This window comes from Neltuma alba, unplaced genomic scaffold, assembly GCF_004799145.2.
Source record: "Neltuma alba isolate B1F8T4 unplaced genomic scaffold, ASM479914v2 tig00011113_pilon, whole genome shotgun sequence".
NCBI classification, from domain to species: domain Eukaryota; kingdom Viridiplantae; phylum Streptophyta; class Magnoliopsida; order Fabales; family Fabaceae; genus Neltuma; species Neltuma alba.
Genome location: NW_021635851.1, coordinates 208,226 through 351,889, shown reverse-complemented (window position 1 = coordinate 351,889; position 143,664 = coordinate 208,226). Strand labels below are relative to the sequence as shown.

The 143,664-nt window shown below is 36.4% G+C and overlaps 13 protein-coding genes, 1 non-coding gene and 1 pseudogene across 23 annotated transcripts in view; 8 read left to right on the top strand and 7 right to left on the bottom strand.

The window, feature by feature from the left end:
* The window catches only part of LOC114761262 (zinc-finger homeodomain protein 9-like), a 1,393-nt gene extending 1,062 nt beyond the window's left edge, over positions 1 to 331 (top strand). The window contains exon 1 of the mRNA XM_028950590.1: positions 1 to 331. This exon is cut by the window's left edge and continues 1,062 nt beyond it. Within this exon, the coding sequence (XP_028806423.1) occupies positions 1 to 122 (122 nt within the window). The 3' untranslated portion in view covers positions 123 to 331.
* A 2,305-nt stretch (positions 332 to 2,636) lies between these two features.
* On the bottom strand, positions 2,637 to 3,324 carry LOC114761253 (gibberellin-regulated protein 4-like; annotated as a pseudogene).
* A 12,247-nt stretch (positions 3,325 to 15,571) lies between these two features.
* On the top strand, positions 15,572 to 16,941 carry LOC114761257 (zinc-finger homeodomain protein 9-like). The gene has a single exon (XM_028950585.1). It carries the CDS (start codon positions 15,790 to 15,792, stop codon positions 16,732 to 16,734), a length of 945 nt encoding a protein of 314 aa, XP_028806418.1. The 5' UTR covers positions 15,572 to 15,789; the 3' UTR covers positions 16,735 to 16,941.
* A 10,987-nt stretch (positions 16,942 to 27,928) lies between these two features.
* On the bottom strand, positions 27,929 to 28,183 carry LOC114761251 (mini zinc finger protein 3-like). Its single transcript, XM_028950578.1, has one exon. It carries the CDS (start codon positions 28,181 to 28,183, stop codon positions 27,929 to 27,931), a length of 255 nt encoding a protein of 84 aa, XP_028806411.1.
* An 8,585-nt stretch (positions 28,184 to 36,768) lies between these two features.
* Positions 36,769 to 38,248, bottom strand: LOC114761254 (myb-related protein 306-like). The gene is made up of 3 exons (XM_028950581.1): positions 38,054 to 38,248; positions 37,816 to 37,945; positions 36,769 to 37,725 (listed from the first exon to the last, which is right to left on the bottom strand). The coding sequence occupies exons 1-3, from the start codon at positions 38,184 to 38,186 to the stop codon at positions 37,035 to 37,037; spliced, it is 954 nt and encodes a 317-aa protein (XP_028806414.1). The 5' UTR covers positions 38,187 to 38,248; the 3' UTR covers positions 36,769 to 37,034.
* Positions 38,249 to 43,052: 4,804 nt separating this feature from the next.
* Positions 43,053 to 44,988, top strand: LOC114761255 (60S ribosomal protein L34). Its single transcript, XM_028950583.1, has 4 exons — positions 43,053 to 43,206; positions 43,434 to 43,513; positions 44,510 to 44,619; positions 44,708 to 44,988. Exons 1-4 carry the CDS (start codon positions 43,128 to 43,130, stop codon positions 44,799 to 44,801), a joined length of 363 nt encoding a protein of 120 aa, XP_028806416.1. The 5' UTR covers positions 43,053 to 43,127; the 3' UTR covers positions 44,802 to 44,988.
* A 1,341-nt stretch (positions 44,989 to 46,329) lies between these two features.
* On the bottom strand, positions 46,330 to 46,410 carry TRNAL-CAG (transfer RNA leucine (anticodon CAG)). The gene has a single exon. It is a non-coding gene; the product is annotated as a tRNA-Leu (tRNA).
* A 1,717-nt stretch (positions 46,411 to 48,127) lies between these two features.
* Positions 48,128 to 49,395, bottom strand: LOC114761250 (protein FEZ-like). The gene is made up of 3 exons (XM_028950577.1): positions 49,212 to 49,395; positions 48,804 to 49,108; positions 48,128 to 48,718 (listed from the first exon to the last, which is right to left on the bottom strand). The coding sequence occupies exons 1-3, from the start codon at positions 49,393 to 49,395 to the stop codon at positions 48,128 to 48,130; spliced, it is 1,080 nt and encodes a 359-aa protein (XP_028806410.1).
* Positions 49,396 to 62,616: 13,221 nt separating this feature from the next.
* On the top strand, positions 62,617 to 67,652 carry LOC114761271 (DExH-box ATP-dependent RNA helicase DExH18, mitochondrial). Of its 7 annotated transcripts, none has more exons than XM_028950606.1 (5): positions 62,617 to 62,708; positions 63,534 to 66,123; positions 66,857 to 66,927; positions 67,045 to 67,106; positions 67,195 to 67,652. In XM_028950606.1, the coding sequence occupies exons 2-3, from the start codon at positions 63,677 to 63,679 to the stop codon at positions 66,888 to 66,890; spliced, it is 2,481 nt and encodes an 826-aa protein (XP_028806439.1). In that variant the 5' UTR covers positions 62,617 to 62,708; positions 63,534 to 63,676; the 3' UTR covers positions 66,891 to 66,927; positions 67,045 to 67,106; positions 67,195 to 67,652. The 7 variants fall into 7 exon arrangements, with proteins under 7 accessions (XP_028806439.1, XP_028806438.1, XP_028806437.1 ...); XM_028950605.1 differs by having other exon boundaries at positions 67,192 to 67,652; XM_028950604.1 differs by having other exon boundaries at positions 67,033 to 67,106.
* Positions 67,653 to 69,450: 1,798 nt separating this feature from the next.
* On the top strand, positions 69,451 to 74,323 carry LOC114761259 (NAP1-related protein 1). 2 transcript variants are annotated; one of them, XM_028950588.1, is made up of 10 exons: positions 69,451 to 69,656; positions 70,789 to 70,911; positions 71,068 to 71,118; positions 71,331 to 71,402; positions 71,612 to 71,725; positions 71,810 to 71,871; positions 72,268 to 72,325; positions 72,543 to 72,599; positions 72,766 to 72,820; positions 73,839 to 74,323. In XM_028950588.1, coding segments are annotated over exons 1-10 (723 nt in total). In that variant the 5' UTR covers positions 69,451 to 69,527; the 3' UTR covers positions 73,841 to 74,323. The 2 variants fall into 2 exon arrangements, with proteins under 2 accessions (XP_028806421.1, XP_028806420.1); XM_028950587.1 differs by having other exon boundaries at positions 69,452 to 69,656; positions 72,766 to 72,810.
* A 3,171-nt stretch (positions 74,324 to 77,494) lies between these two features.
* Positions 77,495 to 82,840, bottom strand: LOC114761273 (cullin-3A). Its single transcript, XM_028950607.1, has 2 exons — positions 82,358 to 82,840; positions 77,495 to 79,863 (listed from the first exon to the last, which is right to left on the bottom strand). Exons 1-2 carry the CDS (start codon positions 82,516 to 82,518, stop codon positions 77,826 to 77,828), a joined length of 2,199 nt encoding a protein of 732 aa, XP_028806440.1. The 5' UTR covers positions 82,519 to 82,840; the 3' UTR covers positions 77,495 to 77,825.
* Positions 82,841 to 106,733: 23,893 nt separating this feature from the next.
* LOC114761242 (ABC transporter B family member 19) lies at positions 106,734 to 113,315 on the top strand. The gene is made up of 10 exons (XM_028950571.1): positions 106,734 to 107,150; positions 107,272 to 107,326; positions 107,751 to 107,926; positions 108,011 to 108,211; positions 108,713 to 108,972; positions 109,055 to 109,371; positions 109,465 to 109,688; positions 109,781 to 110,600; positions 110,681 to 110,922; positions 111,899 to 113,315. Exons 1-10 carry the CDS (start codon positions 106,905 to 106,907, stop codon positions 113,105 to 113,107), a joined length of 3,750 nt encoding a protein of 1,249 aa, XP_028806404.1. The 5' UTR covers positions 106,734 to 106,904; the 3' UTR covers positions 113,108 to 113,315.
* A 9,529-nt stretch (positions 113,316 to 122,844) lies between these two features.
* LOC114761286 (transcription factor PRE1-like) lies at positions 122,845 to 124,820 on the top strand. The gene is made up of 2 exons (XM_028950622.1): positions 122,845 to 123,287; positions 124,290 to 124,820. Exons 1-2 carry the CDS (start codon positions 123,156 to 123,158, stop codon positions 124,443 to 124,445), a joined length of 288 nt encoding a protein of 95 aa, XP_028806455.1. The 5' UTR covers positions 122,845 to 123,155; the 3' UTR covers positions 124,446 to 124,820.
* Positions 124,821 to 130,787: 5,967 nt separating this feature from the next.
* On the bottom strand, positions 130,788 to 132,752 carry LOC114761282 (uncharacterized protein At3g28850-like). The gene has a single exon (XM_028950617.1). The coding sequence runs from the start codon at positions 132,174 to 132,176 to the stop codon at positions 130,968 to 130,970; it is 1,209 nt and encodes a 402-aa protein (XP_028806450.1). The 5' UTR covers positions 132,177 to 132,752; the 3' UTR covers positions 130,788 to 130,967.
* A 4,956-nt stretch (positions 132,753 to 137,708) lies between these two features.
* Positions 137,709 to 139,687, top strand: LOC114761283 (homeobox-leucine zipper protein ATHB-20-like). Of its 3 annotated transcripts, none has more exons than XM_028950620.1 (3): positions 137,709 to 138,079; positions 138,211 to 138,539; positions 139,255 to 139,687. In XM_028950620.1, exons 1-3 carry the CDS (start codon positions 137,944 to 137,946, stop codon positions 139,588 to 139,590), a joined length of 801 nt encoding a protein of 266 aa, XP_028806453.1. In that variant the 5' UTR covers positions 137,709 to 137,943; the 3' UTR covers positions 139,591 to 139,687. The 3 variants fall into 3 exon arrangements, with proteins under 3 accessions (XP_028806453.1, XP_028806452.1, XP_028806451.1); XM_028950619.1 differs by having other exon boundaries at positions 138,175 to 138,539; XM_028950618.1 differs by having other exon boundaries at positions 138,166 to 138,539.
* Positions 139,688 to 143,664: the final 3,977 nt, after the last annotated feature.

Genomic DNA, 143,664 nt, shown 5'->3' with positions numbered 1-143,664 from the left:
ATCACGAGAATGGAATCACCCGTAACAACAACAACAACGGCAGCACCCAGGATCCGAATCATCACTGCCAGAACGATAGCGGGGCAAACGCCGGTACTAACGGGTCGTCTTCATCTTCTTAATCTTCGGTGGAGATTAAGGAGGAAAATAATATATTAGATAGAGCAAGCTGGTATCAGTTAATTAGTCGTTTCTTTCTCTTTCTCTTTCATTTTTCCCCCCCTCCTTTTTGTTTAGCTTTTATTAATGAGATTATGAATTACCAAGTTAAGGATATTTAACGTGAGTGACATCTATATCCAGAAGGAATTTATTTTCAGGGTTTCTGCTATTCTTTTGCCGCTCGAATGGTTCATATGGAAATTGGTAGATTTGAGTTCTAACCCCTTTGCTCCTTCTCGCCCAGTTTTGGGTCGGCTTTGCCAGAAAGTGTTGTTACGGGGATTTTATAAGGGGGAGTCGGTTTTGAACTGGGCTACGCCATTCTTTAGTGAATGAACAATGAAGCAAAATAGATGAGGGAAGGTGTATTTAAATTAACCTAATCTATTAGGAACTAGGAAGTGTCTTAAAATGCAAGGTTTTTGGCATTCCCGATGACATCCGATAAAGTGATGGACGAATTAATTAATAGGGAAAGTTTTGATTAGGGATGGGAACGAGAACCAATGATTCCAAAAGACACCATATTATTTTAACTGGTGCCTTGTGTTATTCTTTCCATCTGCATGCTTTTGTACTCGGGGGTTGTAAGGCTTGTTGGGTTTATGTTATTTTATTAGTAGTTTGGGCGAATCTAATCCTTACGATTTACTGGAAGGTGGTCTCTGAAAGCATGGTAATCTAATCTTAATATTTATATATCAAGCAACGGGAGGGTGGGGGAATTTGGGCACTTTTCCTTATAAGGGAAGTAGATGATCGCTTTGCTATATTTAATTATTTGATTCTGGAAAGCGAGCAGATGGTTCATGTAATTGAGAATGTGGGAATTAAAATATTGTTTCGTTGACACTGGGGGTGTTATCGGCTTGCGGTCCTTTCAGTTATATGTCGTCCGGAGGCGAGATTAATTAGTTATAAATATATATTGTCAAATTTTTTTTTAAAAAATGATTTGTTAATAACGAGTGGGTTAAATTTGTTTTATTTAGACATAATGTAAAAAATTTAAGGAATTACATTAATTTTAAGTAATGAGTAATGTGTTTTATTCATCTCTAATCGTAAGTTTATGATAGGCCTATACCAGATGTATAGAGGAAGAGGGGGTCCAGTCCAGGTTGTTTGAGTAAATCAGTAATTTCGTTACTGTTGTGGTACTGTGCAGGGCAGAGGGCAGGTTTGATGTCCCTAGCCACTGGGCTCAGGCTCGGATAGGCCTTTCGTCCTTAATTGCCTCTAATTCAGAAATATCAGTACGGTTTGATATTAAGATTTCTCTCAATTTCCACTCGAGTCCCGATTGTACGGTACCTTTCACTGTTGTTTTGAACTTTGATCGACGGCTTTGCGGTAATTTTCCCTTCAAAAATGTTCAGATAGAATACTGAAATTACAGAACAATAAGAGTTGGACGGTATATTGGGTTTTTTTTTTTTTTTTAATCAAGGGTAACTCAAGTCAGTGGTTGAATTTGGTGATTTTTCCCAGTGCGCTGCATAAAATTAGGGTTCAAGAAAGTGATACGGAGTGGATCTGCGTCATGCTTCGGAGGGTCGAATATAATCCAAAAATAACGCTAGATTTGTATAACAGTGCCCTTATCTTTGTGTTGATTCCCAAATTCCCAAACCCATCTTTATCCTATGATTAAGAAGGCTAGATTCTGATTAGCCAGTGTGGTACGCAGCACTTTTCCTAATAATACAAACCTAGCTTAACACGGGAGTTATCTCCCATCATCCAAAGTCAATAAAGTTGATTAAACCTTGCATTCAAAAAAAAAAAAGTTGATTAAACCCCATATTAAGGCACATTTCTGCCCCTGCCACCACAAATCACACGCTATTCCCAGACGTGACCCCCCGAATTACCCGATTAGACACATCAACTTTCCAATTTCTTAATCCCACCCATAATCCTATTCCTCTGTCTAAATCAAGAGCTTCAATCATTCTCAGCAGAACCCAACAGGCTTATTTAGTCTTAGACTTTAGTACTCTGTTTCTGCTGTTACAACGTGCGTGCACGTTATCCTCAACAGTGCACCTGCCTACGCAGGGACCCCCCCCTTTTTTTTTGTTAAACATAAAATCCGAGCCAACTTCCACGGGATGAAAGTCTTATTATTATTACTATTATCAAACATTAGGCGCGAGCACTGGCTATTATGCGTGCTGACATGTATCATCAACACCGAAATCAAAATGATTGTGTCAAATGACGCTTTGGTCCCCTCATTAATGATAGAGACGGAGTGCCCTGTTTTGGCGTTTATCTATCTTGGGGACTAGTAATTGAACTGCGGAGTATGGGAAACTAGCTTCTCTCTCTTTTTTGCTTATCATCGGCGGCGGTCGTTTACCACTTTACCCCCCAAGCTGCATCGTATTTTTCAGTGTAATTGTTAGTGTATTAAACATTTTAAAATGACTGAAGAGGTACAAATAATTTTGTAAGAGAGAGGGTAAGGTTTAAGGGCATTTGGGTCCTCCCTCCTTGGTCTTCCCAGTTGTTGTAGCAAGGGCGCACAGCTTTGTTGCCATAATGGTCAGGACTCAGGAGGCACACACAGGCATTTCCGGCAGCACTTCTGACGGAAGAACATGCACGCTTTGTGGTACTGTGTTTTCTTGCACCTCCTTGAGCATTCTGATGGGCATTCTGCTCTCCAGTTTCATTGTTATGCTCACGCTCTCAATCATATATTTATATATATGTGCACACACAAACACATATAGGCGTAAAAAACAAAGCACATTACTGAAGCAAAAAACTTAGCTAACTTACCGGAGCTCTTGAGACTGCCGGGTCCAAATTTTTTCTGCAAGCAGAACACTAGGTCCAAACTTAACCCCATCGTCAAGAAAACGAAGAATGGAAGTGGAGTGGATAATTCGTTAGGGAACGTTAATTACCTTGTCATCGTAGTGGTGGCCTCCGTGCCCATGAGAAGCCATGCCCTGTATGAGTGGTAATATATGAGGGATGATCGCACCATTGAATCTCCAGCAGTAATTAATATCCAGATCCGAACAAAAGAATAAAAGGTGGTGCTTTTTATGTATGAGAGTAGCTAGAGATAGAGAGAGACGAAATCATTGTTTGAAGCATGGAAATAAGCACGAGGACCAAGATCAGTGCTGCGAGAAACCTAGCCATTGTCACCCTCCAGGAAGAGGATAGCTGAAACTTGACGTAATCAGAGGGAAGGCGAAATGGAGGGAAAGCATCAATCTGATCAGAAGTGTATGATATATATACATTTAGGTTGGGAGAAGAGAGAGGGTCAGAAGTTATTGGGCATCCTCAAGGATGCGGAAGGTGTTAAAGGTGTAAGTAGAGTGCGAAAGTGGTGTGGGGTCGTAACTGAAGAAGGATGGGTTCTTCTTTGATCATTCTATCAAACTTTACACTGGCCAGCCATCGAAGACATCTGTTTGGCAGTTGCATTGAAGCCTTGAAGGCATATTGAGGCGGGTTAGTTAAGCCGTTGGGGATAAAGCAGGCAGCTGAATATTGAAAAGAGATGCATTGAATGAGACGAGAGAAGTTAAAAGGAAAGAGATGATGTGATTGTATTGCAACATCAGAGACATAGAGAGAGAGAGAGAGAGAGAGCGAGGGGAAAGGGGAGGGGGCGTGACATGTGAAGAATGAGAGGCAGGGAAACTCTTGGGTAACAATTGGATGGGGTGGGGTTTTGCTCACTTCGTTTTTGAATGTGTTGTTTAAAGGTTTCATTTTACATCAAAAAGAGGGAGCAGGAATGGAGTTTGAAAAAGGCACAGGGAGACGTCTTGGGTAACAACTTAAATAAGTTAGATGAGCCTTAAGGAGAGAGTGATGAATATTAATGGGGTTGGGCTCTCATTAAATGCAAACCCATTCAATTCCCAAATTTGCTTGCCAAACCCCATCCAAGAGTAGTAAATACCTTACCTACGCCAAACACAACTTAAATGTGTTCACAAACTTATGCCTCTTATGCATTTAATTCCCATCCTTTTTGTACCCAAGGAAAAAAAAATCCCCATTCTTCCCTTTCTTACACATCACAGAATTCCTCCTCCTCTTCCGCTTTTTTTTTTTAAATTTTTTTTGTGTGCTAACACGGGAGGAAGGTGCCCATCCAATCCTCAAATACGTCCAGCCTTTTATAGTTCACACACACACACACACACAAAAAATATATGCATATATATATATATATTCATCTATTTCAACAGATGATTATTGCCCCCGGCCCACATCTATCTATTATCCCGTATAGTAACTAAAGCCCATCTTACTGTTCAGGCCCCGTTCATCCCGCATAACATCACAGCCGAGCTTCCCAAGAATGGCAAATAAAAATTCGTCCATGCTGTAATGCGGGCGCATCCAAGACGGGGAAATTAAGAAGGTGGTGAAAATACCTATGTGAAATGTGTGTAATATTGAAACTGAATTACACACTGCTATGAAATTGCATGCATGTCATTTGTCTAAAAGAACAGAGTTTTGTGCTGTCTTAATCGGAGATTACGAGGGCGGTGCCATGGAGAAGACAGTAATTCAGGTGGTTTGGCCGCATCCATCATACTGCTCACAACTTCTAAGCAATCTCCTGCATCGCCCCCTCGGAAGCATGCCTATACACGCATCTTATACAACCTTCGGTTTTAATTATAAAACTTTATTTATAAACTATAAATAATGTCTTATAATCAGGACCGAAGATAGTGTTACATAAGGAAACTGCCTGTGAGTGTAGTGACATTATTGCCCTCCTCATTACTTGTTTCCCTCTAGACTCTGATTTTCTTTTCATTTTTCTTTTTGGGGCCAGCCTCTAGATCTATGAGCGTGCCAGCGTGGGGTTGAGACTTGAGAGTGAGGATTAGGTATATTTGTCAGACGCCATTTATTGTGCACAATGAAGGGTGAGGAGATATTTGGAGGCCTGTTTCACCCTTCGTGGGCCTCTCATTCTCCCCCCTTTCACTGCGCCCGCAGAAATTACCTCACCCAAATGCTGACAAATATTACCCAACCTGCTGGGCTTCTATCATTAAAGCCCAATAAATTGTCCTGTCTTGAGAGGGACAGACAGCTCACAGGAATCCAGCCTTATAATTAATGCCCCCTTTTTCCATGGTCGAATATGCTTTTACCATTACTGTACTGCTCCTGTTGTTAATATATGACATTTCTAATTAAGAAAAGTATTTGAAAATAATGCTATCTCCAATTCTTAATATAATATCCAGTTAATTGATTTAAAAAGATTAAGAAATTTACCAAATTGCTTACCTACTATCTCTCGTTCTTAATATAAGAGCTAGTTGATTAATTTAAGTAAATTAAGTAAACTAGTTAAGATAGTTATTTGTAATAAATATGTATTATTTTTTTAAAAATATCTTTGTTAATCAAGTCTATTAGCTAAAACTACTATTATCACAAAGACTTTTTAAAAAAAGTTTATAAATATAAAAGACAAAGTAGATTAAAATATTATATTTATGACCAAAATAAAAATCAATCGAACTCTTATATTAAAGACAGGAGGTAGGATAACAAATGTTACCCTGTCTCCCTAAAATACATATGTATATAATTAGATTGTATATCAATTTATAAGTGAGTCGGATCAATTTGAAAAAAATTAATAAATATAGATACTTTAAAATAGTTTAGTAACTTCTTTAATCTTTCCAATTTAGTCAATGAGGTCTTATATAGGATGGGGTAACACCAATCTAGTCCTTATTAGTTGTCATTTATAAGAATTTTTCACATATCAATAAGAGCATCAAACAGATGAAATCTTTCACTTTTGTCTTTATCAAGGGAAGCATTAAATACTAGTATATTTTCTTTCACTCATTTCTCCTCTCTTCACTTTTACTATAATTAATAAGGGCAGAATTGAAAATGAAGTATTAAAAAGGATATAAGTGACAAATAAAAAAGACTAAAATCTCATAATAAGTAACAAATAATAAGTCCGCCGAAACTTATAAATCGTTTCAATTACTAGTATTCATTTTTGGGAAAGAGGGAGAGCTTCTGGCAATTCCGGGGGAGAGAAGAAAAACTGAGAATTGGACAGTGGAGCTGTAAACAACATAATGACCACAAAGCATGGAAGGCGATGAACCAATATAAAATGGAGCGCATAACTAGGATATGGGGCGTGTCCATAAATGAGTCATGGGTCATGTGCAGACTATGATGACCAAAATTCGTAAGCCATACGCTTCAACTGGAAATTCCAAAACGACCAGACGCCCAATTAAGGACGTCTCCAATGACGCACCTCGTACAGTAAATTGCCGTGCCAATTTTTATTAGAGTAGCAGCACACACCACTATGTTCCTCTGAATATTATTAATATAAATATATATTATTTTCTGTCTTTAATATAAGAATTAGTTAATTAATTTGAGTAAATAAAAAAAATTAGTTAAACTAATGATTTGTAATAAATAATATTATCTTTTCTAGAATATCCTTATTAACTAAGTATAATTAATAAGACATTTGATATGTACAACTATTACAAAGACCACATTGAGAAAAATAGATAAATATAATAGTCAAAATAGATTGAGCTGTTATATTTAAAATTAAATTAAAAGTCAAACTAACTTTTATATTAAGGATCGAAATAATATATTTCTAGTCCCCTATCACTGTTTCTTTCTTTCTTTTTTTTAAGGAAAGGCAAAATGATATTAACATAAGAAAACATACAAGGTCAAAAAGTTACAGTAGTAAAAAAAACAGAAACACGAATTAAATACAGAGGAGAAGAAAGAAAAACTAACAAAAATAATATAAACACTAAAAAAAAGGATAATAAAAAAGAAATATCATGTAATAAAGTGTTAGAGCGAGCACCAAAATGTTAATATATGCTATGAAGCTTTTTCTCGACATAGGTCGTCTTCTCCCAAGAAGAGAGTAGCGCATTACTGGTTTACTACTCCCTCGCCCCACTGGGATGCAGACGTTATCTATAATGGTTTATTGTTTTAAAGAAATGTATTATTATTAGTTTGGTGCGGGGGCTAGAAGATATTATGGCGAAAAATGGGGACAGAAATAAGGAAAAATAATTAAATATTAATTTTTCTTCTTTTGTAGAATTTTCTTTTGTAGAAAGCCAATTATACTATATTGAACAAGATTGAGTATATAAAGATATAAGCACATACTCTTCTGTTCCTATTTATAAGACACTTTCAACATGTTTTACACAGATTAAAAAAAATCTTAAATTTTATTAACTCTCATTTAAAATATAATAACTTTCTAATTTTATCGTTATTTAATATATACTACCTCCGATCCTTAATATAAGACCCAGTTTGACTTTTAGTTTGGTCCTAATTATAAGACCCCAACCCACTTTGTCTCTCATATTTACTCAATTTTTCCAAGATAGTCCTTCTAATAATTATAGTTCTAGTTAATACACTTGATTAGCAAGGATATCTTGGGAAAGATAACACCTATTTAGGACAAATAATTAACTCAACTTACTTCCTTAATCTCCTCAAATTAGTCAACTGGCTCTTATAATTAGGACCGGAGGTAGTATTATAATTCATGCAAATAAGGTCAACATAATAATAAATTAGGAGTAAAATTATACATCTATATAAAAATTTTCTCTCAATATCTTATAAATAGGATCAAAAAGTGTTTTTTTCTCTCTGTCTCATAATTATAAATAAGAGCAGAGGAATATAAGATAGGAGTATGCACCAGACACCAAGTTATCTAAAAGTTCAAAAGATAGAACGTATAAACCTTATATCTAATTATTAGAACTATACTAGAAATTAGAAGATGAAAAGAAATTACTTCAATAAACTCTTAGCAAGCAAAGGTAAGAAGTGAGTATACTGCAGGGATCAGTTCTAAAAAGAGGCAGAGACCAACATAATGGCTGCACAGAGTCTGAAATCCGGTCTGAGAAAGGGTTAAAATTTTTGGTCTGAGGACCGGTCCAGCCTGGGTTGAACTTAGTCTACCGAGTTATTGGACCAGTCCAGCCTCCACCCTCCTCCATTTTTCACCTCCTTCCTCCTCCACGAGAACCCATCTCTGTCATATCTATCACCATTAATTAATATAATCAGTAAAGGATGAATTTTTAACAAAAGGCAGCACAGTACCCAAGTGTTGAAATGGAATCAATGAACCCAATAACAATGCGAGCACCTCGTTCCTCTGTAACGAAATATTCTCTCTCCTCTGCTTGTCTTTGCTCCCTCGCGCTTGCAGCTAGTGGTTTCACTCTTCCCTCAACAGTATTCCTCCATACTCGAAACTAAAGAGGGAATGGGGGAACTGCGGATGGTGAGCACCTACGACTCTATGAATGGAGTTGCGACAGATCAGAGAAGCTAAGTGGAAGAAGGGAGGCGGAGATGCGATCATATGAGAGGCAACTTGCTAATCTCAGATCGGTAGTTAAGGAAATTATAATTTTTTTAATTAAAAAATTAAATATAAACACAGGGTCAGACCGGACCATTCGGTCTGAGTGGGTAGCCCAAGACCCTGTCTGATTCGATGACCGACCTGATCTGGCCCAGTTTGTTTGTAAGTTTGGGGTTTTTTTTTTGGTTGGACTAGAACGGGTTTACTTGGACTGTGATTTTTTAAACACTCCTAACAGCTACCGAACTCCGGTGACAGAAAAAGGGAAAAATTATAATCGAAAAAAAAAGAAAGGAGCTCTAAAGAGACGGTGATGATGTTAATTGGGCAATGTTTTATACACGAGAACGCAGGGAAAGACGAGAAAGTACGTGGAGGGGGGTCCATCCAGAGTAGTGGTGGTAGCTATGGAGAGGCCTAAATGATGAGGGGAAATTAAAAGGAAAATAGGAATGTGTGTGTGTGTGTGTGTGTGTGTGGGACTTAATAAAAATATTAAGTCGAATGAGAGGGTGTTTTCGGAGTGATATTGGGGCCATGCTTTGATTAATGGCGCATCGGCTTGAAAGCTACACCCCCATTCAAGTCTCAAATTAGGGTGATGGTCGACCATACTCACCAACGCATGCATGTTTCACAATATCTTATTAATTTTCATATGCTTTTGCTTCTTCCCTTCACAATTACTCCCTTATTTCTCCTCATCTGATTATGACCCACACTTTTATTCGTTCAATGCACCCATCTCTGTTGTAATCTCCCCAAATCTGCATTCATTTTCATCATTTTTTTTGCGTTTTTGTTTGTTTTTCTTAGATTATATTTGGTATAAAGTATTGAAAATAAAAAGTAAAAAATAGGATTCGAATTGAAAAACAATCATTAAAGAATATTTAATATGATTAATTTCTTATTACATGGAATTAAGCAATCAAATATAAGCGGGTTGAAGAATATCACACTTCCCCGTAGTATTTCCCAATCTCACATATATAAATTTGTCTAGTCCCAAATAATAAGTAATCATTCATGATAAACATTATTTTAATTTTTTTTTTCAATCTCAATTCTAATTTTTATCCTTATTTTCAATACTTCATTGAACTTACATCCCACACTCCATAAACCATCCAAGCGTACGTGTAATATATAGTTGATGTAGAGACACGCAGGGTTAGGAGGGGGTCAAAATCAAATAATGAGAAGGAAAGAGGAAAAATTCAGGATTTGGAGAATGGAATTTGCCGACAGAGGAGAGCGATCTTGGGCGACAAGACAAGGATGGAAAGTAAGAGAGACTGAAAAGAGAGTGAATGAATGAAATAATAATAAGGGTATTATTATTTTGTGTGTTGAAAGGGCAATGAATATGAGCAAAGTGGTCAATTTCCCTCATCTCAAAATTGACTGATGCTTTTCTTGAACCTACTCTCCACTTTGCTACAGTTTGTTAGCCAAGAAAGTGATCCCGCAGTCTCACTCTAGCTTGCTTTCTTTTCTTTAGCAAGAATATATTTTTTGCAGCAGCAGAAGGGCAAAGGGCTTAATTTTGGTTTTGTGACAATGTGACCACAGTCTAATGTAATTATGCCAGTTTATTTTAGAAGGAACTCGAAGTAACTCGTACTACCTCCGATCCTAAATATAAAGGCTAGTTGACTAATTTGTGTAAATTAAAAAAATAAGTTAAGTTAGTTATTTGTAATAAATATGTGTTGTCTTTCTTAAAATATCCTTACTAATCAAATTTATTGGCCATAATTACGTTATTAGAAGGACTGTCTTGAGAAAAAATAAATAAATATGAGAGATAAGGTAGATTTTGATTTTATATTTAGGGTCAAAATAAAAATCAAATAAAATCTTATATTAAAGACTGGAGGTAGTATTATTTGCAACTTATAAGTATAATCTGTTCCTCCTGTTGGCTTGAAGAGTGAGTAGAAATTAAGCGAAGAAGCAAGCTCGTGATTGAGGTATGAATAGAAGTGGCGCACATTAACAATAATGACCTCAAAATTAGGGCAAAATAAACTGATTCATTAGGTTACTAACTCCGTTAATAAAGCAGGCCAGGTTTCCCCACTTCTAATAAAACATAGAGACTTGGGACCACAAGCAAAGAAGCTATACCTATGGTTAGAGTAATCATGCTCCAAACAAACACACAAGTTACCGCATAATTAATTAAAATAAGAAGCCTCCAAACCTTACTAGGTTGGTTGGCTCCTTAATCTAGCCTTTTGATTCAAACTTAGAATTTAAGATTAACAAGTATTATGAAACACGAAAATCAGTGAAACGATGGGAGTAATAAAAATTCCGGCATTGATTAGAATTAGGCATGGAGTGAAATAAAGCAAGAGCCCAGCAGCTACATTTTTTATGACGTTTTTCATTATCTGAAGCAACATAGTCGAGCTGCATATACGCTTACTTGTCTGGTTATATTTATATGAGGCAAGTATAGAAGATTTTTTTTAGATCATGTGATTAGATTTTTCTTATGAATATATTACTCAGATTCTTATTATCTATCACTTGTAAGGAAAATATTTGTGTAAGGGGCCTCTAATGATCCTTAAAATGTCCCAAATTTTCATATAATCTTTTTTCTTTTGGTCATCAGATTCTATATAAAATGAGTAATGTTAACTGAAATATCTTATGAGAAAAAATGGTGCAGTTTTGAATTTTTTTACAATTTTTCAAAAAAAAAAATAATGCACACTTTTATAGGAGCCCTCTATTCTAGTGTTCTTGATCTTTTTTTTTTATAACAATCTTTAATGGCTTCAATGAGTATTAAATACTTTTTTATATATATGCCCATAGTTAACAAGGGAAGTAAGAGAATTAAAATCAATATGATGTTGGAATTTAGTATTATTAATGAGGTTAATATTAAAAATTAGTTGAATTTTATGACAAATTTATTGCCCTTAACTAGCTTTATTAGTACGTGTAGATTAGTTAGTGGCTTCTTATAATTTTAATTAGAGGAAGTATATTCTGGACCAAACTATTTTTCTAGAAGTAACTTATATTGTGGACCAAAGGGAGTAAGTCACCTGTAGTATACTATTTAATACTCCCTTTGATCTTTTTTATAAGAACCCAATAACTCCCCCCCCCCCCCAAAAAGTGTGTCTTATTTATAAGAGGCGGGGTAAAAAAAGAAATAGAACAGTTTCAAAAAAAAGTATGAAAGAGAATGTAGTATGCCAAATCACTAACCTTTTAATTAATGCGATATATAAAATTAATTAGAGACAAAAATGATAAAAACACATTAAAATATTTAAACAACCTGATTAGGATTTTATACAAAGAATAAAGGTAATTAAAGTTTTAGACTCTGATAAAAAGCACGGGAGGAAGTACTCGTTTTCTAATTTACCCTTGTTTAATTCTAATTGGAAGGAGAGAAAGAGGGAAGGGATATGAGATTAAGAGTTTGTGAATATAGAGAGAAAAAATTTTGTACAAAGTAAAATTAAAATTTTTTATCAAATGAATACATTTCTTGATATACGAGAATGTATTATAAATGACTTATGTTAAGAACAAGAGTGATAATTTATTTGTTATTCTATAGATTTTATTCCAATTACGTATATTAGCGTATATTAAACAGGAGTGAAGTCAACAAGTTGTCAAATTTTAAAATCAATTTAATAAATTTTAAGATTTTTCATAGTTTTAGTAAAACATCTTGAGGTGGCTTATAAATAAAATAAAATAAATTATGCAAATAAAGGAACATTTGGCAGAAAATAATATATCAGGGGAATAAGAAATGGCAAGCTGAGTATCAATAAATTATTAGTTAAAATGACAAGTGATCTAATTCTAAAAGAGAAAAATATAAATTCAAATACCAAAAAATGTATTCATCAGAGGAAAGCTCGCGATAGAGAAATGAGAAGCCAGGCATAATACAGGAGCGTTCAAAGTCAACAGTCTTATTATGCCTACAATGAAGAACCGATTTGTGAGTTTCAATGCATCCTTCATTATATGTCTCCTCACGTTACCCCTCTCGAAATAGAATACCAGAGTTACAAAAATCCGGCGTGACGATTTATCATGAGTGTGTAAATTTTTCTCTTGACAACTTTCTAACAGAGCCCAATGGCAAAGGCAAATGCATGAGAGGCTGGGATTGTGGGCTCAGTTTTCACTGTGTAAATGTGTACTGTTAGTGAAGTTCGCATCACCCGCGAGAAAATAGATTTAGTTTAGATGATAAGAAGTTAGTTCAAATTTCACTATTGATATAAATATTTTATTAGTGTGCAATCTATCAATTTTTTTATAAATACTCCCTGAGTTTGAAAAGAATGATAAGCATGCAGAATCCAACCCAACTAAATATTCATGTCCCATAAAATAGTGTGCATCTAGCCTTTTATTCCCAAGTATAAGTCTGGGTAGGGATGAGTATTCGGTTTTTTAGTTCGGTTATCGATGATAACCGAATAGAAAAAATTTTAAACACTGAATCGAAACTGATTAACCGAACTAATCGAAACCGAATTAATCAAAATATTTCGGTCCGGTTAACCGATTAATCAAATTATATAAATATGAAAAGTGATTTTAAATTATTAAAATAATAATAAAATATAATTACAATCATTAATTGATAAATATTTTATCATTCAATATGATTTATTATAATAATATTTATTATGACCATATTTCTTGAACATAAATATATTTAAAGAGTTTATATAAACCCACATATATATATTTATTAGAATAATATTTATTAAATATAAATATATAATATATTTATTTTGGTTTTTTCTATTATAACCATTTTTTTACTAACAGAACCGAACACCGAAACCGAATTATTTTTTAAAAAATCAAATATGTAACCAGAAACCAAAATAACTGAACTAAAAACTGAAATTAAATTCGGTTTAGTTTAATTTTCGGTTACAGTTCCATTTTGCTCACTCGTAAATCTAAGTTGTATCAAAATTTTGACTTTGGTAGCTGGTGGATGCCGCGTGGCATTTTCTCCCAGGGGCTTCCCTTTCCTTTTTGGGTTTTAATTGTCGATGATTATGATATGGTTGAGGACTTGAGGTGGTTAAGATATCCCAAGCTGCCAACGCTGGCCAATACGCCGTGATGTGGCTAAGCCGATAAGTCCGTTTCCATTTGCTTTCAAGTCCCAGTAAATAGCCAAACACGCTGCCTTTGTAATAACTGGACAGCAATCAATATACATATATACATACATATATATATATATATATTATGTGTGTGTGTGGGCGCGCGCGCTCCTCCAGTCGTCTTCATCCTATTTATAGTCATTTTTGCTAAATTTTTAACATGAGTATGTTATTTTGTTTTTTATTTATTATAATGTTAATAGTTATTTTTTTAAAGATTTATATATTAAATAAGGATAAATTAGAAAATTATTATATCTCAATGAAAAATTAATACAATTTAAAGTTTTTCTCAATATATATGAAATATATTAGAAGCACATTATAAACAGGATTAGAGAAGTATATATTAACTCAAAATTTTGAATTTAAGTTTGTGAATCTTTCATTTTTATAATATATTATTTATTGAGCTCGACTTTACCTAATGTAAGATGCTTTTAACATTTAATTCAATTTCATTTACATTTATACATCCTGATAATAAAAATACTAAATCTTTTAATAAGGCCTATGAAAAATCCACCACGTGCCATCCCAAGAAAAGTCGGATAATGTGTGTCATTTTTTTGGGGATAAAGAGACAAGGTGGATTTTCTCCTCACCGGAGATGTGTGTTTGAAAGGGCACGAGCAGAAAAAATTTGAAATTTCACGGTCATAAAAAAATTATTGCACATCTATATTAAAAAATAATAGGTATAGAAAGAAAAATGTAGTTCGTACTCCCCCACCGGCTCCCAACATTTTTAAAAAAAAGATTTAGGTAATTTGAGCCTTGAGTTTATTAGGATTAGCATATACTTATACATTTAGAGAACGTTACAGAGTTACTTAAAAATTATTATCAATCATTAATCATTATATCAGTTATAAACTGACTCCTTATTAATCGGATTTTTTTTTTTGGGGGTGTGGCACCAATATTTTGAACTCAAGCTATCGCACCCAAGTCTTCGTGGATTGAGCTTCGTAGTTATGCCTATTAACGCTGCGTGTATTTCTTGCATGAATAAATAACTGTGCAGTTTGCATGTGTGTATTAACACATTGAAAGACGGTTATTGTCATCCGCGTCATCATCATTTCAACATTCTTATTTAATTGAGAAGCTAACTCCAATCTTGTCACTTCTGAGAAATACTTAGAAACTTTTTTAATACGAAAGGACCATAATTACTCGGGTCCGTGATTTTTCTTACTGTTTGTCACTTGGTCCTGTTTTATTGGAATGTTTTTCCACGATTCTTGTGTATATTGAGAAAACATCAGGCAGCTCGGTGTTTCGCCGGATACCAAGTTGGAAGGGGTGAAGGTAAAGCTCAATGATTTTCACTGTGACAGCTGTGGGGCAGGGGACTGGCAACTCTTTTTTTTTTTGGTATGTTTTTTTGGGGCACAGAGGGAACTGCCAACTTGACAAAATTAAGATAGGAAACAGTAAATGGTTCAGGACTGCGGGCTCCTCCAACCCCATGCAAGGAACTACCCCACAGTCAACTCCGCACTGACCCCCTCATTATTGCTTCCCATATACTCCCACCTTATATTTTCCTTTCCCCTTTCTCATTCACCTCCTCATTCTCATTTCCCAATTCCAATCCCTCCCTTCAATTCCCGTTTCTATTTCCCATTCCCTTCCCACTGCTTCCGTTCCTCTGCCACTTCCATTTCCCCCTTCCTCTCCCTCTAACCCCCTGTGGGGTCCCCCTCCTCACCACATATTAGAACCAGGGTTAAAAAACCCCCGGTGGTTAAGAAGCACAACCACATACCCTGATTTCTATTATCAACAGTCATCTCCCTCCTCCTTCTCCTCCTCCTCCCTCGTCCTCTTCCGAGCTTCACTGCTCCAATTACTTTACTTTCCCACATAATCAAAACACTCGCTCCTCCAGCCACTGTGCTATAGATTCCTATCCTGGACAAAAGCCTAACCCTAATGACCCCTTAAACCCGCGCATAGATTTTGCTTTTGAGGACCCTGGATGTTCGGGCCATGGACTTAACCTCCACCGCTCTCAACCACATCGCCGCCTCCAATTCTACCGGTGCCAAATCCCCAGAACATGACGGTGAAATTCCGACCCGGATCCAGCCCGCACCGGTAAAGTCCTTGTCATTCTCCAACGGCGTCCTGAAGCGCCACCAGCCCCACCACAAACATCCCGTGCCGGTCACCTATAAAGAATGCTTGAAAAACCATGCAGCCAGCTTGGGAGGCCACGCGCTCGACGGTTGTGGCGAGTTCATGCCTTCTCCCAGTGCCAATTCTGCCGATCCCAGCTCCATCACATGCGCCGCCTGCGGCTGCCACCGCAATTTTCATCGCCGTGAGTCCGAGGAGCCCGTTTCCACCGCAACCCACGTCATCGAGTATCAGCCCCACCATCGGCACCACCCTCCCCCACCCCCGCCGTTCCAAGGCCCGAATCGAAGCCCCAATTCAGCTTCCCCGCCCCCGATCTCATCTTCCTACTACCCCTCCGCACCCCACATGCTCCTGGCCCTCTCTGCCGGTTTACCGGCCCATCCGGAGAGCACGGCTGCTCCGGCCAGTGCTTTGGGCACGCCGACTTTGAATTCGAGGAAGCGGTTCAGGACCAAGTTCACCCAGGAGCAGAAGGATAAAATGTACCAGTTCGCTGAGAGGGTGGGGTGGAAGATGCAGAAGAGAGACGATGAGTTGGTGCAGGAGTTCTGCCACGAGGTCGGGGTTGATAGAGGTGTTTTGAAGGTTTGGATGCACAATAATAAGAACACTCTGGGGAAGAAAGAAGCGATGAATGGGAATAGAAACGTTCTCGAGCTAGAGCAAAACAACAATCACGACAATGAAATCACGGTCAACAACAACAACGGCAGCACCCAGGATCCGAATCATCACTGCCAGAACGATAGTGGGGCAAACGCCGGTACTAACGGGTCGTCTTCATCTTCTTAATCTTCGGTGGAGAATAAGGAGGAAAATAATATATTAGATAGAGTAAGCTGGGATCCGTTAATTAGTCGTTTCTTTCTCTCTCTCTCTCATTTTTTTTCCTCCTTTTTGTTTAGCTTTTATTAATGAGATTATGAATTACCATCTTAAGGATATTTAACATGAGTGAGATCTATATCCAGAAGGAATTTATTTTCTGGGGTTCTACTATTCTTTTGCTGCTCGAATGGTTCTTATGGAAATCGGTAGACTTGAGTTCTAAACCCTTCGCTCCTTCTCGCCCAGTTTTAGTTTGGGTTTGCCTGGGGGGCTTTTGGTGATGACGGACACTGGACACTAAACTCAGAAGTGACCCTGCTTGTGTTTTCGCTCTCATTTCTTCATGCCTTACTGTTAAGTTGAAAAGAGTAAGAGAATCAGCTAATTTAATAAATATTCTGACTTGTGTCCGAGAGAGAGAGGCGGAAAGTGTGGTTACATGGATTTTATGAGAGTAAGTCGGTTTCGAACTTTTTATGCCATTCTTTAATCTTTTGAAGGAAGCAAAGTTGATTGTGGAGGTGTATTTAAATCAAGCTAATCTATTAGGAACTAGGAAGTGTCCTAAAATGCATAGTTTTGGCATTTCCAATGATATCCGATAAAGTGATGAACGAATTAATTAATAGGGAAAGTTTTGATCAGGGATGGGGACGAGGGCCAATGATTCCAAAAGACACCGTATTATTTTAATGGATGCCTTGTGTTATTCTTTCCATATCCATACTTGTGTACTTGAGGATTATAGGGCCTGTTGGGTTTATGTTATTTTATTAGTAGTTTGGGGGAATCTAATCCTTACGACTAACTAGAAGTTGGTCCCTGAAAACATGGTAATCTAATCTTAATATTTACATATCAAGCAACGGGAGGGTGGGGCAAGTGGGGCACTTTCCTTTTAAAGGAAGTAGATGATCACTTTGCTACATTTAATTATTTGATTCTGGAAAGCAAGTAGATGGATCAAGTAGCGCTTAAGAGTACAAGCATTAAAATATTGTTTCCGTAAAAATGACGAGGACGCTGGGGGTGTTGTCCGCTGTTGGTTTTTCCAGCTATATTTCATCCGGAGGGAACATTAAATAAATTATTTATATGTGTGTATTGCCAAATTTGAAAGTAAATTATGATTTGTGAATAACGTAGTTCGTTAATGTAATAGTTTAAGGAATTATATTAATTTTAAGCGATGAGTAATGTGTTCTATTTATCTATAATCGGAAGTTTATGATAGGCCTATGTCAGATGTATAAATGAAGAGGGGGTCCAGTCCAGGGGTTGTTTGATGAAATCAGTAATTTGTTTACTGTTGTGGTACTGTGCAGGGCAGAGGGTAGGTTGGATGGTCCTAACCACTGAGCTCAGGCTCGGATGGCTCTCTCGTCCTTAATTGCCTCTAATTCAGAAATATCAGTACGGTTTAATATTAAGATTTCGCTCAATTTCCCGCTCAAGTCCCGATTGTACGGCACCGTTCCCTGTTATTTTGAACTTTGAACGACGGCCTTACGGTGTTCTTTCTTTTATTTTCTTTTCTTTTCTTTAACGAACAAAAAAAGGTTAGGCGATATATTGGGCTTTTATCAAGACTATCTCAATTCGCAAGTCACCGGTTGATTTTTCGTAATGGATGAGTCCCGGCGCGTTGCATAGAATAATAAGGTGTTCGAGAGAGTGATACGGAGGGGATCTGTGTCATGCTTTGGAGGGACGAATCAGACTGTTTGTGCCAAAGAATAAACTGGATATAATAATATAACTTAACTTTTTGTTATTTATTTTTCCATTTTGTTTTTGGCGTTTATTATTCACGTATATTATGGAACATGGAATATGGAAAGCTGCGAATTGACGGAAGCATCAAATTCTCCTGTATCCGATCTGCCTCACAATAGAATACTTGGATTTAAAGTTATTTTCTTCAATTGATCACACCGTTACATGTAGGTTTGATTAACCGGGAATAGTGTCAGGATAAGAAACAATACAAAACGTTAAAAAATAGTTATAATATAATAAATCTTGTGTAAATTTGACATCCCAGCCTCTTCAAGCCAGAAAAAAAAGGCAACTATTGGATGAGTCGTAAGAAAAATAAATTTAATGACCTTTTTAGGTATATGTGGAAGTGTGAAACAGGACAACTGAGAGCAATGAAAAGATAGATGATGGTTCGAGGAATTCTTCTAAGCCGTGGCCCACACGCTGGTTTTTGTCGTCGACACTATTTTGAGAAGCGTGGGCGATTATTTTGTGCAGAGGGCAGGTACCGGAACTAGCATTCTTTTGGACTCAGACGACACCCAGCGTCATTTCATTTCAGGGTTCACAAGCGCCTGTGTCGTTTTAAGATTTGCATAACAGTGCCCTCTTCTTTGTCTTAATTCCCAGATTCCCAAATCCATCTTTATCCTATGATTAACAACGCTGGATTCTGATTGGCCAGCGTGGTACAAAGCACTTTTCCTAATAATACAAACCTCGCTTAACATGGGAGTTATCTCCCGTCATCCGAGTCAATAAAGTTGATTAGACCCAATATTAAGATTTTATAAAGAGCTGGGAGGCAACTTTCTGCCTCTGCCTCCACAAATCACACCCTATTCCCAGACGTGACCCCCCGAATTACCTGATTAGACACATCAACTTTTCAATTTCTTAATCCCAACCATAATCCTATTCCTTTGTCCTCCGGCTAACTCAGAATTTCAACCATTCTCATCGGAACCCAACAAGCTTATTTAGTTCTAGTACTCTGTTTCTGCCATTACAACGTGCGTGCACGTTATCCTCAACAGTGCATGTGCCTATACAGTGACCCTGTTTTTGGGGGGTCATGAAGTTGCTTGGTTAGGCACCCCTTTCCGTTGAACATAAAATCCGAGGCAATTCCCGCGGGGTAAAAGTCTTATTATTATTACTATTATTAAACGTTAGGCACGAGCACTGTTATTATGCGTACTGACATGGATAATCGACACCGAAAACAAAATGATTGTGTCAAATGACGTTTTGGTCCCTTCATTAATAATAGAGACAGAGTGCTCTGTTTCGGAGTTTATCTATCTTGGGGGCCATTGTTGGATCGATCAGATGGGCGTGTGACGTGACATGAGGAAGTAATTGAACTGCGGAATTTGAGGGTTTTTGGGGCATTGCTTCAAAAAGGGAGTGTGTATTGTGTGAGCAGAGCATTATTGGGTCAAAAGGGTTGGCCCTTTGGCCTAGTTACAACGAGTCAACTCTTTTGTGGATAGGATTAGTCACACAGCACAAGGAATCTGCCCTCATTTATAGTATCTGTAATTTAAAATTATGCGTACATATCCGTGGATATGTTCCTGCCAATATCTAAAAACAATCATATTGGTAAAAAAAAATGACAGATGTTGGAACAGCGGACGTAATTTTTTTCATGAATGTGCACATGAATTTATGAATATATACATATGAATTTGTTTTTAAAAATTTAATATTTATAAATTCTTCTAATATTTTTATAATAAAAGGTGGATAAAAAAAGGACAGAGGTCCTGATGAGGGGGGAAAAAAACTCAGACTGCATAAGCATTCTAATCTTCTTTTTTGCCCCCAAAAACATACATTAATACGGACTCTGTAAACGTAGAAGTGCAAGACAGCTTGAGCCTAAAGATCTCTGTTTTGGACAAATATCCCGCCTAGGATCGTATGCATAGCTAGACGCCACATGGGATGCTTTTTGTTAGTCTAAAGACTCTTAATTCATTCATGTCTAGTTAATCATGGAACAGTTTGGGGCGTTGGATTGGAATGAAGAAAAAAGAAGAGGAGTATTAGGTGGACATGTGTGTGGGTGGGGGGTGTTGGATAACGACAGCGTACTTAGGGTCGTTTCATTGTGATGAGCAACCCATTACTGCATCAGAAGAAGAAGACGGTCCACGCGAGTATTTATCAATACTACTACGTACAAGGAGAAGGAGGGGCCACCTCCCCTCAAAAACAGAGCATAACGCAGCACCCCCACTATGATAATTGGATTCTCCACACCAAACTCCTCATTTCTTACGCCAAACCCCCATCCTTAGTTTGCAATTTGCATTGGATTCTCTCTCTCTCTCTCTCTCTCTCTCTCTCTCTCTCTCTCTGTGCGTCCCCAAATCAGAATACCACTTTTGTGTCATTATGTGTACTTTTTTAACACTCACTTTGCCCATCCATTGCCCCTTTTGTGTTCTCTTTATTGACCTCTTCTCTCCCACTCGGGTAATTAAACCTCATTTCCCATCGGACATTAACTAATCAATTGCCACGCAACCGTAGGTAACGATCACTATTTAAATGCCGTGGCCGATATCAAATATTATGTCGTCATTATTTAAAACATGCGTATATATGCCGTGGCTGAATGGTCTATTCTTCTTTAATTAAAGGGAACTAACACGTCAGAGTATGTGTATATTTTGTGATAAAGGATTGATTATTTTGAGAAGGTAGATATTTACCTACTTGGATGTCATTGTGAGGATGAAGAAATACGAAGGCGGTGGTTGGTGTTGGGGTGGATTTAGAATGGACGTTGAACTCTGCCCGCGAGCTAATATATATGTTTAATTAATTTCACCTAACGTTCGTTCATTCCGTTTGTTGGGCGAGAAGATTATGAAGGCGGCAATCAAACGTCTAATCATTGCTAAATTGTAATTATCCTCAAACATCCATCCATCAAGCCCACCGATTAATCTCCATGTTGCTCCAACACAAAGGAAGGGTTCCTAATTAATGATTATATTCCCCTCCGGCTCCCACTCCATTATCTTGTCAAGATGTGATTAAGGCTTTGATTTTCTTGAAAGAAAAAAAGAACAGGAAGAAAGGAATAAGGAAGAGAACAAAAATTGTGAAAGGAGGGCGTGGGAGATATGGGGGAGATTGCAAATGGACCACACAATTATTTACAGAGAGGGGCATAAAAGATTAAGGGCACTTTGCGAACGTGGTGGTCCTGTGCATAACCATCTCTTATCTGTTAACAACATCTTTATCTTTAGCATTATTCTTTAGCATCCATTTGATTATAAGATCTTTCACCCCCACGATTCATTTCTGACCCTTTCATGGAGTTTGGCATATTTATCATATTATTTTCACACCAATGAAAAATGCGGACACTGGCAACTTGGCTGTCCTACCTCCGTTCACATTATCATCGGTTTACAAGTTAATAACTTGGCAATTCCGAAACCACTCATATTACTAACTAATTTTGAATAATGGCTATTTTTTTCAGATGAAATTAGGATATTTTCAAGTAGCGGTAATGAATAGCTCACTCAATAAATATATTTTTCAGAATTTAAATTTGTATTTTCTTCTTTACGAGATGAAGTTGCTAACATCTCAACCATTACCATTAGCTAGTCATTGGTAACAAGGGCCATTTTGTTAAGTGACAGAGAGACAGGGGAATTATTTCTCCCAACTTAATCCCCCTCTTTGCCTTGTTTTTTTTGGCCTGAATCCCCCTCTGGTTAAGTCATAAAACAAAATAGTAATACAGGTCAAATATATCTTTCTCTAAATCTCTTGTGATCTTTTTTGTCTCTTGCCATCTTTCCCGGTATGCCAAGACATACGAAGCTACTGTCACACTCATATTTGTCGATCTCGAATTATTGGACGAGGCAAGTGGAGCCGTACCATCCTCAAATTTATGAATGATTTTTATTTACCCTTGGATTTTGGCAAAATAATGACAACAATATCCATCTAATCTGATCGAATTAAACACTAAAAGCTAAGCACCCGCTTGTGTTTTTAATATATGATCTAATTATAAAGAGTTGAATTTAATTATAAATGCGTGGCGTTAATGTACTTCGTCTCTTAATTTTATCATTTTTTTTCCGAACCAGTTTACCTAACGAAGAATTTCATACGGTAATTGTGCATAAATATGCGTGTGTGTATATATATATGTATTGAAGGAAGAAGGAGATAAATCATGGAAATAGGAAGCAAGTAATTAGGAGCGGAAAAGAAAAAGGCAGTGTGGGCATTTGGAATTGGAGGGGGGAAAAGGGGAAGGGTGAGGTGGGAGGTGAAACGGAGAAGAAAGAGGCAAAACCATGATGCTTTTCTCTGTCATTCACATGGCACCCACTTTCATCAAATTCACTATGCACCATGTGACACTGTACACCACTTCCATGAAAAACCACCATTTATTGCCGTCCCTCTAATAATTCTCTCTCTCTCTCTCTTCCCTCATTTTCCCAATATTTCCTTAACCCTCCTCCTATTTTCCCTCACACCATAATTATAATTCCATAAATGGTCCCCAATACACGTAATATGGAATAGGGAAAACTGGCCGTTTCTATAATTATACACCCAGAAAAAACAAGGGTCATTCATGCACATGACATGGAAAATGAGAAACTATCAAACCCTTCGCATCACTTCAGCATCAGATCCAACAAACTTATAACGTTCCATCCGCTCCAACATATAAATCACTCTAACTAATTTGTTGTAATCCTCCTATCCTTAATATAAGATCTAATTATTAAGTCATTTTTTGTCTTAAATATAAGACTTATTTCTCATATTTATCAATTTTTCCTAAATTATCCCTATAGATACTCTCTTAATCATAATCAAGTAGGTGACAGAAGAAGAATATTAAGAAAGATGATTATAGTGTTTTAGAAAAAACATGTCATATTTTTTTTTATAATTAACTAACTCACCTAACTTCTTTGATCTAATCAAATTAGTTAAATAGATTTTATATTAAAGACCAGAAGAGTAATTAAAAATGGTGGTTGCCTCTTTAAGTCGTTAAATATATCTCAAATTTTAATTTCCCCCCACTTTACCCATATCAAATGGGATTGTGGAGGAGAGAAAGGTATAAATAATCCCATCTCCGAATGACTGCTATTTTGGATCAAGTATATTGTATACTGCAGAGAATAATTTTTTTTTTAAGGCACAAGTATCCTCTCGTTTGGTATAATCTTGTTAGACGTATGATTTATTACTAAATATGAACATCTCTTCTAGTATAAATTTAAATCTTAATTCATTACGTCATGAGAAATTAGCTCTTTTTAGCTTTTATCATTATGAGAAATTAGTTCTTTTTAGTTTTTATTAGACTCAACCTTGTTGTTCTGTAGCGAGTAAATTTTTTTTTTTGGGATACTGAAGCAGGCTAGAAGCCCAAATTACATAATGCTGTAGGGAGTAGTTTGTAAATAAACATGATTTAAATTCACATTGGGTCCAGTAATATACATCAGATCCGTGGAGGATATTGGGCCCATTTTTTCTGCCAACAAAGGTCAAGCCCATAGAGTTGGAGTAACTAAGTAGACGACGAGCTTGCAGTATTTCCTGGACGACTAAAAAATAAACAAAAGCACTGGAATGAGGCCCAGTAATGAAGAGGAAAAGCCCCTCAACTTACACAGTCATCAAACTCAACGGGCGTTATTTAATTAAAAAGACTAATTTCTCGTAACGTAATGATTTAACATCTAAATTTATATTAAAAGAGGTGTTTACATTTAATGTCCAAAATATGCTGATAATTAAAAGTTCCTGCTTGAAAACTACTCCTCCAGTCTTTAATATAGGACTCAATTGTTGAGTTAGTTTTAGTCCTAAATATAAGACTCATTTTTCATATTTATTAATTTTCTCTAAATTACCCCAATAGATACTCCCTCAACCATAATCAAGTAGAAGAGGAAGATGGGGTATTAAGAAAGATGATTATGGTATTTTAGGAAAAAACGTGTTACATTTCTTATAATTAACTAACTTACCTAATTTTTTTAATCTAATCAAATTAGTTAAACGAGTCTTATATTAAGGATTGGAGGAGTATATAGCACAGTTGGGAAAAAAAAACTGTATTGAACGGATGAAACCTAGATTTAGGTATTGTTTATTGGTAAGATGGGTGAGGAATATGGAATTGAAAGTTTGGGTGGTGAGGAAGGCAGTGTGAATGTGTCTGTGATAAATATGTTTCTTTTTCATAGTGGGAAGCTCCACACACTTTGCATCTTCCACAATCATGCCACTTATGAGTAGACAAGCACATTACCATTTTAAAATTCTCGTAGATCACATCAGAATCAGGTTAAACATCTACCTTCAGATAACGATGTAACCATTATGGATTTTCATAAACTCGCCAAAAGAAAAAGAAAAAAAGAGGGTACTTATTATTTTCATAAACCTTAAGATCTTTACTTCCTATCAAAACCAATCAACAATCTGCAGATGGGAATTCTTTTTGTGCGTATCATCCAATTTTGATAGTCCAACATTGGCAAACAAAATTGATCGTCCAACTAAAATATATATTAATTTCTTCTCTGTAGCTTCTTTAACGACAAGCTTAAATTATCTCGAAATGGATTTAGTCCTGAGTTCAGCGGCAATTTATAAACCCCCCCCCCCCAAAAAAAACCGTAAACCATAAATCCATTTAAATGACAAGCACAACTATCAAATTATAGTCTGAAATATGCACGTGCACTGTTCTATCACAGGAGTCGTAAGACACACAACGCAACCATCAAAAGCATTAATATATAAGGCCACTAAAATTGTCGAACCATATGAATCACCAAAGTCCACACTGAATGGACTACCACTACAATGTTAATTAACCCCTCAATTAGCTCTAGATTAATCATGTATCGCAGAATTCACTTGGTGAAGGCAAAAAGAAAGAAAGAAAGACACAGGTAGCTAATATTTACAACAGGAATAAACGCAATGAAATGTATGTTTAAATCGAAAGCGAATTGATGTTTTAAACATCATAATAATGCACATATTATTCTGTAATTTAAAATTTTTATAAACATGCAAATTTGTTTATAAGTCCTTGTATAAATAACAACGAGACAGATGAGATGAGCTAAGACAAGAAAATATCTTGCCTGATATTATTTTGTTTCATTATAGAGTACATAAATTGTCCATTCCTATTGTGTGAGGATAAGAAAGACAGATCTCACACACACCCGCCCCCCTGGTAAACTATAAAATGTTTTCATTGCAGAGTATTAGCATAAAGTATTAAAAATAGGCCACTTCTTATGATAGTTTAACAATTTATAGACTCTATTTTAGATTTTTGAATGAAATGAATTAAAATCTTACTAGGTGTCTACATCTACATACACCCTGGATGATTTCATCATCACATAGGGATCATTTCAATTTCATAATCTAACATATAGGAATTTTAGATGGGAAAATTTAATATTGACCCCCTGGAGCATATGATAATGAACTGCATGATATATCATAGAAATTGGTCCACAAGACTCAGGTCAGTTAATATATTTATACAAACCCCAATTTTTTCGTAGAATTTCTATCAATGTAAACAAAAAAGAGACAATATATAAACTGCTCTTGTTAATGAATTTAAATATTTGTTCCTTGATATTTTCAGGGGGACAAAAAACTGACCTCATTAAACCTAAAAGTTAGTGAAATGAGGCATGTACTGGCATTCAATGATCAATAATACAAGTTGGGACATTTGTTTTGCTTATGTGTTGTATTTTGGAATTGACATTTACCAGATTCACTTATAATAACATATACCTGAAAATTCGTTCATCCTTAGCTCCATCTGAAGCCTAACATCCCTTTTGCTTTTGCTTACAGCAACTTACATGGAAAATACCTTCGGACCTGTTCAAAATATCTTTGAACCCCAACCATGTTCCTTTCCTATCTATCTTTTCTTTGAAATACTATCTATAACCCTCAAGTGTCATTCATAAATATCTGCCTTAGCATATTCTATTTGTCGTGCGATAAATAAATCCATGCTTGTGGCTTCAGTAGTTTGCATCGCTATATGGGAATTCCAAGGTATGTGTGTATATGTTGGCTTCTAATTAATTTATCTTAATGTGATCTTTACATTTCTTCTTCTGAAATCACAAGCTGATGCAAATTAAGAGCTTTAATCAGTGTTCACGACCCCCTCTCCTTCATGTTATAGGAAAGCCCAAGTTATAGGTAGCTTAGAATAACCTTAATGTTTCTAAATTTGATTGGTTCTGGTAATCAAGTGCTTTGACCGATCATTAGAGATGATCCAATATTTTCCCCTTGATCGAGTTTGAGTTATTATGGCTCGAATCAACTTTAATTTATTAGTAAGCAAGAGATGCAGGGTGTCTTTATTCCAACAACCAACACGATTAGACATTTGCACTGTTGAATTGATCTCAAACATCAACAACTACATTGTGTTATTAGGGAAGATACTAAAACCAGTTATTGCCTTAATAAGCAGGCACAGAGAGAGAGAGAGAGAGAGGGTGCGTGTTAAAGAGATATTTGAAAATCGCTGTTGACATATTAAGTTTGCTTATCCAGATAAAATGCACTATATTTATTTATTTGCATATACAAGGCCTTCAATAATTCTAGCTAGGCTAAAGCTCTTAATAACTTTTTTATTAATTTATGCAGGTTACAGTACTGTCTCATAATACTTGTTAATATGCATGACATAGTAAAAGTGATTGAATTAACGAGATCCGTGCAAAGAGGTATTGGCTAATTAATTAACAATTCAGAAAGGTTTGGCCTAAACCCAAAATAAAAATAATATTGGAGAGCACGGGCAAGTGAATAAGTAGTGGAGGTTGTTATAGTGGAAATTGCGGCCTCAAATTAACAAGAATCTGCTAGAATTAAATCAAGATCAGCATCCCATGAAAATGATACAGAATATAAAGTAAAATATATTGCATTCAATCATGAATCAACTTGATCGATCCTCGTTCTTGCCCAGAACTGCTTGATCCCCCCCAAACTAATTAACAAACCCAGAACTTGATTAACTAACTCTTAAACTTACACAACTAAGGTCGAAAACAAGATTCACAATTAACACAACGAGACGAGCTGTTTCCAATCATCCCGCCAGCATATCAGTAGTAATTTCTTGCACGCCTCATAGCGAAACGAATGTCTCCGACCTGGGATTTTCTTCTTCTATCACAGATATATAGCCCGAAACCAGATATGTAATCAAGCATATATGGAAATCAAATAAAATATTATATATAAGATGGAAGGAAGCTCCAAAGTTTTAGGGTACTCAAATCCCATCAGTTAATTAATTTGAAGGAAGTGAAGAGGACTCATCAGTAGCGTCCACCAATCTCTTGTGGAAGTTTCTGTGGCATCCACAGGCAGCACACGTAAGAGCAGCATTTGTGTCCTCGCCGCTGGCTATGAATTCTCGGCAACCGTCAACGGCGTATCCGCCGGAATTAGCCGCATGATTCTTCTGACACTCCCCATATCTCACACTTCCGCTTGAACCTCTTCCACCTTCAGTTTTTCTCACTACTAATACTTGACGCTTCATTCTAAACCTGACCTAACCCTCAATTTCTTCTCTACTAATCCCCTCTCTTTCAATCACTCCAAATGCTACTTATATACATGTCAAAATCCTTTTACTGGCTTGGTTAAAAATCGGCATAGAAATATAAAGGGAGAAAGATAGAGAGAGAAAAGGGTGGAAGTGGGGTGCACAGCTTTCCAGTTTTCACTCTGTGATGGTAATCCAAGCCCTAACCCTAGTATATGTATTTATAAAAGCCAAACCCTATAGTTCTTCTCAATATTCATTTGAATTTGGATCTTCTCAATATTCAAATTATTAGATATGAACAGTTCATTAAAGGCTTTTTTAAATCCTGGTAATTACCAATAAGATTTTCGTGCGCTTAATTGCTGTGGGTGATCACAACTAAACTAATTGTATCTAGGACAAAATAATACCGGAAAAAAAAAGATTTAGGTATGTATTCCTTCGGCCCTGAATATAAGACCTTTATACACACTATATAAGGGTCTTATACTGGAGGAGTATTAATTAAGAAAAACCTTCATTAATATCATGATGGGTTTAATTTGGAAAGCTTTTATCTTTTCACCTAAATAGTGATGGGTTCATCGGGCCAAATTGACTAGACAACTAAAACTAATAAATTAGGTTAATTCTATTTAGAAAGAATTGAATGATTCAACCAATTAATAAGCTGGGTTTAATGGTTCGCGTACAGTGGCCCCCTAACATGATAGTACGTAAAGGCAATTTTGTGGGGGTCACTGGTGCAAAATCAACAACACTTTGTCTATAACGCTTGGCCTGAAAACTGGTATATATAGTTAACTTTGCAATATACGACAAAATGACTCCGTTCTTTTTGCATCTGAATTAGGATTTGTGAATACATGTAGATATGTACAGCTCTCTGTATTCGCAAAAGTTTTATTCTTTGCCATATAAAAGGACCTTATTTGTTCTGCTTAACTAGAAATTTTGCACAATGATTAATAAATGGACGCAAGTAATTAAACGTTGATTCGATGGATCACTTTGATTAGAAACGCATATTGTGATGCCTAAAATGGCATAAGGAAGTGATGCATGTATGTATATGCTCATTTCCCACACGCACACGCACACGCACACGCACAGTTAAGTTCTCTGTGGTCTCTTAAGATTTAACGCAAAAAATCCCAACTGCTCTTCTAAGTTTGATCATGTATAGGTAAAGCTGGTAAATATGTGAGACAAAATTAAGGTGTCCGAGTTTGAAATATAAAACTCTATTGCTATTTATAAATCACCTGAACGGAAAAATTTTGTTCCTCAATATAAGTTATTTGTGGAGTAATAAGCTTGTTCTCATTTTACCCATGTTGACTAATAAATACACAGAGAGATAAAGTAAATAGGTGGGTAGAAAATAGAAAACATATTTTTAATATTCTTTCTTTACTAAGGGCAAAAGGTGGAAAAATTATAAATTTAATGCATTTCTTAGTTTATGGGCTTAGAGTACAAGTGAGTTATAAATAAGTATAGAGTAGCATGAGATTAATTATTATGCATGCTTCATTTTCAATGTGTCATTGGAGCTTCATTAATTCTTTTCTTTTCTTTTTCTGGGTGTTGCATGTTCATCAACAAGGCGCCATTAATTCAGTTGTTATAATTTGTTTTTTCACTGTTACGGCCTAGTATCTTCAATTTCAGTCAGGAGAAAAGGTAATCTTTAATTGTTAGCTTGAAAATTAATCAAATATAAGATTATGATTGATAAATGTGAAAACTTTAAGGAAATAGATTTATAAAAATAAGAATAAATATATGTTAACGACGCAATAAAATTAGAGCTTAAATTTTCAAGTTACTTTTTTTTTTGTTATTAAGTTCTTTAAACAAACTTGTTCTAGGAACTTGGGAAGCTAGACTTGCTTTCTTTTATTTCTTTTCTTTTTTTCCTAGAAGCTTTCAGAGGAGATTATAAATCCAGTCTTCTAACACAAAATATTGGTTAATTATCTCATGGAAAGTATATAATATGTGCATATCTCCTTCTCTTTCTATATTCGATATAACTTTTTTAACTATTTTTTTTCGCTTATTTGAATGGAATGATCAGACATCATGAAAACACGACGCAGAATCATTAAACATCCTTCTTCTGGCAAATCTACCAGATGCACCTCTGATTTTTTTAAGGCTAAATTACATACTTTGTTCTTTAAGTTTCTACAAAATTTGAGTTTGCTAGTCATTTAACCTTAAAATTATTAATCTTAATATTTTTTTAATAATCATTATTATTTTAAAAATTAAAATTAATATGTTAGCATTTGAGAATGTTTTACTAACATTCAATATATTAGTATTATCATTTTTTTTATTAAGAGACCAAACTAAAATTTTGTATAAAGTTAAAAGACTAAAAATATATTTTAGCATGCTTTTTTAATTTCCATTTTCCACCCTTTTCCACTCGGCCACCCTTCATTTATACTCCACCAAGCACACTCAAATTTGACGTATTCAGCACAGACACACGCTTACGCCTATATGCAAAACTGGATATGCATGTAAAGAAGATTTTGTAAAATATTGAGTGATGTGGTAAAGTTAATTTAATATAGGCTTTTATTACTTAAATGCACAGCCTAATTAGACTAGTATAGGCGATAGATGTGTGCGAATTAATAAGATAAACTAATTAAGCTCGCAATGTTAATCTGTTTTAATTTTACGTATGAAAGGGCTTGATACATACATATGGCAATTGCGCACACGCACGGACTTATTAAGGTTCTTTGTTCTCGGTTTAAATAGATATTGAAGTAAATTAAGGCCTCTTTTTTTTATCATAAAATTGAGGCCTCTGATTCCATAGATTAAATTCTGATGAAGTGGACTTCTGGCAAAAAATTTATCAATACCATTATCAATAAATTTAATATACAAATATATGCCAAAAAATTATTATAAGCCACACAATTACAATTATAAACAGTGAAATTCTTTCTAGTGAAATTAAAATTCTTTTTTTTTCCACTGCATCGATATTCATAAAAAACATGCGCAGGTTGATTTGTACTTTGTAATGTAGAATGCGGAGACCATTTAATTTATTAGTTGGTGGGGTTTGCTCAGTACGCAGTGTACTGTTTTACAGTGATAGAAACTTGGCGGTAATACGAGGGGCCTACGAATATAGAGAGATGATTCAAAAGGGAGGTTGATTAAGATGGATTATTGAGGTAATTAGGACTAATGATGGCATTTCAGAAAGATAAAGAGAGATGAAATCTCCTGCTTCTCAACTACCCAACCCATATTGTGGAAGTCACAGTAAAAGGGCTTAATGGGTTATGATTTTTGGGGTCACATTAAAGCATCTTTTAATTAAAGTCTCTGCTTAATTAATCACAATTTTTGCTTTACTAATCAGATCCTGGTAGCCACCCACAAAAGATGCGCAATTATTAATTGAATTAAGAGTCATATAGTACTGGGAGAAATTATATATACGAGTTCTCTTGGATTCTCATCCCTGACGTAGGCATGATCGGAAGCTTAAATGGGTCAGAAAAAAATACCAACTATGAAGCAGACGTAAGGGTCCTGTGGGTATAGAGGCATTGTGCCCTAAATGATGCAACATGCCTTTCTTGCTTGGGACCACAGCATGGGCAGTGTGTGTGTGTGTATATCCCACTCTATTCCAAACTTCTTATTAATTTCGCAACTTTGTAGGAAATTATTTTCTTGCCAGAATTAAATGCAAAAAGTTATTGTTATATTGCAAGCCCCCCCCCCCCAAAAAAAACATAGGAGAGTTTCAAATATTTAGATTTGTTTCCATCAGAATTTGTAATTATTGGAAGGTGTGTGTGAGGAATATGATGATAAAAAGTTGCATTGCCCTGCTTCTCCTTTTTCCGTTGTCTACCAAGAACAATGCTATATCCCGTTTGATTTCCGTATATATGAGAAATATATTCCCTTTTTATTATATAAAAAAATAGAAAAGCAGTATTTATCATATTTTATTATTTATATTGGACATCAATATATCATGTTTATATACTATTTCACTTTGTTTTTCGTCTCAGCTTACAAAGGCTTTGATGTCTTTACTACTTTTGTTTGACTGTCGCAATTAAATATTTTTGCTTATATATTGTGTAAATACGTCATAAATCATATTGTTTCCTACAAAGAAGAATATATATGAAAATCAACCCAAAAACAATATAATTATCGATGAAAAAGAACGAACAATTATCAATTTATTCAGGAAATTATCAATGATAAAGTTTTCTTATTTTCTTTAAATAAAGAGAGTATATTAATTGTTCAATGTTGCTATGGTTGGATCACCAATCTTATAATGGTTATTAGATCACTACTACAAAATATTTGTTTTGTAGGGCACATTTTATAGCGCTTATTTAACAAAATGTAGCACATTGTTTAATTAACTTTTAAAACAAAAATACCTTCCGTAACACTTTCTTAGGGAAGTGCTACAGAAATATACATTTTCTGTAACACTTTCTTAAGAAAATGCTACAAGATGTTATGTTTCCGGTAACTTTGTTGAGAAAGTGCTACAAGAAGTATGCCTCACATAACGCTTTCTCAAGAAAGCACTATAACATATTAACTTATTTAAAAAATTTTTAAAAATATTTTGTAGCACTTTAAAAAGTGTTACAACTTATTCACGATGCCTTCCATAGTAGAATTCTCAAATCTAACTTTTTATGTAGTAGTGGAGTATCTTTGAAGGAAAATAAAAATATTATGCAAAGTGATTACTTAATTTGTTGGGATTAGGTTTTACTGTTCTGGTTCTAAATATAAGATCCACTACAAAATATGCATTATATTTAGGATTAGAGGAGTATTACATAGAATAAGCAATTCATTTGATCCAAATTGTTTCCATAATGTGTGTCTAATGGACTTAAACTTTTGGGTTTGAATTTATAGTATTTGTGTTAAAATATCATATATCTAAAATATTTTAGTCCAGTCTAGGGTGCTCAAATTCTAAAAACAGGGGGTGCAATAATTAATAATCTACAGACTATATATGCAACTTTCCTCTCGGGAGCGTTTGCATTGGTCTAAAGTGTTCAAAATCTCAGTGCATGCCTGGCCATTGACTAGCTATTGTAAATTAATATTGGGCAATATGTGGGCAATGAATCTCGTAGATTACTGTTGTTTTATACCACATCATGTTCTTAATATAAGATATTATTTGATTTTTATTTTGGTTCTAAATATAAAATTACAATCTATCTTTCGTATTTATATATATTTTAAGATAGTTCTTATAATAATAATAGTTCTATCAAATATACATAATCAGTGAAATATTTCAAGAAAAATAATATTTATTTATTACAAATAACTAAGTTAATTTATTTTTTTAATTTTTTTAAATCAATTAACTAGTTCAAATATTTAGTACGGAGGCAGTATTATTAAAAGGGCACCTTCGGATGATGGGGATAATTAACATGGGCTGTCCATGATTGGCCCCACATGTTGATGTTATTGGGAGGCGGGCGTATGGAATAATCCAGTGTTTAGGGCGATAACACGGGACAATCCAGAGATCCCATTTACCCTTTATTTTCCGCGTTATTCTTCCTCTGTGTCAAAAAGAAAAAAGGGAAGCAAATAGTCATCGATTAATTAATTCTACGACCAGACCTGTTACATTTTCCTTCTCTCTTTCACTGAGATTAATTAATTCTCGTCACCTAACTTCGACCGTGTCAAAGTTACTGTGAGCCTCCTCTTCTACTGTTTGTTTTCTGCCGTTTTACATGATATTGGTACCAACTCATCATCATGTCATTCTGAGCAGCATTTTCACATGTTCTGGTTTCTGAGATTTCTAGAAGCACGTCTTTTTGATTGACTCATTTAAAGTTTTTAATTCACACCCAGTACTGTAGAAGCAACTAAATAGTTAACTTTTCCAGAAGCAAAACCAATTAAACGAGCTAATTTACTTATTATTCATTGCTGGCGTGCGTGGCCTATAACACACACATATGTAGACCAAATGATAAGCCCTCAATCCTCATAATCATGCCTATGTATTTGGGTCAAATAAGTGAATGAAAAACGAGGCAATATTATTCAATGTGCCCTATCAGGTAATAATTAAATCCAATATATCTCATCATACATCAAGGACATGATCTGTCTTTCTTCCAAGCATAAATTTTGAATGAGCCCTATGATTTCACGCCTGCTGGTTTTCAATAACCCACTTGCACACACTTGCAGAATTTCTGTTAACACCTGCGATATGTATAATACTATTTAAAAGATTGCTACTGGTGTGTGTGTGTGTGTATATGTGTATAAATAGATATGAGATTGCGTGCGGTGAAATGTGTGTTTATTTGTATGCATGTGTCTATATGCAGTCCACATGGAGCACTTAATGCGGAATGAAATGGGCTCAGAAGGTCATGTTTGGGAGGCACATGTTCTGCCTTCAACAACTCAATTATCTCTGTGGTTGGTAGCTAACAAGTGCCTTTCTATGTCTATACTATATATATAGTTTCCCTTTCCATATGGGTATGCTGGATTGGGCATGCGAAATAACATCCAATGCTGGCATTGTCAAAATCAACAACATAACTTTGCTACTTCTGCACGTCAGTGACATATGTATATTAATTATATATAGAGCCAGTAGCTCCACTGAGACGACGGAGGACCTTCAAATTAAAATCAATGATGCTTAAAAGACTTTTAATTTAAAATTTCATGATATTATTCTTATATGTCCTTGAGATCAGATGCTTGTGTGTGTGTGTATATATATATATATATATATATATGTAGGTTTAGTTAATCTTCTGCATCACGTACGCCAAAATGCAATTTTAAAAGGACCTCAGAAAATGGGTGACTCAGAAATTAAAATGCATCACATGTACATTTATGACTGATAATTAGTGTATATCTCATACAGCTGTCATAAAAATGAGAGGGAGAGGGATCTTGTGATGTTATATATTGTTCTTTATACTTTTTTTTAATATGTATCATTTATGAGAGATGGACTATACATCCTGTAAAGTTCAATTTTTTCAAGTTGATTTCTTATTTTGGTTGATATGCTTAGCTGTAAGAGTGAATAATTTCCAGGTCGTGATGTAACCAACATTAATACATCGTCCACACAAATTTAATTTTTGTCTTCTTTTTCCCCCTCTTTCCCTTACGGGAAAGCCCACCCAAAATGCAACATGCATTAATTCCCATCTCCAATTAATTTCTACACGTTTCTTATCGAATCAAATTTTATTTGCATTCAACGTACCGGCCGTTCAGCCAGTTCTAAATTTTTTTAGCATCGATGCTACAAAAACAGTTAATTTTAAATAAGCTAGCCGCTAATAATGAATTACTTGGGCTGTGCTTTTAACCCTTTTTATGAGTCTTTGATTTTGTTTTGACGCGCTTTAATCTCTGCGTATGTGTCGTTGATTTTGCTTTCAGTTTTTTCTCCCCAGAGTTTAAGAAGAATTAGATCCTTTAAAAATTGTTTCATATGAAATGTTTATCATTCCTTGTAATAAAAAGCTTCGTTAAATTTTGACACTAGCTGCAAACGAAACTAGGCGTACGTGCGACGTGCAAGTATTTATTTACTAAGGGCTTGTTTAGGACACATTTACTCAGTCAAGCAAGTTAGGTTAATGCATTGTCAGGATCAGTAAGGACTCGACGAGTTGCTATTTCATTTTCATTTATCAAATGATTTTTTCCTCCTACGCGTTTACGCTCCTTTTATTGTATCAAAACCTTTCGTCGACGGGAAAGTGGAATTTTTTTTTTTAATTTTTACGTTTTTAATTGAATATTAAGTAGTAAACTGTTTTCCATTATTTACTCTCGCTTAATTCTCTCTCTCTCAGAATAAATACATTTGGGCGATCAAGGTTGCTCAAAACCTCTTTTATATATGCCATTCCAACATACATGTTCTGAGCTGATATCTTGTGCAATAGCTCATTCTCATTTCCATTTTCTTTGATTTCCTGCACACTCTTGTCAACCAAGTCCCATTCAAAACTAATTCTTAAAAGGTTCATCAGCCTCCAATTCTCCAATTCATCTTTGGTTCAAAATAATTAAAGAAATGGGATCTCCAGAAAACAGAAGGGAGTAAACTTTTTTGCTTGCCTGATGAATGAGTAACTGTCACCTTTTGGTTATTCTCTTTGTGGTTTAAACTGTACTGGCATTTGTTGATGAAAAGGTTTTAGCTAGTGAGACTAAATTCCCAAATCTACCCACTATCAGTTAGTTAATCTGAGAGACTGTGATATGCTTTTGACAAAATAGTTATCTGTTCACTAATCATTAATCAATCATCACTGGTTTAAGTTCGTAGCAGGTTGGTTTTTTTTGCAATTTTGATTCCAATTTTTCTGCCCAAAAGAACTTTTAGAAAACCCTTTTTTCCCTAACTATTGTTTGGGTAGTTTTCAGGCCCAGTTTGCAAAATGAAAAGTACATAGAAAATGCCCATTTTGTAAACAACCAGAGTTCCTTTTAGCAAATTTCAGTTGAGCTTGGCAAATTTAGTTTTACATACGTCAAACCATTTCATGAAACTTCAGTCGCCACTTAGAATGTACAGTGGCGGAAATAAGTGTTCAAAAGCATATAATCTCATTACTTGAATATGAGTCAAGAAAAACACAAACAGAATGATATAATAATACTGGCAAAATTTACGTCAGGGGCACCAAAAGGCTGAGATGGGATGGAATCAGGCTGAAGTCATCGCTAGAAGTGAGGGAAAAAACGAACTTGCAGAGTCTGAAATGGAACCAAGCTAGAAAAAATGGACGCCTGCATCTTCAACTGATGTGATTGTAGCAGCGTCATCGAGAAGCCACTTCTCAAGCAAATATAACGGCATATCGGCCCCTGTACAATCCTGCCTGCTTTCGAGAGTAGCCTCGGGAGAAAAATCAGAATTCGAAGAGCAATCCAAAGACTCAAACCCGAGCAAGGAGTCAAAACTAGTGTCGAATAATTGAACAGTACTGTTTCCCTTCGATGCACTTGTTGTGGTGATTCCTTCGCTAGAAGCAGTATCGTGACCTGAACCAGAAGCTGAAGCAGCTAGGTTAGAACTTTGTGTGATTGCAGAGCTTGTTTTGGAAGCCTTTGGCGGATTTTTCATCCATCCTTTCAACAAACGAGCTATGTTTTCTGCACTTGAGGCATAGCTTAAGCGCTGGGTTGCTGGCTTAGAGGGATTTGATTCGGATAAGCAAGAAGGTGTCTGATCTGGAGATAGAGCCTCGCTGAGTGCTCTCTTGGCCATGTGGATGTCCGTTTGAAGTCTTCTTTCCCACTGGCCTCGGGGCATTGATTGTGAGGCTGATGACCCATCTCCGTAGTTGCCCTGGCCAACTGATGGTTGCAATTTCTTGAGCTTCTTCTTCAAATGGGTATTCCAATAGTTTTTTATGTCATTGTCGGTTCTCTGGGGAAGGTACGAGGCTATGGCTGCCCATCTGCACAACATAAAAATGAACTCCACGCTCTTAATATCCAAAGGGAATCTCCCAAAGTTAAAGATGACGACGGATTAATTAGTTAGTTACCTGTTGCCCAAAAGGGCTTGAAGATGGATTATCATCTTCTCCTCTTGGTCTGTAAAGTTACCACGTTTAATTCCTGGCTTAAGGTAATTAGTCCATCTAAGTCTGCAACTCTTACTGCATCGTGCAAGCCCTGAAAAATCCCCCAGCTAATTAAGTCAGATATCAACAGTACAGAAGAAGGGCCCTGAAAAGCCAGTCTAGAACAAGGAGAAAAAACAAAACCGAATGATATATGAACCTGTATTAGTGGGCACACCCCTCCAGTTGCCAGGACCATGTTCCTGGATATAAGAGACCAAAACGATATCTTCTTCGGGAGTCCAAGGTCCTTTCTTGACCCCTTCTTTATCACAACAAGGCGGTCTCCCCATCTCGGCTTGTTCCTTCGCACTGCAGCTTTTGTAAATATCTTCTGTGTGTTTCTTGTGCGCTGATGATGTTTAGTTTAACTTATTTTTGCCTCAGTACTTTGGTGTAGAGCAAGCTTAACTTCGGAGGGCAAGAGAAATGTGCATATATAGAAGAAGAGGGGGAGGTGAGAACGCTGACTTGAATGAGTAAAAATGGGAGATGAAGGGGCCAAAGAGTCAAAAGTTGACAGCAAGAGCATTAAAGTGAAGCAGCAAGCCGGGGAAGGCGAAGTCAACAGTGTAAAGACACTCTTGTGCATCTCAAAACCGCGTCTCGCATTCAATGTGGCTGCACTGCGAAACGTAACGTACCCCATTATATCTGCTTTTTTTTTTTTTGACCAGAAATTATATCTGCTTTTAAACTCCCTAAAACTCCACCACCCCATTAATGTTCAAGACATAAAAGCCGACATCACCTCAGCTCTCTCTCTCTCTCTCTCCCCCCTTTGCCTCAATCAATCAATTACCGGCCGGCCGGCTCGCTCGCTCTTCCTTATCTCTTGATCATATTAATAGTACCCTGGATGCACAGCATTGCATTATTGATAGTGACTGTAGCAGCCTTTATAAATTGGTTATGATATGATCATTCATTAAACCTTTCTTTCTAGGTAGAAAGTCTTAACTTGTTCTTCCATTTGGTGCTTCGCCGATCTCACTATTGTGGACAATTATTGAAGGAAGACAAGCAGGAAGCAGCGTCACCTCACACGTCTCTACCATCCAAAACAATTCGTAATAAATTCCATGAATGACATTCCGAGCTTGGAAGACAGCAAGACCCATGAACCCAGGCCGATCTTTGAACGGGTCTTTGAGCAGCATATTTATGGCCGAATCATCTTCAAAAGTGAAACTACGCTCACCACTGTGCAATATTTGACAATTCAAATATCTGATGCATATTGTAAAAGTAAACTTTCCCCCGTTACTATATAGTACTACCTCTGTTATTAATTGTAAGAGTCAGTTGATTAATTTGAGGAGATTAAAGAGGTAAGTTGAGTAAGTTATTTGTCTTAAATAGATGTTGTTTTTCCTAAAATATCCTTACTAATCAAGTGTATTGACTAGAACTATCATTGTTATAAAAGCTACTTTGAAAAAAAAAATATAAATATAAGAGACAAAGTGAATTGGGGGCTTATATTTAGGACAAAAATAAAATTCAAACAGGGTTTTATATTAAGTACCGAGATAGTAGAATTTAAATGAGACTTCATAATCTATAGATAGTAGATAGCGTGCTCTATTATAGATATTTTTTTTTAATATTAACCGAATTATCTTTTTTACGGATAAGTCGAAACTATATACAATTTATGTAAATAAGAACCAATTAACTAATTTGACGAGATTAAAGAGGTAAGTTGAGTTAGTTATTTGTCTTAAATAGGTGTTGTCTTTCCTAAAATATCCTTGCTAATCAAGTGTATTGACTAGAACTATCATTGTTAGAAGGACTACTTTGGAAAAAAAAATATAAATATGAGAGACAAAGTGGATTGGGGGTTTATATTTAGGATCAAAATAAAAGTCAAATAGGGTCTTATATTAAGGACAGGAGGTAGTAGAATTTAAATGAGACTTCATAATCTATAGATAGTAGATAGCGTGCTCTATTATAGATTTTTTTTTAATATTAACTGAATTATCTTTTTTACGGATAAATCGAAACTATATACAATTTATGCAATTTATATAACTCAAGAAAAGCTTCTTTCCAACATATGTTTCTCCAGAAAATGACCAAATTTAATCATATTTGCCGTTGTCCAAACGCCTGAACGAGCAAGTTATTCTAGAAGTTCCGAATATACAGATTTGACGTCGTTTAAAAGTCTTGAAGTCGGTTCTAATATTCTTTCACTATATGTTTCTAAATTCTAATAAACCAGAATATCAGTACCCCGGCCGGTCCATATGACCTATTCTAAGTCGGTACAAACGCAAATTTGAAGATACGGGCAATTTTGATGTTGAAGAGGAGTCGCCGTTTGTTTTCAAGTTCCAAACTTTGAATATCAAACTTTGGAACCATGCAAAAAAGAAATCAACGAAAGCGCATAAGGTATGATTTTGGTCGAGACAAATGCTAACATAAAGCAAGCACCGACGAATATCAGTTCAATTTCAGCCACTTGTATATCAAACGAGGAATTAGAGGTTTCAACTGGGACAGATAAAGGAACCATACATGTGTTTTATTCTCGTTGGGCGGCAAACAATCAGCTGAGATGGGGTTCGATTCGCCTTCTGCACTCCCTTCCTTCCCATCGTGGCGAGTAGCCATGGAACGAGGAAGGAGAGAGAGAAAAAATATTTTTTTAATTGTATTTATAGGATAGAAGAAAATTTTTATATTGACGCATAATTTTACCTTTTATTTGTTATTATATTATTATTTTTTAATAAGATATAATGTATATTAAATAGGAATAAAATTAAAAAATTATTGAATTTTAAATGGGAGTTAACGAAATTTGAGGTTTTTCTTGGCTTATAAGAAATATGTTGTAAGTAATTTATAAATAAAACTAGAGGTGTATTACTTAAGCTTACTAGAGAGTTTAAAATGCCGTAATAGGCACTATAATTGGAATACTCATGAGTTTTTTAATGATTAAGCTTATCTATTATTCGAGGTTTCATAAACCAATATGGTTCCATGGCAAGCTTTTTTTTATTTAAAATCACTAGCATCATTTTGGTACGAGGGCCAATGGCAAGCTTATCTTTTATGAAGATATTTGCATATGGGGATAACAGCTCACATGGCTCTCTCTCGCACCAGGGTCAACTTTCCAAGCCTTTTGAAACATACTTGGTCTACTTGTCTGACCTTTTTTCCCCCCTGTTATTTGGCTTCGACACGACTTTGTTATATGGAACCTTCGATCTTTAATATAAAGACCATTTGACTAATTTAAGTAAATTAAAAAAACTAATTAAGTCAATTATTTGTAATAAATAGGTATTGTCTTTCATTAAATATCCTTATTAATCAAGTGTATTAATTAGAACTATTATTATTTCAATGACTGCTTTGAAAATAAATAAATAAATATGAGAAAAAAATAGATTAAAATCTTATATTTAAAATTATATTTATAATCAAACCATTGACCTCGCTCCCCAGGTCCAACAAAAAGCTTTTGGCTGTGTCTTTCCAACGTGATTGCCCTGCCCATGCCAGTGTGAAGAAGACTTGTGCTCTGAAACTTAATTACCAGGTTGTGGAGGTTGACTTTTGTGAGTGGCGATTGGTGTCGATCGCCATCTCTCCCTCTCAAGTCTCAAACAGTTGGAAGATCATCCTTCCTTTCTGGTATGAACATAAACTCGAAACTAAAGAACGTGATATGCACGGCCAAAGCAAATCAAGCCTGACCGATTCAATGGAGAAAAATAACCGTGATGAAAAGAGAAGGTTTGAAAATAGGAGGCAAGCGATCTGACCTGAGAATATGTCCTGGTGAGCTCTCAATCCAATTCACTTGAACCTTTTTTTTTTGGGTACAAAAAATGGTTTGAACTGTTAGTCAAACAACGTCCCTCCTTCGTTCCATGGCTACTGGCTACAATGGGAAGGAAGTCATTAGGAGTGTTTGTGCCTCTAGTATCCTATTCTCTTAATTGTTTTTATTCAATTCTACACAAAATGAAATATATAGTGGTGAAATGGTTTTTTTTTTGTATTTTTGAAAATCCTTAAATTGTGTACGCTTAATTTATTTTTTCTTGAAATAATGTGAAAAAACCGCAAAGCTTCACTGTTTTATGGTCATGATATATCAAGTTTTTTATTTTATGGAAAAGAAAATTATCAAAAATCAAAACCAGAGCAGTAAGGTATTAAGAACAGCAAGGAGGGTAGAGGATGATTTTGTGCCCCGTTGCCCTCAAGCTTCAGGGACCACAACTCCAGCCTCCATACCGGGCAATTTAACCATCCCTGGTGATCCACCCTTGCTCGACTCGGGGTAGCCAATCCACTTTGTGCCAAGTGGCCTATGGTTCCCGGTTTGTGGGCCATCACTTTACTTTTATAATAATGATATTCTCTGTCCTTAATATAAGACTCATTTAACTAATTTGATTAGATTAAGGAAGTTAGATAAGTTAGTTAATTATAAGAAATGTGACATGTTTTCTTAAAACACCATAATCATCTTTCTTACTACCCCTCTGACTCTTCTACTTGATTATGGTTGAAAGAGTATCCATAGGGGTAATTTAGAAAAATTGATAAATATGAAATGGGTCTTATATTAAGGATTGGAGGAGTAGTATATAAAAGTAAAATAATCATAAATGAATAATTCTTTTTATAATGAAATATCTACATTTCAAATTATTAAAAAATGCAAGTAAAACTGTCCATCCATTGATATCCCTATTATTCATTTTTTATTTTTCAAAAAAATTAATTTATCACATTTTTTTAAATTAAAATAGGTCCTATGCGACAATCATTAATCAACATTAAGTTATCACGATTATAAACATATTCATATTTATCCCCCATATATTATAAGAAATATTAAATATTTATTTTAATTATAAAATTATTTGAATTTTATTATAATTTTATAAATTATATTTAAAAAGTGATTAATAAAAATAATGCCAGTTTTTGAAAATATAATATTTACATTCCTATTTGGATTGGCTTGCTAATGCCTTGCAGTAGTTGGGCTCGGATCCAATGGATTGATATCAGGTGTGGCCCAAATAACGTGGATCATCTCAAGGCGAAGCTCAAAGCCATCAGATCTAGGGTTTCCTCCGCCCTTCAAAGCACTGCTTTTAACACATCCGGCGCTCATCCTCATTCGCTTTCGACTCTATTCGAAGCTCCCTGGCAAACAAAAAGGAGTAGCTCTTGATCACTGCAAAATGGTTCAGCGGCTCACATATCGTAAGCGTCACAGCTACGCCACTAAATCCAATCAACACAGGGTCGTCAAAACCCCTGGTATGAATTCCTTCTCCACATGCTTTGGCTTTACCTTTTTATTATACAATGCTTTTTGGCCCAATTCTTCTGGTCATTATTTCAATCTTTTCAGTTTCTTGATCAATGCGTCTGTGTTTCTTGATAACTTGTACAAAATGCTAGCCTTGTAAAGTGGTTCATGACTTGTTGAATTGTATTTTTAACGATATATGCTTTCTGGTCTTGACTCTTGATAATTTTTTCAGGTGGCAAGTTGGTGTATCAGACTACAAAGAAGAGAGCGAGCGGACCCAAGTGCCCTGTTACTGGGAAGAGGATCCAAGGGGTACGTATGCCTTCTGAATTTCATGAGTATCTGCTGTTTGTATAGTTTATTTGGCGCTTGAATAGAAAATGATAACATGCTTTGAACTAATAGAAATTAGACTGAACATTGCGTCGTTGGCAATTCAATTTTGTTTTTCGCGTTTGCTCTTGATGATTGGTAGGGCACAAGTAAAATGTTCACTAAGTCATACAAAATTATCAGAGTCTAAAATGGAGATGCTCCCTTGACCGGATTGCTTATATAAGTAGTATGCATGTACAGACGTCGGAGCTTGATAAAAATATCTGATATCCTCATATTCGGGAATGACAAGTTTTTCCAATAAAAATATAAGATCTATCCACTGTATCCATATTTTCTCGACTGCTGGTGTTTCCTTCCACCTCTATGCTGTCTGTTTGCTGGATTTTGTTCTTGCCTAATAAATTACTTTCATTCAGGTGATCTGTCTTACTTAGTCAGTTCATCTCTAGCATGTATTTATGGTTAAGGAGTGTGAGAATTGTGTCCTGGGTTTTATCTTAATTCAATGAGACAAAAGTAAAGGTTTTGGTGTGGAAGGGATGAGGCCAGCGCCCCGATACGTGGTACACCTGCTGAGCTGAAGACTGATGGTTTTCGGTTGTCACAAATGACTGATTTTTGGCTTTTAATGTTTCCGGGCTCATGACAGATGACACTGCTTGGCCACTTAGGTTATGAGAGACTAACTACTGGAGTGTCATGAATGCATGAGATGAGAAATATGTTGTGCAATGGCCCAACTGCATGTTTTCTTTTAGCTTCCATCCTCCTCTTGCCTGTTTTCCCTTGAAATAATTGTTTGCCTCTCCATTCTTCTTGTATTCTCTTCTCTGTTTAGTCCATCATTGCATGGTCTGAGTTGCCTTGTAACTGTATTGAAGATCTTGAACCAAAATTTCGTTTCCTTCTTTCCTTTTAAGCTCAATTCTATATTTCGTATTGTTGTTCTGATCTAAATTGAACCTGCAGATTCCGCACTTGAGACCTGCTGAATACAAGAGGTCTAGATTGTCTAGGAACCGTCGGACAGTTAACCGGGCTTATGGAGGTGTATTATCTGGAGGTGCTGTGAGAGAGAGGTATGTTGCTAACAAAATGATTAATTTACACTTTATTAAAGTTGTCACGAGCAAAGTAACTGAATAGGGCTATGTAACCTCTGTATAGGATAATCCGGGCTTTCTTGGTTGAAGAGCAAAAGATTGTGAAAAAGGTATTGAAGATCCAGAAGGCAAAAGAAAAGCAAGCATCAAGGGGTTGAATTATTGGTTCATTGCGTCATCGTTGAAGTTAACTCCTCCTGTTAAAATATGTTGTTGAGAAATTTTGACTTTGTTGTCAATTATGAATGTGGAACTTAATTTGGATTTATATTCTATGCTTGCTTGTTTCATAGTTTAATCTGTTAGTATACATTTTGACTGCTGCAATGCATTTTAAGTTCTCTACGAGCGACTCCTACCTGTTAGTTCCTTTTGAAAAAGCTTATGTTAATAACTCAGTCATGAAGGTTATCAGGGCTTGAAATGATTATTAATTCAATCATTTTTAGATTAATGATTCTTTAACTTGGTAAAGGAATGTTAGTTTCAATTCATTGGGAGGTGGTGGAACCCCCCAGCTTATGGTTTTAAATTACGACGAGTGCCAGTAATCAAACAAAAATAAAGATTTGCAACAGAAATAAAGAACAACAAATAAAACGGTATGGCATCCAACGAGTTTCCCGACAGCAAGGAGAGGAAGTTTCGCTGAAAGAGGCGAGCTATTATGCACGTTGATTCTTTGTTGCTGGCTTATTTGTAAACATGGCGGGTGACCCGTGTTATTACATCGAAGTGTCATCACTCTGAGCAGATCGTATAGTCTAGACATGGAGGAATAGGAGTCAATCAATCGCCGTGATGATAAGGCTGACCGTCTGGTCAAATTATGGCAATTTCTCTTATCCTCTTAACTGATTGACTGATCGAGGCGTGCAGCGGAAGCCACCCTTTATGCAAGACTGTGACCCCCTTTTGGGGTTTCCTTCCCTTTATTATATAAAAAACCCTCTTTTTTTTTTTTTGTGAATAAAGACGAAGAAACAAGGGTACAAAAAAGCCCTACAAGCAAAAGAGACAAACCAGACCTATTTATATAAAAAAACCCTGTGTGTGTATTTTCAACCACGTCGGAAGAATGCACAGCACTTGTAACATCAACTGCTAATCTGCAATGTCCGGCTTATTTGGTAAATCTTGGTGCGCAGAAGAAGGCTGATATAAGTTGACAATTCGAAATTACTCTTCAAGAGTTGATGTGGTATACAAGTGTGAAGATTGAAAATCAAGTCATAAGAACAATATTGTTACTTAAATATCGTGAAAATTATTTGTAGATATTGGACTAGGATTTTAGAACTGGATCATAGAATCTCACAGCTGCATTAGTTGTCTTGTGGTCATCGTTAACAAATGTTGAGGGTGAAGAGCCCAATATTTCCATTCCTTGCAGGTAATTATCCACCGAGTCAGCGACAAAATTCTATACGCATTGTTAGTCTTGGTAAAATCATTTCAGCCTCTTCTTATTCTTCTTCGTTTTGTAATAATGATTATTTTTCCGACGTGGTGATTTGAAGGAGGTAGTAGTAATATGAAATGGGGAAATTCTAACGGAGACAAAGATGGGTATTGGCTTACTCCAGCCGAACTCTGTTGCTATTGTTCATTACAAGGCAGAAGGTGGTGTTCATTAGCATATCATAAGAATGGGATTCGAACATTGCACACAAAGGCAAAAGTGAATGTCAAGAATGGGATTCGAACCCATGCCCTTTCGGACCAGTACCTGAAACTGGCGCCTTAGACCAACTCGGCCATCTTGACGGCGATGCGAGTGCTCCAAACAGAAACTTGGTCTAATTTAAAAAAGTCGTATTCATGTCGACAACCTATTCTGCGCGCCAATCCTTTGCACGTATGGCTACTTTTTGGTCAAAAGCAGCTATTCAACTTCCATAGTAGCTACCGTAGGAGAGCAGGGGGCGGAGTTGTCATTTGAATTGACACCGATACTCCCACGCATGTGTTTTGAAACAGACACCCTTCATTCTCTTGCATTCATCCAGCTTTCTGCATATATTGCTTCTGATTCTAATTAGTCGGAATCAAACTTTCTGTATATATATTTTTTTGATTCTTAATATAAGACTTAATTATTAAGTTAATTTTAATTTTAAATATAAGACCTATTTATCATACTTATCAATTTTTTAAATTATCTCTATGGATATTCCTCCAATCATAATTAAGTAAATAAGAGAGGGGAGATATTAAAAAATAATTATGGTGTTTTAGAAAAACATATCATATTTCTTATAATTAACTAACTTATCTAAATTTTTTAATCTAATCAAATTAATTAAATAAGCTTTATATTAAGGATCAGAAGATATATATATATCCCAAGCCAAGCCAAGCCAAGCCATCACATCCCTTTTGCTTCATAAACAGCACCGTGAGCCTTAGCTTCCCTCCTCGGCCCCACTTTCCTTATACCTCCTTGCTCAAAGCCAGGTGGGCCCTCTGCTTGATCCACTCCCTCGTCTTGCACGCAATCATAATTACTAGATATAATAATGACCCTTTTGTCACCAAAAAAAAAAAAAAAAAATAATGACCCTTTCACAACGTCCATTCTATTTTAATTTACTACCAAGCACAAATCAATTTGGTATATGCTACTGTTACATACATATATTAATTAAGATACACGTGATGTGGGGATAATGTTATTTCCCCACTTTTTCTAATTTATTTCGACGCAAATCAGGTCTCTAATTTCCACGTGTTCATGTCTTGTATCCCCTATTACAGCGGCAGCTTCATTTTTTCTGATATGAATAATAACCCAAACTTGTCTGCATACTCCTGCTTGCCGTCCTTTTTTTTTTTTGTGGTAATTATCGGCATTAACTCTTTCAATCATCTGTTCCTGAGTTTGAAAGATTCCAATTATTTTCCTCGTCATTTTCTAAGAACCTTGTCCTTTATTTTCTTGTTTTCTCTCATCCTATTAAGAAGTGCTCCATCTTCTCCCATGGAACGTTTTCTGTATATTTTCTAGTCCTAGATGGCCGAGAAGACATACTGACATAATAATAATGCATATGATTTGGTAGAAAACTATGCTCGTTCACAGATAATATATATATATATATATAAGGAGAGCTGTGAGAGAGCAGAAATGTTAAAGGAAAAGAGGCCTTGAAAAGAATTCAGATATCATCTATGTATGTATGTATGTATCAAATATATACAGGTATAGCACACAAGAAGCATCTGATACGAGAGACATAACGATAAAAGCTAAAAGGCAAGCGATCCTGGTTTGTACAATCTGTAGATATTTTCCGTGTTCCGCGGTGGCCGGTAGTGGCATTTGATTTTTTTTTAAAGGAAAAATAACAACGCTATACTTTTACTAGTAAGATCAGAACCAGATGGTAATGATTTTACTGGTAAATATGCTACTTCAGAACATAACAAGGACTAGGAACTAGGCTGCCTATTGCTTTGACCACCCTGGAACAAACACGTTTTTTCAAGTGCAGCATCTATTAGTAGACATGTCGCTAGGACAAGGTGGTGATTCCCATGGGAGAGTAGGTTTCCAAGCATCGTCTGAAACTGGAGGCAAGCTGAAGGGAAACCCAATAGTTTCTGCTACGGTCGATGTAGTCATGTTTACTCCTTCTACGTCTTGATGAGGCGTATTCACCACAGAGACGCCGCTAAACATATTGTTTGGCCCTTCAAAACCTACATAGGCACAAGGGCCTGATGATTCGAAGGTGGAGAACATGAAGGTGTCTGCTACGTCACCGTTCGAGACAGGGATCTGAGGGGCCTTATTCAAGATCACTGTGCTATTGTTGATGGCAACATCTGAACCGGAGAAATTAGCACTAGACACCTGATCGTATAATTCTTGCCTGTTTCCTGACGCTGATCCTATTTCTGTGGTGCAAGACAAGTTCTCTGAACTCAAGTGATTCCGGTTTGCACTCTGAGCGAGGAGCATATCAGATACCAAGCTCTCTGGAAACTGAGCCATCCAAGTGTGAGATAGAGCTTTCTGTGCCATGGACATGGAGTTTGTTTTCTTGAATATCCTACAAATCGCCCATGAATCCTGGAGAAAGGCACGTAATATACTTGGTAAAATAACAGCACATGACAAATGGATGAGCATAAGGTTAGGGAAAGTATATATACACCTGTGGAGAGAGGGTTTTGTCAAAGGGCTTTTTGGGCTGAGGAGGTGAATCTGGGGGAGAAGGGAGGCGAAACTCATGCATCATCCAATCGGTCTTAACGCCTTTGGCGGCTCTGCCTCTGTAGAACACAAGAGATTTCTTCAAGCCGATGCGTTTTCCTTCTGATGATGAGTATATAGGCCTGTCTGTTCCAGTGGCTTTCCAAAACCCAGCTCTCGTCACTCTATTTGGCCGCGGACTGTTCCTGTATTTCCGATCCCTTGGACAGTAGAAATACCACTCTTTCTCCCCAGTGCTTGCCAGCTCTTCAACAGGTAAGAAGAAGGGATTAAATCCATCGTGTTAAGCTAAAGCAAATTGATAAAAAAAAAAAATGCAAATATCAACGTCTTTTATTAGAGTTCTTACTTGGAAGATCCCAAGGATCATATTTGTAAATATCCACTTGCTTGATGAGCTCAATAGGGAGAGATTTCTGCTGAATCTTTCTTCTGAGGTAAAAATCAACAAGCTCCTCATCCGTGGGGTGAAACCTAAAACCGGGTAACATTGTATCATCGTTCATCTTATCCATCTCATTCCTCGCCTCCATCTCCTTGTTTTGTCTCAGTCTTCCCCCCTCTGAATCTCTTCTTCTTCAAGAGACTTCAAACTATTCTAAACCCCTCTGGTCTCTGTAAGAGAACTGACGGTAATAAGCAAAATCAAATTTATCACAGCTTATATATATGAAAACACAAGTAGTATCTAGTAATTAGAAAATTATGGAAAACCACACTAGACTCGTGAAGTTTCAACTCTCAAAAATCATAATTAATTGCAGCTGTTAAGCGGTTTCGAATTGTATGGAACTCACTGTGTGTACAAATTTACTTGGGCCGATATAATATTATGCGTCCCGAGGAGGGGTCTGCCTCCGAAGCTTGAGCCGCTGATTCAGGATGACTCGAATGGGGATCTAGAGTGTTCAGACGAAAAGCACGATGACTTTGGTGGCGAGAAGTGAGAATTAAGAAGCTGTGCTTCAGCCCCTTAACGAACAGTTACTTAAGAACCAAGAAGTCACGGAGTCAAGCGAAGTGCCATTTGAATGGAGTTCTCACCACCCCACGTTGTGCTCAATATGTGTGTTTACTAAAACGCCAAGACTAGACTCATAAGAGACTGCAGAATCAGTAGTTTTGTGGGGTTTTTTTTTTTTTAATGCTGATTATTTATGATTCTGATCTATCTTCCTTCACACTTGCTGATGACGATCTGCTTTTGTCTTCAACAAATAAATGGCAATCACAAGATGACAAGGCAAGCTTCCAACGTAATCGTTATTTTATTGTTAACCCCAATGAAAAAGAAATTGCAAATTGAATTGATCGCCATCTCCCTCTCTATTCCTTCCGGTTCAAAATACAAACTAAACTTTATCTATTTGTATTTATCAAGAAACTAATTACAATCAATTTAAAACAATAAACGTAGAAGGCATATATTTATTTTTTCCTAATATACCCTTATTAATAAAGAAAATAAGTAAAAAAATGTAATAAATAAAATTTTTAAAAAAGAGAATATATGAGAGTAAAATTGAAAAAAAAACTCATTAAATATTTGGACAAAATAAATATTATCTTATAAAAAAATAACTTTTTTAAAAATTTTAGTTTATATTTTGAATCAGAGAGAGTGTATAATAAACTTAAAGTAGCATTCAATACTTCTCCAGAGGGCCCAGTTGTGAAAATTTATAACATTTAAGTAATCTCCCCGTGTCCAAAATTACTGTCTTTCTTCCATTCTGTCCATGCTCCTTGACAAATAAGGACAGGGAGGCTTCCATCAATATTGAAATTTTAAAATATTCTCAAGGTTAATGAATTCTGGAAGGATTGTGAGGTAATACCATTAGTTTAGCTTGACCTGCTTATAAACAGTGTGTTTTAGTAAACAACCATTTGACGCTGTAAATAAATCTATCAATCCATACCCAGCCCCAATTTCCCGTTGTAATTTTTTTTTTCAAGATTTTTTCAACTTATTATTTCCCTTACAACTGGCTAAAATATTGATTGGCTTGTTTTTTTAGTGGTGATAAAAAAAATTAACTCAAGCAAGTAATTCTCTCAAACAGCATATTGAATTATTTGGTGTCAAAAATATGCAGTTCTCTATTAGCTGCCATCTGATCCCCCATCGCCCCCGTTGATTGTTGCCCATTATTTCTCAGGTACGGTTATGCTAAGCTTTACAAGGATATCGTTTGTAAGTTGTCATTATTATTAAAAAAAAAGCACTTTATGGCAGTTAATATAAGCTTTTTATGGTGGTTTTAAGTATAACGTTTGTGCTATTGATGTAAAAAATAGTAGATTTCACAGGATTTAGTAACAGCCATGATATGTGACTTTTCATGTATAAATAGGTGTCGTGAAAAGTTTATTTATTATTTACTGAATTCTCCTCTTTCTTGCTCCGCTTGAAATCTAAAACCCTTCACTACTAATAGAACATTGAAGCCTTCAACCATCATATTGAAACCACTAAAATTTGATGACGGCAAAATTGAACACCCAAATCTAATAAAACTCATAAATTTCAGACTGTCAAACTCAAATTTACAAAATGAGAGCAAGAAAAATTAGATCTATTTAAATTTTTATGTATCAAAGTATGCTTAAATAAGCAGACTAATAAAAAAATAGATTTATTCAAACTCGAAACAAATAGCATGTTTTTTAACCAAAAAAAAAAACTACCTACATGGTTTCAAATAACCAAATCATAAAAACTATAAAACTCATGAAAAGAATGTAAAAGAAAAGGAAAAAAACTCACAAATAAGGGTGAAGAAGATGATACAACAGCGACGATGAAAGAATATGACAAGGATGACAAAAGCAAGAAAAAATGTCGGCAAAGGTGTGAGGAAGGAGAAAATTAAGTAAGGACAACAATAAGGCACCATGAGATTTGATTGTGAAAAGTAAAAAACTATAGCTCAATGGAAAGTGTTTTAAAATTCTAATAGACTTAAAGTAGTTTTTTTAAAAAACCGTCATAAAAAATATTTTTCACGGTGGGTTTCTAAATAATTGTCACGAAAAATAAAATATATTTTTATATAATTACAAAAATACCAATGTTATTCTTTTCTACAGCCTTTTATCTAATAATTACCGTAAATTAACATTATAAAAAATCCTTTTGGTGGTACCGTGTAACAACACAATTTCAAGTAACAAATGAGATGAATGAATCCGTGACACTTCCCCCCCCCCCCTCTCCTTTCAAACAAGACATAATAATCCTGCAAGTGATAGCTATAACTGGAAATCAACTCAAGAGCCCCAGAACAAGAACCTACTTATAACATTGAAGGTTAATATAATTTTTAATTTCTAAAATCTGAGTCTATTTTGCTTTTAATTCCTCAAATATCAAACATATGGTTTTAGTTTTTGAAATTTGGTCAGTCTTAAAACGTTAGTTTCTGAAAGTTTAATGGATTTAAAATCTACTGAAATATCATAAATAACGTTAGATGATATGAACTTAGTAAATGACATCTAACTGAATTTTGTGTAAATAAGAGATAAAAAAAAAGAAACATATCCTCAAAATGCAGTTGTTTATCCTCTATTTTTCTTCCTCATTGTTGGTTCAGGAAGTTGTTTACATTTTGAGAATTCATCCCCATTTTATTATCCACATAAGAGTCAGTTAAGTGCAATATGATAAGTTGACATCATCACTTTAATATTATTTATAAGACTTTAGCATATTTTAACACCGCTATATTTTCAAGAACTAACTTTTTAAGAGAAATTAAATTTTAGGAATTAAAATCATGTGTTTGAAATTTAAAGGATTAAAATCAAAATGAACCCAATTTTGAAGGATAACAAAAATCATATTAACCCTAATATTTACTATCCATGTTTAACTAAAAATAAAACCAACTAAATCTTTCACCCGACAGTAATTTTATTAGATGATGATCACTATTTTAAATCCAAAAATAATTTTTAAAGTAAATGAATCCCGACATGATTAATTTGATTTGATAGGACGTATCGCCGTATAGGTAATTGGGCAGTATAGGCTTCGAATAATTTTAGCTTGAGTCAAGTTAAATTACACGAATCTGAATCCACTACAAAAAAATATGTCAATTGTAGCGGTTAGAGTGACACATTTCTAGCGGTTTTAACCGCAACAAATAACATTTGTAGCGGTTAACAAAACCGCTAGAAAACCAGGCGCAAGAAAAAATTTCTAGCGGTTATGGCAACCGCTACACATCATGGTCAAAACGCTAGAAACTTTCTAGCGGTTTTTAACCGCTAGAAAATGTCTACAGGAAAAAAATTTCTAGCGATTATAAAACCGCTAGAAAATGTTCCACGGAATAAAATTTATAGCGGTTTTATAACCGCTAGAAACATGCTAAACCAAATCTATTTTGCCAGGAATTAAATAATTTCAGTAGCGCGCCGAAATTTCTAGCGGTTATAAAACCGCTAGAAATGTTTGGGAAATTAAATTTTCCCGCCAATTAAATTTTTGGAATGGCGGCAAAAAAGGTTTCTAGCGGTTTGAACCGCTAGAAATTTTGGCGCAAAATTTAAATTTGACGAAATATTTCTAGCGGTTTGGAACCGCTAGAAATGTTTACCGTGCCAGAAAAAAAAATTTATGGTTTTTCATATTATAATTTTAAAAACCATTAAATAAATTATGTTGAAGAATTTTTGTTAATTTGTATAATTAGTTATATGTTACATTTTATATATTTAAATTTTGTAATAAACAATATGTAATTAAATTATGAATGTGTCAAAAGAAGTGAATTTAATTTAATAAGATAATTTAATTGAATATTTAATAAGATAGTTGAATTGAAGATGATATATTTTGTAATATTGAACCTATAGTGTTAGGTTGAGGAGTATTTGAATCAGTTGAGGAGGGCATGACAAGTGTGGAGAAGAAAAATCTGAAAGAAAAGGAGAAATAAATATGTTAGTAAATTTTAAATAAAAACAAATAAAAGATACAATGAATTATAAAATAAAATTCACTTACCATACAGTAAAGAGAAAGAAACCACCATATGAGATAGTAAGAAAAAAAGAGAGAATTATGAAGAAGAATAGGAGAGGAAAGAAAAGAGATGGAGTAAATGAATGTAGAGAAGATATGGTATTTATAGAGATCAGCGACACATTTGTAGCGGTGTTTTTGTAGTGTTTTATTGCATTTTGTAGCTGTTATTCATTTTCTAACGTATACATAACCGCTAGTATTTGTAGCGGTTATTAACCGCTACAAATTTAATTTTTTTATTTTTAAAAATCTGAACAAAATGTATTTTTTAATAACCGCTACAAATTATAATTTTGTATAATAAATTTGTAGCGGTTATGTAACCGCTACAAATTAAATTTTTTTATTTTTAAAAAACTGTACGAATTTTAATTTATACATATGTATTTATGGACGGAAAATTTTTTTAATAATTTATTTTGGATGCTGCTATTCTCCATCATCACCCGGCCTGAAAGGACACATTTTAAAAAAATTTGTTAAATTTATAATGTATTTGGAAAAAATTAGTAATTAGTAGTTAATTATTTAAATAATTTAAGAAAAGACGTGTACCTGATAATTGGCAAATTATCATCTCCTTGAGGAAAGAAGTCTTCAAAATTCGAGGGTTGGAAGGGTTCACTGTCGTAAATAATGTCACCATCACCCATATCATAAAGATCCCGTGGCTTGAGGTGAACAACCATATTCCAGTCTTTATGTTTCTCGTCCTCGACATAGTAAATTTGGTGTGCCTCAGAAGCAAGGATATATGGCTCATCATCTTCAGATGCCCCCGTATGAATAAGTCTAGAGAAATTAACTGAGGTGATGCCTAAATGGTCAGTAGCGAGTCCCCGTGAAGTTGTCGTATTTGCCCAGGAGCACTTGAACAGTGTCACGGTGAAAAGCTGGTAACTCAACTCAATAATGTCAATTAGCTTTCCATAGTAAGTGACACCTCCAAAGCGCATATCGCCATCACTACTGCTAGCATAACATCTCGTTCCGAATGTCCCGCAAACTCCAGAGTTTTGTGTGAGCAATCCCTGATCACGTCCAACCGTACAGAACTTGAAGCCGTTGACATTGTACGCGGTAAACCTTCGTGCATGGTCTAACGGACCGAGAGAAAGAGCTTTGAATTCATCTGTGTATGGGCTGTTGTCATTACGTATTCGACGTGTAAACCAACTGGGAAACTCTTTGTGGACTCTTTTATCAATGTCAGCAGAACGCGCACGGCCCCGTAGCTGACGCCTGAGATAACTCCTAAACTCACTATAGTAAAGTGTAATTTGTTAGAAGAGTCAGTAAGAAACAAATATAAAGTGTAAAAGCTAGTGAGCTTATATGATATATATACTTACTGCATGAAGGGTTCAACTTGGCTGCAATTTATCAAAACGTGTCTGTGTGCCTGGAGTTTCTCTGTAGGAGTGAGTCTGAAGAATTCATATCCTCCAACTGGCAGGAGGAAATAAAGTTGACGTGGAAGGACCAGGAGGAGAATCATCTACGCGACGCAGGCGGTTAAAAGATGTCTCCATGTCATCAAAGTACCTCGAACAGAAAGTTAGGACCTCATCTCCGGAATAACCTTCTGCTATTGACCCCTCAGGCCATGCCTTATTCCTAACATATGATTTTAATTTTTCCAAGTACCTGTAAGTTAAAATTGCATTAATAATTACGAGTAAATGAAAGAACAATGTGAAATTTAAAGAGGCGGGAATAAAAGATAATCTAGTACCTCTCTATAGGGTACATCCATCGATAGTGAACTGGGCCAGCAACCTTTGCTTCTCGAACAAGGTGGACAGTCAAGTGAACCATAACAGTAAAGAATGATGGAGGAAATATCATCTCCAAGTGACAAAGTGTAAGAATAATTTTATTTTGCAGCTGATCAAGCTCTTCCGCTACCAAGACCTTCGCACACAACTTCTTGAAAAATGAACATAATTTACCAAAACCACCGATACATCAGAAGGAAGTGTGTTTTTCAAGGCCAATGGAAGTAACTGTTGCATAAGAACATGAGAGTCATGACTTTTCAACCCAGTAACCTTTCAAGCCTGCAGATCGATACACCTTGAGATGTTGCTAGAATATCCATCTGGTACTTTTATGTTCTTCAACGTCGAGAGGAAGATATCCTTGTTATGCTTTGTCAAGGTGAATTTAGCTGGCTGAAACTTGTCGTTTTCATCAGGCCAAGCCTCTTCACGAATTCCCCAGGCCCGTAAATCTTTTCTAGCTGCGAGATGGTCTTTGGACTTTCCAGCTTCATTGAGCAACGTATATAGCACATTATCGCACACATTTTTTTCAATGTGCATAACATCCAAACTGTGTCGTAGCAAATTAGATTCCCAATAAGGAAGAGTGAAAAATATGCTTCTCTTCCGCCATTGCATAGGTTGCGTATCAGATGTCCCACGAGATCGTCGTCCCAATCGTTCGGGATCCACACTCTTACCAAACTCGACATTAACATCTTCTAACTGCCGCAAAATATCCATACCAGACAAAGTAACAGGAGGATCTCTCTTCTCCTGTTTCCCATCAAAGCGAATCCGTTGCAATCTAAGTCTGTGCTTGGAATCAAGGAACCGTCGATGTCCTATGAAGCACCACTTGCGACTGTGTGGAAGGCGACATGGCACAGAATCAAAATTGCACTCAGGACAGGCCAACCCAGTATGCACATTCCAGCCAGACAAAGTTCCCAAACCGGGAAAATCACTTATTGTCCACATCAAGGCTGCACGGAGATTGAATAGTTGCTTGTCATGTGAGTCATATGCCTCAACACCATTCGTCCATAGGTCGATCAATTCGTGTATCAACGGTTGCAGGTATACGTCAATATCATTTCCTGGTGCTTTCTTGCCAGGAATGATCATGGAAAGCAAAAAGGAGCTCTGCTTCATGCACATCCAAGGTGGTAGATTGTATGGAATTAACACCACCGGCCAGATACTGTAACTTGTGCTCATGTTTCCGAAGGGATTGAAACCATCGGTTGCCAATGCAAGACGTACATTTCTAGGATCATTGGCAAAGTCTGGAAATTTCGCATCAAATGCTTTCCACGCCTCCGAGTCTCGTGGGTGCCTTAACCTACCATCTAGATTTTCCTCAGTCGCGTGCCACCTCATATGCTGAGCCATTTTTGATGACATATACATTCTTTGCAACCGTGGTTTCAAAGGAAAGTATCTAAGAAAATAATATATTAAAAATTTAAAATACCGAATATTTAAATACTAAATATCGACTCAATTTAAAAAAATTGATGACATAATCAATTGTTTTAAGAATTTCAAATATCGAATATTTAGAGACGGAACAAGTAACACACTGTAATAATTTGTACCTGAGAATTTTGGCCGGTTTCTTCTTTTGCTTCTTGCCCTTCCGTACCGACTTATAGCGTGACGTCTTGCATCTCGTACAAATCTCTTTGTTGGCATCATCTCCCCAGTATAGCATACAGTCGTTTGGGCATGCATCTATCTTCTTATAGTTCAAGCCAAGCTTGTTAATAATCTTTTTTGCTTCGTAAAAAGATGGAGGGAATTCAGCTTGGGGGAAAGCATCTCCTAGTAATTCCAGCAACATGGACATCGCCTTGTCAGTCATACCGCACAAGCATTTGATGTGATACAGCCTCACCAAGAATGACAACTTCGAATACTTTGTGCACCCAGAATAAAGAGGCTTGTCAGCTTCGGTCATGAGGTCAAAAAATTCCCGAGCAGTTTCGTTTCTTAGAAACTCCGGTTGAGGTCCCTCTACTTCATCTTCGTTGGGATTCAGGCTTTCGTGAACACCAAAAGCATCACGCACAGCATCATTCACGGCATCGGCTTCATCCACTCGAACTCCCATCCGTGAAACTACTGGAACTGACTCAGCACCCATATCTAGCCGTTCCCCATGTAGTTGCCAAAATACGTACTCTCGCGGAAAAGGCTTAAAGATTAAATGTTCCCTAACAATATCTTTGGGATGCCACTTTTTGAAATTACATTTAGGACAGGGACACTGAATCTTACCATTTACGGCAGCATTGGCGAAAGCAAAATCCAAGAAATAGTTTAGACCAGCCAAGTATTGCGGAGTCGACCGGTGCAAGTTGATCCACGACCTATCCATCACTAATAATGCTCAAATTTCGTGAAAATATGACACAGGAAGCTCAAAGAGAAGTTAAAATGGAATTCAGTTGGAGTGCTTCAGCTTATAAAAGAGGCTGTCAATGTAGTGGAACGGTCATTTTTTTGTAGCGGTTTTAACGGTAAGTTTCATTTTCCAGCGGTTATTAACCGCTAGAAATTCAAAATATCGGTTACAAACCGATAGAAATTTCTATTGAAATTTCTAGCGGTTAGAAAACCGCTAGAAAGGTTCGCGTTGTAATGAAATTCGGTTAAATTTTCTAACGGTTTTAGAACCGTTACAAATAATATTATTTTTAAATATTAAATATAAATACTGCGCAATAAATTAATAACATTACAAAAATAAATATTTGTTAAATTAATAAATGATTATAGAATTATTTTGATTAATTAACATGTTTAAAGTGTTTAATAAATTGTAATGTTGATGTTGTAATAAATAAATAAATATTTCAATATTAATTAATACTTGACATAAATAAAATTATAGAAATAAATAAATAAAGTAAACAAATAAATATAAAATTTAAATAAATATCTAAATAGTATATAAAACCATAAAATCAAAATTCTAATAAAATCCCATACAATGAAAGCAAGATAAATCATGGGTGAGGGGCAGAAGCAGCATCATCGTGATCATCCTCTGCTGGATCCTCCGGCTGGGGGTGGGCAGGCCGCTCAACCTGCTGGGACTGGACTGGCGGATGGGGGGGTAGGGGCGGGACTGGTGGCAGGTGTAGGTCGGGGATCTCAGGAATCGAGATGTTTGGAGCTATACTGACCACCACATGACGCAGAGCCGTAGCAGCTGCCAAGAGCTGGTCAAGCTGCGTCTGGAGCTGACGATCGCGCTCCTGCAGCTGACAATCACGCTCCTGCAGCTGACGATCACGCTCCACGATCCTGGCCTCCATCCTGGCCTCGAACTCTTGTCTGAGCTCCTCTCGCAATTCCTCTGAGGATGAGGAACCCGGCCGCTTCGCACTCGCCTGAGAGCTCCCGGCAGTATATGAAGGGCCAGCGCCACTTGAGCGGGGCAACCTAGTCGATGTAGGTCCAAGTCCAAGCCCGCTAACTCGACCAGGGTGCTGCGGCCGGCCACGACCCGCTAAAAGTGAGGCGGTGGGATCCAAGGCAAACCCTTGAGACTCACGCAACTCGGAATCGACCTGAGTCATCCGTGCCTACCAAAATTAATATAAAGAAGTTAATTATAATATAATGATATCTACACTGTGATATTATATTAATATTTAATTTATTACTTACCGCTATCTCCTCAACCTCATCCGACGCACGCCCGTCTCGAGGTCTATACACCATCGGCCACATCTCGCCATAAGTGGCTGTGTATCCCCGCTCCTGCCGTATCTTTTCCCTCTGTAAATGAAATCAAAGAAATAATTAGTTACAAATTACATACATATACATATTTAATAAATTTATTTCAAGTACTCACAATCTCGTCATAAGTGATCGCAAAGCTCCTGGATCCAGCCCTATGACATATCGTCTGATGCCTGACGCTCCCAGCATTTCTCCTAGAAAGAGCCTGAAGCAAAATGTAAAAAAAATTAAATTAAATGAGTCAAGTCGGATAAAAAATAAAGAAATTATAATTAATACAATATTATCATACCATCTGGTCAGCCGTCATCCTAAAAAGACTAACTGGACCAGTCTTGCTCCGGGACTCCACCAGGTACATCTGCCAGTATCTCCTGGAGGGGTCTCGTCCCGTCACCTTTCTTTTCCCTCCACAGGTCGGCCCTCCTGTTCTTCCATGCCATCCCAAGCCTCTTGATCGTGTCAGCCCTCAACTCCTCCCCTAGAATAAATTTACTCTATGATTAAAATAATAAATTAACTAAATAACAAATTATAAACAAATAATTAAGCAATTTCAATAAAAATATTTAGTTTTTAACTAATTTAAGAATATTATAAATAAAATATAAATTAATCAAAAACAAATAATAATTAAACAATTAAGTAATTTAAATGAAAAAATATTTTTACTCAACTAAATTTAAAATTATTATAAGTAATAAATTAATGAAATCAATAACAAATTATTTTCATTTAACTACTTTTAAATAATTTAAATAAAAAATATATATATTCATTTAACTACTTTTAAAAATATTATAAATAACAAACAAATTAAATAAATAAAAAATTATAATCAAACAATTAAATTATTTGAAAACAAAATATATAATCATTTATTTAAATTAAAAAAATTATAAATAACAATTTTATATTACCTTCATCATTTCCCAACCTTGTTTCTTCTTGTCTGAGGTGATCTTCTTCCAGTCCTGCACGTAGATGGGGAACAGCGTCCACTGCTGACCAAGGAGGCGCACGTACTTGTTGTACAACTGGCCACCTTTCTTCGTCGGTTGGCCCAACTCATTGAGCGGCACAACCACTCGTCCGCTCGTCATCATAGACAGCTCTCTGGCTGTCAGCCTCCGATAGGACCTGTTCCCCTCAGTGTCTGCAAAATTTAATTAAGAAATAAATTATATATCAATCAATTAATACAATTTCTATATAAATTAAATACTGATCAAAATTTTAAAAAGTTAAATAAATACTTACCGACAAATTCCACCTCATAACCAGCCTGACGTCTCGGAGCAGGACGCTGCGCAGCCTGGGGATTCTCATTCCCCTGATCCTGCTCCTCCTCCTCCTCCTCGTCAGCAGCATCAGCATCAGCATGGGGTTGCTCATCCCCAGTAAAATGAGCCTCCTCAGTCCGCTCAATATCATCATGCTCCATAAAACTGAGGATATCCTCCTCGCTGAGATCGTAGTCATGAATGCTGGGGAATGGCTCACCAGCATCATGATGAACCTCACTGGGTCCAGCTCTCTCAGGATCAACTGGGTCCTTCTCGTGCCGACGACTCATCCTAATAACAACAAATAGTAATTATTTATAAATAAAATAAAATAAAAAATTATTTATAAGCCACAACATAATAAATTAAATAAAATAAAACATAAAATAAAAATTATTTATCAATAAATTACTATTTTTACCTGAAAATAAGGATCTGCAACTGAATCAGAACTCGAATATGTTTTGTGGAGAAAATTCAGCAGAGCTTCGCTTCCAGAACGATTGAAGAAGTGAAAGTGGGGGGGTTTATATAGGCCGAGAATTTCTAGCTGTTTTAGCCAAAACCGCTAGAAATTTCTAGCGGTTCTGGACAAAACCGCTAGAACATCCTAACGGTCAAGTGCCTCGGGAATTGACAGAAATTTCTAGCGGTTCGGGTAAAAACCGCTAGAAATTAGTAGCGGTTTTTACCCGAACCGCTAGAAATTTCTAGCGGTTTATAGGGAAACCGCTAGAAATTTCATAACATCTCGGGAAATTAAAATATTTCTAGCGGTTCATGCATCAACCACTAGAAATTTTCAGTATCTAGCGGTTTATTGGCCTGAATCGCTAGAAAATAAACGCTACAAATTTGGCGCCAAGTTCCCACCAAAACCCGGGAAATTTTCTAGCTCTAAATTTCTAGCGGTTAGATGGTAACCGCTAGAAATGTGTGGGCAATGGTCAAACCGTCGGTAATTTGCAACGGTTTTTCTAAAAACCGCTAGAAATGTTGGAATTTGTAGCGATTTTGTTGAACCGCTAGAAATGTTCCGCTGCTAATTCATCATTTTCTTGTAGTGATCCGAATTTTCTTAATAGTAAGTTTCTCGGCTCATATTTATAGACATAAATATTTAAACTATGTGAACCATTGGTGATAGTATTCAACTTAAAAATATAAAAATAAAATTTCATCTTTAGGGAAAAAAAACAGTTTTTTGGTCATTCAAATTTTAAGTTAGTTACAATTCATCAATTCTTCAACTATGACTAGGTTAAAATATTACATTCACTTTTTACAAAAATCAAATCAAATCTATAATTTAACCACTTCTATAATTTTTTTTGGACTCTGAGATCCGGTTCTTAATATAAGAATTGGTCGAATAATTTAAGTAGATTAAAAAAAGTAACTAAATTAATTATTTATAATAAATAAGTGTTGTCTTTCTTAAAATATGTTTATTAACAATGTGTATCATTTAAAACTATTATTTAATAAAACTTTTAACATATGCAACTATTATAATGATTACTTGAAAAAATAAATGAACATAAGAAATAAAGCATATCAATATTTTATATTGATGATCAAATTGAATATAATCTCTTATATTAACCACGGTCAAAAAACAAAAATCACTAACCAGATGTCAACATTTTGCATCACATGGGACCACAACGAGAGGAAGGGTTTTGACTGGGCCATGACTGTCCAGAGTGGATGATGGATAAACTTTTTTCGGATAGTAGTGTCTGGGCCAAGTAAATTAGTCATTGGGTCAATTTGAGGCCGAAATTAGATGTTTTTAAGTATTTTCTGGGCCGAGTAACTTACTCATTGGGTCAATTCGAGGCCCAGATTAGTTTTTTTTTGGGCAACACGAAGGTTTATTGTTATACGCACACTTTCCGCATTTTTTCTTCCTCACGTTCTGCTGGCAGCGCCGTACGGTAGCGGCGGTGGAGACAATTCTGGTTATCTGATTTCGCATTCAACCGGTGCACAAGGTAAAGTCCTTGGAAGCTAATGTCGCCTTTTTTTATTTACTACTTTGCACCTGATTTGATGTTAGCTCCTAGAGACAAGCCCTTGCCTTTTACATCTTGAGCCTTTTGGGCATTGGCTGATCCACTTATCTACTGTGATTTCCTAGATTTCGCTCATGAAGCTTCAATATGTTTGGGGAGGTGGTTTCAAATCATTGTGCGTGTTTGTGTGTGTGTGTGTGTGTGTTGTATAACACGAAAATATTGAAATTTTAGAGTTTGATTTTGTACCCGTAATCTAATTTTGCATTTTTAGTACAACCTATCTCTGAAAACTATAAGGTGACCTGTTGTTTTTAATCCGTTGTGATCAGACCTAGAGTAAGCCTTCAGCGGCAGTCTTAGATTGGGTATTTATTTCAAATGGTTTTATGGAACAAATATTGCTGCAAATCATTTATGCTTCGCAGTTCGAGGATATTCATTAGATTTGTTGAACCGAATTTCTATGATTTGGGATAATCATCTCTGGTAAAGAGCTCCTTCGTCTTCTTTTTGTGTTGCTGGTGATAGACATAAAAAGAAATTGTGGGTCCATTTGTTTAATGGGTAGGTTTAACAATACAGGAGTATATTAAAAATGTCATATTCTGTTCTACTTAATAAAGTGTATGATATCGTAAACCTGTCTTGATCAGTTCTGGTCCCGTCCTCAAAGTTACCAGTAAGCAGTGGAATTTAAATCAAATTTGAGGGCCGACAAAATTAAGCAATTTCAAGATAATTTCATTTTTATATTTGCTTTCCCTTGTTGGGATTCAGTACTTTTGCTTGTTTAATTTGCAGCATTGATGGCATCCAAGTTGCAGCAATTGCAATCCAAAGCTCGCCAATCATCACAATTTGGAATGGAATCAACTCAATGATATACATGGAATTTTGACGGGATTTTATTGATTGGATGACTTATCCTTTGTGAGTGCAATACAATGGCCAAAGGTCCTGCCTTTTCTCTGTTTCGAGTTTGCAGTCATAAGAGAAGTGCATCAAGGTTTCCAGCTCTTCTTTTGAATCACCATCACAGTTATGTGGGGCAACCTGAGTGTTCTTTTGCTTCTACTTATGATGTACCAGTACGCCCTTTTTCTACCCGGTTGGTAAATCCGGTAATTTTGACATATTTTACGTTAAGTTCAAAGGCTTCCAGTGGAAAAGTTCTCTTTCCTAGGTTATTTTCATCATTGGATGACAGCGACAATGATGATTTGAAGGACGGTACCCTCGCTGAATCAGAGTTTGAGTATGACGCAGATGCTGGGAGGCCTGTTGATTTTGAGCTTGAAAAGTATGATAATGTGAGTGTTTCTTCCTTGGATGGAGCCAGGAATGATGTGAATGATCCATGTAACTCAGCAGTTCTTGAATTGGAAAAGAATGTAGATAACGATGATGCAGATGAATTAGCAAAGGATGAAAAATGTGTGCAATTGGCATCTCGGGATCCTGTCGACTTATACCGAGAGCTTTGTAATGTTAAAGGGGGTCCATATATGGATAAAGAAGATTGGGAAATTGTGCAGGAAGTGTTTCATTACTTTGCCAGTTCTGGGTGGGCATCCAATCAGGCTCTTGCTATTTACATTGGTTTGTCATTTTTCCCCACTGCCGTGCACAAATTCCGTGATTTTTTTGCCAGGGCATGTCCATCTGATCTTGCTAATTACATAATCTCACTCGGTCCATCTGATGCTGCTGTGAAGTTTTTATTTCCTATATTTGTCGAATATTGCTTAGAGAATTTTCCAGATGAAATCAAAAAGTTCCGGACTATGTATGAGACAGCAGACCTCAGAAAACCGCACACTTGGTTTCCGTTTGCACGGGCCATGAAACGGAAGATAATTTATCACTGTGGACCAACAAATAGCGGTAAAACATATAATGCTCTACAAAGATTTACAGGAGCAAGCAAGGGAATTTATTGTAGTCCACTTAGATTATTGGCTATGGAAGTTTTTGACAAGGTCAATGCGATGGGGGTTTACTGCAGTCTCCTGACGGGGCAAGAAAAGAAGTATGTCCCATTTTCCAGTCATGTTGCATGTACTGTGGAAATGGTGTCGACAAATGCATTGTATGACGTGGCTGTTATTGATGAGATTCAGATGATGGCAGATCCATATAGAGGCCATGCATGGACAAGAGCACTGCTCGGATTGAAGGCTGATGAGATACATCTGTGTGGAGATCCTAGCGTACTGAATATTGTTCGAAAGATATGCCAAGAAACTGGGGATGAGTTGTGTGAGCAACATTATAAGAGGTTTAAACCGCTGGTAGTTGAGGCAAAGACCCTACTAGGAGATCTTCAAAATATTCGGTCTGGTGATTGTGTAGTTGCCTTCTCAAGGAGAGAGATATTTGAGGTTAAACTGGCCATTGAGAAACACACCAAGCATCGGTGTTGTGTCATATATGGAAGCTTGCCACCAGAAACTCGGCGGCAGCAAGCTAGCTTGTTTAATGATCAGGATAATGAATATGATGTTTTAGTTGCTAGTGATGCAGTGGGAATGGGCCTTAACCTCAATATTAGAAGGGTAGTTTTTAATAGCCTTTCAAAGTATAATGGTGACAAAATTGTTCCTGTTCCAGCATCACAAGTTAAGCAAATTGCTGGAAGAGCTGGTAGAAGAGGATGTATTTATCCAGATGGACTCACCACTACCTTGCATTTAGATGATTTGGACTACTTGATTGATTGTTTGAAACAACCTTTTGATGATGTCAAAAAGGTGGGTCTTTTTCCTTGTTGCGAACAGATTGAATTGTTTGCTGGAAAACTTCCAAATCTAGCATTCAGCCAACTGCTTGAAAAATTTGGTGAAAGTTGTCGTTTGGATCATTCATACTTTATGTGTCGATATGATCACATAAGGAAAATTGCTAATATGTTGGATAAGGTTCCAGGATTATCTCTAAAAGATCGGTTCAACTTCAGTTTTACTCCTGTTAATGTTAGAGATCCAAAAGCAATGTACCACCTACTAAGGTTTGCTACAACTTACAGTCAGAATGGCCCAGTCAATATAGCTATGGGTATGCCAAAAGGTTGTGCTCGGAATGATGCAGAACTCATTGACCTTGAGACTAGGCATCAGGTTCTATCTGCCTATTTGTGGTTGTCAAACCAGTTTAACGAGGATAATTTTCCATATGTGAAGAAGGCTGAGGCAATGGCCAATGACATTGCTAAGTTACTTGGTCAATCTCTTTCCAGAGCTAATTGGAAGCCAGAATCAAGGGGTAATGCAGCAAAAGGAAACACTGCCAAAAAGGAAGGTCAACCAGCATCAACCAATGCTGTGGAACTAAAAACTGAAAAAAAGGGCTTTGGTTATGCAAGGCCCCAATCGCTCATTAAATTGTTTAACAAGTAAGTTGCTCTATATTAGGCCAGGATCAAAATGTTTATTTTATTTCGTTGTATTCTGGAGCCCAGACACCTCTTCTTTCGTTAAATAAATTGTGTTTTTATTTTATTTTTGGAATATCTCATTTGCAGCGTTGCATGTGACATTCATGCATAAGGTATCTGGTTATTAATAGTGGCGTGCACTTTTATATCTCCTTTGGTTCATCTGTGCGTCTTATAAATTCTAGTTGGTGAATATAGTTGTGGCTTGTGGATTTTGTACAAGTGTCGCAGGTGGTTAAAAGGATGGAAGTATTTCATAAATTTCTGGTCTAATGATGAGTTAATTTTTCCAGTTGGAGTTGTTTTGTAGTGTAGTTTTCCTTTCTTCTGTTATTCTTTTATTGTATGTGGATACTCGAAGTGGGTGATCAAGATTGTAGAAGGGATGATTGTGATGCCATAAGCCCATAACAACCTTGTTGTCATGCTCAGTGAATCTTTTTTGAGTGGCTGGCTCTCATCTCCTATCTGACGAGTGTCATATACCTTTTTTCACCTCCCTGAGTACTCTGCACTCTTGATTTCGGGTCATCTCTTTTCTTATGTACGTTTACCCTTGTATGTTTCTCTGCTTGTGACCTTTTATTTTCCTCCGTCTACCTCTTATAATCCACAATGTGAACTCTGTCCTTGTTCAAGATTTTACTTATTCTTGCCTGTCTGACAACCAATTGTGCTTTGTGCAACTCAGGAAACAGCATGAAAAGTCCTTGCAGCTTGAGTAGTCGGACAAGGTAGCTGCTTAATGTAATTACTATTGAGGTAATTCTATTAAAATATGTATCTATTTGTAGTTAATATAATTTATATATATAGTTGTAATGATTATCTGGTGTAAGTTGATTGAATCTTGATGCTTCTCTGAAGAGGACATTGCAGCAATCCGTGCGATGTGGTAGAGACAAGTCTGTCAAACTGAAGTATTATAGCCCTTTAGCATGGTAAGTCTTTGAGTGGACAGTCTCTTAACTCTTGGGTTATTTAGTTCTGTTCTTATGCCACATTCATTTTAATTTTCTCTTTCAGCAGTAGATTCCGCTTGATGAAAATTATTTGGTGCAAGTTGATTAAATCTTGATGCTTCTCTGAAGACATTGATGATTCCAAGAGGGATGCGGCTGGGTGTTGAAGAAGGCAGAACTAATGCTGACTTTAGTTTATACTAGGAATAGAGGCTTACAGAGTATGTTATAGTTGAAATATCAAACGCTCCAACTTGGGTATGATAATGTACATCTGTGTAACTCACAGCACGCTAGATTCAACTCCGATAGGCAATCAGTTGTTAACATTTCAATTTGTTATGGTGTTATGTTTACATCCTATGGTATTCTGTCCAGGATTATGGAGTTGAAAGAGTCTATTCAATGTCCTTTTATACTTCTCTTTCGTTTCTGGACTCAAGTGGCATTATCAATGAGTTAATATTGTACGATTATATTTATGAGGTTCAAAATGATAAAGGAAATATCGTGGAATTCATATTATGTTGTACCTTTGGCCAAAAGAAGAGATATTATGTTGTACCTGCAAGGCTTTGTTGACAAATTTTCAGAGTAGATGATATAAGTTGTCAATGACCCATCCTCTGTCTCCTTTGTTCCTGCAGCTGTATAGGAACCTCTTTATGCATGGCTTGGATTTTGATGCAAGGCCCAAGAATCTAGGATCCAAAAGACTGGAACATTTTTTGTCAATATATACCAATGACTACACAGTTACAGATTTTAACTGGTTCAATCTTGAGGAAGTCATTATAATGCAGAAAGTCATTATTGTCATTACATGGAAAAACAGCGTGAGGGAATCACAAGACTTTTAACGTGGTTCAATATGAGAAGTTCATTATAATGTGGAAGCTATTTCAATTGTTAACATGAAAATTGTTGTCCTTCATGCAGGATGTTTAAATAGTTGGGACTAGTATGTCCACTTGTGGTCATGCTGTATGTTTTAGTCTCTTATTTGAAGCTGACAGGCAGTAATAATATTTGCAAAATAAATGAAGGAAGGAAACGATTCAGATTTTTTATGGAGAAACAGTCTTGTCGTTACTTGTGATAGATGTTTCTTTTCTTTTTTTTTGATGAGTTGTGATAGATGTTTCTAACCCGAGATTCACTGCGGTTTTATCTACGCGCTCCATCAACATTCTGCTGCACAATATGTTCAGACTGAGGTTTGTTGGGTTATTAAATTGTGTGGCATATTGATGAAAACGAAACTCCAGAAACAGTGTTATTCCATAGCAGAACTCATCCACAGAGTGGAAGTCGTGGAGGCTCTCTCTAATGATTGAGGATTTCTTTTGAGTAGCATTGTGGCCGACTAATTTGTTTTGGTTCAGCCATTAGCTGACATATTGATATTGAACTTTTTTTTTCCATTAAAATATTTATATTACTTCCTGTTGTAATTATAAGATTTTATTTATAAATTATAAACGAAGTCTTATAATTAGGATTGGAAGTAGTATTCAACCTCTATAGCTGATTTCTTAATGAAATACTTCCAAGTCATTCTATTTGTTTTATTTGAAAGTTATTTTTTTTTATAGTCCTCTTTTTTCTTTCAATTTTAAGATTTTTTAATTTTCAACGTAAAAATTATTTTTGTATCTCAGTTGGGCAGCACATAATATAAATTTTCATGATTTTTTAAAATTATGTTTTATCATTGTCAAAAATAGACTATAAACGTTATTAACAATAAATTAATGTTAATTTTTTTATTTCTCTGTGCACGGGGAAGTAAATTTAGTTTCTAATAAAATCGCAATATAAACAACTCTTTTTTATTCTACAGTGCAGATATTTCATATGACCAAGTTATTCCGTTGATCAAACCTTGAAAGTATGATTTTTTATTGTCAGTTTTCGATCATTTAAATCACGGCTCAAAACGTCTTGTTTATATGATTTATGACAAAATTAAAATAACAAAGTAAGAACCTAAAAGGGGCCATCAATAAGAAATTAATTTAAGATGATCTAATTCAATGGCATATAATATATTTTATTTTAATTTTAAAAATAAAATACTAACAGATAAGAGGTATTTTAAGCAAAATCCATTTTATTCGATGGTATAGGCGTATAGCTGTTTGCACTTTGGACGCATCAGACTCGGTGGTCCCACCTTCTTCAGTCCCAAAATATCTTTATCTGATAATCTTAAGCCAATGTTCGATTGAACGGTGGGCCCCACTCCGTCCCACGGTCTGTCCAACCCAGCACTACTTTTTGCTTCAGAAACCCCTCCGCTGATTTTCCGTCTCCCCCGACCACTAACCCTTGCGGACCTCCTTCTTTGCCTCAAAAAGTATTTAACTTTGCTGTCTCACATATTAGGGTTCTCTCAGAATGGTGGCAGACAAGGCCAAGAAATCTAAACTTGCAGAGACAGGTCAGGACGTTGATTCTGATCCCGTTGACGGTGAACTCGTTCTCTCTATTGAAAAATTGCAGGAAGTTCAGGATGAACTCGAGAAGGTTCAATCTTTTATTTCTTTGCCCTTCCATTTTTAACTGAATGCGTGTAATGTGTTTATATGTCTGTGTAATTGTAATACCACATTTCGCTGATCACTGTCGTCAATTATGGTGGTGCATTACTTGCAAGTGTGTTTTACATTCCCATTCCATTCACGGCAGAACAAGAAGAATGTGGGTTTGTATGATAATATTTTTTACTTCTCTAGAAGAAAGAAGTTGCTGTTGAGATGATTTAGCGACATTCATTGAGTTTGGAGGTTATGGCTTATTACGCACTTACGAATTTCAACAATGGGTTTGGTGGCTTTTTTAAAGCTTGTTCTTTGGAGGTCTGAATTATAGTCGTGAATTTATCTTTGCAGCGCATCTTTTATATTCACTTTAGTCAATGAGATCGTTGTCTAGTACTGTCTTGTAGAATCACGTCTTACTTCGAATCTATAACGATTTCATAATTTTTAGGATGTGTTTTATATATAATGCAATTTAACAGAAAATAATAAATATATAGCCAAAGCTACAAAGGGAAAGCCTTTAGTGAAAATTGAAGGGACCTCTGACTTTCTATACAAGATCGGTAATTGTTGGTTCCTTTTGGTGCTGCTTCTTTCGAATTCTATGGAGCCCTCCCCCTTCTCCATTTGTTGCTCAGGAAAAGGGCAGTGCTTTCTTTAATCATGCACAATTATGAATCGTGCTCCCAGTGGAATTATTCAACCCAATGTAATCTCCAAGGTCAAGTTACTAACTTCTGAAATGACGGCTGTTAATTAAATACCTTTGAGGATGTTTAACTGTCAACAAATTAACATATATGTATATATATTAAGAATATTTTTTTATTGATTGATGAGGCAGATAAGTCTGGATTGGTTGGCAAGAATGAAAGAATTTAATGTACTGTCACTAACACTAGACTGAGTCAGTTAATTATAGTTGAAATTCTGATGATTCCTATGAAATTACTTTTTGTATAAATCTCTAACTTTAAGGATGGAATTCTGATTAATAGCGATGGTCTTTTCCCTCTTTTGCTGCCCTCTTATCCCTTCACTCCCTCTGTGCTGTATTTTCAGTACTGTCACTATGAATCTCACATCGCTTCGTGATCATGTTTTATTCTTTACAGGTTAATGAAGAAGCCAGCGATAAAGTTTTGGAAGTTGAGCAGAAATATAATGAGATACGCAAGCCAGTCTATGATAGACGGAACGAAATCATCAAAGCTATTCCTGACTTCTGGTTGACTGCTGTTAGTAATCATTCATTTCTCTAGGAATAACATTGAAAACGGGGGATCAGGGGAGGGTTAAGTTCATCTACTGGCTATAAATCTCTTAGCTCTCTTTTTAAGTGACAGTGCTGTAGTAAATTTTCCATTTGACTCATTCTATCTTTCACTTTGCAGTTCTTGAGTCATCCTGCACTATGTGACCTCTTGACTGAGGAAGACCAAAAGGTTGGAAAGTAATCGGAAATTTGCTTACTTTTATTCTATTGAAGCCTTTTGGACCAACATTTTCCTTTGTTCATCATTCATAACCTTCATTTTTGCAAAGAGTTGAGAGCCTAAAGCTGTTTGACACTTGAGTTACTAATTATTCTGATATATATGTGTGGTATGCTTGAGCAATTTCTTATATATGTATTTTTTCTTTTCTGTGGATATAGATCTTCAAGTATTTAGATTCACTTGATGTTGAAGACTTCAAAGATGTGAAGCTGGGATACTCCATCACATTTGTGAGCTTCTCTTCTCAATCTTGCTGATTTGTTCTTGGGCATGATCTACTAACGCCCCTGTTCATTTTCTCCTTTGAGGGAGTTGTGATTTGTGAATATGTATTGTAGACCTTATATTTTCTACTGGGATCAACTTTCATCATTGATTGGCGATTGAATATGATGATTTCTTTTCTAACATGTTTTTTATATCTACAAATTCATAACAGAATTTCAAGGAAAATCCTTGTTTTGAAGATTCAAGGTTGACAAAAGCTTTCACATTTTTTGATGACGGAACAACTAAGATTACTGGTACAACTATCAAGTGGAAGGAAGGCATGGTAATTCAGTTATGATGAGTTACTTGGCATGTTTTCATTTTTCATTCTTTTGGGAACATTGATGATAGTTTCTTCTTTGGGAAGGGTGCTGCTAATGGAGTACATCAGGAGACAAAAGGAAGCAAACGCCCCCTTGCTTGTGAGAGGTATTTGTCTGATTAATTCATGGCCTGTTATGTGTGTGGAAAGTCGAAAGGACTGGTGAGACATTATGATAGCTAAGTTAATTGGTGAAAATGCTTATGGCCTCTAAAAATTTTTTGGATAAAGGATCTTGGCACATTATTCCATTATTGGTCAAGTTGTTAAGTCCTTGTGTTACACAAATATTTTTCATTGTGGGTTAGTGGAAGGTGTGAATAAATGCAATTGTTAATCTAAACCATGAGGAACGTCCTTGTATCCTGCATTATTAAACATTATTTGAAAGAAAAATCTTGGCCATTTTGGTATTGAAAATGTTGATAAAAAGTTTTTTAATGATTTCATTCATGGATCTATACTCTAAATGCTCTTGTTCCTTTTGCTTTTGGTTGATGCAGCTTTTTCAGTTGGTTCAGCGAAACACAGCAGAAGGATTTGGCAGAGTTTGGTGATGAGGTAAATTTATACATATTAGGAGTGTGTGGCATCCTTACCAATCTGAACCATGATCTACTGATCTCTTAAGGCAATGATTGCACTGTATGATCTTATGTGAGGGAAAATTCCGAGGATAAAAGAACGTAAAATATTTTAATATTATATAGCGTGAAAATTCAACAAAGTTGCGATATTCTTGTTTTCAAATTTACACAGGATGCAAATTGTGTTGCAGGTTGCGGAGATAATCAAGGAAGACTTATGGCCTAATCCTCTAAAGTATTTCAATAATGTAATTCCTTATCATTTAGTCCCATTCAGTTGTCCTGAATATTGGGCAATATACTTATTTCACTTATTCTTTTTATTCCAAATATATGTATAATGTGGGATCTTTATCAAAGTTTGTATTAATTTTACTTGCGCACGTGGATGATTTTATGATTGTTTTGTTGCAGGAAGCCGATGAAGAGGACGTGGACGGGGATGAAGATGGCGAAGAGGTAAGCTATTGTGCGTTCTTGGTGATTTAGTGACTTTATTTTTTCTCTGTTTTATTTATTGACCAAGTTTAATAGTTGATTTATTGACCAAGTTTAATAGTTGAAAGTGGCTCTCCATTTAATGTTTGACATGCTTACAAATCTAACTTAAGGACAAAGAAGTGCAAACTAGAAAATTGTGCTGTACTTCTCAAGCTCGCAGCATATAAGCTTGCACACTGACGGTGATGTGCATTAATTCATTCATACTTGGACATTCATGGCCTCATTGGAATTTGTAATTAATATATTCCTGGTCTCTTGGACATCTTCCCTGCCTCCCAATTCCAGGTTATCCTGTTCAAATGTAAAATGTAACAGAACTTTCCGCAGTAGAATAAAGTTTAATTGTGGCTAACATTTTGCATTTTATTTTGGGATCGGGTTGCCTATTTACAATAGGATACCCTGAAGTCAAGTTTAGCATTGTCCTCTTATTCTAGTGGACTGAAAAAAAGAGGGGGTGGGGGATACAAGTATTGGTTGGTTATTCTTCATTCTGTGGAGGAGGATAACACCTTGGTGTTAACATAGAGTCAATTTGACTCCACCAATTGTCAGACCAGACATCATATAATTGAAAATTTTGTATTAACGGTCATTTTCACTGAAAATCCTTTATAGAATATCATTAAAATTGCCTGCCATTTTTACGAGGGCTCATTTCTCCAATATAGGTGTTTTCTTTCCTTTCTTGCCTGCTCGACGGAGAGGGTAATGCATGCTTGCTTACCTCCACTTGAAGTTACAGAATTTGGCAATACTGATTTTTCATAATATGACGTTCAAATGTAGTAATATCTTCTGTCCACATTAAGGCTTGAATAATGCAAAAAAGAACGTAAACCGTCTTCACCATTTGTGGTATCCAATTGTTTGTCTGCTCGTCAATTGCGAGAAAGTACTGTATCTTGAGGTTGTTAATGCCTCGTACTGTCTATCGAATGTTCCTTTTACTATGTTCCTGACTTCTGATTGTCCTCGTGCAGGAAAATGGAGATGATGAAGATGAGGAAAATGGTGAAGACAGTAATGAGTGAGACAGCCAGACACGTCCTGGCTGGCCTTGTCTTTCGTTCAAGTTCACCAATCAGTAAGTACAAATTAAAGGGTTGCGTGGAGAAACAGTGTCACTGTCTCTACTGATACTGGTAACTGCTCTTTAGGCGAGAGATGTGCTGAGTGTCGAGTTTGAGTTGTTTATTCCATAGGATTGTGACTTTGTTTTCTTTTCGGCCTAATAGGATTGCTACTCTGTTAGTTTGCAAGTTTCCTGCTTTATGATAGGTTCAATGCCATATCCTTCCTTAACAAATATAGGGCGTTTCAGCTAATTTAAGGACTCGGTCTATACAAGGTCATTTTAAATCCATTCTTTGGTATGATGACCTTGTCAGTAAGGTGTTACCTATATAATCAAGGTCATATGCTGCCATTTTACTACTTGCAATGCAAATGCTTATAGTTTCTAGTCACAACTCATTGTTGATGTTTTTGGAGTCAGACTAAGTTGGGCTGACCTTTTTAATCATCAACTTGAACTGAAATGAAACTTCACTGGCTTTGGAAGAACCAATAACTGAATCTTGAAGAAAGATGAAAAGAAGAAATTAAATATATTCAAAATTTGAGAGCATACACTTCGTTCCGTGAAAGCCCCAAAAATCACATTCTTCCCGTACCATCACTTAAGCGTCCCGATCACATCTGTGGCAAAGTTGCGACTAATCTCTGTACTTTAGCAAGTTGAGAGAAGATATTCTTCACCCAGTAGGAAAATACTCGAGCCATCTGGAAGACTGAAAAAAGGATATACGCCGGTGAACCTGAAGGAGAGAATATGACGGCTGATGGCAGCAGAGCAAGGAGCTGTGAAACCGGTCTAGTTTGACAATCCTTGCTCATGGTAGCTAGAGTGCAACAGAGAACACTAGGATATGTTGCTCGGATGAGGGAGGGATCTAGCAAGAGGAGAAACAGTAGATGAGGAAGCAATCGAATGAGCAAGAGCCATTCAGAGAAAAAGAGAGTATTTGAGGGGAGGGAAAGATTAGACCTGATGTTGGTTGTTTTGCTAGTGGAAGCAACATTGAAATTATTAAACTAATAGTGTACAAAGTTTCTTTCTCACGTTCTTTTTGTGCAAAGATCTCATTTCTGTTGGGGTGAGCTATCTAACTTGGATGAATCAATCAATCATTCAAACATCCAAATGGCTACTTTGAGGGCCACGCTTGCACACTTATTTTTGCCTCACAGCTTCAACTCCAACACTATACTATCTGCATTTTTTGACTGCTTTGCAAGAGAGGTGAAGTCGGCAACCCCCTTGATGATGTCTCCTTCACGATCGCCGCCGTATACCTTTCTTCAGCCTTCATGATCGCTCAAGGCTTCTGTCTTCTTCTTTTTTGGGGGGGGGGGGGAGAGGAAATCAGAGGATTAACAGCACTCAAAGTGTTGTTTGGGGTTAAGTGCTGAGATGGAAAATTAATGCACATGGCATATTTTGATTGGCTTCCTACACCTCCTTGATCTAATTAACTTGACTAAGCCTTGTCCAAAACTAAATTAATCTAAAGGCTTAAAAGACTTTGTTTTTCATAAACGGGTAAAAATACTCCTAGTGATATACTTCTTTTAGTACTTAATATAAGATCTAGTTGACTAATTTGGATAGATTAAGGAAGTTAGTTAAATTAGTTATTTGTAGTAAATAAATATTGTTTTCCTTAAAATACTCCTACTAATCATATGTGTTTAAAGTACCTGTTAATATATGGAACCACTATAAGGATTATTTGAGGGCAAAATGATTAAATATTGGAGACAGAATGAATAGGACCAAATTGAATATTAAATTATTTCTTATATTAAGTGCTGGAATTATTACCATTAGATGGTGCCACTTATAACAGTAGAGTTATCAGAAATTTTAAGAATGATCATATCAAGTTTGTTATCACTTATATCTCAATTTTAATGAAATTGGTATGCGCAAATTATATGTTACAAAGGTAAAATTTATGTTCATTAAAATTATCACCTAAATTTAATAGATTTGCAATAAATTTTTAAGAGCATCATTTTGAAAGAAAGTTACATATCAATCCTCCTATAATTTCCCTAAAACAAAACTCATTCATCATCACCACCATCATCACGTTGTTAATCAATCGTAAGGAATTTGGCCTACTTACAACAAAAATTAAGGTCTTGTTAAGTTGTGTAAATAATTAAATTTATGAGATTTCCAGTTTAAATCTTGTAAATTTATAATATGTAAATATAATGCTATCCCTAATCCTTAATATAAGAGTTAGTTGACTAATTTGAATAGATTAAGACAGTTTATTGAGTTAGTTAATTGTAATAAATAGATATTGTCTTTCCTAAAATACTCTTACTAATCATGTGTATTAGTTAGAACTACTATTTGATGAAATATTTAATATGCATAACTATTACAAGGACTATCTTAAAAAATAAATAAATATATGAGATAAAATGAATTGAGATTTTATATTTAAAATTAAATTAAAAACCAAACTAAAGTATATCTCAGAAGTTACCGTCTAGAGCGTTCCAATTCGATCTAGACCTCCCTCCTAATTCATTTACAAGTCATACGGCGAAAATTGGAGGAAGCTCAACAGACGAAAGACTCTTCAACATTTGGCTGTTTAGTTTCCTCCAATATCTCATCTCATCGATGACCCGTAAAGTCATGAGTTCTCTTCTCTCGCCATCATATGCAAATCCACAGGAGATCCCATTAAATCCATAGTCATCACGACCCAATTCCGGCGAGTCATTCACATGCCTTCCAAAGGCAAACAGGCAAACAATATATAGTCGGTACGTAAGACGAATCATCGATTGGTTTCATCGTTGATATTCCTATGCTACTTTGGCTAACGTAAGCAAGCATATCCATAAACAAACTAGATAGGAATCAGAAAGCCAAGAAACCCCACATCCGTGAATACTGAAATTGACCTAGCTAGACAGCTATATATTGATATTCCTTATAATTTACACCTCCAAAGGAATGAAGCTTTGTTTATGGGTTCAATGCAAAACTGAAAGAATGGCAAGTACAACAGATTTTCGGGATAACACTGAAGCAATCATCCGCATGCTACTATGCTCTTCCGTTCCTTTTTGTACAGACCATTAAAAATGAGGGCTAGAAATTAGAATTGAGATTGAAAAAATTTATTAAAAAGTATTTAACATGTATGTGGGATTGGGGAGTACTGAGTAGAGATCATATTTCTCAATCCTATCTCTATGAGTTTGTCTAATTTCATGTAATAAAAAATTACTTATGCTTAATACTTTTTTAATGACTTTTTTCAATTGTAATCACAGTCTTTATTTCTTAATATTTTATACCAAATAGAACCTTCATGTTATCCCGATTCTTGTGAAAGCCCGTACGATGAGAAAGTGGGAAAACGAAATATAACCACTCACTCCAAAATTAATGGGAAGAGCAAAATTAATTTCATTTGATAAGTTTGAATCGCATCTCACAGCTGGGTCTAGATGGGCAAAACCCAACCAAATAGGAATTATTTCATTCGTATAATAAGTTATCTCCATGGGCTGAAAAGCTAATGAAATGATTCGGACCAGAAAATGATGATTGGAAATCCAAAATTATCCAAAAACCGTTTATTTTGAGAAACTGGAGATGGATCTTGAGTTTGACGCCTGTGTAGAAGTGACTCATAAAGGTGCAAGCATTTGTTTGAATCCACAAGCTCGAGTCACAGATAAATGAGTTAAATGTTTCTAAAATTGGAGGCAGAAGCCAAATCTTCGTAACAGTTCCCAGCAAGCCCTCCTACTATTAAGAAAAAAGAAAAAAGTGATCGACACGGGCACAGTTCATTGAAACCAACTAAAGCTTGCGGCAATTCATGAACTGGACTCTTCAACTCATGGGGCAACACAAACTGCTCAAGGCTTCAAGCAAGATAGCGATACAGTTTTCTGTCCAATTTATCCCTCTCCAAGAACTCACGCTCAATAAGAGATTCAATTCGCTTTTTAATGACAACGGGATTAGGCAAAAACCGTGACTGCAGCTGCTTTGTGACCTCAGTAACTATATTATTGTGATCTAGAGTCCGCCTTGCTTTCATAATCCTGACAATTGCTGCCTCAATCTGTGGCTTCCTGTCTTCTTCAACTCTCTGCCGAGTTTCTATGTTTTCTGGCTCAGATTCCCTCTGTGCAACAACAGTACCTATCTTCACCTTGATGAACTTGCTTGTGAACTTGTCATTGAAGAAGAATGCATCATCCTCAGCTATGTCCTTACTCATGGGCTCCTTCCGAAGCACATTCTTTCCTTTGACACATGCCAAAGACTGAAGGCACCTTTTCAAATCTGACAAGGGTATCCGTGTGGCCTGCTCTATCTCCTTGCAAGTCAATCCATCAGCATTGTTAAAGAGCATGAGTACACACATCTGGTATGTGGAAACATTCAACTCATGCTTCTGGCCCTTAAATGTTGCTTTCAAATCAGCTGTGCCCATATTTGTTTGCCAGGACAACCTCCTACCATTGTGGGTCCCGAGATAATAACTGCGAAACTTCTCACACACACCCAAGATTTCTACAGGAAGATTGCATTGAGGACTGGGCTGAGTTGGCCACGAACCTGTTGTGAGCACATGGACAGAGAGCGTAGGGCTATCCCCAGTCTCAGCACCATGGCACGCATAGAAACCTTGGATTGTATCCTCAGAGGTCTTCATATCGGTAAACATGCCTTCTAACTTAGAAGTAAATTGATATCCACACTCTGTCTTGAGCTTAACAATTAAACTTCTTTCAGCATCATCAGATACAGTTTTCCCAGAGAGCAGCCTTTTGGCAAGATGTTGCTTGTAATATTTCTCAAATACATCCTTCTCTTGTAGGTACCGGAAAAGCATCATGACTTTGTCCAGCACAACCTCCACATCCTCCTCACCAACCCCCTTCAACCCTCTGCGAAGTTTATCATCCACAAACAAAGAAATGAACTCTGGTGATCGAACATTCAAATTGATGAAATATTCAAAAGAAGAATTCAAGGCATTCTGAAATGTCTTGTCATTGTGGAAAGCCAAAGCGATAATCTTGTCATATTTATCTTTCAAATCCAAGAGTCGCTGCACAAAATCTACAGGATCCCTTAACCTGTCTGGATCTGTAACGAGCTGCTTACCTGTATCACGTATATATGAAGTCATGACCTCTTTGACAATAGAGAGCCCAGCAGGCACCCTGTGAAACAAGTTATACATTCTTCCCAAGTCCTCATATTTGTCATCCACAAGCATGTTCACAAGGCCAGAGTTCTCCATATGAACTAGAGTAAGCATATGACTTTCAATCATCTCCTTCTCTACCACATTGGTAATCTTTGACTCACTAGAAGAATCCAAGTAGTGAGACACTCTCTCAATTTCTTCATTTAAACGTCTCTCGGCTTTCTTAAGATAATCTCCACAATCACACGATTCAATGAACTTCTGGGACTCAAGACAGTAAAAATCAGCAGAAACTTCAAGAAAGTGCTTCTCAAAGTCATCCTGGTAAACAGAGTAACCCAAATCCATTAGCATCTTTGTAATGTTTCTCATCAGGCCCCTATTTATTACCTCACCATTCCTTTCTCTAAGTATAAGATCGAGAAGTGTATCCCGGAGCCTTGCTTGAGCTTTGCTAGAGTGAATCACAACATCCCTCCAAAGATTCAACCCAAGCTCATGAACTGGTGTTTTATGGGTACTCGGTATGAATGTTCTATCCATGTACATCAGTATGTCTCGAATCATTTGCAAAGCCTTGTTGTGATCTGCCCACTTTCTATTGACCTCTTCCAAGAAGATCTCTCCTTGAGAAGCTTCAAGCGATTTAGATATCTCTTTAAGATGATAAGTCATAGTCATAGCAAGTCCTGAGTACAACTTCTCCCCAAATTTATGAAGCACCATGTTATAAGCATTCCTAAATGCACAACACATGATCAATGATCAGAAATATCAGCAACATTGGGAAACTATAGTGGTTATTGTAAGTAAGCTCCGGCAGCCCATTGGAACTACATCATGTTTAAAGAAATATTTTAAGTCTATATGATACAATTGTAAATGGAGATGTCAGACTAAAAATTTTGTTGAACTACGCAACTCAGTATTGCTATAATAGATAATTATTTCATTAACCTAATAATTGAATTTCCGAACATTAATCCTTTCAATTGTTTCTAGTAAGTTTTGAAAATATATGTTTGTTAGCCAAAGATTTCTAAAAAGTCTCGAACTATAAACATTCTAATATTATAAATCGGTAATAGAAACTTTCACCACCTTCATGATTGAGCCAAAAAAAAATAGAAGTCAATGCCTTTTAATTTGATTGTGTGAATCGTGAAAAGGTTAGGAGATCTAAGAACTCAATCTGAAAGCCTCCTGACTATGAACATCACACATTTTTCTGATGTCTCCAAATGATCGGATCTGAACAAGCCTGGGTAGTGGGAACACCAGCTCAAGCTTAACTTGAAGACCAGGGAAACTACAGATGGACATGAAGCCAAGTGGGCAATCATGTTAAGCACTAGGTGCTGGAAACTCTGGGATTTTTGAAGAAGTGTCTTTGCCAATGAAAGCTTTAGGTTGGATCAAATGGTTCGTGAGATGGTGCAGTACTACCTCTGCGCTTTCTTCAGTGCATGCCACATCAAGGCCTCAGATAATAATACTAGCAGGGAAAAGGCGGGATGGAATAAGCCTTCAGAAGGACGGACCAAAGTGAACTGTTATAGAGCACCAAAGGGCTCTAAAAAGGTGGCTGGTGCTGGTGCTATTACACATGATCATGATGGGGATTGGAGAGGAGGAGTCTGCAAAATATTGGGTAATATAGCATCTTGAATGCGGAATTATGAGGAGTGTTAAATGGACTTGAACTAGCATTGGTTTTGGGTTTCAGGGAAGTCCAAGTGGATAATAGCTTAGCCACTTACACATGTACGGGCATGAATGATACCACCGGATTGGTGGAGGACGTCAAGCATTTGCTAGAGAAGAATTGACGAGTGGAAATTAGACATGTATATTATGAGGGAAATAGATGTGCAGACTTCCTAACTAGTTATGCATTAGGTTTGAATGCTGGCAGTCATGGGATGGAGCAACCACACCCAACATATCCTGTGAATATAATACATGAGAACTTTAGGGGTTTTCTGTTGCCTTGCATGTATCCTCTCTGATGCTTTTGATGCATAAATGAACTCCTTTTGATGCCTCAAAAAAAGGAAGCAGCACAACAACTTAGGTACCGCGTCTAGCCATAATGTCGTCTAATACACCAATGTTAGACAACAAGTACAATATCAATATTAGACTATTAGTACAATATCAAAAGAGATATAAACGGCCAATCTTCGTCTTTCAAAAAAAGGCAATATAAAGTTTTCAAAGGTGCTCTTTGACACATGGGAAATATTTTTCCAAGCACCTGGAAGCCTATTTATAAGATGTTTGAATATAATAAATATGAAAAAAAAAAATTTAACTTGCACACGCTCTAATAATATAGGGGGCTGATTTCTTTATATATTTCAGGCTCAAATGTTTTCCAGGAACGTGAAAAATTACTGTACTGACAACAAAGACCTCCTGGGTGATAAAGCTGAAGTTACTCGCAATCATTTTCCTATTCCATTATGATTATGTTCTCCCAGTCATTACTATTTTGAAACATGATTTCAAAAAATTTTAAATTCATAACTCATCTCTACTATTGCTATTTTGAAAATACAAGAACTCATTAGTCTATCAAAAAAAAAAAATACAAGAACTCATTAAGTGAGAAATCGGGACAATACAGGGGGGTGAAGGTACTAACAAAGAAAAAGAATATCAGCCTATAAAGGGCAATCCAGTCCCTGCTCGTATACGATGAAGAAATTTCATTTAAAACCCAAGAGAGGAAGTCCACAAGGATGAAACTTATCACATAAAAGTTGAGAAGGAAGACACCTCTCATTAAAGAAATAGACTTAAGATTACATCGACATTTGCTGGTGAAAAAAATCATCCAAAGCCCCTTAAAAAATTTAATACTATGGCTTGACAGTAATTCTTGAATTATAAGTTATTCACGTTAAATAGACTTCTAATAACAAACATAATCATTTAATTTCAATCAACTTGAGAGAAGAAAACCTGTTTCTAATTTTCATGCCCTTAGACTACAGTTTATTAACATGGAAGAAATAAAAGCAGACTTTAGGAGACCCGTTAAGTCATATAACCACCGTCATACAACACATAACCACATTATCCAGCCAAAGATCAACAGGAAGGAAAAAGGAAGAATTTAATTTTATTGCACACGAACTTACTTATAACATCAAGAACTGAAGAAAGTAGCTAGAAGAACTAATAAAGAACATTCATTTCAGTAAGGCATGCAAAGCAAGGAAGCAAACCTATAAAGCTCTTCAAAACTAAGTCCACTAGCATTATGATTGTAAATCTCATGAATTGCATGCTCCAAAACCTTCCACGTCTTATCTGCATATTTTGGATCCACCACAACCCGGTGCTTAAACGCCTCTATTTGGAAGCCCCTCTTCTTCTGGGCACTCATGTTCTTTAATTAAACTAATCCAGAGCTTTCACAATAAAATCAAACCAATCCTGAACCTGAATTTAGACGCCGAAGTGAGCCTAGACACTTAATTCAAAAAAGATCCTCAGAATTCAGTGATCGAGACAGGCGGAAAACCCTAGCGTCGCTGGATGCTGTTGAATTATGACTTTTTGCTTTGAGGACTTTAGGATGCTAAACGAATTCACATACTAGGGTTTTTCAGTCAAGACGAGAACCAGCATAGACAGACCTAAGAAGAAAATACGGGGAGGAACAAGAGAGAGAAGAAAAAACCCCGAAGCTGGGCTCTCCTGGACTCCAAAGCGCTAAAGCTAGGGGCTACAATACTGTCTTTTTCTGAAGAGCATTATACTACTAGTTGTTTCCCATTTCCCTAAAACTAATGTGACCCATTTCAATTTTACATTATTGATTATTTTATTAAAAAAATTGGCCAAACAAATTATTTTTAATTCTTAAACTAAATACTACCTCTGGTCCTAATTATAAAACCCAGTTAATTAATTTGATGAGATTAAAAAAAGTTAAATTAGTTATTTGTAATAAATAAGTGTTGTCTTTCCTAAAATATCGTTACTAATCAACTATATTGGTTAGAATTACAATTATTAGAAGAACTACCTTGAAAAAAAATGTATAAATATGAGAGACAAAGTGGATTGGGGTCTTATATTTAGAACCAAAATAAAAGTCAAATATGGTCTTATATTAAGGACCGGAGGTAGTAACTATCATCTTCAGTCCTTAATATAAAACCTCGTTTGATTTTTATTTTAATCATAAATATAAGACTTCAATCCATTTTGTCTCTCATATTTATTCATTTTTTTCCAATATAGTCCTTCTAATAATAATAGTGATAGCCAATAAACTTGATTAGTGAGGATATTTTAAAAAAAAATAATACCTATTTATTACAAATAACTAACTTAACTTATGATTTTAATCTACTCAAATTAATCAACTAGCTCTTATGTTTAGAACCAGATGTAGTATTTTATATTATAGATAAATTTGATTATCATGTAAAGACTGCTATGGGAGTGAATATGATTCACATAACCCCAATCTTTTGTGTAAACCAAAAGTATAGTAATCTTACTTATAGACTAATAGTTTGAGTGAGCTGGGAGTTGACTATTTTAATCTTTCTTCACGAGTTTTTACTTACATTTTTATTAAAAAAATAGTTAAATTAAATATTTCTAATAAATAGGTGTTTTCATTTATAAAATATTTTTATTAATCATATGTGTTTGAATCATCTCTTGATAGAAACTGTTTAATCTATGCAATCATTATAAGAATTACTTGCAGCAAAATGGATAAATATTAGTGTAGGAAAATGGGCCAGTCCACCCTTGGTGGATTGGGCCCAAGCCCATTAAATTTGGGGCTCTAATGCAAATAACATAACCTGTGGGTCTTAAATAGTTATTTGCAATTTTTCCTTCAGAATATGGATAAGGACAGACGGGGCGGTAGTTTTATTTTTCAGAGAGAGATAGGATCAGTTTAAAAACAAAACTGATTTATTCAACCGCTTTTCAACTTCTTCCCGCCTGCGTATCTCCTCTCCTCTTCTCCTCCAACACACAAAAAGTGCATTTGCTGTGAACGTTGATTCCTATTCATTACTGTGATCGGAATTCCGCGCGTGGCTACCTAATCTAAGATTACTCGGCACTTCAGGTATGCCCGAATACCATTATTGGCATCAGAGCAAGGTTCTATTTCTTCCGCTGCCCTGTTTCATCTTCTGCGTTGTTTTTTTTTTTTTGTTTTGTTGTGTGCCTCACGGTTGGCACTTCATTCCCACTTCAGTGATTTGCTCCCAGATATTAAGCAAATCTTCTCTTTATATTCAGCATGATAGTTGTTTATAATGATTCTGTGTTATTAGTTTTTTTTTCCCGCTTCCATGAACGTCGGATGTGAGAGTTTTTTTTTGTTTGTTGTCTCCAACAATTATATGATAGTATTCTGCATGGGAGATGACCGAAAACAATTAAAAACATCTGAAAAACGGTAGAAACGTAGGTTTGGAAGCATGGAATTCATGATGAGAGAGACCCGTTTTCGCACAGTGAAGTTTTTCGTTTTGGGTGTCTGAAAAATGAAGGTTTTAGGCTTCAAAAATTATCCCATTGCGTAGAGCTCGGAAAAACGAAGAAAATGACACCAAGAACGCGAAGAACGGACGTCGGACGGAGGACATATGGGGGAGAGAACAATCCGGGTCCGACGGACCCGACCCGCGACGGAAACCGGGTCGGTCAGACCCGGCTGGAGGTTGAAGACAACCTCCAGCCCCCAAACGACGTCGTTTTGACGTCGTACACAAAAAAAAAAAAAACCAGGCGGGGCGGATGCGTTGGTTGGGCTGGCTTGGTCCGGATCCGGATAGGACCGGACCAAGCCCAACCCAAAAAAAAAAAAAAAAAAAAAAAACAAATATAAAAATATATATAATGATTTAAAAAAAAAAAATCCCCAGAATTGCCACGTGGCGCGTGCCGCCACGTGGCACACCTCATAGACACGTGGACACCACCACCTGAAAGGTGGTGGCGCGTTCGGGCCGCCGTAACGGCGCGTGTCCTCTTCTGCCGGACCCATGGCGGCGCGTGACGTACACGCGCCGACAGCGAGAGTGGGCGAAGTTTTAAAAAAAAAAAATTCGCTAACTCTTCCTTCTAGGGGCGCGTGTAGGCGCGTGAATGGTCCAATTGGGGTGTGGTTTGTCTCTAAAAATCCCTAAAATTAGGATCTTCATTTTAATATATATTTTGATAATTTTAGAGACAATTTAGGATCCATTTATGAGTATTTTGGTGCGTTTTCTGGTGTTTTTATGTGGATAAAAATTCCAGAATATTCAAAATAATTTATATTATTTTGTTCTAGGTGAAAATGGAGCAAGAGGCTTCTAGTAGCACTGAAAATACCGATCATGGTTCATTGGAATACTCATTCCTAGGTGATGGAATTCCAGAATATGAACCTGAGGATGAGGATCCTGAGGAGGACCCTGAAGAGGTTCCTCAAGAAGACCCAGAGGAGTTAGTGGCTTCCGGACCTGAGTCGGAAACTATGTTCCCCACTGAACCTCTCCCATTGAACCTCAATTAGTCTATAAAGATTCACTGGATCTCCCTAATGAAATTGAAGTTGAGGAAGGAGAAGAGGTGAACCAACCTTTGACCCCCGCATTAGCTATGAGTATAGCTGAGAGAGATGCAGCAAAACTGACAAATATAAAAGGAATCAATGGCGTGCTCGCCAATTACATCCAATACATGACCGATAAGAAGAATACAGAATTCTACCTTAAAGTCATAATGGAGTACATAAGAGCAATAAGGGTTAGAGGCGGACCTAAAGGCAAACCCATAAGAAAATCTTACTGGATTTGGGCCATAGAGCTAGTATCCTCTTTTATGAACAAAAAACGCAAACTCAGGAGCCTAAGGAAAGCAATGCTTGATTACCTTTATGTGCATATTAAATAATGTAATATTTACATATGCTTTATTAATATTTGTTGTATTAAGTTTTTTTTATGGTTTCATGCATTGTAAACAGACTAAATATGTTGTTTCATTTAATGAAATTACTTGAATTGTTGTTATATGATTATCTTGTGAATAGTATGTGTATGCTTTTTATAAGTGGGAGCTTTTAGAAGATAAGACTTCTAAGAGTCATAATTTTACTTTGAAGTGCTTATATAAAATCCTTGATAGGAAATAATGTTTGTTGCTTGTATCTGTGTGATGGGAGGTACAAACGTATGCTCTTGATCATGGATCTTGCAGCAACATTACTTTCTGATCAAGGATGATATAAGTACAAGACATTGTACACTTCGCTGTGCTATATATAACTAAGATGTTCTATGGTACGTCTCTTTTAGAGAGAACGTAGAATAATGTGGGATAAATTTGCTTCAGAACTGAAAATGGCAACCAAGAACATAATTGCTGAGCTTAATAAGGGAGAAAAGCTCAACGGGGATAACTGGGACATATGGCACCGAAAGGTTCAATACATCTTGGAGGAACAAGATGCGGTTGAACCTTTAACCACTGCAATGGTCGAACCTGAAGCTGGGAATACGGCCCAACATAGGAGAGACCAAGAGGCTTACCTAGTGTGGAAGAAGAAAAACAGCATAGCAAGAATTACGCTTCTGAGTGCCATGGCTGATGACATTATGTGCGAGTTTGAGAGGCACAAAACTGCACAGGCTATGTGGATAGCGTTAAAGGACAAGTTTGGTGGTACTTCTACCACTAAACTTAGAAGGTTGACGATTAAGTTCGACACCTATAAGCTCAAGCCAAACAATCCAATGAAACAACATTTGAGAGAGATGGCCAACATGATCAGAGAACTTAAGGAAGCAGGCCATGTCCTGTCTGATGAACAGCAAGTACAGGCTGTTATCAGATCGCTTCCTGCTAGCTGGGAACACATGAAAGTCAACCTGACCCATAATGAAAACATCGTTACTTTTAACGATGTAGCCAAACACTTGGAGCTGGAGGATGAACGTTTAGAGGCTTACAAGACCTCTGGACAAGCTTATTACACCGAGGATGCCGGTACTTCCCAATCAAGGCCCGATTCCAAGAAGGGCAAGAAGTTTCAAAAGAAAGGGAAGAAGGGTGGTCCTCAATCCAAAAAAGGAAAGAAGCAATTCAAGAAGAAGGGAAAGAAAGGTGGGAAGAAGAAGCTAGACCTGAAGAAGGTCAAATGCTTCGCCTGCCAGAGAATGGGCCATTTCGCACGTGACTGTTCAAAACAGGCTGAGAGCGAAAAGGTATTAGTGGATTATGTGAATTCACATGTTTCATATGTTTCTAGTACTGTTTTTCTAACAGAACCTGTTTCTTCTTCTTGGATTATAGACTCAGGCTCCACAGACCACGTAACCAGGGATCGAGGATCCTTTATCGAGTACCGTCGGTTGCCGTATCAAAGCAAGTGGCTTTACGTTGGGAACAACGCGAGGATCGAGGTTAAAGGTTTGGGCACCTGCAAATTTACTTTGCGTGGTGGGAAGACCTTGATACTCCATGATGTACTTTATGCTCCTGACATCCGGCGGAACTTGGTTTCTGTATTGTGTCTGTTAGAATTTGGGTTTAATGTAAACTTTCATGGTAAAGTTGCAGACATTTTTAGCAACTCTGTTCTTTATGGTTCAGCTTTCCTGTTTAAGAAGTTCTTTGTTTTAGATATTGTTGGTGATTTCAATAGTAATGAATGCTTTGCTGTTTCTTCGAATAACATTGACATAAACACCTGGCATGCTAGACTAGGACACATTAATCAAAATAGAATGATTAAACTAGCAAAAGAAGGATTGTTGGGTGCCATTCCCAATATGGAAATGTCACTATGTGAGAACTGTCTAGCTGGTAAGGCAACAAGAAAGCCTTTCGGTAAGGGAAAAAGGGCTGAAACTCCATTGCAATTAATCCATTCTGATATTTGCGGTCCAATGAGTGTGAGGGCAAGACACGGAGCTTGGTATTTTATTACCTTTATTGACGATTTTTCACGATATGGTCATGTCTATTTGATCTCGCATAAGTCTGAAGCTCTTGAGTGCTTTAGACGATACATAAATGAGGTAGAGAATCAAATGGACAGTAAAATTAAAGCATTACGAACTGATCGAGGTCGTGAATATTTATCTGATCAATTCAAACAGCTCTGTGAAGAAAAAGGGATAATCAGACAACTGACTATCCCTGGCACTCCACAACAAAATGGGGTTGCTGAAAGAAGAAACAGAACTCTTTTAGACATGGTTAGGTCAATGATGGCTCAAGCAAACCTGCCAATTTCTTATTGGGGTGATGCTTTGTTAACGGCAACCTTCATACTTAACCGTGTACCCTCAAAATCAGTCGCTTCCACACCCTACGAGTTATGGACAAAACGCAAACCAGATCTAAGCATCTTGAGACCCTGGGGGTCAGCGGCGTATATCCATGATGCTTCTCATAAGCATGGGAAGTTGGGTCCCCGAGGAAAGAAATGTATCTTCATAAGGTACTCTGAACAATCAAAGGGATACGTTTTCATAGGTGAAAACGAAGATGGAACCGTGACTGAAATAGAATCAAGAGATGTAATATTCATTGAGACTGAATTTCCTAATAGAGGAGATGTTGACCGTACCGTTTCTCTTTATGAACACAGGAACAAGACAGTACAGAACAAATTGACAAACCAGAATCGTCTAGGTGTGTCAATCTGAGTGGGAGCCAAGAAAGGTCAACACCAAGACCTGAACAAAGAAAAAAGATAAGCAAAAAGCTCCCGTCAGAAGGAGTAACAGGGAAAGTGTTCCCAAAAGACGCTTTCAAATAGAAGGCGAATCTCTCTTAGTTACTCCAGAAGGGGATGATGAGCCCCGTTCTGTACGAGAAGCCTTGTCAGGTCCTGCGAAAGATGAATGGATGAAAGCTATGGAAGAAGAAATGGACTCAATGAACAAGAACCAAGTTTGGGTGTTAGTTGATCTTCCAAAAGGGCGTAAAGCCATTGGGAACAAGTGGGTTCTCAAAATTAAAAGAAAAGTGGATGGATCAATTGACAAATACAAGGCTCGATTAGTGGCAAAGGGGTACACGCAACAGGAAGGAATAGATTACGAAGATACATTCTCACCTGTTGTGCGTTTCAATTCTATTAGACTTATTTTGGCAATAGTAAACAGTTTAGATCTAGAATTACATCAGATGGATGTAAAAACCGCATTTCTGAATGGTGATCTGGATGAAGAAATCTATATGGAACAACCATTAGGTTTCATTGAAAAAGGAAAAGAAAATAAAGTTTGTAAACTCAAAAGGTCCATTTATGGATTGAAGCAGTCATCCAGACAGTGGTATTTGAGGTTTCACAAAGCGATAACCTCATATGACTTCCAAATGATAGAGGAAGACCACTGCGTCTACATTAAGCGGTTTGAGGGTAATTTTGTCATATTATCCTTATATGTAGACGATATACTATTAGCCGGAAATAGTCTAGATTCGGTGGTGGCTATTAAAGAATGGCTTTCGTCGAATTTTGAAATGAAAGACATGGGTGAAGCAGAATACATACTTGGAGTTAAGATCCAAAGAAATCGTTCAAAACGAATCCTCTCTCTTTCACAAGAGAATTATATCAACAAGATTCTTGAGCGATTTAACATGAAAGACTGCAATCCCATGAGTACGCCCGTTGCCACTGGAGTGGCTTTGAGTTCTGACATGTGTCCCAAAACCGAATCTGATAAAAAGAAGATGGAAAGAGTTCCATATGCCAGTGCTGTTGGTAGTCTGATGTACGCAATGATGTGTACAAGACCAGACATCTGTTATGCAGTGGGACTGGTGAGCAGATTCCAGTCTAACCCCGGTGAAAAGCATTGGAAAGCAGTGAAGAGGATCTTGAGGTACTTAAAGGGAACTTCCAATTATGCACTGTGCTACGAAGGAGGTGACCTGCGTCTTGTTGGGTACTCCGATGCTGATGTAGGCGGAGATGAAGAAGAACGAAGGTCAACTTCAGGTTATACCTTCTTACTCAACAATGGCGCCATATGTTGGAGTAGCAAGAAGCAAACGTGCATTGCCTTACATTCGATGGAAGCTGAGTTTGTGGCTTGCACTGCAGCAGTGCAAGAGGCTTTATGGCTGAAGAGATTTATAGAACACCTTGGATTTGGAAACGAGAGTACCAGTCCAGTGATGGTATACTGTGACAATACTGCAGCCATAGCCTATACTAAAGATCCTAAGTATCACAGCAAAACCAAGCATATTGACATCAAGTATAATTTTGTTAGAGATTACATAGCACAAAAGATTGTTACTGTACAATATATTTCAACCAAATGTATGGTAGCAGATCCTCTGACAAAGCCAATAGGCGAAAAAGTTTTTAAAGAACATGTACAAGCCCTTGGCATACGTAAAGTGTAATATGAACGCTTCATTAATGAAATTGTATTTCGTTATCACTTTATGTGTTTGTCCGAAAGTATACAATGTCTAGTATGTCGTACAGGTTAAAAAGGTTGACTCTCTCACACGGGCAACCGCCTTTGACACTCATGTGGAGTGAACAAAGATGAGACATTTGTGTTCACCAGTAAAGCAGCAATGAATGCTGATATGGTAGAGAAGAAACACAAACTTTATGTCGCCTTGACTAAAGTGTAGCAAGTCAAGATGAGATCCACGTTGATAAAGTTGGATCGAAGTTTGGAATCCCACTTCCATAATACCTGTAGCCAGACAACAAACTCTTCAACGTCGACGTCATAACAATGAGCAGAATTGAAGAATTTGGGTTTAGATACTGAGTGTGTCTGGACCTAAGTCTGTACGGTGTTAATAATAAATCTAAATCGACATACGCTCTTATAGTAAAAGAGTAACACCGTAGCATGTGTTTCATACCACATGTGCTGAAAGAACCGCAAAAGGGAAGCAAGTGAAAGATCCCTGCTTCATTGCTGTGTGAGTCCCAGGGAGGAATTATCCTCCTATTGGTGTCCTTTGACTTTGACAATATCATGAAGATATGTTTCAGTGACTGCTACTTTGGCATATGTCCTATGGTCATGATTGATGCGATCTAAGGTAGTATGCTAAGAAAGCGACTGATTCATTTCAAAGTGATGTTTGGGCGAAAGGAAGATTGACTGTGATATACACACCTATGCTAGTGTCTGTGACATGTCCCTTATGAAATTTTGTGGTCGTAAGTGTGGATACTAGACATAAGAGAAAGGTAATCTGAGTCAACTTTTGACTCAAGAGGGATTAGATTTACCATGAAAAAGTGTATATAAGTAAATCTAGGACATCTGAGGCATAATTTTAAAATTCACGCTACACAAAAGGAGAAGGTAACTTGTGCTGGTCCTATAAAAGGATTTCTAGTACAGGCACCTAAATGAAGACGTCATGCCCACGCGGTCACGGCAAAGCACTAAGTATGAAACTAAGGGGAGGCGAAGAGACGAGACCCTTGACATCTAATCCACCAAGTGTGAGTGGGAGATGTAGGAAAATGGGCCAGTCCACCCTTGGTGGATTGGGCCCAAGCCCATTAAATTTGGGGCTCTAATGCAAATAACATAACCTGTGGGTCTTAAATAGTTATTTGCAATTTTTCCTTCAGAATATGGATAAGGACAGACGGGGCGGTAGTTTTATTTTTCAGAGAGATAGGATCAGTTTAAAACAAAACTGATTTATTCAACCGCTTTTCAACTTCTTCCCGCCTGCGTATCTCCTCTCCTCTTCTCCTCCAACACACAAAAAGTGCATTTGCTGTGAACGTTGATTCCTATTCATTACTGTGATCGGAATTCCGCGCGTGGCTACCTAATCTAAGATTACTCGGCACTTCAGGTATGCCCGAATACCATTAATTAGAAACAAAATTGACTGGGGTCTTATATTTAAAACCAATTAAATCTCTAACTAACTCTTATATTAAGGGCCTGCAAATACTTAATTATTCATGTTCTTTACAATTTAATTATATTATAATGATAAGGGAAATCCTTAATTAAATTTAGTTGAAATGTTAGAATCCAAATTTAGGCCTCTATTTTTATGAAACTCCTAATCAAACCATGAGGCCTTATTAAATACTACATCCGATCCAAAATATAAGAGTTAATTTGTAGCATAATTCTAAAATATCCCTCTATAATTAAAAAGGAAAATTGAAGGTGATGTAAGGCTAATTTTGATTTGGATTATAGTTGAATCTGATTAAGATTTAATTATAATTAATTATGATTTAATTTCCAAAATATAATACACCAAGTATTAACCGAAAAGAATGGTCTGTTAGCAAAAAAGAATGGATTCAATTGGTAAGAAGTTGATTTATAGCTCACAAGGTGGTGAGTTTGAAATCCGATGTCAGTATAAGAATTTTATTGATAGGCGATATGTAAGTATTTTTATAAATATTTCATGAACATGGAGGCATCGCCTAGTGAGCTTTGAGGACTTAATTTGATAGTCATTCACAAAATTATATGAAATAATTGAATAACAACTTGTATAATCAAAATTGATCTTATTAATATTATTATGCACCAATTATTCTAATTATATAGTCCGAATGTTGTTAACGCTTAAAATAAATAAATAGTTAATTATATGTTAATGTTTAATGTTAATAATTATGTTCAAGAGGAAGTCTTTTCAAGAATTATTGGTGGCAAAGAACAGGAAGGAGCTCAAGGGATTGAAAACTTGCACAGAGGCAGGAAACTAAAAAACAAGAAATGGGACACACAAGGAAAAACAAAAAAAAGCCTCCTATTTTCCGATGAACCACACGCCAACTTTCTGCTAACACTTAATACTTCTCTGCTATTAAATATATGACTCATTTTGTAGTATTAATTATATTACAAAATGAGGTTTATATTTAGGGAAAATGACATTGAGGTCCCACAGAACCAAAAATACAGCAAAAAGGTCCCCTGAAATCCCATAATTTTTCTGAAGTCCCAAAGGGACTTAGATGCAATTTTCAGAATTTGGAAATTACCCTCTTGCCCTTGCTTATGAGATTCGAAAATGCTGAAAGGAGATTAGAGCCTCTGTTTTTTGTTCGACCGGAAGAAAGCTGAAACCGTGTTGTGCCTTCGTGCTGCTGGAAATCCGGTGACAACCCATCGCGGTGCTCAAATTCCCCTCACAACCTGCTGAAAATCGTGAGCCTTTGTGCTGGTTGGTGTGTGTTGTGATTTAAATTGGGTTTGTAGAATGATAATGGGTGCTCTGTTTTTAGGTAGTTTTCTTCTGTTTTGACGTTAGTTTAGTGGCAAAGAAAGAAAAAAATGAAGGTTAGTGAGGGTAGAAACCCTTAGCACGAAATGGGACTGTGTTGTCAATCAGGCCGCGATTGCTGTCAATGTGTGCCGCTACACTTGTCAATGTAGCTCCTTAAGTTGTCAATGACAGTTGCGTGCTTCTTGATGCAGGTTTAAGTTACTGATGGTATTTCAAAGCTTTTGTTTTTTGTTTAGGATTCAGAAGTTAATGAATGGAAAAGCTGTGTTTTTGGTTGGTGTGTGTTGTGATTTAAGTTGGGTGTGTAGAATGATAATGGGTGCTCTGTTTTTGGGTTGTTTTCCTCTGTTCTGACGTTAGTTTAGTGGCAAAGGAAGAAAAAGATGAAGGTTAGTGAGGATAGAAACCCTTAGCACGAAATGGGATTATGTTGTCAATCAAGCCGCGATTGTTGTCAATGTGTGTCACTACACTTGTCAATGTAGCTCCTTGAGTTGTCAATGACAGTTGCGTGATTCTTGATGCAGGTTTAAGTTACTGATGGCAAGTACATCTGGAAAACATCTATTTTGCTTTGTTCATGTAGGAAGAAAGTTTATAAATAATGGAGAAGATAATATGAGATATGTGGGAGGTAGTGTAAGAACAACCAATGTAAAGGAGGGCACAAGTTATGAAGCATTGAAGGAAATTATATCATCAATTGCTGGAAAAGAAAGCAACTCATTTCTTCTGAAATTCTCAGTTGTGTTTGATAAAAAAACTTTTGTGGAGTTGGTAGATGATGATGGGGTGGAACATTTGATAAAGTTCAATGAAGAAAGTGGTCATGTGTATGTCGAAAAAAATAAAAATGAGGACCACATAAAAGCAACAAGGGATAATACAATAGAGGAGCAAGATGTGTAAGTATAGTTGAACAAAACTGTAAATGGGTGTGAAGGGAATTTTTTGTAAATGGATACACACCAATAGTTAGTTTCTCGTAATTACATGCAACCCCTGTGTTTTTTTGGGATGGGTTGTGAAATAGGTGTAGTTTCATGTATATGAAGGTGTAAATGAAAGTTGACTATGAATTGGCATGTTAGATTCTGCTGTCATTTAAGTTGTCATACCTGCACCCTGTATTGTCATTAGACCTGTTATGACTTATCAATAGAGCACTGTCACTTGTCAATTAATTTGCTGATGTAAGTTGTCAACAATATGAATTCAAGTTACATAACTTGTTTTAGTAACATATGATATTTTCAATCACTCTGTCATATTATATTTTTGGTTATTTGTCATATATAATCATTATTAATGAAGTGTCAATGGTGGCACTGTGACTTGTCAATGGTGGCATAGTGACTTGTCAATCATGTCCTTAAAACTTGTTAATGGTGGCGCTGTGACTTGTCAATGGTGGCACTGTGACTTGTCGTTGGTAGCACTATGACTTGCCAATGGTGTCACACTGACTTGTCATTGGTGGCACTATGACTTGTCAATGGTGGCACACGGACTTGTCATTGGTGGCAATGTGACTTGTCAATGGTGGCACTGTGACTTGCCAATGGTGGCACACTAAGTGGATTTTGAGCACCACGGTGGATTGTTAAAGTTACAAAAATGAGGCTGAATAGTTGATATGCCTTGCTTGGAGTTCAAAGTATTTGTGAAGATTGTATGCTCTGTAGTGGTTACTATATTCCTTTGTGGGGATTTCTATTTCCATATTGATGATTGCGTCTGAAAAAGAGGACGAATAAAGGGCACTTCAATCCCAAACACTTTATGGCAACACACACTGTGTGTATTTATTTGCTGCTGTTATACTTGTCAATGACTACTCTTATAGTTGTCACTAGCAGCTTGCATAGTTGTCACTGTATGCTCTGTTAGTTGTCACTGGATGCTGTGTTAGTTGTCACTGGATACTGTGTTAGTTGTTATCATGTACCCTGTTAGTTGTCACTGGATGCTGTGTTAGTTGTCATCACATGCTCTGTTAGTTGTCAGTGGATGCTTAGTTGACTAGATGCTCTGTTAGTTGTCACTGAATGCTCTGTTAGTTGTCATTGAATGCTCTGTTAGTTGTCACTGCATGCTCTGTTACTTGTCACTGGATGCTGTTACTTCACACTGGATGCTCTGTCATTTCTCACTAGGTGCTCTGTCATTTCTCAGTGGATGCTCTGTTAGTTGTTAATGGATGTTGTTTTTTGTTACTGGATGCTCTATCCCTTGTCACTGGATGCTATGTTACTTGTCACAATATACTCTGTCCCTTGTCACTGGATGCTGTGTTGTTAGTAAAACCTTTTGATTATGTGTTTTTTTTTGCAGATGAACTGTTTCCATATGATGTTGCGTGCTGTTAAGTCAGATGAACTGTTTCCATACGATGTTGCGTGCTGCAAGATATACCATGCCACGATACTCCAATGATGAATTGCAAGAGTTAAATGTTGGCTGTTTGTGGTGGTTGGTTACCCATCCACAAAATGAACATAGGGATGAAGTAATGTCAATGCTATCGGACTTCAACAAGAGCAAGAGGAGGAGATAGAGGAGTCCATTAATTTTTTGTTCTGTTATGCCAGGATGTGTTATTGACAAGTCACTATGCCACCATTGACAAGTCACAGTGCCACCATTGACACTTCATTAATAATGATTATATATGACAAATAACCAAAAATATAATATGACAGAGTGATTGAAAATATCATATGTTACTAAAACAAGTTATGTAACTTGAATTCATATTGTTGACAACTTACATCAGCAAATTAATTGACAAGTGACAGTACTCTATTGATAAGTCATAACAGGTCTAATGACAATACAGGGTGCAGGTATGATAACTTAAATGACAGCAGAATCTAACATGCCAATTCATAGTTAACTTTCATTTACACTTTCATATACATGAAACTACACCTATTTCACAACCCATCCCAAAAAAACACAGGGGTTGCATGTAATTACGAGAAACTAACTATTGGTGTGTATCCATTTACAAAAAATTCCCTTCACACCCATTTACAGTTTTGTTCAACTATACTTACACATCTTGCTCCTCTATTGTATTATCCCTTGTTGCTTCTATGTGGTCCTCATTTTCATTTTCTTCGACATACACATGACCACTTTCTTCATTGAACTTTATCAAATGTTCCACCCCATCATCATCTACCAACTCCACAAAAGTTTTTTTTATCAAACACAACTGAGAATTTCAGAAGAAATGAGTTGCTTTCTTTTCCAGCAATTGATGATATAATTTCCTTCAATGCTTCATAACTTGTGCCCTCCTTTACATTGGTTGTTCTTACACTACCTCCCACATATCTCATATTATCTTCTCCATTATTTATAAACTTTCTTCCTACGTGAACAAAGCAAAATAGATGTTTTCCAAATGTACTTGCCATCAGTAACTTAAACCTGCATCAAGAATCACGCAACTGTCATTGACAACTCAAGGAGCTACATTGACAAGTGTAGTGACACACATTGACAACAATCGCGGCTTGATTGACAACATAATCCCATTTCGTGCTAAGGGTTTCTATCCTCACTAACCTTCATCTTTTTCTTCCTTTGCCACTAAACTAACGTCAGAACAGAGGAAAACAACCCAAAAACAGAGCACCCATTATCATTCTACACACCCAACTTAAATCACAACACACACCAACCAAAAACACAGCTTTTCCATTCATTAACTTCTGAATCCTAAACAAAAAACAAAAGCTTTGAAATACCATCAGTAACTTAAACCTGCATCAAGAAGCACGCAACTGTCATTGACAACTTAAGGAGCTACATTGACAAGTGTAGCGGCACACATTGACAGCAATCGCGGCCTGATTGACAACACAGTCCCATTTCGTGCTAAGGGTTTCTACCCTCACTAACCTTCATCTTTTTCTTTCTTTGCCACTAAACTAACGTCAAAACAGAGGAAAACCACCCAAAAATAACCCAAAAACAGAATACCCATTATCATTCTACACACCCAATTTAAATCACAACACACACCAACCAGCACAAAGGCTCACGATTTTCAGCAGGTTGTGAGGGGAATTTGAGCACCGCGATGGGTTGTCACCGGATTTCCAGCAGCACGAAGGCACAACACGGTTTCAGCTTTCTTCCGGTCGAACAAAAAACAGAGGCTCTAATCTCCTTTCAGCATTTTCGAATCTCATAAGCAAGGGCAAAAGGGTAATTTCCAGATTCTGAAAATTGCATCTAAGTCCCTTTGGGACTTCAGAAAAATTATGGGATTTCAGGGGACCTTTTTGCTGTATTTTTGGTTCTGTGGGACCGCAATGTCATTTTCCCTTATATTTACGTCCAAAAAAATATTTTGTAGTTCTACGAAACTAGGGACTTTTTTTAATGTCAATTGTAATTCTAATTTGCGGCGACTACGTGCAGCTCGCCATGTCCTTTGGGTGATTTTGTATCCTGTTTATTGAAAGTCCCTATTCCAACGAATTTGAGGTAAGGCGAAGGAGAAATAGGGGTTCCGCGTGGCAATTGAGTTAACTGGTGGATGAGCACGCCTCTAATGCGTTCGTCTTCTGCTTCTTCGCAATCGCAGCTGGCCCTGGTCAGCTCCCACACTGTAGCTTTTGATTTTTCATATACGCCGATGAGTTTAGGTTTAGCAGACCTTACATTTATAATTATTTGATGTTGAAGGCCAAGTCTTTTCAAGATAATAATTTCATTATTCGGCGGCAAACAACAAGGAGGAGCTCAGGGGAGTGAAAATTTGCACAGTGGTTAGGTTTGTGTGATGAGCATCCAAACACATCAACTCTTAAGTCTTATCTGTACACATTAGATTTGCATGATTAAGTTTTAAAATTTTCAATTGATTGTTTTAAATAAAAATCATTTGTTGAAAAAAAATGATATTTAAAAAGTTATCTTTATTTTTGATTCTATATATATTACAAAAAAATTAAAATTAAAATAAAAAAAATTTAAACTCCAAATATAATGCGTTTGAAACTGATTGTGCTCTTGTGAACTTGAAAGCGGAAGCTAAGGGTTATTTCTAAATAAATTATTGTCATTTTAATTAATGTATACTGTTATGTATCAGGAAAAGTTACTTTGTTAATATCAAATTTAAGCCTGTAATTTCTCAATTAAGACTTGTCATCCCCAGATAAATTGTTGTCACGGGTTGAAGTCAAGTAAAAGAGTTAACTTATATTTTTGTTTGCATTATAAGGTTAACAAATATTTGGTGGTTCAATAGTCATCTTTCCTTTTGTTGGCCCAAATGACCACGGGTTAGTAGGATTAAATTCCATCCAATCACTTTTTTGAAATATTCTCACATGGCCAAAAAAAAAATTTATCAGCAACCACCGTACCAATGGCTGGCAGCTGGTGAAGGGTTGAGCCTTTTGGAAAAAAAAAAATACAAAAAGTATTTTTATCATTTCATCAAATTTTAAAATTTCAATTTGGGAATGACTTCTATGACAATTGTCCTTTCAAAACTATTTTTAATTAAATCTAACAATTTATTTAAAAGATTAACCATGATAGAAATAAAGAAACTTTAAAATTTTAAAACCACTATCATGATTAAAAGAAATAAACTTATATTACAAGCAATATCGATCGTTAATTTGGGTTTTGGACTTTCAAAATCCAGAAATATCATTCAACCATTAGCCCAAACTAAACTAATACTTTCAAACATACAAACCGATAGATCATTTTAATATAAGTTATGGAGTCCATTAGTCAAAAATCAACACTTTTTAAAAGTGTCACATGCAAAGTTTTAGAGGACTCTGATCTTTTAATGGCCCTCTCACATTAGATAGTAGTAATTAAAAGTATTAGTTTACAACATTAGAGTAGATGAGCCCTATGTGGCAATATATAATCAATCTGCACATAATACAAAAAGGAGGGAGGCTATATAAGTTATAACAGCACACTATGTTTCCGGAGCCTTCCTTGATAGGCTACCACCCGAACTATCACCTAAAGATAGTAGAAACCATGGGATAAAACAAATACCTCAGTAACCAACTTTTCAATTTATCATACATACTAATATGTACTTGTGAGGTGTTAAGTGGGACAATTATTAAATCTCAATATATAATGATGAAAATACAAATATGTATATTCAAATAATCTCAATCATCCAAACCCTCAGTCGGATTCCCCTTGTCCGTACCAGTTCTGAGTCGACTATTCGACGCCCGGGGAAGGGATCCCGAAGGGCCCGTTCCCAGTCCGTCCCTCGGCCAGCACGCGACAACCCGCTCTCGCTGCGGGAACAGCTCGAGCAGTCCACCGACAGCCGACGGCTAAGGAGCTTGGCTGATGGGATTCCAACAACAACTTGGTCAGGCAGGATCAACTACTCCAGAGCTAATGGCAATCCAAGCTGGTCTACATTTATGCAAGACAAACGGATTCTCCAAAGTGAAGCTTTACTCTGACTCTTGGGAGGCGATCCAATTGCTCGCCTCAAACTGTAACCCCTCACACCCCCTTCGTGAGGAAATCACCGAAACCAGGAGCTTAATTTTCTCTAATTGGGATCTGGAAGTGCGCCACGCTTATAGAGAAGCAAACAAATGTGCTGACTACCTTGCAAAGACTGCCCACGATGGGAACGAGGACATAAGACTCATTCACACGCCTTCACCTTTTTGCGTGAATCAGATGGAGGAAGATCTTGCCAATAGGATTAATACACCCGGCTAGTATTTAGGAGTTTATCTCCTTTCCTTTATTCAAGATTCGCTTGCCTTTATATTCAAAAAAAAAAATCATCCAAACCCTCATTACAGGAAGTAACACACAAGCCACATAAATCTATCTCTCACTATAGGGGATCAATTTGACATATAGGCCTATCCCACTTTTTGGAGGACGAATAAAAAGCCACAAAAGTCTATCCCTTACTTTGGGGACGAAGGAAGCCAACAAATGTGCACTAATAGCGACCTTATCACGTGGTAGGACAGAACTCAATCCAAAATCCAAATAACAACCAATCATTCACAATATAACAAAAATATCTCAATCTTTTCTCAGTATAATCTATAAGATATAAATCATATATCTTTTTCAAACTTCTCAATCATAATTCCAAAAATTTCATAAGACAATTTTTATAGCTCAAAAGGTATAATAAATCTACTTGAGTTCCAAATAATACATCATTATTTTAAAATAGCAAAAAATACTTACAAACAACGTATTATAACATATAACAAGTGAAAAGTGGTTACCTTTCACTAAAGCAATAGAAAGAATGATCACAAGGTCAATCCTTTGCTCAACTAATAATTAATCTACACAATTAATATAATCACATATTAATATAAGATAATTAATTAATTAATTCAGCTTATATATTATTTAAATTTCTAATTTAATTTAATCTTTATTCTAAATTCTTGCAATTCTTATAACTTAAAATTAAGTATTTTAGAACCAACTTATAAATTTTTCTAATAGGCTAAAAATATTCATTTACATCCTCTATGTTATTTACTTTAATAAAAAGGATTTTCCAACTAGAAAAATTAATTTAAGTACTAAAAACCAACAAATGGACAAATCTAAACTGATTAAAATTAACAACTCATTTACTTTTGAATTTCTATGGTCATCTTTTATCAAAACTCAATACTTACATTATATACAAGTCTCAAAATTTTCTCCAATCACTACAGTAATAATGTAAGTAGGAAGTTTAAAATATATAGGAAATATTTATAAAGAAAGTTTGATAAAAAAAAAAAAGTAATTTATGTATCTAAAATATCTTCAAAACTTATTTTCTCTTTTACCGGTTTACACCTTTCTCTCTCACCCACTCTATCTCTCTCTATCTTTTTCCTTCTTGTGCCTGGGGAGAGGAATTGAATTGAATTGTGGGGAGTGTATTTAACACTCCCCCACACATTTATTAGGGGAGGGATTTCAAACCTAACTCCCAACCCCTCCTAATTTTCTACCGAATTTTGACAAAAAGATTTACTTTTTTTTTCTTTTTTAAAAATATTATTATTATTATTTTTTACATAAATCTTAAAATTAATTTATGATATTACAACTTCCTCCCTGTCATCTATATCTATCCAATTTCTTCTTCATAGTCATGTAAGTCCCTTTACATCTCCTGAGTTGGCGGGGCGAAAGGTATACTGTTACGCGAGGGAGGCGATAGGCAGTGAGAGGGGAAAAATACTTTAATAAATTCGATTAAAAAAAAAAAAGAGGTTAAAAGTTTTTAATTAATTTTTCTTACATTTTTATCTTTTGTATTCTCTTTATCAAAATTTTATGACTCCACTTCTGCAATTTTTTAAATCCAGCCTATTAAAATTTTTCTTTTCATTTCCTCCTATGCCTGCATACCAAACAAAGGAAGTGAAAATCAAACTCCTATTATTTTATTTCAGAGATAAAAGTTCCGGCCACACACACGGGTTTTAAACTGATCGCGTGGAATATGTTTTATTTATTTTAATTTTCCCCCTCAGTTGTTCTTTTTAAATTTTTAAGCCCTAGGGACCAATTAATGAAGGAAGGAGAATTATATGGCTTTAGCAATGTATGTTGCTACTCTAAAATTGGTCTTCATACCTAGACATGCTTTTTATGCTTGCAAAATGCTGCATTTAGTTCTTAATATAAGAAATCGTTTGATTATTATTTTGGTTCTCAATATAATATCTTAATCTAATTTATTTCTCATAGTTATCTATTTTTTCACAAGATAGTTATTGTTATAATGGTAGTTCTAATATACTTGATTAGTAAGAATATTTTAGGAAATATAACATTTATTCATGGCAAATAACTAATTAATTGCTTTTCTTAATCTATTTAAATTAATTAACTAACTCTTATATTAAAGAACGGATGTAGTAATTTAGAATTCTACTCTAAAATTCAACTAAATGATGCCACCCTTGGTTTAAAGAAAGGTTTTTGAGTTCAGTCCAAAAAAAAAAAAAAGAGTTTTTTAAGATTTGCCGAGAGTGGTTGTTTTCACGGTGGATGGCAGATTGGAAAATGATATTCGGACAATGCGAGCAGCTTCTAGTCTCAATCCCTGTCCATCAAATGGAAGCATCTCAGGCTTGGGTGAGATTAGGCTCTGTGCCCTATCCTCAGAAATAAGACCCTCGGATCTATTCAAGTGGGCCTCCTTCTGTGCACACTACGCAGTTCCGTTGCTATCCAAACAATTTCCATGGGCCTCCAAAAGGGTCGAGTTTCATGACCCCAAAAATTGTTGTATTTTAGGTTCATCTTAGATTTCAGAAGAAGCAAGGTTTGATTGAGGGATCGAGTCCAGCAAAAACGACTAATCTTTTATAACATAATAAAGCAATGTTGAATTTCTATCATGAGACGTGTTTGTATTTAGTGTTTGACAATATTTTGAATAAGATTGATTCCAATAAATAGATATGGAAAAAAAAAAGAAAAAAAACAAGAAGCAAGGTTTGTACTTTGTGCAGGTTTTAATTACAAAAACAAGATTGTGCCTGAAGTTTCTCTCAAACAGTGAAACATGGTCTCAATTGTGAAATCCACAAGCACTCATGAAAGTTGAAACAAGTTTCTTCTGAACAATCCAAAGGAGTAATGACCTTGTGACTTGTGCTTTCCATCATCATTTGCCCTTATGCTTGAAATAGTTTTTTTCTCGCCCCGAAAATTCAGAAGTGGAATACCCAGTAAAGTTCGCTTGGTCAAATCATTAAAATCATGATGAGTCCATCAAAGGTCCCCACAAAAGCAAATACTGACCTGGGCTTATCAAAAGGTTTTGGTTTGCAAGATATGGACGGATGACCCTATGCCATCCCCATATGCTCTTGAAAAATCGCTTTTACAGTTAAAAAGCTTCATATCAGCAACACGATCTGACTGTCATGCTTCTATATTTAAACCCACAGAATGAGATGGAAGAGGAGGAAAGTTTCATTTTTTAATATTGTTGGAGGACACCCTTTTCAGAAAAACAGAAGACACCCTTTTTTCCTGGGAAGAACATCGACCGAGAAAACCATAGAAAGTGGTAGAAACTGTATGACAGACACGAACAGAGCATATGGGGCAGAGACATAGAAAATGGTAGAAACTGTGTAGCAGACACGAACAGAGCATACGGGGCACGAAGAGAGTACGACAATGAATTTATCAATTTAGTCTTGGCCGCTGAGATGATGGAGGATTAGTATCACCTTATAAAACAATCATGATGTATTATGAGGGAATGCACCCCCTACAGCTACTAATCTAATATCCAATGCGCACAAAGCCTGCAATTTTAAGTACGATTTAGTCTAGGAAATAGAAGCTCGGACTATAAAATTAGGTCCATAGTCCCTGGCCAATAACCGACCATCGAAAGTTTGAAACGCAACTTTCTATTTCTTAAATAGACAGGATCCTGATTGGTTGAAACATGTCAAACGATGCATTATTTATATATGCTACAAGCAAAGCATACACAAGTACAATATTAGTTTAACAAAGCAATCTCTTGTTCCCAAAAGGGCCTCCATCACAGCCGAAGCCACTATGTGGTCTCTTTCATTTTCCGATATTTTCTCTGAGCTTTTGAAAGCTATACCGGGCTAAACAATTGCTCCTGAGTTTTAGAGGGTTGGGCGGTTCAATACATAAAATCAAATGCAATGACAAGACATTAACTTTTAATACGAAATGTTTTTCATGACCCAGATAAAAAAAAAATTGCAAATTTGGATTGGTATATTTTTAAAGTAAGAAATATTTCTTTTTTTCATAATTTTGACCAAAGTGGGGGTCTAAGGGTGCAAAGAAAGCAGCATAGAATGATACGAAGTACAAGATAAGGATTAGGTGAGCAGTTCCCTGTTCTTTGGGACTTATAATTTGCACAGCTTTTAGGCCCTAAGCATGTAGACAGCAACTATTTAAAGAAGAATAAAGAAAGAGACAAGAGATGCAACGAGTGGTGAAGACTGAAGAAAAGAGTGTGGAAGGGGCATTGGGCCTGGTTGAGCCCAGTGGGCTAGTAATGATGGATGTGACATTTTGGGAAGCTTAGGGGGAGGCAGAATGTTTTTGAGACGTGTGAGGGTGACAATGATATTATGACTTTAATTAATAAACGCAATTATAGGTTATCATAGGCAGCATCACAGGCCAAAAGTGATTCGCTTCACTTTCCCACCTTAGCTGCTCTTTAATTACACATAACATTCTGTCCGAAATACAAAAGAGAGAGCACATGTGGGTCATAACTTCCGGCCAGCGGACGCAGATTATTACTCCCTCTATCTTTTATTATAAAAAACAAATAACTAAATTACATTGATAAAAAAAACAGTTAAAATTAGTTGAGAACAATTAATATGTAAAAACTATAATATTTTTTCCAACAATGCCCCCATTAATGAGGAGAGAGAGTATGAGAGAGAACAATTAAATTATTAAAAGAAAGAAAAGTGGGAGGGAGAGAGAGTATGAGTTGGAGACAAAATAAATAGGAGTAAAATAGAAAATCAATACAAAAAAATAGAGACAACTTTTAAGTGTCTCTTATATATGGGAACATACCATAAGTATCAAATGTCTCTTATAATAAAGAACGGATGAAGTATTATTTTTTAATTTTTCCTTAATATTATAAAGAGCTTTTAAACCTCGTCCCTCCTCATCTCTAAATTATAGCTCCAGTACCCCTGCATGCAATAAGGCTATGCTAGACTTTCACCCTCTCTTTTTAGGCAGCATATGTGCCTGTGTGTGTGTACATGAGAATTATCTTTAGACTATAACTCTTTGAACTTGTAATCATAACAAATACACTCTGATTAAGAGGTTCATCTTCATGGAGAGGGCAGCTAAATCCTGGAGAATCTTGATTGAATATTGTATGAGTTTGTGTATGTGTAGTGTATATGGGATTCCTGTGTCCCAAATGATTTGTTTTCTCATCTTAATGGCTGTCCATGTGTTTATGATCATTTAGGTAAAGACAGCCTACATTCTCATTTCAACTATTGGGTCCCCCCCCCTCCTCCCTTCATTCCTTTTCCCTCCTTTCTTTAATAAAAATCCTAAGCTTGTGATTACATTGTAGCTTTCCCATTGATCCATGTCTGATAATTAATACATAAACAAATACAAGAAGTCCTCAAAATCACATTTCATCTTTTTATCCGCCTGTGACGCTGCCAGATCAAACTACAATTCAAAAAGTTCAAATCTTTGTCGAGTCTTCAATTTGTACGCAGTAACTCAAGAAGTTTAAATACACCCACGCTACGCAAAAACATTAAACTTGTCTGGACCATGACCCCAATTTAAATTTAGGATCACAAAATTTTTTTTTTTTAGAGTTTTGGTTTCATATTTAACGAACAATAAGTCAAATGCCACATGTCTTGCGCAACGACAAACTATTTACCTTCCCCATTTTAAGGAGCTTGGATTCCTTATGTTTGGACTTCATTAAAATCTCAGATTGAATAGAAAGCCTCACATTTTAAACAAAGTCTTTTATTTTATCGGAAAATGTAAATGAAGGAACTGCAGCAGCATGTGACGACTGATCAAACCCTTACAGAGACAAAATATTTATTAAATTAAAAGAAATAAAATAAAGCTTTTACGGATTCTTAGCTGTACACTGCCTCCGATATGATGCTCTCTCCTTCCAAAAGAAATATACATAAGTCACCATTCATCTTCAGAATTAGAACAACTAATTTCTGAATTGTAAGATCTTCTAAAACTTACATGTAAATAATTTCTTAAAACACCGCTTAGATTTTTTAAACAATAAAACATTTCAAAATTGATATTTTTCTGGTCATATCATAAATTTCTTATTATAAATATAGACAAACTCAACACTTGTAAATAAATTTTCTTAAAAAAAGCTTCCCGGAGTTCCTCACTGTCGCTATCAATCCTGTTATTTTGCACTATTTTTTTACTCTGTTTTGGAGTGCTCGCATGCAAAATACAGCGCGCGGACACACATAAAAAGGCATGTGAAAATGATAAACAAAACACAATATTTCCAAAGGCACAAAACCCGATAACTTTATTTGTAAATTGGATTCCCTGGGAAGGACCCAGCCATTTATTTATTTATTTTTGGGTACGAAAAGCCCCCAGCCTTTGATTGATCGGGAACTAATTTACAACCACAGTTAAAAACAGCCTTCGCTATAAAACCAAACCTCCCCCCACTCTCTCCTCCCTCATTCTTGTTCTCTCCACTTCATTTGACCACTGTCACCCTCTCTCCGGCGAAGGAAGTGATAGATGGAGTAGTGTCCGCTTGTTTGAACCCAAATGACTGCGACACTTCTTCCCCAGAGAGAACGGACTTCCTTGCTCAGATCTTCTTCCTCATGGCATTGTAACACGAGTTAGTGTGAAGTCTCTCTGAGACTGAACCACTATCCCATCCTTTCTCACTTTGGAGGACTGTGCTTTTTTGGTGTGGTAATGGCGGAAGCTGCGGAGACCAAAGCAGTGGCTGAGGCAGAGAAGAAGAAGGAGCAGAGTTTATCCTTTTATCAGCTCTTCTCTTTTGCGGATAAGTATGACTGGTTGCTCATGATCTCTGGGAGCGTGGGAGCTATTGTTCATGGCTCCTCCATGCCGGTTTTCTTTCTTCTTTTCGGTGAAATGGTTAACGGGTTTGGCAAGAACCAGATGGATTTGAAGAAAATGACGGAAGAAGTATCAAAGGTCATAAGCCCGCATTTCATTCAAATTTCTCTGATATCGATCTTTCTCTTTATAATGGCAAAATTTATCTCAGATCTGAGATTTAACAACTCTTCTTTCTTCTTTCGCTGATTCATTGCAGTATGCTCTGTATTTTGTGTACCTTGGCCTTGTCGTTTGCATATCATCGTATGCGGGTACGACATTTCTTTTTCATTTTTCCTCCTTAATTCATTTGTTTCTCCTTATAGATTTTGCTTGTCGTGAGCCATGAAGAAGATCGGTCGCACTTGTTGGTCCATACTTTTAGACTATATGACGAGTGGAGCCAATTCATATGAGAAGAGTGGGTGGGAGCCCACGTGTCTCATTAACATCACCATCGTCCTTTTTTTTTCTTCCCTCCTCAATATCACAACTTTAATCTTGCTTAATATTTCTTTGGTATCTCTGTCAAGTGTCAACCTCAAGTGGTTGGTTAATTAAGATACACATTTAATTAATTTCTTTAATTTAATTGTTTGAGCGACGATAACTGAATTACCTGCGGATTTACTCGGGGGGAAGATAACTTTTTTTTCTGCCGGTAATGGGTTTTTTGTTTCTATTCCAATGAACCAGAAATCGCTTGCTGGATGTATACCGGGGAGAGGCAAGTGAGCACGTTGAGGAAGAAGTATTTGGAGGCAGTGCTTAGACAGGACGTTGGTTTCTTCGACACGGACGCCAGAACAGGGGATATTGTTTTCAGTGTCTCCACTGATACTCTGCTTGTTCAAGATGCTATCAGCGAGAAGGTTCTGTGAATTTGAACTTCCTCTGTTTGATGGTTCCAATAAAAACATCTGCTGAATGAAGTTTATTGTGGGGGATGTGTGCAGGTAGGGAACTTCATACACTATCTCTCAACTTTTCTGGCGGGTTTAGTGGTTGGTTTTGTGTCGGCATGGAGGCTGGCGCTTCTGAGTGTGGCGGTGATTCCAGGCATTGCTTTTGCCGGTGGCTTGTACGCTTATACACTCACTGGCCTCACTTCAAAGAGTCGCCAATCTTATGCCAATGCCGGCATAATCGCCGAGCAGGTGAGCTTGATATCTGTAGAGCTTTTTCCTTCGACAATAATTTTCTTCTGGGTTTGAGGGAAAAGTTTTCTCTTTCCTCCTTTTTGGGTTCTGAGTGAGTGAGAGATATTCTGAGTGCAGTGAGCGCATGCTCTCTTTCCACATGAATTTGCACCCTGTGTTGAATTTTAGATGAAATGATGTTTTATCATGTGGAGCATTCACCAAAAAGCTCCTCGCTTTCAACTTTCTCAATAAAATATCAAAAACCATCATGACTTTCTTCTGCTGGTTCTGTACCATGTCGACAGGCTCCAGAATCTGAACTTAAACTACACTTTGTTATGGTATGCTAATATTTTAAGGGTAACACAACCTTATTGTACAAAAAATCCTTTACTGTTAGAGCTTGGCCATAATGTTCTTTCCATAACCATGACAGAAAAAATAATCAGGGCTTGAGGGTCTTGTTCTGTTTATTGGGGTGGGGATTAACCTCTATTTTCTGCAAAAATTATACAGGCAATTGCTCAAGTTCGAACTGTTTACTCATACGTTGGTGAGAGCAAGGCCCTTAATTCTTATTCTGATGCAATACAAAACACGCTGAAGCTGGGATACAAGGCTGGAATGGCCAAAGGTTTGGGTCTAGGATGCACATATGGGATAGCATGTATGTCCTGGGCTTTAGTCTTTTGGTATGCTGGCGTCTTTATCAGGAATGGACAGTCCGACGGAGGCAAGGCTTTTACCGCCATTTTCTCCGCCATTGTTGGTGGCATGTAAGACCCCTATTTCACGACTTTGATGATGGTTCTGTAATTCTATTGACTCATGTTCTAACCAAGCTTTTGCTCTGTACAGGAGTTTGGGGCAGTCGTTTTCTAATTTAGGGGCTTTCAGTAAAGGTAAAGCTGCAGGATTCAAGTTGATGGAGATAATCAAGCAGAGACCTTCCATAGTGGAAGACGCATCAGATGGAAAATGCTTGCCTGAGGTTCATGGGAATATCGAATTTAAAGATGTCACTTTCAGCTATCCATCCAGGCCCGATGTCATCATCTTTCGCGATTTCGCAATCTTTTTTCCTGCGGGGAAAACAGTGGCCGTTGTTGGCGGAAGTGGGTCTGGAAAGAGTACAGTGGTTTCACTGATAGAGAGGTTCTATGATCCTAATGAAGGTAACTACTAGACATGCTTTGCCATCTCTTCACAAAAATACCCAAGCTTTTTGGTTATTTATCTGACACTTGCTGCTTTTATTGGCCAAACAGGGCAGGTTTTACTGGATAATGTAGACATTAAGACGCTAGAGTTAAAATGGTTACGTAGTCAAATCGGGCTGGTGAATCAAGAACCTGCACTGTTTGCAACTAGCATTCATGAGAATATACTCTACGGAAAACCTGATGCAACCATGGCTGAAGTAGAAGCTGCTGCTTCTGCTGCAAACGCTCATAGCTTCATTACCTTGCTTCCAAATGGCTATAATACTCAGGTTGATACATAGCAAAACTCTTTTACTGTATCGAACTTCTGCATTCTTCCTCAAAATTAGGTGTAAAACCTATGCTCTTTGTGTTATGATAGGTGGGAGAGCGAGGAGTTCAATTATCAGGTGGTCAAAAACAGAGGATTGCAATAGCGAGAGCTATGTTGAAGAATCCAAAGATTCTTCTTTTAGATGAAGCCACCAGTGCTCTTGACGCAGGTTCTGAAAGTATTGTGCAAGAAGCACTGGACCGCCTTATGGTTGGTCGTACGACTGTAGTTGTCGCCCACCGTCTTTCCACCATAAGAAACGTAGACTCCATTGCCGTTATACAACAAGGACAAGTAGTTGAGACAGGGACGCATGAAGAGCTGATTGCCAAGGCCGGAACCTACGCGTCACTGATTAGATTCCAAGAAATGGTTGGAAACAGAGACTTGTCCAACCCATCAACTCGCCGGACTCGTTCATCTCGGTTGAGCCATTCGCTTTCGACCAAGTCTCTGAGCCTTCGGTCCGGGAGCTTGAGGAATCTGAGCTACCAGTACAGCACCGGTGCAGATGGTCGGATTGAGATGGTGTCAAATGCAGAAACGGACAAGAAAAATCCGGCTCCTCAGGGTTATTTCTTCCGACTGCTCAAGTTAAATGCCCCAGAGTGGCCCTACTCAATCATGGGAGCTGTAGGCTCTGTTCTTTCTGGGTTCATTGGCCCAACATTTGCCATTGTGATGAGCAATATGATCGAGGTATTTTACTATAAGAATTATGCATCCATGGAGAAAAAGACTAAGGAGTTTGTTTTCATATATATCGGAGCTGGTCTTTATGCCGTGGGTGCATATTTGATACAACATTACTTCTTCAGTATCATGGGGGAAAATCTCACCACAAGGGTTCGAAGAATGATGCTTGCCGGTATAATGTTTAATCTTACTTGACTATTGTACTAATATCTTGCAGTAGTTCTAATATTGGCCCATAAATGTGTGATGCAGCAATATTAAGGAATGAAGTTGGATGGTTCGATGAGGAGGAGCACAACTCAAGCCTGGTTGCAGCTAAGCTTGCGACGGATGCTGCTGATGTGAAGTCTGCTATTGCTGAGAGGATCTCAGTGATTCTGCAGAACATGACTTCTCTGCTAACTTCATTCATAGTTGCTTTTATCGTGGAATGGAGGGTTTCTTTGCTCATCCTCGCAACCTTCCCTTTACTGGTTCTGGCTAATTTTGCCCAGGTAAACTCATGTCTTTTTATGAAATGATATCCTTTTCTTGACCCTTTAGGTAACTTTGCACTTTCTTTGGTTAAGAATTTTTACCCCCTGTCAGAATCCAACTTTACATGCACCCTGCCATTAAACGACAAATGCAAAAGCGACAAGGTCTCACCAAAGTCGAACACTGCACGTGTTTCCTTCCAGTCAAAGCATTAACTCTTGCCATTTTTTTCTATTTTCAGTTTTAGATTCCATACCCTTTCCATCAGTTTCCATGCTAATGGCCTACTGCCACCGAATGTGCCCCCCAACAATCCATTGTCGGTTTTAATTTTTTAATAAAAAATTATAAATGTTTATTGAAAACACAAATTTTATAAGCACTTAGTCAAAACTACGTTTTAAATACTACTCGTATATGGCAATTTTAAAATCTAAAGTCTTTAGGATGGTAAAGCACATGTCCTGGAATACAATTTTTGCCTACGATTTGTGTGGGAACACGAACATCGACTTTGGTAGGCCTCTCACCCGTGATCTTTTCTATTTTTTTCACTGTGGGTCTAACTATGTATCTGTCTTGGGTTCTTTTCAACATGGAGCAGAGCGAGCAAGTTTCTGTAAGTTTGTTCTGAAATACAGAGCAGAGTTCAAAATTTGTGCAGGCTGTGATGGACACACAATGCTAGAATGATGTTGATTGGTCAATAATCTGCTTTTTGTAATCTATCGATGTCTTTTTAATGTAGGCATTCCCCTTCTACCGAATTGAACGGCCCCACTGACATTGAATAATAAATTTTCAATTCAATAAATGTTTGGTGACATTACCCAATTTTCCCTTCAATCAAATTAAATTACTGTTGCTCTTATTATTCCTACAGAATACGTCATACCCTGCCAACCTAAAATAGTAAACACTGGAAGTATTATGATTTTTGAATCGAATGGTCAACTTTGACTGACTGAAATTTGCAATTTTTGAATTGGACAGCAACTGTCACTGAAAGGGTTTGCAGGAGACACGGCGAAGGCACATGCAAAGACAAGTATGATCGCCGGAGAAGGAGTGAGCAACATCAGAACAGTCGCTGCTTTCAATGCTCAGAACAAGATCTTATCTCTCTTCTGCCACGAGCTTCGTGTCCCACAGCGCCGGAGCCTCCGTCGCAGCCAAACTTCCGGCCTCCTCTTCGGTGTCTCCCAGCTCGCTCTTTACGCCTCTGAAGCACTCATTCTCTGGTATGGTGCCCACCTCGTCAGCAAAGGTGTCTCCACCTTCTCCAAGGTCATCAAAGTTTTTGTCGTCCTCGTCATCACAGCTAATTCAGTTGCAGAAACTGTGAGTCTCGCTCCGGAGATCATCAGAGGTGGTGAAGCTGTCGGCTCCGTCTTCTCAATCCTCGACCGTCAAACGAGGATCGACCCAGATGATCCCGACGCCGACCCGGTGGAAACAGTTCGCGGAGAAATTGAACTCAGACACGTGGACTTCGCATACCCGTCACGACCCGACGTGATGGTGTTCAAAGATCTTAATCTCAGGATCCGCGCAGGGCAGAGTCAAGCTCTTGTGGGAGCAAGTGGGTCCGGCAAGAGTTCAGTGATCGCACTGATTGAACGTTTCTACGATCCAGTTGCAGGGAAAGTTATGATAGACGGAAGGGACGTTAAAAGACTAAATCTCAAGTCACTGAGGCTCAAGATCGGGCTAGTCCAACAAGAACCGGCCCTGTTCGCAGCAAGCATATTGGATAACATAGCCTACGGCAAAGAAGGCGCCACCGAAGCAGAGGTAATAGAAGCGGCGCGTGCAGCCAACGTGCACGCATTCGTGAGTAGTTTGCCAGAAGGCTACAAGACTCCAGTTGGGGAGAGAGGGGTTCAACTATCGGGGGGACAGAAACAGAGGATCGCCATAGCCAGGGCGGTTCTGAAGGACCCTGCAATACTGCTATTGGACGAGGCGACGAGTGCGCTTGATGCGGAGTCAGAATGTGTGCTTCAAGAAGCGTTAGAGAGGCTGATGAGGGGTCGAACCACCGTGCTTGTGGCTCACCGATTATCAACCATAAGAGGCGTCGACAGTATTGGGGTGGTGCAAGACGGACGCATCGTAGAACAGGGGAGCCACGGCGAGCTGGTTAGCCGACCGGAGGGCGCATATTCCAGACTCTTGCGGCTACAGCAGCATCGCATGTGAAGACCGTTATAATTTGATTTTATGAATATATGAAGACGACCTTGCTGGGGTTGATCGTTATGTTTGCGTAATTTAGTTGACCTAGTTCGTGCTCGTTTCTTCTGTAGATGTGGATAATGTGGGGATATGGGGGGTTTGTACGTTGAGGACAAAGTTGCTCTGTTTGCAATGGAGCCCACAGTATTTATAAAATTAATCACTCGACAATGGCGCAAATCATATTTTATCTGCTGGTAAAAATTAAAAAAATCATGTTTTATCTATCCGGAGCATTAAACTCAAGCTGGTTTCTGGACTTGCGTGCTAATTTTTTTTATATTTAATATAGCGAAGGAGACTCAAGAGATAATGTGTGCCCGCTGTAGAGAACGGTGGACATAGGAGTAGAGTTCAAAAATGAGCCGTAAATGTAGAACCACAAACCCTGCCATGTGACAGTAAAAAGGTTGCTGTGGAGATCACAATAAGATTATAAATTAAATGTATATAAATGATTAAAAAAAAAGTTAAAGTATATATTTGATCATTTAATTTTATCTAAGGTTTCAGTATGATTTCTTAACTTTAAAAAGTATATTTTTAGTCCTTTAATTCCAAAATTCTTAGTCTTAAATGATGATTTTTTTGTAATAGTTATAGTTGTTTTGAATATTAAACTTAATATGTTAGCATTTAGTAATATTTTATCAGTATTCAGCAGTTCAATATCATCATTTTTTGTCAAAAATTTTAGGATTAGATGACTAAAAATTTAATTTTTAAAGTTAATGGACCAAAATGAAATCTTGTGTAAAGTTAAAGGATTAAAAGTATATTTTAGCCTAAAAAAATTAAGTATGTAACCTAATGACAAGATTTTATTTTTGAAATTTTAATTTATGCAGAATAATATAAAATAAATTGTTTTGTATGCCTTTTTAATAGGAAAATAGGTAAAATTTACTTTAAAAAATTATTATTAGAACAACTTTTAATATATACAGAGGACATATAAGGCGATAGATTTTGAAACTACTCCTCCTATCTTAAATATAAAACTGGTTTCATATTTAAAAGTAGTATTTAACTTTTCAGTTTGTACATGGGTAGCAAATTATAACGCTGATCATGAGATGGATCAGACTTGAATCTAACGCTCACGGAAAAGGATGCTATGGTCATGATCTGATGTTTGCCGCAGAAAACTCAGAAAGAGATAAAGAGACTATAGCTGCAAATTGTGAGAAGACATGAGCAAGAAAGTGGGGCAGAGTAGAGAGGGCAAGTTTGATTAAGAAAATAAAGAATGAATAATTGAAACTTGAAAGCGTAATGCAGGGCAATGAGCAATAATGCAAGCCTGCAGGTATTTTCTGCATCCGCCAAATTATCAGACCGTCAAAAGGGATTGCCATTGACAGACGACTTTCTGTGGCTTTGGCAGAATGTTGCAGAAGGCGAGTGCTTGCACTGTTAGGTAGCCAGCAGCGAGTCATCATATTTGTGGGTGTGGCAGTTCAACTTCTGACTCGCCACTGCACCCTGCAAGCTCAGCCCATCTCTTCTTGTTCCCATCTCCCCTATGCCGGGTAGGGTGCGTAAAAGACTCCTTTGAATCCCATGTATAACAAACGGGAATTTTAACCTTCAATTCGCATTAGGTATTAGTACTTTTTCGATAAACCCGACCCCATTTGTGATATGAAAGTTTTCATGCAAGAGAGCAAGTTCAATATTGACCATGTTGGCAGTTAGTTTTTTCCTTTTCTTTTGGCTATTAAAGAGGGTTAGAGCTAGAGATAATAAAACAGACTGGCTCCCTAGTTATGGGCTAGCCCGTCGCGAGCTCGAGACCATACGAACTAGTCTTAAAAGGAATGTCTCATGGTGGGCTCTTATTTTACCAGTCTGCCTTGCTAAAGGGTTAGTTAGCCCGCCAATTTCCATCCTTTGTTTAAAATTTTTTTTACACATGTTTAAAAATTTTTAAATTAAATTATAAATTTTTATAGATCAAATAGTTCTTATTCTTATATTTTCATATAATTATATAATTAAATTAGCCTCAAAAGTTGAAATATAAACATATTAGTCATTGTTAATAGTTACTTTATTAGTATAAAAATGGTAAAATAATAAAGAAAATGAGAAATCAAATTTAGTATCAAAGTCTCTAATAAAATACAAAGTTACATGTAAATTAAATGAAAATGATAAAACTTTTTCTTATTAAAATTAAAATAAAAAATTGTAAAAAAAAATTTTAAAAATAAAAACAGGCTGGCAAGCTAACCCATGGTCGGTTATGGGTTGACAGGTACGGGTTGAAAATGATCGTATCAAAATAGTCTCTATTCTCTTTAACTCAATCTGTCATTGGCAGGTTGGCCTGTGGGCGCAAGCCATATTACCGGCTCTAGATAGAGCCTAAATTAGAAAAAAACTAAATCATGGGGAATTAGATCCCAAAGACTCTTTAAAAACTAACATCAGCAACTGTGACAGACTAATATCCAATAAAGAAGTTTTATAAGCATCTGCAAGCTGATTTTGTTCCCCTGAAATAACTTGGATTTTCAGGTCCTATGGATAATTGATTACACTCTAAATTTGGACAAAGATGAAACGTGTTCCCATGTAACTGATTCTGTTCTTTGACATATTCACAAGATTTTTTTCATCTGATTCTAAAATTTCCTTTTTAAAACCAAGGTCCCCCAAGCTAATTGTAGACTTCTAAGAATGCCCTATTCTTTAACGTCAAAGGCATCACAATAACCCCGAAAATAAGTAAATGCAGCAATCGACTTAATGATCACGAACAACTTCTCCACATCTTGCCTTGTTGTTTGAAGCAATCATGACCAAACAGCATGCTTGTTAAGGATATTAGCTAGCATTTGTCCCTTAAAAGTGGAAAAAGGAACGAGGGTCATGAAGGCAGAAACCCACAGATTCATGGGCTGAGTAATGGCTCCGTGGCCCAGCCATGAAAGTTCATCTCAGTCCACTGCTGACCTACATGCCTTGCCGATTCAACAACAGTGGGACAAAACAAAATACATTTCATGTCAAAACAAATGAAACGACGCCATTATATTGATGGAAGAATGAAGAATTTTGCACCTGGGAATTTATGGGAAGCGGAACAAAATCAAACCGCTAGCTGATGGCTAATTTGAAACGGACCATTTTATGGGTTCCCTCATCTGTGCAATCCCCATATGACTTTGGGACATCCGTTTTAAGAAAGATCTCGTGTCCGGATATTGTTGGAGACATTGTTATTTCTTGTCATGTCGGATCCCATCCTCATGGCTTTCATATTTCGATCATACACAACCCTCTTCTTCTGGATCTTACAAATTAAACGGCATATGGGCTGATGCGTTTCATACACAGAGCCAGTTTAAAGAATAAGGCACATTATTAATGGCTTTGGAAAATCATGCTATTTCCTATAGTATTATTGTATATATTGGCATCGACCGGGTGTTGAATAATATTTTTTTTGGTATGGTTATTCATCGCATTTATCTGGAGTTCCAAGTTAGAAGTAAAAAGCAATTTCATAATGAATTAATTAATGTCGCTGTCACGAAGCGTGTGTTTAAATCTACCAAGGTTCATATATTGAATCACAAAATTAAATGTCGGTGCTTAACTCATTGTATGTAATTTGACCAAAATAGTTAGTATACTAACCGATTTTTAACTTGTTTGATCTCTACTAAGCTTAACACGTCCAAACAATAAAATAATGAAGCAGAGAATTAATATATGCAGATCATTCAATAGTAACACTGCCGCCTTATCTCAAAGAAACCCGAAATAAAAAAGAAAAGAATTTTTTGTAGGTGGGTCTCATAAATCTCTTGAATGATCGCGTTGGGACCATTTATGTACTGATCATACGTAATTGCGTATACCTACTAGCTGTAGAATTATTGTTCGCAGAGCGAAACATAAAAAAGAAAAGATTTTTTAAATGAAAAAAAAAAATCTACTTCACTTTAGAATCATATTTACTCGTACATACAATATACGATAAGTGCATATCCTGATATGAGCGCTAGCTAACGCGCAAAAATATCTACAAGGAACAACAGTCAATAATACTACCTCATGTCCTTTTTTCTCTTTTTTGGCTTCTATCTCATGTCTTTAATATAATATCTAATTAACTAAATTAAATATATTAAAAAAATTTGTTAAGTTGGTTATTTATAATAAATAGATGTTATCTTTCCTAAAATATCTTGTTAATAATGTGTATTAGCTAAAACTACTATTTGATAAAACCTTTAATATGTATAACTACTACAATGACCATTTTTTTTAAAAAAAAAGGAATAATATGATAGACAAAGAGAATTGAGGTTTTATATTTAAAACTAAATTAAATATCAAATTGACTCTTATATTAAGTATAGCATTAGGAGTGTTTATGAGCAGGGCTGGGCAAGACATGCCCCCTACCCAATACTAAGCCTAAAAGAGCCCCACTCATAGAAACCCTAACCATTTCGGGCTGGGCAAAAGCGGGCTGGACTGGGCTGGCTTCCAAGCCCAAATGGTGATGCTTTGATGAAAAAATGTCTAGTTAAAGTGAGGGTATCTTATAACAACTATAAAAAAATGAATACTTGAACAAACAATAAATTCAACAAAACAATAGCTTTGATTTTCCTTAAATCAATATATCTTTTAATACAACACCAAAGTGAACTTGCTTTTGCATCTTTGCAAGACAACCAACATAAAAACATTAAAAAAAAAAAAAATCAATCCCAAGCCTTCAACAACAACAACAACCAGCAATAAAACTTTCAGACATGTGATTACATCAATGAATAAACAAAATTCTCAAGCATAACATAACACCATGGTTTGTGTGGATTTTTGCGTTATCTTGGTAAGTGTCTCTTTAAAGACATCATGCCTTGTTTCATTGAGTCACCAGCAAAATGTGCATTACAATAGTTACATGCAGCTCTAATCTTTCCATTTGTATCCTCTAATAGTAACTTGGTAAAATAATCCCACACTTTTAATTGTTGCATATCCATAGCTTTAAAAAGATAAAACACAAATAAATTACTAATGAGAATAACATTACACAATAACATGGAATTTGGTAACATAACAAATAACATAATAAGTAGTAAAATCTTGTACTTGAAAGTCAAAAGGAGTGCAAAAGGTTATAATAATACAATAGCATAACAAGTTGTGATGACAATATGCAAATATTTCACTAAAATGATGCCATCACTAGACTAGAAATAAAATAGTCACAATTTTGTAAGAAAAAGGAAATTATAATTTGTTTTAAAATATGAAAAAGATAGGAGAATACCAGTCAAATTTCTTATTTGCATAATAGCCAGAGGAGGTCTTATTAAAACTCTAATTAAAACAGGAGTTTAATTGTTCTTGACTATCTAAATTAGTCATTAGTTCAAGCTGTGCCATTTATCACAATTATAGTTGCAAATAGTACCTACTAGGTAGGATTAACTTTACCTAAACATTTTTTATCAGAAAAAAATTTGTTTCTATTTATAACAGGAAAAAGAGAAGAATTTATGTACACCACTAAATGTATCTAGAGCAAATCGAAAAAGGAGAATAATATATATTATTATATACATTCCTGGAAAAAAAAAATTATAAATATATATCACGGGCAGGGTAGCATGCCCTGCCCTTGATATGCCAAGTCCAAAAATGTCCATTTTTTTTTGAATTGGACTGGGCAATTTTTTTCTGGGCTCAAGTAGATACACTAGGCCAAGGGGCTCGCTAAACACCTTTGCACAGCATATGTGTATCTAAAGTGGTTGCAAATTATATATGGAGAGGAATATAATGTGGAGACAATGCAAGATGTTTGGAAAGGAATAGAAGAGAAAAGTGAAGAATTAAAGAGGAGGTAGCTAGCGAGTGAACTTTCACTTTAATGATAGGCTCCTGAAAAGGAGAAGCAAGTGATGCAATGTACGTTCAACGAAACCGGAAACGAAGGGAAGGAAAAGGAAGGTGAAAAGCCATTTTCAGAGCACTAGATTTTGGGGAACAACTTTTTTCTATCATCATGGCTTAAAAGCATACAACTAATATATATATATATATATATATATATAGTAATACTTTATTAGCAGAGCTTCATACACACACACACATATATAAATATATATCCCACCCATCAAATTAAATTTTGTCCCACAAACACTGTGGGGATCCTGCAGTCCTTTGAACAAGGACCCATTAATAATGTTTCTGTTACGAAATACCTAACTTATCTCACAAATCAACACCCTCATAATTACCGCCTTCCCTTTTCCTTCTAATCCTTCCTTTTCAATGTCTCCGACATAACAAAACATAAAGTCTCTATTTCACAACGCAGATTGCTCCCTCTTGATTCCTTGAATCCAGGACTTCATCTATATATATAGCAGCATTTTGGATACATAATCCAGTATTTTATTTATTCGGTGTATATATAAATATATCATACAAGTCTTTTATATTGGACCAAGGTAATTAAGCAGTGCACTAGTTAATTAAGTGGTTAAAGGGTCAGATTTAAGAGGTGTCATTATCTATAATATGATCATGACTAACGTAACGTTAGGCACTGTACAGTTTACATAAATCATGCACAAGGGTTGACTTTGGTTAGAGTTAGAGAAATTAACGATATCCAATGTGAGTTGAAACTGACTAATACAGCATAATATCTTTCATCGAATAGGACTCCAAAAACGACTACCTCAACAGTAATTTCCACTAATAAGTTTCAAATCAAATGACCTGAAGCCATAATAAGGTTTAAAGTCATCATGCGTGATGGAAAATTGGTCGGAAACCGGAAGAACCACACCCTGCACGATAAAAAGAGTTCCTCCCTAATTGTCCGATCGATTTTCAATTTATGCTTGAAATTAAAGTTAATAATAGTATTTCTCTCACAAACTCCTCCATCAATTCTCTAATTGATTTCCTGGTTCGTTACCTTTCTCAGGAAGAAATTAAATAAGCATCTAAAAAGTCTTGCCCCCTCCATCCTTACTACTCTTCCGATCCTAAATATAAAACCATTATAAGTTCTAAATATAAGACCCTTATACTAGTGTATATAAGGGTCTTATATTTAGGACCGGAGGAGTATTTTTTTTCCTTTTCCCTTCATGTTTTCGACAAAGTTCAGGAGTGAGAGTGCCTCTGTAGGTATAACGACCGAGGGTGGTTGGTGAAAATTGAGAATCGTTGGGTCAATGATCATGAAGACAATGATTTATTATCTAAATAATGGTGCTCAGTGGCGTCAGTAGTTCCTCAAAATCCGTTAGACTTACCAACTAGTAAAAATCAAATCCCCAGGAGGAGGCCGGCAGTGGGATCAAAGCTATGATTAACATAAAAAGACGCATTTAAATTGGATTAGAGAAAAAAGTTGACGACGCATGCATGGTCCAAAAACCAGATTTTAACGAACTGTTGGCGATTCAAGTGCTCTTATATATATAAATCATATTTTATTCTTCAATGAAGAGCAAAATTAATTAAAGGGCTTGTTAATTATTAGGCCCCTTAATGATTAAAAGCACTTAAGCGTGGCAACATGTACTGCACTTTCCCTATAGAATCGGATTGAAAGAAATAGTTTTTCTTGAAATTTAAGTTAATTAACTAGAGAATTAGCTACGCATGCATCGCCACAAGGAGGAGAGACAAAGTTTGAGAAGGTACTTTTTTAATTTTTGCTTGATTTCCTTTATGACCTTATGGGCTTGTTGTGATTCCTCATGATCAATTCCAGCAGAATTGCAACTACCAACTTCTTGTCGGGTTTCAATAAGTCTATGCTTTGGGATCATCCGCGGGTGAACCTTTTTGACCCCAGTGGAGAAATTAAATGATTAAAGCTATTCTTATTGAGCAAGATTAGTGGAGAATATATGTGCAGGAAATATATAAACTTGATAGCCCATATTGGTTTACCAAATCTTCATTCATTCTTCAGCCCCCCTATTCTCTCGCGATCGAAGTGATTACAAAAAGAGTTTTCTGTTCACCACTTTGTTCCTTTTTCGATCATCCTTAATTCTCCCCAGGAATATTCTTGTACAGAAAAATGCATTTAGGTTTCATTTTCGTTGTCTTTAAGGTTGAGTCTATTGGAAGACGTTGCTTCATGTTATATAGTAAAACTTGTAATTATTTGCAATATTTTGAATCATTAATGCTCCCTCCTCAATATTAGAACCATTTCAGTCACCAATAAGTTTTAAATTCAAATCTCAATAAGAAATCCCCTGGTTCCCTATGTGTGTATATGGGGGGGGGGGGGAAATATCAGAAGTACACTAGTCAATAATATAAACGAGTGGGGCCTTTGGGCGAGGCTGCTTTTGAATATTATTTTAGACGAATCCATTCAAAGGTGCTTGATATCAAACACCATATGATTTGCATTAGCATATGCACTACTATACTGTGCTTCGGATATAGGTGCCATATCAGATGGTTCTGCATGAGTATAATCAATGCAATCGACACCAATAAAGCAATCTAAATTAATTAAAATAGCATATCAGATTATTAATCAGATGGATCTGATGATAATTTATGTGTTGCTCAAATCCCACAGAGCTTACACGTAGCTTTTTGTTTCTCAAGGTAAGAATAGACATATATATGCAATTACCACTCAAAAGACCGCAAATATTTGACACGTAAGTACGGTCTATACACACACATATATATAAGCTCGAACTTCAATTAGTTGGTAATATCCTGCAGTGTTTTGGAAAGAGGAATTGGAGGAAAATGAAAGGCTTAATTAATATATGAAAGAGGTCCCCGCTAGCTCACATATCAGCTGAACCCTGCACGTGATCATGTTTTGGAAAACCATGCAATTTCCACCCATGCTTTCTTCCTCCTAGTGCATTATAAATTCGTACTGAGGGTCGAGACATGCCACGTGGCTTGCCTTGTGAACCAGGGAAGCAGCATGTGACCCCAGCCCCTTACGCCTCTCTCACGCCACTGCAACAAGAAGAAAGCTGGGCGAAACTGGCAGCACATAAAATTTTAATGTCTATGCCAGAAAAGGTTGCACGAACATGGAGTAACGCTTAATTTACTTCCTCCCTAACACCATACATGCAAGACTTCTCAGCTAATCGCGTTCCAAGTGACTTAAATATTTACTTAATATGGTGAATATAATGATTATGCAGGAGATATTATATTTAGAAAGAGGGCATCAAAGTCAATGTGAGACCACCTTTCTATCCATCTTGTGAGGGGATCGACTAATACTGTTTGCCATGTAATTAATTGCTCTCAAGTGATGTAGTTTCATACAGATAGCTAGGAGCTAGCCATGAACATGCTGAAGCTAAATTATTGATTATAAAGCAGCTTTAGGTCCGTGACGTGAAATAATGTGATCGAGTGATTAGGAGAAGGAAACCGAGCACATATATATACACCATGCATATATACATACATATAGGCACAGCAGTGTGAAATGGAGGATGGTTTGGTATATATATATTTATGTTGAAAATATGATCACATGGTGTAGCGGCATAGGGACATGTCGAGGGAGGCCCACATTGTTAGGTAAAAAACAAGCACGTTCCAAGAAGGCCACTTGAAATAAAACCCCAATATGGGAACACTCACACAGACACAGAGAAGAAGAAACCTATGGCCATCCCTCACTCCTAGTCCTTTTCTCTGCCCTCTCTTCTGCAGTTGTTTTCCTCACATCCAACAACGCTGTCTCTCTGATTGTACTGCGCCTCCTGACTCTCTCATCCCCTCCCTTTCCCTTCTTTTCTGGCCCTCTGATTTCTCTCCTCTTTTCCCCCCCTTCTCCACTTTTCTTCATCATTTTCTGCCTTGTTCCAACCTCCTCTAGCTCTCTTGCTTACTATATATCTTGCGCTATACTCCCGATCCCTCTCGCCTTAGCCTGACTCAGCCTCCGAGGCTTCAACTTGCACACACACACAGAGAAGGCAATCGTGTTCTTATCTTTAGTGAAATGTCTAGCAGAAGGTCCAGGCAACAATCTTCATCAGGGTCTTCAACAATCTCCGATGACCAAATCATCCAACTTGTTTCCCAGTTGCGTCAACTTGTTCCTGAGATTCGCGATACTCGCCGCTCTAACAAGGTACTTCCTTGCTCTCTCGCTCGTTGACACATTATATAAGTATATATTCCTTATAGCTAGCTACTTCAAGCACACAATAGTAGCATAAAAACAAGGATAATAGAGAGCATCAAATGCTGTTATACTGTGTTACTGCGTACTGCCGCAGAAACGAGCTAGTATAATGCGAATATACTGGGAAGGCCTGTGTGTATGAGTAATATTTTAAAGTATAAGTTAAATGTGTCAAGGGCGAATATGCTGGGAAGGCCCGTATGTATGAGTACATATTTTAAACTATAAATTAAATGTGCCAAGGGATGGCTCAAAATTGACCCATTTGTTTATATATTCTAAGGGCGTACCTTCCATTCAACCGCAAAATATATGCAGAGATCTCAATACACGTCAAAGGCGGGTTCACATTAAATAATGGCATCGCTGTCTGTCTGTTTAGTTACGGGAAGTTTCATTTCCCACTTGGAAATTTAACGCACATCATCTATCTGTCCCAAATAATATACATATTTTGTATATTATCATTGTTAATCTTTTTATAAATAAGTTTTCAATAGTTTGGTAAATTAAATTTTCTATGTAGTAAACGACTACACGTGCATAGAAAAGGATGGTGTACACATACATGAAATCAACGCAAAACCCGGGAAGAAAAGGACCTCAGAAAAGCTGTCTGTACCATATTACCCCAGGTCTTGACCAAGTGTCTTTCGTGAAATGAAACTTCCTTTGTCGTCCTAGCACTAGCACAACGCGTGCAGTACATATATACTACCTTCCGTTATAATTATAAGACTTCGTTTATAGACTATAAATAAGATTTTATAATTAGGACTGGAAATAGTATATATATATCTCATTTTTTGTTTGTAACTCTGCTGAGAATATGTATTGCTTCAGTTGGGTCAGACGCCCCAAATGAAAAGGCCACAACACATAAACACACGCAGATATAGGCATGCATATGATGAGTGAGTTTAATTAATGAATTAATTTGCGGTGCAGGCATCTGCATCAAAGGTCCTACAAGAGACCTGCAACTACATCAGAAGCTTAAACAGAGAAGTGGACGACTTGAGCCAGCGACTCTCTCAGTTGTTGGCCACAATCGATGCTGACAGTGCCGAGGCTGCCATCATTAGGAGCCTCATTAATCCTTAAACGACATGTAATGTTTCCTTATTCAATTCAGATCATATATATATACATATATATATATATATATAAGTGAGTACGTACTCCCCTTTCTAGGTGGAGATACTTTTGAGTTCAGTGTGGAGGGGTGGGGGTGCCTCTATAGTATGGCACCTGGAGTACTTTGTTTTTATAATAAATCAAGTTAAGGCACTTTGTATTAGCTCTATCCATGACTGATCTGTGCCTGTCGTATCTCTGTGGACATATAGTATATGTATGGCCCAAAAGTAGTTTCCTTTTATGAAGCTTTCCAGTGATCTGCTTTGCTTAGAGAATGGAGGCTTGAATATGTCAGAATTGCAAGAGAGGTGCATGTGTAACTGATGATAAATTATCGAGAGTTTTTTTGGGGCTTATGTATATAAATTATTGATTGGTTGGCATGGATAAATCGATATATATATATAGTAGTATTTTATAGACGGGTTTATTAATTACTTTTTGAGATTTGTCCGGCAAAGTTGGGCTCAAGTTTCTACAATGCTAATGGAGAAGCTTAAGCGGAAAAGTGTTGACAAGAATATTGTGATTTGATCAAAACGTTAAATGGTTCCCCAGAAAACATCAGGCATTAATGTTCTAAACCTTTTGAGATTGACGGCTAATTATAACGAGTGCACTATTTTATTTCAAAATTATAAATAATCTGGACGACAAGAATGGGGAACTGAGTTGATGAGAGAGCGAAAGGATTGAGAGGGTAAATTTAAAATCTGATCGACAAGAATTCGACAGACACGCTTTCCCCCGCCTTTCTTGTTTTCACCCTTTGTATCTTTCCAAGAGAATTGGACAAATTGACTTGCCAGTCAACAGTTAAGTGATCTGGACGACAGAAAAAATAGGAATAATTTACTTAAATATCTCATAATATTCGTGAAGGAGTACTCATTATTACTTGAAAGTTTTTGTTAGTTCTCATATATCCTGAAAGTTTATTTTTAAAGCAAAAATACCCTCTATCTACTGTTAAGTTTGATGATTAAATTATGTAGTTTGAGCATTATCTTTAACGATCAAACCTAATGGCGGATAATAATTTAGAATAGATAAATTATGAAATAAAATTTTCAGGGTATATAAGAGTAAAAAAAAACCTCCCAATAGTGGGTGCTCTTTTTTTTGGATACTTTTGGGATATTTAATCACTTTATTCCAAAAAAAAAATTATATGATGCCGTTTGAATTATATATATATATATATATATGGCATAAAATGTTGGGGGGCCAACAATGTTTCTGGGTTTGTGAAGGGTGTGTTCATGAGCATCAGTTTACACAACGAATATATAAGATCAGGTAACAGTTACAATAATAATGAGCTAGTCATTAATGCGTATGTGAAAGGGAAGAATTGTTGGATATTACATACTAATGTAGTTGAAACGCGGACCACAAAATTGTGATATTGAGGAGGCAACTTGCATGAAACCATCCGACCAGATTGTGACAGCAAACTCCCCGAGACGTATGAAAACGACCCCACCTTTGTGGTCCTCCACACAAACCCATGGGCCTCAGTCTCCCAGCCCAAATCTATAGCCCATTTTGAAAGTATGACAGCCCATTGTTGCAACCGAGAGATAGGGAGGTCCTATAAGGCTATGGGCTCATTGTCTGAATCGGTGGCCCAAAAAGAGAGTTCCTCTAAAGCACCTCATGGGGCTTGACGTTGGTGGTGTGATTGAGGAGGGGAAATGAAAAGATGGGAGGCTATGATTCCCGTTTATATCCGTCTGAGCAATGCGTAGAAGTGGTTTTGTATCAGACGGCAAATGCCAAATGAACAAAGCAAAAGAAAGCGGGGGACAAAAGAAAAAAAACGAAGAGGGGCAAGGAAATAATTTTCCAGGATACGCCGTCCGCTCCCAAACCGGCCCAAAAGAGAGGTACTTTTTTTTTTTGATCTGAAAAAGAGAGGTACTTTAAAGCACCTCATTGGAGGATGCATGGCATCAATCATCATATATATATATATATATGTCCGTGTGTGTGCACGATCTCGAACCCGAGACGCCATGGAATGCTCACGAAGAACACGTCCAGAAAAGCCACGGGAGAAACGCGCACCACGGGATCTGTTTTGACATTATAATACCATATAACGCCATTAACAAATGAAGGCGGGCTCATAACAGGAAGACGCAAGCCTGAAAGTTTCAGCCCCTGGTCTGCCATCACTGGCAATTAAAAGGAAAGATAACAATACATTCAAAATTATTTTGTGATTTACTTCCCAATCAAACAATTTCTACATGCCTTTAAACAAGGTTCATTGTGGCTTCAAGGATTTACCATCTTTTAAAAATAAAATATTTAAATTTAGAAAAATTATGTTACATCCGATCTTTAATATAAGATCTAATTGCTAAATTTGGAGAGAATAATAAAATTAGTTGAATTAGTTATTTCTAGTAAATTAGCATTATCTTTCCTAGAATACTCTTCTTAATCATGTGTATTAGTTAAAACTATTATTTAATGAAACATTTAATATGTGCAATTATTATAAGAACTATTTTTAAAAAATAAATAGATATAAAAAACAAAGTGAATTAGAATTTTATATTTAAGATCAAATAAAAAATTAAATTAACTCTTATATTAAAAACCGGATAATATGTATGTGTGTGTGAAGAGTTTAAAAGTTAATCTGCCAAGTGAATATTCAGTCACGTGACATGGAAATCTCATCAAGTAGTCATGGGTCAAATAATCTAAATTCCATCCAAATAATATGGGGATAACACCCACCCCCCTCCCACAAAAAAAAAAAAAAAAAAGGCCCGACGACATGAATAAATTCGAAGAAAATTTTTGAGATTGATATTAAGAAAACATGCATTTTTCTTAAATTCAGGCGTAATTTGTTTAGATTAGGGTTGGCCTGAAACACCTGCATTTTTAAAAAGAAAAAGGAGATCCAGAAACTGGCCTTCTTCATTTCAGTCTCATCAACTTCAGAAACTAGGGGTGAGCAACAAACCCTATTACCCGCTAGTCCGCCCATGACCTATAAAATTTTTGCCCATTTAAGTCCCCCAATTAGCCCAAATAAGATATTATAAACGGGCGGGCTTAAATGGGCGGGATAGCCCATTAAACGGGTTGGGTTATGAGCAAGGTATTGGACTGCCCATACCCGCCTGTTTAAGTTTTAATTTTTTTAAAATATTTTTATTCTTAATTTAATTGATGATATTGTTTCTCATTCATCTTTTATCAAATCTTCATGCTTGTTTAAGCTTTTATTTTATCCTTTAGGTAAAAGTTGGCACTTTCAAAGTTTATGAGACTTTATGATTAGGGACTACTTTTATGATTTTATCAGACTTTGATTGTTTATGAATCTAAGTGAAGTTGTGTGATTGAATATGGTTGATGTTATTTTATATTTGATTTGCTATTTAGCATACAAAATTTATTGATAGCTTCATAAGGTTACATATACAAAATAACTATACTGAAAAAAATTTATAAAAAAAATAAATGGGTTACCCCATAACCCATTTAATACGAGCTAAATAGGCTACTACCAGGTTATGGGTTAGCCCATGCCCATTTATGAATAGATGGGCGAGCTATGGGCTAACCTTCGGGTTAGCGCACCCCGCCCATTATTCAATCCTATCAGAAACGGTTTCCTTCGTCTTCTTCGCTTGCTATAATTCCCTCTTCCTCTTATTTCTTATTTCTTTTTTTTTTCCCTACCGATGTCGCTACAGAAAAGAAATTTTCAAAAAATATTGTTCTGACTTCTTGAATGCAGCCTTCGCTAATTAAAAAAAAATTAAGATGAAGCAGGATCGTAGCCCAAAACGCCTTATTCTTTTTCTAGGTATGGGGTGAATGTGGCATAACAAATATTTATTTATTGGTTAATAAAAAGAGGGGCATCTAAGAATACCTCATGATAATTTCCTGTGACCCTTCTTGTGTCATTTTCCCCACTGCATCTTGAATCCGCAACGGTCCAGTGTTCCAATTCCAAGAACTTCCACCAGAAAGCCGCGGAAGAGAGCAGTGACCCTTGGGCCAACTAAAAACAAATAGCTTGACGAGGAAACAATAAACAATAAACAGCGTTTGGAAAGCAGAAACCGAGGCGTCTTCCCAAATGTCTTGACGGCGTTAACCCCCCGCGGGCCCCACCCAATAACTTTGCCATGTGTTTTGTACTTTTATACTCCCTGTTCATTTACATTTATAAGTTATTCAAGAGAGAGAACCGCAAATAAAGACTCGTAATAGGTGAAATTATGATTTGAGATTCTTAATTTGAAGAATAGTAAATAAAGACCTAATTTTATATTACAAATATAAAATCTTGGTAAAATGTTTAAAATATCTCTCGATCAAGTGACAAGTTGATTATGAAAAATAACAAGTTCACTTTAACAAATGATAATTTTAGTAAATCAAATCACAACTTGGCTGAAGGTATGCCAATTAATAAGTTGACTATGGGAAATGACAAATTCACTTTAGCTAATAACAACTTTAATAGACCAAATGATAACTTGGCTGAGGAACATTTCAGACATTTCACCAAGATTTCATATTTGTAATATGAGATCAGGTCTTTATTTGCTATTTTTCAGATTGACGATCCCAAATCATAATTTCACATATTAAGGGGTCTTTATTTGCTATGTTTTCTATTCAAAATCCAGAAACATTTTTAAATCGCATTAAATCAGTTTCAAAATTTAATTACTTTTATCAAGGAAGAACAATATTTTTTTTTTTTTAAAAGTAAAACTGTAGAGATATTTTGATAAGAATAACTAATTTTAACTATTTTTGTGTGAAAATTGTTGAACATCTTTTATAGAAAATACCAGAGGAGTTCTCTACGGAGCATAGCAATAATATAATAGGCTTGGTTTTTGCTACAACCAAGCTCACTGGACTTTGATTTTGTCACCTCATTTTGAAGGGATCATCACTATCAGAACTAATTGATATTATTATGCCAATCTTAATTAATTTGCCCTCTGTTTTATTAAAGGCATCTGATCCAATCAAACCTATTCCTCTGTTTTGGCTTTGCCGCTGCCGGCCAAAGTCTGGTGTCCGAGAAAGTTACTCTTTACCGTTTCATAATTTCATTAGCCTTGATTAGGGCAACGACAAAATACAAGCACCTCTCTCATATAATCTCAAATCTTAGAAAGATGTAACATTGAACATGATCTAACTCAGCAAAATATAAATATAAATATATTATCTGATCTTTGATCAGTGATATTAATAACGGGCCATGATATACCCACCTACGGCTGTTCAAATATCCCTTCAAAGAGGCCCCTGTAATTATCTAATCTATGAAACACTTGCAAACCAATTGTGATTTTGATTAGATTGCAAGAATTCACGTAGCATAGTGATATAATTTATCTGTCTTCGCAGGCCCCATATGTTAACATGATGAAAAGGGGGCACAAGTTGGTAAGATCTAAGTTGGCTATAGCTTGTTTGGAACTCTTTATCTTTGTATCATTTTGGTGTTGCTTAGTGAGTACGTCCTTTTGCAAATGGCACCACATGCAATTCAAATCCATTATTTGGTCAATTATTCCACATAATTTAGTTAGTTAACCATAATAGATTTAAAAGTGTTTCTCAGCCTCTGGTCAAAAAGTGATGATTTTTATTGTTTCAGTCCAGAAACACCCGCTTGTGATGGCTGGGTTCCTTGGTTATATCATCACAAATTTCATATTCATGGACTCAATTTTCTGTTGGCCTAGACGTAAATGGTTGCGGAGAACGATGAAATGAAACATACAGAGAATTATCCTTCATGGGTATACTAAAGAACCATAGTCGCTTCCTTGTGAAACTTGTTAAACACTTAAAATACTGCCTCTGGGACGAAAATGATGAACTGAGTCAATAAAATAACTAGGCACGCAGACACTTTTTTCTGCAAAAGGAGTCCTTTGAAAATTGTTTTTCATAAAGTTTACAATAATCGATTCAACTTCCCCCTACTGACGGTCATCCAATATTATATTAATAGGGGTGGGGGAGGGGGTGAAAGGTGTGCGAGTGACTTTTATCTTTAATGAGTAGAGGCCATCGCTTTGTAGCGAAAAGACGGACAAACATAGTGGCGCATTGAGTTCAGAAACCCCACCACCGCCTGGAGTGTACTCTGTAATTGCTAGCACAGAGTAGGTTCAACTCAAAGGCTAAGGAAAAGGGCATTCAAGTGCACCATGCATGTATGGCTTTAATCATCAATGAGAAGGGAGAAGGAAGAAAAGATTGATTGTGAATTGCAGGAGTGTGATGTTAATATTATAGTTTTGCAAGAAAGTGAATAGTATACAAGCCTCTGTTTCGTCTGAGACTGATTAGAATTCAGCATTCCAAGAGATGACTGTACAACAAAAACTCACAGGACAAGGTGGGGAAAACCCAGCAGGCTAAGCACAAATATTGGATTAAATAACAGTGGATATTAAAAGGTAGGAATCATTAGAAGCAGATTGGGCAGCGGATTAGTCCATTTTCATTACAGTCAGGACAACGCTGGAATCCATAGCCAGCCACTTCACCGTCTTCTTCTTCCTCATCACCTTCATAATAGATTTTACAGCTTCCTGAACAGGTTTCACAAAGCACAAACCTTATGTCTCCACAACCCTCACAGACTCCTTCACCATCATTGATCTTCTCACAACGATCAAGTAATTTCTCAAGATGCCCATCTTCATGCAATTTCCGAATTTCCTCGACGCCACCGATGTAATTGTTTCCGACAAACACCCTCGGCAATCCTCCCCGATAAATTTTATCGCCTAATAGCTCTTTGAGCTCCTCCTTGAACCCAGAATGCATGGATACATCACGCTCATCCACTCGAACACCCAATCCTTTTAGAATGACCCTCACATGGGAACAATCCTCGTACGTCTTTCTTATCCCGCGTAGGCTTGTGAAATACACAACCACCCTGTCCTTCCCACACGACAGAGGCTCAAAATCAATAACATCGCCGTTGATTTTGGTTTCTTCTGTGAAATCATAGGATAAGTTTTTTCTATCCAGCGTGCGACGGTGAAATGGGATATCTGGAGAGAGTTGCTGCGATGACTTCCTGAAGGAGGAAATCGCTTCAGGATCAAAATCTGGTACGTTGGACTTGAGGCTCGGCTCATCCTCTGTTCTTTGAAGCCACATGTACATGGGCTTGTGCTCACGGGCAGGAGCAGGAATCGGATGCGAATGGACATCAAAAGAGAAGCTTCGGAAGTGATTGGGTGATCGGAGAGGGCTCATGTCTTCAAGGCCTTCCATTAATTCCCATGTGTTGATGGTCTCTGGTTCTCCGGGAGGTGTTTCTACCGGAGTCCTGGGAATAACCTGTGATATTTTCTGATCAATGCTATTAGACCATGTCTTGGCCTCAGTTAACTCCTTTGAGAATTCTTTGATATTGGTTTCCTTCTCCAGCAAACCGCCATTAGAAAACCCGATGCCATTTTGGTGACTGTTATCAAAAGCCTTGTGACTCAAATCGAGCTTGAGTGATCCAAAGGTAGAAGAGGTCAGCCCCACGAGATGATGGCTGTCGTCTTTGCTCTGAGGTGGGTGATGTACGTGCATTGAGTAGCTTCTCGGAACAGGGGAATAAGGCGCGTTGCAATGGCGGCATCTCTTTTCCTTGGAACTAGCACAACCCATGATCACCCAAAAACGGAAAAAAAAAAAATCTCAACTTTGGCCGTTAAAATGATCGGGAGGATTATTAAATGCAACGATGACGCAAACGCAGTGAAACGGCGAAACCCACAGAAAGAGTATTCATTAGCACAGCGCAATCCAGAAACAGTCACACCCAATTAGCTTGCATAATTGAAGCATGTGGAGCATATATGAAACTGACGATCGATATGATACAGCCCATTCATGAGGAGTACGGTGATTGTTGAGCAGCAGGGGATTGTTGGTGGAGGTTAAGACAATCTAATTGCGACAAAAAAGAAGCAGAACAAGGAGGAGGATGGGAGACGAGTAATTAAGCTCACAGTTGGGACTAGAACGAGACTTTTATAATGAAGCTCACCGAAGAAAATGAATAGGGAGAGCCAAGTGTGAAGAGTTTTTGGAAGGTGCAATTATAGGTCCAAGTGAGTGGAAAGGGCATGGGAGAGAGAAGCACGTGAGGGCACGTGGACAAAGGCTCTTTCCAGATTTCGCAAGCAGTCCTTGAGGAGTTTGCTTGCTGCCCCAATTATGAGTGCAGCTGATCGGGCAGGCACTCTAGTCCCCACACTTCCATATGCCTCTATAGAGTATAGTCTATATAATACCAATCTTCGTCTTTTTTCCTCCGCTTTTTCCTTTTATCATTTCTCCTTTCTATTTTATTGTTATGAATCCTTTCTGAGGAAAACCCACCTTGTCGTTTTCTCCATAAAATATTTTTGTTTTGATGACAAATTTTAGATATTTCCATCCCGGCTAGTACAAGGCATGATATGATAAAAGAAAAACGGGATGGATTAATCCACTTTTTGATGCTTGATACAAATAATATAGTCATTAGTGTCAAATTACAGAGAAAGAAGATGGGGAAAAGGAGAGTCATCAAGGAGATTCCATAAACTTTAAACAGCAAATAAACATGATTTATTAAGTTTTGTCACGGAAAGGCTCATCATTATTTCAGCAAAAGCACCCCTCCATTGCAAACCTATTTTAAACCAATTAATATGATTTCTCTCTTTTAACTTTGTTCATGCATTCTGATTTCAAACTCTTCTGGTGGGACAATTCTTCTTCCAATTAATGAATCATTTATTTCCGTGTTTCCATTTTCAAGTTAATATATATAGATATTAATAATAATAATAATGATAATATTTGAAGTAGTAGAGAAATTTATTTGGGTGAATGATTTGAATATATTAATTTATTAGACGAATCATGTAAAAAATATTTATATATATATATTCCTTACTTTGAGAATAATTGTAGGGATCTTCTTATAAATGAAAGTGTGTGAATCCCTTCTCCCTACGTTTCATGCACTCATTTCTCTCTCTTCCCTAGGTTGCTCACAAATCTTCAAAATACATACAACCTCCTGTTCTAATTATAAGATCTCGTTTATAGACTATAAATAAGACCTTATAATTAGAATTAGAGGTAATATATATATATACATGTATATTTATAACTATTGCTTTCTTAATCATGCTTTGGATTTTTCGTAATCAAACTGCCTCCCACTTTCGTGCTCTTCTTCCTCAATATAGATTCATATCTTGGGCCTCTAATTCATATTACAACCAAGCCTTCTTAACAGGCATAATGTGTGAGCCCAATTTACAAAATGTTGGAGCTGGAGGCCCAGTATAACTATTTTGGGCCATGGGGAGCCACCTCAGCACCTACCTGGCCCAAACATGTGTGTACGTCTAGGCGAGGCAGTTTCACTTATTCGTCTGACTTCTTCAAATTTCAATAATCTTTTTATAGCTTATAAAAGAAAAGAGAATAAATGGAGAATATTTTCCATACACTCCTTTTTCTATTTTTTGAAGTTTATATTTTTTTTATAAAAGAAAATCTCACTTGTTTGTAACACACACACACACAATAACATTTACACAGTATCTTTACAATTACCTAGTTTTGTATAACTAGGTTTAGACATCAAAATAAGTATTAATGGTCATGTCAAAATCAGAACAGGGTCCAATAATATTCATTCCCTCAACATCCACGTCTCTCTGGTCTCCCTTTATGCACAACATATCACGACCCTCTTTTGGTGTTCGCCCTTTTTATTTGATGGTGTTCATATTTAAAAGCCGAGTGCGTCATTTACAAGTCATATTTGCGAATATTGAGTCTTTTAAAACTTATTAATAACAAGATCCAAGAATTTATCCATATTACCAAACAAACATCCATCCATCCAGTATTGTGAATAAAAAAGTGGTGATAAAAATTATAAAACAGCGTTTGTAAAGAAATAGAACTTTTTATCCTTCTAAAAACAGTTTTGATAGATAACCGAGCAAGTGAACCGCCAATTATAGATGACAGATCTGGCCCCGCAATAATATTTTTAAACCTCACTCAAATCAGCTTAATTAATCACAGCAAGCTACCAATTAACAATGTTAACCACCCTTAACGCCACTTCTTCAAATTCGTACCTCAGAAGACCTCTCTTTTTCTATTGTACTACTGTATATTAAAAAGAAAATGTTGAGAGAATTATTTTTATGTAAACCTAAGAACAATGTAGTGACATATATATATATACATATAGAGAGAGAGAGAGAGAGAATAGTACGAAATAATAAGATAATGAATTGTTAAAACAGAAGAAATGGCTCTCCGAAATGAGGTATCCAGGTAGCTAGGTTGGACTTTAATTGATGAAGAGCATTTAGAGATTAAGACGTGGAGGGTAAAAGCAAGCGCAAAAGGCTGAAGGCATACATTTTCATTAGGAAAAGGATTGGTGGTGGCATATATGATGGGGGTGCCATGGAGGCGCCTCTAGTTTTATAGAACCCTACCCTATATATAAAAGGGCATAAGCTATGTGTGCTATATGAGTTAAAAGCCTGAAAATTTGACATAAAGACACACATGATGCGTCAATTTTGGGAGTAGCCATATATAAAGCCTATATTTTATGGTATTTTGATGCTCCTACGCTCATAAAAATTACATTTGTTTTAGTTCAATATACGCCTAGCCTGCACGAGAGATCAGAGAATTATATATGTTGTGTTGTCACTTTGACATTACACTTCCCTCAAAAGAATCAAAATAACAAACCATAAAGCCTAATTAATCATTGATCACGTATTATATTCTTGATGGATAGCTGTGTGTTGATACAACGTCAAATTACATAATTGCGACACCATAAATTCATACGTATTTTTATATTTAATTCGCACTACCGCAATATAATTGTTCTTCGAGCATTCGTTTCATTTTATCCATATATTACCCCTATATATATAATGGCAAGTAAAAGAGATTAAAAATATCAAATTAAAACACAAATATATCGTAAAATGTTGATATAAATAGAATAAGGATTAAATCATGATTTTTTTATTATTTAATTTTTTTTGGAAGTTATGTAACCATATATTTTTAGATAAAGTGATTTTAAAAGGAAATTTGATAACGAGATCTGTGTCTCTGTACTTATTCCTTGTCACGTTTTTATTCCTTTTTCTTAGTTGTATTAGATGTATAGTTACTCCTCTGGTCTTTAATATAAAACTTATTTAACTAATTTGATTTTATTAACGAAGGTAGATAAGTTAGTTAATTATAAGAAATATGACTTTTTTTAAAACACCATAATCATCTTTCTTAATATCTTCTCTCCCTCTTCTATTTGATTATGATTGAGGGAGTATCTATCTATAGAGGTATTTTGGAAAAAATTGATAAATAGATTTTATATTTAGAACCAAAATCAACTCAACAATTAGTATCTATGACCAGAGGAGTAGTTTGTAATTAATAGAACTATGTTTGTGGATTGTGAGTGTAAATGGAGAAGAAAATTATTATTGGAGGCAAAGGTTTATAAGGGAGAGAAAGGAGGGAGATGTGAGGGAAGCAAAAGCACATGGGGAGAAGGGGGGCATGTGGAGAAGATTCAGAGAACTTCCAATAACAACATTTCATTTATATTCATATTTATATATTCAGCACAGAAAGAGGATTAGGAAGGTGATCGAAGGTGGCAACTCCTGTCCCAAGAGTTTTTAAATAATACAAATATCGATTAATATATTAAAAAAATACAATCTTTAAAGAGTTATATCATCCTATACTTATAAATAATATATATCTAATTCTTAATTTTTTATGACTTTAAATATCTTTCAAGATATTTTAAAAATATAATATAATTAAAATATTAAAAAAAATGAATGGTGATATATTGTGCTGGAGATTACAAAATAATGAGAAAGAGAGGTGTATTTGCATAGTACTACTTCCGTTTCTAATTATAAGAACTAACTAACTAATTTGAGGAGGTTAAGAGAATAAGTTAAGTTAGTTATTTATAATAAATAGGTGTTGTCTTTCCTAAGATATCCTTGCTAATCAAGTTTATTATTGGTTAGACTACTATTATTAGAGGGACAATCTTTAAAAAAATACATAAATATGAGAGACAAAGTAAATTGAGGTTTTATAATTAGAATTAAAATAAAGATCAAATAAAATCTTATATTAAAAACCAGATGCAGTATATGTATGGATATGGGTAACCTAGTGGAAGGGCAGCATCCGGTGGGATCCACGCTCAATGGATAGATCCGATTTGCATTGAAAATGGTGAAACCAAACTACCCCCACAATATTCTTTGTTTTTTTCTCTCTCACCCTTTTTTTTTTGGGCCTATGTAAAGGAAAGAACTCAAAGAAGAGAGGCTTCAATTCCTTCCTCCGTTCATAACTTGTTCATCCCTCGCGCCACTTGGTGATTATTTTTTCGCCCTTACTAGCATATTATATACTTTAATCAGTTTTGAATTAATGCATCTTGACCCCTCATGTTTAATTTTAGGACATAAAGTGTGCCTAATAACTTCTCAAAATATTTCAAAATCTCATGTTCTTCGATAGTTCAATAATAGCCATATATATATATATATATATTCTAATTCAGCACGCAAGCAACATCCCCACATAACCAATGTCTTGCTTCTTCTTCTGCTCTTGATTGTGAATCGATTACAAGATCGGACGATTTGTTTGGTGCAAGCTCTGGCTGGTTGAGAAAAAAATACTCAATTAACACCAAAATAATAATCAATATTTTCTTGTTTTGTTATTGCGCAGTATATATATATATTACTTGTGAATTTTGATGCATATATACGAGGTGAAATTTGTTTATTTAAGTTATAATATTAAATTATTAAATAAGTTTGACAAAAAAAGTTTAAAAGAACACATTAATTCCAAAACTGACGCCGCACAATAATTATGTTGTTTTTGTTTTGCCAGGAACTTAATTTCGAAAAATGATTGAGGTTGAACTTATCTTTAATGCAAAGCGAGAGAGAAAATGACTGTAGTAGAGAAGGAGAAAGAGAGAGAGAAAATGACAGGATCCATATAAACGAGTGGGTCCACGAAAGCTCCTATCTCTCTCCCTGATAAATTCCACTATTTACTAATCCGCCTCTCCTTTTGTTTTCTCACTCTTCTTCTTCTTTCTTCTCTCTCTCTCTGTCTTTCTCAACCTAAAAATCGCTGTCTTTCAGAGTCTGTACCCATCATCATTATCTCCTTGTCTGAAAACCCTGTCACCATGAGAGTGAGAGCCAAGCCCTGTGAACGTCGTCACCCCCTTCCTTTGGTATATAGCTAGAGACCCCTCCATAACGCACCAAAAAGCCCTGTTTCGATCGGTTCTCTCCATCGCTTCCACTTGCATGAATTAATGATACTGCCCTCATCTGCTTTTCCCATGGCCTTCCCTCCTCACACTTTCCTGTTTCAGACCCACGAAGATCATGATCAACTCCCTTCCACCTCCATCAACGCCTATAACTCCTTCACACCCAAGTTCTTCGAAGGTCATACACATATATATTCTCTTTTCTCTCGTGTACTTTTCTTTATTTATTCATAATGTGTATATATAATTGCTAATCGTACACAGGCGGTGCAGTACCTTTGGTGTTGAAGAGATCCGTGTCATTTTCAGGGATCGAGAACAAGCATGAGGATGAAGAGCTGTCCGATGATGGATCTCAGCTGATGGGGGAGAAGAAGAAGAGACTGAACATGGAACAAGTGAAGGCACTGGAAAAGAGTTTCGAGTTAGGGAACAAGCTGGAGCCTGAACGCAAAATGCAGCTGGCCAAGGCTCTGGGCCTTCAGCCGAGGCAGATCGCTATTTGGTTCCAGAATAGGAGGGCCAGATGGAAAACCAAGCAGCTCGAGAAGGAATATGAAGCTCTCAAGAAGAAGTTTGAAGCTCTCAAGGCTGACAACGATGCCCTTAAGGCTCATAACCACAAATTACACGCTGAGGTACACATCTAGCTATCAGTGATTCAATCAATTTCCTGAAACTTTTGCAAAAGGGAAAACTTGAACTTAATTAGCATCCATCTACGTCTAGGGTCGCTGTTTTTTTCCCGTTTATTGAACAGCTACATATTTTGATTCTGGCTCTAGTCTTATCAACCCCTACGTATTCAGTATATGCTCGGATTTAGGGGGACTGCTGCTGCTTTATAGTTATTTTCTAGTTTCTATTTCGCTACCTTTTAACTTCTTCACTCACCTTCTGAAATTCAATCACCTTAACTCTCTGGTTGAGCAACGGATTTTCTCGTGTTTGAGTTTCGGTGCTCTCTCTTTATATATATAGACATGAAAAGTCTCTATTTTATTGATTCAATCCATGGATTGATTCTGTGTATTAATGACTTTAAAAAAGTCATCGATTCCCTCACCAGCTTTCTGCTTGGTTAGTTGATCGTTCTTGTCAAGAGTCAGAAGCACAGTGTCAGAACATCAGAACTCAGAATCGAAGTACATTTAAATACTAGCCAATTGTGAAGTTTTTCATTTTCTTCTCTGTTTTCTGAAATATAGATATTCTAGTTGCCATGAACAGACATGGGGTTGCATTCAATCTCATTGAATTTTAAATAGCCACTTGGAAGACACATCAGGTTGGATATCGGACGCATATGCATACGTGTTGGTTTTTACTTTATATGGATGATGTGAATTGCAGATACAAGCTTTAAGGGGGAGAGATTGCTGTGAGGGCGGAACTATCAATTTTAAGAAAGAACCAGAGGCTTGTTGGAGCAACGGGAGTACTGAGAATAGCTCGGATATTAACTTGGATCTCTCAAGATCACAATTTCTAAACAGTACTCTAACTTCAGTACAGAATGGTAAAAGCCTTCTTCCCTCTAATGCCCTTAAGCCAACCAGCATAACCCAGCTCCTCCAATGCTCATCCAGATCAGAACTTCAAGATGAAAGCTTGTCCAACATGTTTCATGGCGGCGTCGACGAGCACCAGAATTTCTGGCCCTGGCCTGACCACCACCAGTTTCATTGAACCACAGATTATCAGAATTGAGACGGTTGAAGAATTCAGAAGAAACCTAAGCTTATTATTACAGCTCCACCTTAATTAATTTCCCTAGTTATTACTCCATAAGTTTCAGTTTTGTGTGTGAGATAGATTGGTAAAATTTGCTTGAGCAAATCTACTTTCAAGAGTGAGGAAACGGTGGGCTTTTAAGTAGTGCACCTTCTTTCCCCATAGACACTTTAAAGTATTGCAATTATCCCACATACATACTACATATTATATATATATGTTGGTTAGGTTTGCAATAAAAAAAGCATTAAAGTAGTAATACTAGTTAGGTACATGTGCCCCTAAGTGGGGTCCAGCTCTGGCCAGCAAGTATGGGGCCATGAAAAGAAATAGGATTCCCTGTTTGCATTCTGTGATTGAGTATATATATTTTATTGGGTGCTGGGTTCGATTTGAATCATGAGATCATATCATAAAGATGTTTGAAGAAAGTTCACCTGATCTGAATCAGCGACTGACTTTTAAAAGGGTGAGAGGCATCGTCATCAGCCCTCTCTCTCCTTCTTAGGAAACAAGAGCCAAATCTAGTTGGAGTTTAAAAAGCAAGCAAGATGCATGGCACAGAGAAGTAGAAGAGGTGGGGTTTTGGGGGATTCTGTGCACACAATCCCATACAGATGAGAAAAAGAGACAGAAAAAATATCAAAGGCCAGGCCACGTTTGATTTCTTTCTTCCTACCTTTTTTTTTTTTTTTGAAGAAGATAATCTGTCCGTGGTTGCAGTGAAATACATTTTTTCCTATATTCATACGAAGTAGTGAATATTTATTATTATACGCACAAAAGTTAATTTAACAGATTTGATGATAAAGAACTCAAGGTTTTCCGAAGATCGACTTCTCCGCATGCAGCAAAGATGATGGTGTTAGTATCGTGAATACGATGTTGGGAAGTTAGCATATTTTAAATAATCTGACGAGGGAAACTATTTAACTGTGTTATGATCGGAGATCCATGTGACATACTACCAAAGCAACCCATCTCTCTCTCTCTCGCTCTCGGTACGTATCTGCCAGAAGTTGTTGTAAAGGGCTTAATTATATTTGAAATGTATAGAGTGGGGGGTGGTTCCTCTATTATAGAGCAAACACTACTTACTGAGTAATATGTTGGAAAAACATGAAGGACACTTTAGATGGGAAGACGCAGTACAAGTAGAAAAAGATGTATCGCTGTTTTGAAGGACACTTTATCACCAAAGTATCTTAACAGCTATGGTCAATTAAAAAACTACAAAGCCATCCTAATTTAATGAATAATAACTCGCACAATCTTACTGCCTCCACTGGTATTCACTTACAGCTAACAGAGATTGCCTATTATATATTAGATATTCAACCCGAAAAGAATTCAATTCACACATGTCCCTTTTCCTGTCTTCGTAGGCTCCCTTGGGCATCTTAAAAGCATTTTTCTTAGGGGAAAAAAACTGAATGGGAGTAGAGAAAAATGATGAGAAGGATAGTAATAGAGACCATCATCCTCTAAATTGAATAGTCTTCTAGAATTCGCACCGTTCAAACTACTGAATATTAATTACAGGAGGCTCAAACTAGAAAATGCAGAAACATATAAACACGAGGTATTTGAAATTTAAAACCTTGTACAATTTTTCAGTTGGCACATGGCATGCATCATTAAATTACTTGCAATTTTTTTTTAGAACAAACGACATTATTTTCCGATTCCATATAAACCCCAATGGAATTGAAAGAGAATATTCGGCATGAGCTGTATATGTAATTAGAACGAAGTTAGTATGAGTTTAGATACTACCACCTTGATTACTAATACACCACTACCTCTGGTTCTTACTATAAAAATTAGTTGACTAATTTGAATAAATTAAGGTTAATTAGTCAAGTTAGTTATTTATAATAAATACTACTACCCCAGTCTTATTTATAAGATCTCGTTTGTAGACTGCAAATGAAGCCTTATAATTAGGACTGGGGTAGTATGTTGTGTTGTTTTTCTAAATACCCTTACTAGTTAAGTGTCATTTAATGAGAAATTTAACGTATGCAGCTACTATAAGGAGTATCTTGAAAAAAATAGATAAATAATGAGAGACAAAGTAGATTGGAGTCTTATATTTAGGATCAAATTTAAAGTCAAACTACTTTTATATTAAGAAACGGAGATAATTAAGAGTTAGATAACTAATTTATGAAAATGAAAAAAATTAGTTAAATAGTTAGTTGTAATAAGTTAGTATTGTCGTTCCCAAAATATTTTTGTTATAATGTGCATTGAAGTTATCCCTTGATAAAAACCTTTTACATATATGCACTGCCCTGTGGAGGTTATTTGGAGAAAATAGATAAATATTGGAAACAAAGTGAATTTGGAGTATTATATTTATAATCAACTTGAATCTCCAACCAGCTCTTATATTAAAGTAGAGGTAGTAATTAGAAACCAGTAGGAGCTGTGTATGCTCTTTCCGATATTATGTTGTCCAATTTATTGCATTCTTATTTGTTAAAATGTATTTATTTTGATATCTTTTTATTTGAGCGATGTCAACTAAAAAGTAAAGAACGATAAAAATTAAATATGATTTTAGACCATTCAGAGGAAACATTCCTATGCATAATGAACAATATTATTGGACAGTGCATGACTTGGCTAGACAGAGTAGCGTGGCCATAATGCACATTACACTGATGGATGTGGCAATACCCAACCCATTAATGCTTACGCGTGGTCGAACTAGAATGTTACGATTTCCCCATTAATGATCATGTCACTTCGTTTCATATATATGGACCCCAACTTATATTACTAAAATACTTGCCAATTCGTAAAATTTTTCCAGCTCAATGTGTATCAGGAAACATAGCATAAAATTAATTAAAAAATTTCACAACTCATCAACAACATGATTCACCTAAATCTCATTGTTTATACTCCTTCTATCCTAAATGTAAAATTTAATTAACTAATTACGGATAGTAAAAAAATTAATTAAGTTAAAATATGTATCACATTATATTCCTGAAAATACACATCTTTTTTTAAAAAAAGTATCAAATATGAGAGATAACGAGAGCAAAAAAAATTGTGAAATTAGGTTAATGTAGGGGAAAATATTAATAAGAAAATTAAAGAAGATTAAAAATTGACCAAACAAATCTCTTAACTAAGTTTCATATTTAGGACAAGAGAGTAAAATAGATCACCACCAGTCTATTTTTGGTAAAACTGCCATGTGCCGCCAGGATAAAAGGAAAACTGAATATAATATGAAAATACAGAAAAAAAAAAGTTTTAATTTTTTAGAGTATGGAATGTTGCCGTTAAAAATTTAAAAAAACATTGTTGATTGGGCGTCTTTTATATATGTTAAATTGATGATATGAAACAAATGTATCTTGTTTGGTGTAATACGGTTTTTGACTATGAATGCAGTGGGAAATGACAATTTGGGTGATGATGACTGGACTTTTATTTTAAGATCATGATATTGTATAATTAATTATATTTTAGAACTATGGTCCTTGAGTAATCTAGTGTCAAATTTTACAATTAAAATACCCATTTAATTATTAAGCCCAAGTGATGATAATTTGCAACTTCTAAAAAGTATCACATCCCCTAATAAAGTTGCTCGTTTTCCCCAAAAAATCAAGACCTCATAAATATATAAATTAAAGCCACTTGATGCGCGAGCAATGTCACCCAGTTAGTCACTGCAATGCCAAATGGCTGATACCAAAAAATTTAAAAAGGAAATAAAAAGAAAGGCACATGATTTCCCAGAAAGAAAAAAAAAATAGAAAACACACATGATTATGAGATCAAGTCAACTAGATTAAATATTCAATAGATATTAAAATCCGACTTCATTAATGCCCGATTCATTTTTTTTCTGCTTTGCTCATCAGAACTTGGATCTCAATCCACTCTTCTTCCTTTCTGGGTATCTCATCTCATCTCTTGCTCATATTCCCAAACAATTAACAAAGAAGAAGAATGAACACGCTTCCCTAAGGCATGTTTGGTCGTCTCGGTAACATTATTTTG

Coding starts and splice junctions, on each gene's coding strand:
- LOC114761251 (XM_028950578.1), bottom strand. CDS start 28,183: ATGAAGCGTCAAGTATTAGTAGTGAGAAAAACTGAAGGTGGAAGAGGT.
- LOC114761283 (XM_028950618.1), top strand. CDS start 137,944: ATGATACTGCCCTCATCTGCTTTTCCCATGGCCTTCCCTCCTCACACT. Junction 138,080..138,165: donor CACACCCAAGTTCTTCGAAG/GTCATACACATA, acceptor AATCGTACACAG/GCGGTGCAGTACCTTTGGTG. Junction 138,540..139,254: donor ACCACAAATTACACGCTGAG/GTACACATCTAG, acceptor TGTGAATTGCAG/ATACAAGCTTTAAGGGGGAG.
- LOC114761242 (XM_028950571.1), top strand. CDS start 106,905: ATGGCGGAAGCTGCGGAGACCAAAGCAGTGGCTGAGGCAGAGAAGAAG. Junction 107,151..107,271: donor TGACGGAAGAAGTATCAAAG/GTCATAAGCCCG, acceptor GATTCATTGCAG/TATGCTCTGTATTTTGTGTA. Junction 109,372..109,464: donor GTTCTATGATCCTAATGAAG/GTAACTACTAGA, acceptor TTGGCCAAACAG/GGCAGGTTTTACTGGATAAT.
- LOC114761254 (XM_028950581.1), bottom strand. CDS start 38,186: ATGGGGAGACCGCCTTGTTGTGATAAAGAAGGGGTCAAGAAAGGACCT. Junction 37,946..38,053: donor GGGTGTGCCCACTAATACAG/GTTCATATATCA, acceptor GGGATTTTTCAG/GGCTTGCACGATGCAGTAAG. Junction 37,726..37,815: donor CAAGCCCTTTTGGGCAACAG/GTAACTAACTAA, acceptor TATGTTGTGCAG/ATGGGCAGCCATAGCCTCGT.
- LOC114761250 (XM_028950577.1), bottom strand. CDS start 49,395: ATGGAGGCGAGGAATGAGATGGATAAGATGAACGATGATACAATGTTA. Junction 49,109..49,211: donor TGATCCTTGGGATCTTCCAA/GTAAGAACTCTA, acceptor TACCTGTTGAAG/AGCTGGCAAGCACTGGGGAG. Junction 48,719..48,803: donor ACAAAACCCTCTCTCCACAG/GTGTATATATAC, acceptor GCCTTTCTCCAG/GATTCATGGGCGATTTGTAG.
- LOC114761282 (XM_028950617.1), bottom strand. CDS start 132,176: ATGGGTTGTGCTAGTTCCAAGGAAAAGAGATGCCGCCATTGCAACGCG.
- LOC114761257 (XM_028950585.1), top strand. CDS start 15,790: ATGGACTTAACCTCCACCGCTCTCAACCACATCGCCGCCTCCAATTCT.
- LOC114761255 (XM_028950583.1), top strand. CDS start 43,128: ATGGTTCAGCGGCTCACATATCGTAAGCGTCACAGCTACGCCACTAAA. Junction 43,207..43,433: donor CAGGGTCGTCAAAACCCCTG/GTATGAATTCCT, acceptor TAATTTTTTCAG/GTGGCAAGTTGGTGTATCAG. Junction 44,620..44,707: donor GGAGGTGCTGTGAGAGAGAG/GTATGTTGCTAA, acceptor ACCTCTGTATAG/GATAATCCGGGCTTTCTTGG.
- LOC114761259 (XM_028950587.1), top strand. CDS start 69,528: ATGGTGGCAGACAAGGCCAAGAAATCTAAACTTGCAGAGACAGGTCAG. Junction 71,119..71,330: donor TGACTGAGGAAGACCAAAAG/GTTGGAAAGTAA, acceptor CTGTGGATATAG/ATCTTCAAGTATTTAGATTC. Junction 72,326..72,542: donor TGGCAGAGTTTGGTGATGAG/GTAAATTTATAC, acceptor ATTGTGTTGCAG/GTTGCGGAGATAATCAAGGA.
- LOC114761273 (XM_028950607.1), bottom strand. CDS start 82,518: ATGAGTGCCCAGAAGAAGAGGGGCTTCCAAATAGAGGCGTTTAAGCAC. Junction 79,864..82,357: donor AGTTTTGAAGAGCTTTATAG/GTTTGCTTCCTT, acceptor TTGTGCATTTAG/GAATGCTTATAACATGGTGC.
- LOC114761271 (XM_028950606.1), top strand. CDS start 63,677: ATGGCCAAAGGTCCTGCCTTTTCTCTGTTTCGAGTTTGCAGTCATAAG. Junction 66,124..66,856: donor CTCATTAAATTGTTTAACAA/GTAAGTTGCTCT, acceptor TGTGCAACTCAG/GAAACAGCATGAAAAGTCCT.
- LOC114761286 (XM_028950622.1), top strand. CDS start 123,156: ATGTCTAGCAGAAGGTCCAGGCAACAATCTTCATCAGGGTCTTCAACA. Junction 123,288..124,289: donor ATACTCGCCGCTCTAACAAG/GTACTTCCTTGC, acceptor TTTGCGGTGCAG/GCATCTGCATCAAAGGTCCT.